The 144,179-nt window shown below is 46.3% G+C and overlaps 2 protein-coding genes across 2 annotated transcripts; both read right to left on the bottom strand.

The window, feature by feature from the left end:
• Window positions 1-49,186: 49,186 nt before the first annotated feature.
• MRPL53 (mitochondrial ribosomal protein L53) lies at window positions 49,187-139,662 on the bottom strand. Its single transcript, XM_044295228.1, has 3 exons — window positions 139,512-139,662; window positions 129,318-129,430; window positions 49,187-49,412 (listed from the first exon to the last, which is right to left on the bottom strand). Exons 1-3 carry the CDS (start codon window positions 139,604-139,606, stop codon window positions 49,294-49,296), a joined length of 327 nt encoding a protein of 108 aa, XP_044151163.1. The 5' UTR covers window positions 139,607-139,662; the 3' UTR covers window positions 49,187-49,293.
• LOC122939200 (fatty acid-binding protein, heart-like) lies at window positions 60,270-72,172 on the bottom strand. The gene is made up of 4 exons (XM_044295227.1): window positions 72,017-72,172; window positions 63,594-63,766; window positions 61,766-61,867; window positions 60,270-60,459 (listed from the first exon to the last, which is right to left on the bottom strand). Exons 1-4 carry the CDS (start codon window positions 72,090-72,092, stop codon window positions 60,409-60,411), a joined length of 402 nt encoding a protein of 133 aa, XP_044151162.1. The 5' UTR covers window positions 72,093-72,172; the 3' UTR covers window positions 60,270-60,408.
• Window positions 139,663-144,179: the final 4,517 nt, after the last annotated feature.

Raw genomic sequence — 144,179 nt, 5'->3', positions numbered from 1 at the left:
GCAAAGAGGGGAGTGAATCTATGCACAGGCTTTGGGTGCACATTATCCCATATAAACCAATACCGGAGCCTAGAACCCTTATAGCCAACAGTGATGGCCAGTTCGCAGTGTTCGCCTGCGAACACATGCGATCTGCCATCTTAACTGACAAGTCCGGCGAGGCACAGGTAAGTCCTTACCTGTGCCTGTGCGCGAGCCGGTCTGAAATGAAATGCGGTCTTCGGGAGCAGGCAGTTCCGAGAACGGCCCCCGGAGGCTGATCTCAGAACTACCTGCTTCTGGAGACCGCATTTCTTTTCAGACCGGCTCGCGCACAGGCACATAGTGCAAAAACGCAGGATACTGCAATAAAACCCACCCATAGGATGGTAAGTGCACTACACGTTATATAAGTGCACTCAAGTTTGGCACAAATAACGCAGGATATATTTTTCCATGAACATACCATGAATGCGCTCTACTATAAATAGACTTGAATGAAATATTTGCTATTTATTAAGTTGATAGATAATTGCAGCTGTACCATAAAATTGTGGGGTTCATGAGCTCCGCAACCCACATCATATTAGGGACCGTAACCAATTGTAATTTACTGATTATATACATATTTAGGCATTTTTTATTACAATTGTTTTTTCATCATAATTGTGTTTTCTATCAGAATTGTGTTTATTATTATAATTGTATTTTTATTGATAATAAATAAGTATCCTGACTTCTTGTGAGCCGACCACCAGAGTATTTATCAAATTAATGTTGTCAGGCAGGCCGAAAGCCAAAATAGTGGACCAGTCATGAAGTGGGGAGGGGGGGGAACAGCAGGAGAAGTCTACAGAGTGGACCTATGACATAGTGGTGAGGTTCAAGCAGCATGAGGAGACCACAGAGTGGCCAAATGACAGGGTCTGGAGGTTGAAGCAATATGAGGAGGCCACCCAGTGGCACAATGACAGAGTCTGGATTTAGCAGCAGTATGAGGAGGCCACCGAGTGGCACAATGACAGAGTCTGAAGTTGGCAGCATCAGGAGAAGGAAAAGGGGGTCAGTCAGCACATCCCAATGCGCAGGGGCACATTGCTATAGCTGAAAACAACACTGTAAAACAAAACATGCAATGCTCACTGCAAACCAAATAAAGTACAAAAATGCATATTAATTGCTAATGCTATACTTATAAATAAGAGATGCTTGGCAAATACATTTTGTACAAAATTATTTGAGCCCGTCAGGAGAAGGCCACCGAGTGGCACAATGACCGAGCCTGGAGGTGGCGGCAGCAGCAGCATCAGGAAAAGGCCACCGAGTGGCATAATGACCAAGTCTGGAGTTGGAAGCAGTATGAGAAGGCCACCGAGTGGCACAGTGACCGAGTCTGGAGGTGTTGGCAGCAGCATCAGGAGAAGGCCACACAGTGGCACAATGACAGAGTATGAGTTGGCAGCATCAGGAGAAGGCCACCGAGTGGCTAGTGATGAGAGGCAGGGGTCATATTCAAATTCGCGATATTTCGCAAATATTTTGTAGAATATTTGTCGAATATTTGCGTATTCGAATATTGGTTAGGAGTAGTGTTGATTGCAACCCCACGGAAGCACTCCGTAGTGCTTCCGAGGGGTCCCGTTCCGTGCGGCTGTTCCGCAATTCCGGATTTGCGGACCCATTGAAGTGAATGCACAAGGAACTGTGGCCGTGTATTGCGGCCCGCAATTTGCGGGCCGCAATACGGCCACGGATCACACACATTCGTATGAACTAGGCCTTAGAGAAAGAAGATTAGCTAAATTGCACTATATTCGTTTTTTTTCGAATATTCGCTATATATTAATTTTTTTGAATATTCGTAATATTCTAAAACAAGAATATATAGCAATGCAGCGAATTATAATATTACTAAAATTCTCATTATGAAAATTCGCAATCAACACTACTCCTAAAGTCAAAGATATTGCAGCCTTCTCATTGGCCCACAAGCTAGAAGCAGGGAGGGATCATGTGTACTGATTAATAAAAAATCTCGAATATTTGCTCTATATTCTTGTTTTAGAATATTCCGAATATTCTAAAAAACGAATATATAGCAATATATCGAATATATTTGTTTTTTAGAATATTTGTCATTAAAAAAAAAAATCTGTACAGTTGTTCCACTTTGGCATACTCCTCCCCGACAAGCATCCCCGTCACCATGGGAACACCTAGTGTCACGACCGCTATCCCAGCAGCAGTCGTGTCGCACCAGACGGAGGGGAAGGGGGACCCTTATCTACGGATGGGAAATAGAACAGTCACCCCTGACTAACCCTAAGCTGGCACCTGTCTGCCCTGATACCCTAGACGGGGTGTGAACCCGTGCGGCGAGCAGGATGCCTAAACCCTCAGTCACCCTAACAAGACTAGACTGGGGAAAGGCAGATGGGAGCACTAGTCACCATCACTCACATCTAGGAGAACAACAGGGGAAGACAGCAACAAACAAACAAACAAACATAGATAGACTTATCCAGTCACGAGCAGAGAAGGTGATCCCAATAACGACAGTCCACACCAGACGAGAGCTCCACAGCAATACCATCAAACGATCTCCTTCAAAGGTCAGAATAGCACTGGAAGTAAGGACTATCTGGCAATGACTGCAAGTGAAACTGAAACTAATATAGTAGCTGGGAGTGGCAGACAGGACTCACCTGAGAAGGATGCCTACAAACTCCCAGTCAGGACAAAAAGGTTCACAAGGCAAAACCCTGATGACATACCCTGAACCACAGAGCAAACTCACAAGCTATCGCGAGTAGCAAGTCGCTGCGACCTTCTCCTCCCAGACCTGTCTGGATCAGTCACAGTCGTGACACCTAGGGGTTAGAATATACCATCGGATCTGAGTTTATACGATCTCTTTGATTCTCATTACGAAAATTCTCATTACGAAAATTCTCACTACGAAAATTCGCAATCAACACTACTCCTAAAGTCAAAGATATTGCAGCCTTCTCATTGGCCCACAAGCTAGAAGCTGGGAGGGATCATATGTACTGATTAAAAAAAAAAAATCAAATATTCAAAATTACCAATATATATCACTATATTCTTAATATTCGCTAATTCTCGAAGTGCCGATATTCGCAATAAAAATTCGAATATTTGTGATCAACACTACGAGTGGCACAATGCCCGAGTCTGCAGTTGGCGGCAGTATGAGGAGGCCACCGAGTGGCACTATGACCGAGTCTGGAGGTGGCGGCAGCAGCATCAGGAGAAGGCCACCGAGTGGCACAATGACAGAGTCTGGAGTTGGCAGCATCAGGAGAAGGCCACCAAGTGGCACAATGACAGAGTATGCAGGTGGCAGCCGTATGAAGAGGCCACGAGTGGCACAATGACAGAGTACGGAGTTGGTGTCATCAGAAGAAGGCCACCGAGTGGCACAATGACAGAGTCTGGAGGTGACAGCAGTATGAGGAGGCCACCGAGTGGCATAATGACAGAGTCTGGAGCTGGCGGCAGCAGCAGCATCAGGAGGATACCACAGAGTGGCAAGGTGACATAGTGTGGATATGGCAGCAGCATCAGGAGGATACCACAGAGTGGCAAGGCGGCATACTGTGGATATGGCAGCAGCAGCATGAGAATACCACAGAGTGTCAAGGTGACATAGTGTGGATATGGCAGCAGCATCAGTATCAGGATACCACAGAGTGTCAAGGTGACATAGTGTGGATATGGCAGCAGCAGCACCATCATGAGACCACAAAGTGACCTGGTGACAGAGTGGGGCGGGCGGTGGCAATACCAGTACCTGCTGACGAAGGTGGGTGAAAGAAGGAGCACTTGGCATCAGATGTGTGGCATCAGGCGTTGGCAGCATCAGAGTATAAGCTGAGGCAGGTAGCCAGAAGAAACCAGTCTCTTTTTTCAAGGCTTGGGTGAGGCGGCATGAATGATCTAATCAGATGCATCAGGCATTGGTGGGTGGAAATCCTGGCTGATCCACGCCTGATTAATCTTGACAAAGGTCAGTCTCTCCACATTTTGGGTGGACAGGCGAGTTTTCCTTGGGGTAACTATGGCCCCTGCCGTACTAAACACCCGCTCTAATGCCACACTACTTTTCGGGCAGGCCAGCTTTTCCAGGGTAAACCCTGTTAGTTGCGGCCACAAATCCAGTTTGGCTGCCCAGTAGTCCAGCGGATCTATATTATTGCTTGGCAGGGTGCTGTCCAAGTATGCCACCATCTGCTGTTTCAGGTCCTGCTTCAGGTCTACCTGCTGATGCTGGTGAGTAGTTTCTTCACCATGGGGGTGAAAAAAGCTACTCATCAGCGACTGTAGACTCAGGCTGCTGCTGATGGAGCTGGTACAACGTGAGTGCAGAGGGCCCCCCGGTCAGACCTGCGAGAGGATGGACGCCGGCGCAGATAGGCAGCAGCCAACTGACTACATAGGATGTCTCTGTAGTAGTTCAGTTTGTCCTCCCTCTCAGTGGATGTAAAAAAGGCCCCTATTTTGGACCGGTAGCGAGGGTCCAACAAGGTGGAGAGCCAGAAGTCATCCCTCTGCCGAATGGTGACAATTCGTCTGTCACTACGCAATCAAGTGAGCATGCATAGGACCATTTGTGCAAGTGACTCGGAGGAACTCCCTGCCTCCATCTCCACTGCATACTACCACGGTTTGTCTGGGTCCTCTGTCTTGTCTTCCTCATCACCCTGTAGCTCTTCTGGCTGCTCCTGCTTCTCCTCTCCTGTCACCTGTGTAGAAAAACCACCCATTTTGCTACACTTTGCTTGTGCATTAATGTCCTCCTCCTCCTCCTCCAGTTCAGCCCCCACAGGGCTCATGTGGCTGTGAGATCTAGGCGCAACGTCTCCAGTGCCGTGAACAGCCATTACCACCATCTGTTCCAGGACATGAAGCAGTGGAATGACGTAGTTCACCCCGTAGTCCTGGCGACTGACAAATAACAGGCCTGAGCAAACAGCAGGTGTCACACATGAGCTGCAACTGGCTGACATCAAAGTTACACAGGGGAGTACTGCTTTCCGCTTTCATCATCAAGAAATCGTAGATGGCCTTTCTCTGTTTGTATAGTCGGTCCAACATATGGAGGGTGGAATTCCAACGGGTGGAAACGTCACATATCAGCCAATGTTGGAGGATGCCGTTCTGCCTCTGCAGCTCAAGGAGGGTGTGCTTTGCAGTGTATGAGTGGCTGAAGTGCATGCAAAGTTTACTGGCCATTTTTATGATGTCTTGCAGATGGGTGGAAGACTTCAGGAATCGCTTGACAACCAGATTGAACACGTGTGCCATGCAGGGCGCATGGCTCAGCCTTCCTTGACGCAGCTTCAACACCATGTTCTTCCTGCTTTCGTTCACCATGGTTCCAATTTTTTGTTGTCGCGGAGAAAGCCACGATTCGATTTCTTGATGAATCACACGGAGCAGTTCCTCCCCTGTGTGACTTTGTTCGCCAAGGCAAACCAGGTGCAGAACAGCGTCACACTGCTGTGCCCTGCACATGTGGTATTCTGGAGGGGCACTGTGACTTGTCCCTGCAGTGGAGGCTGAGGAAATGGTGGAGGATGAGGAGGCAGAGGTGGACATTGTCGCAGGACCAACGGTATGAGAACATAGAGGCGGAAGCAGAGTTACCTGGCCAAGTTGCCACATTCACCCAGTGGGCTGTAAAGGAAATGTATTGTCCCTGACCATAGTTACAGCTCCACATGTCAGCGCTGCCTTGTACTTTGGCAGATACAGACAGGCTCTAAGACTGGCCCACCTTCTGTTCTACATATTTATGCAGGGCTGGTACTGCCTTTTTCGTAAAGAAATGACAGCTTGGGTTTTCCACCTCTGCTCGGCACAAGTCATCAGTTCACCGAGTGGCACAATGACCGAGCCTGGAGGTGGCGGCAGCAGCAGCATCAGGAAAAGGCCACCGAGTGGCATAATGACCAAGTCTGGAGTTGGAAGCAGTATGAGAAGGCCACCGAGTGGCACAGTGACCAAGTCTGGAGGTGTTGGCAGCAGCATCAGGAGAAGGCCACACAGTGGCACAATGACAGAGTATGAGTTGGCAGCATCAGGAGGCGGCCACCGAGTGGCTAGTGATGAGAGGCAGGGGTCATATTCAAATTCGCGATATTTCGCAAATATTTTGTAGAATATTTGTCGAATATTTGCGTATTCGAATATTGGTTAGGAGTAGTGTTGATTGCAACCCCACGGAAGCACTCCGTAGTGCTTCCGAGGGGTCCCGTTCCGTGCGGCTGTTCCGCAATTCCAGATTTGCGGACCCATTGAAGTGAATGCACAAGGAACTGTGGCCGTGTATTGCGGCCCGCAATTTGCGGGCCGCAATACGACCACGGATCACACACATTCGTATGAACTAGGCCTTAGAGAAAGAAGATTATTAGCTAAATTGCACTATATTCGTTTTTATTTTTTTCGAATATTCGCTATATTGCTATATATTAATTTTTTAGAATATTCGTAATATTCTAAAACAAGAATATATAGCAATGCAGCAAATTATAATATTACAAAAATTCTCATTATGAAAATTCGCATTACGAAAATTCGCAATCAACACTACTCCTAAAGTCAAAGATATTGCAGCCTTCTCATTGGCCCACAAGCTAGAAGCAGGGAGGGATCATGTGTACTGATTAATAAAAAATCTAGAATATTTGCTATATTGCTATATATTCTTGTTTTAGAATATTACGAATATTAAAAAAAAACGAATATATAGCAATATATCGAATATATTTGTTTTTTAGAATATTTGTCATTTAAAAAAAAAATCTGTACAGTTGTTCCCCTTTGGCATACTCCTCCCCGACAAGCGTCCCCGTCACCATGGGAACACCTAGGGGTTAGAATATACCATCGGATCTGAGTTTATACGATCTCTTTGATTCTCATTACGAAAATTCTCATTACGAAAATTTGCATTATGGAAATTCGCAATCAACACTACTCCTAAAGTCAAAGATATTGCAGCCTTCTCATTGGCCCACAAGGTAGAAGCAGGGAGGGATCATATGTACTGATTAAAAAAAATCTCAAATATTCAAAATTACCAATATATATCACTATATTCTTAATATTCGCTAATTCTCGAAGTGCCGATATTCGCAATAAAAATTCGCAATTCAAATATTCGTCATCAACACTACGAGTGGCACAATGCCCGAGTCTGCAGTTGGCAGCAGTATGAGGAGGCCACCGAGTGGCACTATGACCGAGTCTGGAGGTGGCGGCAGCAGCATCAGGAGAAGGCCACCGAGTGGCACAATGACAGAGTCTGGAGTTGGCAGCATCAGGAGAAGGCCACCAAGTGGCACAATGACAGAGTATGCAGGTGGCAGCCGTATGAAGAGGCCACGAGTGGCACAATGACAGAGTACGGAGTTGGTGTCATCAGAAGAAGGCCACCGAGTGGCACAATGACAGAGTCTGGAGGTGACAGCAGTATGAGGAGGCCACCGAGTGGCATAATGACAGAGTCTGGAGCTGGCGGCAGCAGCAGCATCAGGAGGATACCACAGAGTGGCAAGGTGACATAGTGTGGATATGACAGCAGCATCAGGAGGATACCACAGAGTGGCAAGGCGGCATACTGTGGATATGGCAGCAGCAGCATGAGGATACCACAGAGTGTCAAGGTGACATAGTGTGGATATGGCAGCAGCATCAGTATCAGGATACCAGTGGCGTCTCTAGCTTTCAAATTTTGGGGGGGCACACTGGGGGCCAGGACAAAAGTAGGGGGGGCAGCTATAACAACGATACATTTACACAAGTACACTTAGAAATGCTGCGATACTTTACCCAATACCTAAAACCGCAACAGGGAAGAAAAGTCCTGCTGTCTGTGGTTTAAAAAAAAAAAAATCACTCAGATTTCAACATGTCCTAGCTGCCTGTGGATGACACTTTTATAGGGAGGGGGATCTGTGGATGACACTGCTATGGGGGGGGGGGGGGATCTGTGGATGCCACATACCGTATATACCATCTTATGCTATATGTGTCATCCACAGATCCACCCCATGACAGTGTCATCCCCATTTCCCCCTCTATAAGGGCTGTTTCACACGAGCGGATGCCGTGCGTGGCATCCGCTCCGTGAAAGAGTGCCAAGACCCGATGCAGACTACAGAGGCACGGAGCATTAACATGACTGATAATGCTCTCTGCCTCTCTGTGATCTCTTTACTACGAAATCACAGTGACAACTGTGATTTCGTAGTAAAGAGGTCACAGAGAGGCACGGAGCATTATCAGTCATGTTAATGCTCCGTGCCTCTGTAGTCTGCATCGGGTCTTGGCACTCTTTCACTGAGCGGATGCCACGCACGGCATCCGCTCGTGTGAAACAGCCCTAACAGTGTCATCCACAGATCTCCCTCCCCGTCTCTCACAGGAGTGTACATTTGACATTTCTAAACTGTGGCGGATCCAGAACCTGGTCTCGGGAGGGGCACTTCCAGATTGTTTTCTGTCCGCCGCCACAGAACAAGGGTGCTTATAGAACAGACTACACAGTGTAGAGGTATACTGTATATTGTGTGGCACAGTGTAGAGGTATACTGTATATTGTGTGGCACAGTGTAGAGGTATACTGTATATTGTGGGGCACAGTGTAGAGGTATACTGTATATTGTGGGGCACAGTGTAGAGGTATACTGTATATTGTGGGGCACAGTGTAGAGGTATACTGTATATTGTGGGGCACAGTGTAGCGGTATACTGTATATTGTGGGGCACAGTGTAGCGGTATACTGTATATTGTGTGGAACAGTGTAGAGGTATACTGTATATTGTGTGGCACAGTGTAGAGGTATACTGTATATTGTGTGGAACAGTGTAGAGGTATACTGTATATTGTGTGGCACAGTGTAGAGGTATACTGTATATTGTGGGGCACAGTGTAACGGTATACTGTATATTGTGTGGCACAGTGTAGGCTATATGTGTATAACAAACATATTTCACATGAACACTTACAGTTACTTGGCTTGGCCCTTGGGGATCTCGGACGCCACTTCCACACTTTGGCCGGGGGCTCGGCGGAGCTGATGTTGTGCTTTATCCTAATGAGAAAGATTTCATAATAAGGATTTGGAGAAGAGGCAGAGGGATAGCAGAGCAGGGAGAGGCGGGTGCTTCTACTAGGGGGTCATACCATGGGGGAGTAATAAAGCCCACCATAATGTCCCCCCAGTAGAAATAATTCTCCTTATAATGTGACATTGCAAAAAATACCCCCTTGTAATGCCCCCAGTTGAGCTAATGTGCCCCCATAATTTGCAAGTATAAAATTCCCCTTCTTAGTCCCCCCCGTAGATGACTCCATAGTACTCCTCTCCCCCTTCCCCATAGTACCCACCATGTGTCCCAGTATAAAATGCTACTGTACAGAGCCCCCATATAAAATACCCCTTCATTGTGGCCTCAGTAGATGCCCCTATAGTGCCCACCAATAACGTACCAGTAACAAGAGCCCCCCATCACGTTCCAGTAATAAGAGCCCCCCAATGTTCTAGTAACAAGAGCCCCCCATCATGTGCCAGTATTGTAATAAGCCCCCCATCATGTGCCAGTAATAAGCCCCCCATCATGTGCCAGTAATAAGCCCCCCATCATGTGCCAGTAATAAGCCCCCCATCATGTGCCAGTAATAAGCCCCCATCATGTGCCAGTAATAAGCCCCCCATCATGTGCCAGTAATAAGCCCCCATCATGTGCCAGTAATGAGCCCCCCAATGTGCCAGTAATGAGCCCCCCAATGTGCCAGTAATGAGCCCCCTTATTGTGCCAGTAATTAGCCCCCCTTATTGTGCCAGTAATTAGCCCCCCAAATTGTGCCAGTAATGAGCCCCCCAAATTGTGCCAGTAATTAGCCCCCCTTATTGTGCCAGTAATTAGCCCCCCTTATTGTGCCAGTAATTAGCCCCCCAAATTGTGCCAGTAATGAGCCCCCCAAATTGTGCCAGTAATGAGCCCCCCTTATTGTGCCAGTAATTAGCCCCCCTTATTGTGCCAGTAATTAGCCCCCCAAATTGTGCCAGTAATGAGCCCCCCAAATTGTGCCAGTAATGAGCCCCCCCAAATTGTGCCAGTAATGAGCCCCCCAAATTGTGCCAGTAATGAGCCCCCCAAATTGTGCCAGTAATGAGCCCCCCAAATTGTGCCAGTAATGAGCCCCCCTTATTGTGCCAGTAATGAGCCCCCCTTATTGTGCCAGTAATGAGCCCCCCTTATTGTGCCAGTAATGAGCCCCCCTTATTGTGCCAGTAATGAGCCCCCCTTATTGTGCCAGTAATGAGCCCCACTTATTGTGCCTGTAACAAGAGCCCCCCTTATTGTGCCTGTAACAAGAGCCCCCCTTATTGTGCCTGTAACAAGAGCCCCCCATATTGTGCCTGTAACAATATTGTTAAAAAACCACACAAAAAATAAATAAAATTATACTTACCTCCATGTCAGCGATGCGATGCAGCCTCTTCCAGCCTGTGTCCCGCTCTATATGGCTCAGGCGGCGCGATGACGTCATCGCGCTGCCTGTGCCGGCCTCTGATAGGCTGCCGGCCTAGTGCCTGCAGCCTATCAGAGGAAGGGGAAGGGACACACCTCTCCCTCCCCTGCACCTCCGTTGGCACAGGCAGATTACAATGGAGATGAGCACAATGGAAGCGCTCATCTCCCTGTGCCCGGCTGCAGCAGTGCGGCGGCGGCTCACTTGGGAGGGGGGCATTTTAGTTGGGGGGGCACAGCCTGATGTAGGGGGGGCCGTGGCCCCCTCTGGCCCCCCCCCTGGCGACGCCACTGCAGGATACCACAGAGTGTCAAGGTGACATAGTGTGGATATGGCAGCAGCAGCACCATCATGAGACCACAAAGTGACCTGGTGACAGAGTGGGGCGGGCGGTGGCAATACCAGTACCTGCTGACGAAGGTGGGTGAAATAAGGAGCACTTGGCATCAGATGTGTGGCATCAGGCGTTGGCAGCATCAGAGTATAAGCTGAGGCAGGCAGCCAGAAGAAACCAGTCTCTTTTTTCAAGGCTTGGGTGAGGCGGCATGAATGATCTAATCAGATGCATCAGGCATTGGTGGGTGGAAATCCTGGCTGATCCACGCCTGATTAATCTTGACAAAAGTCAGTCTCTCCACATTTTGGGTGGACAGGCGAGTTTTCCTTGGGGTAACTATGGCCCCTGCCGTACTAAACACTCGCTCTAATGCCACACTACTTTTCGGGCAGGCCAGCTTTTCCGGGGTAAACCCTGTTAGTTGCGGCCACAAATCCAGTTTGGCTGCCCAGTAGTCCAGCGGATCTATATTATTGCTTGGCAGGGTGCTGTCCAAGTATGCCACCATCTGCTGTTTCAGGTCCTGCTTCAGGTCTACCTGCTGATGCTGGTGAGTAGTTTCTTCACCATGGGGGTGAAAAAAGCTACTCATCAGCGACTGTAGACTCAGGCTGCTGCTGATGGAGCTGGTACAACGTGAGTGCAGAGGGCCCCCCGGTCAGACCTGCGAGAGGATGGACGCCGGCGCAGATAGGCATCAGCCAACTGACTACATAGGATGTCTCTGTAGTAGTTCAGTTTGTCCTCCCTCTCAGTGGATGTAAAAAAGGCCCCTATTTTGGACCGGTAGCGAGGGTCCAACATGGTGGAGAGCCAGAAGTCATCCCTCTGCCGAATGGTGACAATTCGTCTGTCACTACGCAATCAAGTGAGCATGCATAGGACCATTTGTGCAAGTGACTCGGAGGAACTCCCTGCCTCCATCTCCACTGCATACTACCACGGTTTGTCTGGGTCCTCTGTCTTGTCTTCCTCATCACCCTGTAGCTCCTCTGGCTGCTCCTGCTTCTCCTCTCCTGTCACCTGAGTAGAAAACCCACCCATTTTGCTACACTTTGCTTGTGCATTAATTTCCTCCTCCAGTTCAGCCCCCACAGGGCTCATGTGGCTGTGAGATCTAGGCGCAACGTCTCCAGTGCCGTGAACAGCCATTACCACCATCTGTTCCAGGACATGAAGCAGTGGAATGACGTAGTTCATCCCGTAGTCCTGGCGACTGACAAATAACAGGCCTGAGCAAACAGCAGGTGTCACACATGAGCTGCAACTGGCTGACATCAAAGTTACACAGGGGAGTACTGCTATCCGCTTTCATCATCAAGAAATCGTAGATGGCCTTTCTCTGTTTGTATAGTCGGTCCAACATATGGAGGGTGGAATTCCAACGGGTGGAAACGTCACATATCAGCCTATGTTGGAGGATGCCGTTCTGCCTCTGCAGCTCAAGGAGGGTGTGCTTTGCAGTGTATGAGTGGCTGAAGTGCATGCAAAGTTTACTGGCCATTTTTATGATGTCTTGCAGATGGGTGGAAGACTTCAGGAATCGCTTGACAACCAAATTGAACACGTGTGCCATGCAGGGCGCATGGCTCAGCCTTCCTTGACGCAGCTTCGACACCATGTTCTTCCTGCTTTCGTTCACCATGGTTCCGATTTTTAGTTGTCGCGGAGAAAGCCACGATTTGATTTCTTGATGAATCACACGGAGCAGTTCCTCCCCTGTGTGACTTTGTTCGCCAAGGCAAACCAGGTGCAGAACAGCGTCACACTGCTGTGCCCTGCACATGTGGTATTCTGGAGGGGCACTGTGACTTGTCCCTGCAGTGGAGGCTGAGGAAATGGTGGAGGATGAGGAGGCAGAGGTGGTGTCACAACCAGACAGCTGAGAAGCTCTGACAGAGGCCTTTCAGAACCTCCTCCTTGAGTTTTCTTTGTTGTGGTATTCAGTTCCTCATCTCGTTAGCCTCTCTCAGCTGTCATGTAGTTGGACTGATTGCTTCCCTTTAAATTCCTCCCCAGAATGCTTTACTGTTTGGCTTATACTTCTTCCTGGAGTGTGTGTGCATGCTGATCCTGTTTCCCAGTCTGCTACAAAGTTAAGTGCTGAACATTTATCTGTTATTTTCTGTTTGCTGGATCCCAGGTGACCCTGACTCCCTCCGTATCTAGTGTAGGGAGCCGGTGGTCGTGTCCCCTCACTATTGTAGGGTGTTCAGGGGTTATATAGTCGAGGTACGTGGATATGCAACCTTCCACCTTTCGGATCTTTGCATAGGCTGAGCAGCCAGGGAAAGTGCCAGGTCTTCTGCAGGGGTCTCCCTTTTGGTTCCTTAGCTTTTTGGATCCAGCGAGTCATATATGCATGTTGCTTTGCCTTGTTTCCTGTACACCGTCCGTGACAGGTGGACATTGTCGCAGGACCAACTGTATGAGAACATAGAGGCGGAAGCAGAGTTACCTGGCCAAGTTGCCACATTCACCCAGTGGGCTGTAAAGGAAATGTATTGTCCCTGACCATAGTTACAGCTCCACATGTCAGCGCTGCCTTGTACTTTGGCAGATACAGACAGGCTCTAGGACTGGCCCACCTTCTGTTCTACATATTTATGCAGGGCTGGTACTGCCTTTTTCGTAAAGAAATGACAGCTTGGGACTTTCCACCTCTGCTCGGCACAAGTCATCAGTTCTCAGAAAGGTGCAGAGTCCACCACTTGGAAAGGGAGGGACTGCAGCACCAGCAACTTGGACAGGAGCACGTTCCGCTTTTGCACTGTTGGATGCTTGCACACATACTCTTGTCTCTTGGCAATCGCTTCGGTGATCGATTGCTGACAGAATGACTGACGAGGAGTAGGAGGAGCAGGAGCATCAGGAACAGCAAACAATAGGAACTACAGACAGCTCCCTTCGGCTGAGGTGGTGGAGCCTTGACCGCCTTTAAATCGGGTGTGTGCCACTGGGCGATGCAGCGGTTTCTGCGACAGGCTGGACCACCACATCGGAGCCACTGTTCTCCCAGGCCACTGAATAGAAACGCTGCATATGTTGACACAGAGCCGTAGTGCCAACATTGGCATACTGGCCACGCTTCACCTTCTGCCCACAGATTCTACATATGGCCACATTCACCTCCTCCAGCGGCTTCACAAAAACTGCCACACCGCCGAGTAGGTGACTGAGTTAACCAATCAAGAACCACTGGGTTGCTGGTTAAGACATAACTGCTAGATGACACTGGGAGCTCAAGCCTCTCGCTGCGACTACTGCTGCTACGGCCCCTTTGTATCTGGCCAGCTAAAACCTGTCCTAGTTTGCTAAAACGGCTTAAATGTGTATACAGCTAAACCTGACAATAATCTTAATACAGTTCCTATGTTTGTGTGCTAAAGACAAAAAGCAGAGCTATTCACAGTGACTTCATGTTTTGATGTAAAAAAAAACTGTTATATATTGTGTTCACTGAAGCAGAAAACATAATATGCCTTTAAGATTCATTATATGGGGGGCGGAGCTAGCCGCGTCAGGAAATGGCTGCTTGACCCGAGAGCTCCTCACAGCAGCACTCTCATTTAGCTATATTACGGGTCCCCACCTCGATTCGTTATGGGGAAACCTACTAAAGACAAGGCTAAGGAGACCCAGATGACTCCCAGGCAAGCAAAAGGTCAATCGGACCTAGACAAATACCTGAAAAAGAAGTTATCCTCGCCAGCTGCTAGATCCAAGATGGCGCAGGCAACTGCCGCTGCAATGACCGGCACAGACGACTCAGACGATGAAGGATCCATCGCCATGTCTGAGACATGGAGTGAAATAGGCTCGATACCCATCACCAGAGCCTTCCTAAAAGAATCTCTAGCTCTTGCATTTGAACCCGTTCTTAAAGAACTCTCAGCCATCAAGTCGGAGTTCAAACAAACGGGCTTCAGAGTGGCGGCCTTAGAAGACTCTCAAGTCGCTATTACTAAACACAGCCGGGCACTGCAAGCTAAAGTTGTGGAAGTACGAGATCAAATGAACTCAGCTTTCCTGCACCTGGAAGACCAGGAGAACAGGAGTCGGCGAAAGAACGTCCGCATTAGAGGCGTCCCCGAGAGTGTCCAAAGAGACGACATTATAGAAACGGTCACTCAAATTTTTACCACTATTCTTGGCCAAGAAAGGGCAGAGAAGATGGTCATTGAAAGAGCCCATAGGGCTCTCAGGCCCAAACCGCCGCCAGACGCCCCGCCACGCGACATAATATGCGGCTTACTTAAAGGGACTCTGTCACCACTTTCTAACCCCCACTTTTAAAACTATTGTTCTGTCCATGGAGCCCTTGTGATTACTAAGGTGTTGTTATAAGCTAAATCTGCTGGCTCGTTTTGATAAAAAAAACTTTTATCTAACCTGTCAGTCATGTAGATAAGGTGCCCAGGGCGTTTCTCCTGGTCTGAACATGCCGCCCGCCGCCGCCGCCGTTGGTGCCCAGCTCCTCCTCTGCTCTGAATTTGCGCCGCCTGAATATCAAGAAATACGCCTCCGGCTCTCCCTCAGTCCCCCCTCCTTCTTTTCTAAGATCCCGCGCGTGCGGCAGTGTTCGCGTTATCGGGAGGTTGAGCGAAGTGCGCATGCGCACTTCGCTCAATGAGGCTGAATCTAAAAGTCCGCACGGGCGCATCAGGCACAGACCTGTGCGCACGCGCGAGATCTTGCTTGAAAACAGTAAAGTTCAGCTTTTTCAAGATCTGGCCGCTAGCACCCTTGCTAAGAGAAGGCAACTGAAGCCGTTAACAGATCTACTCAGGGAAAGAAGACACCCCATACGATGGCTCTTTCCGTTTGGCCTATGTGCCACTATAAACGGGAAACAAGTTGTGATCCGACACCCTGATGATCTCTCCAAAATGTGGGACGCTCTACAAATTGATCCCATGGACATTCCCTCGTGGCTACCCATGGGGGGTGAGCTGAAGATGCCACCGTTACCCGAATTTGAAGATTGGCGTGTAGCCAAAAAGTTCAAGTCGCCTCAAGCCAAGAAACGTCATGCTGATCCTACAGACACTTGAAGATAGTTTATTATCTTACTGCTGTCTTTTTCCTATCATCCTCTCTAGAGGTATAAGACCAGTAACGTGGTCTAGGTTCGTGCCTTATGTTATGTTCTATTTAAGTTTATTATATATGTTTTATATGTACTGATGCGCTCCGAGGTGGCATAAGCACTGATTGCCGCCGCTTCCTTCTTAACCCTTTCACATCCCACGTACATCCTCTGCTGTTATAGCCGTGATGTGATAGGAGTTTGCTTTCTTCTCTGAATCCCCCTTTTTACATGTGTCCGACCCGAACCAGCCAGAGCTCGACTCTTTACACACCAAACATACATCTCCTCTTGAGGTCTGTTTGGTTCTGGTTGGTGAGGCAGGGGTTAAATTCTGGTAGATTACGGAGCCCTATTGATCCTTTCTTTGGTTAGGAGACCTTATAGCTTGACTTGAATTAGACTTCTATTGCCTGATAGATATATACTGGGATTGATTTCCTCACTGCATTTCTATGGTATAATCCCCCAAAAAAAACTTATCATCTTATAAGCTTTTAACTGTGTGGGAACCCACAGCCTTGACGCCGGAGGCAGTGGGGGAGGCGTTTGTTAGGTGATAAGTATGCTGTGGCTGCTTCCTCCCCCTCTGCTCCCGGACTGTCTCCATAGGCTTGTGCTGTGGAGCTCACGTAGGCTTGGTGTTCTTCACAGTCCTCCTCCCTCTCTCTACCCCTTACCCCTTATCTGCTCTCTTCTGGTATACTTCTGTATTTACCCTTTCCTCTCCAGAGAGTCCCTCCACTCTCTCCTCTCTGTACTCCCCCTATAAGAGTTACCAACTCTGTAGGATTACAACAGAGTGTTCAACATGCTCAATTTTGTGGTTATTTTCTCTGTACATAGTTCTTCGAGACGGATCTGGTGTCTGAGAACACCTTCCTCATCAGGATGTATTCTCCCCTGATGCTACTCTTTCACCCATACCTAATGGATTCAGTAAAGGTAATATCTTTTAACGTGAATGGGCTCAATATCCCCCAAAAGAGAAGCCAGGTTTTCCAAATGCTTAGGAGAGAGAGGGCAGACCTGTTGTTCCTGCAAGAGACGCACTTTAGAAACAATCATACCCCAACCCTCTCTTCCAGACAATTTACTAAATGGTTCCATAGCACCCACTCCTCGGCCTCCAGAGGGGTTTCTATTGGAATAGGTGCTAACTTTCCTTTTCAACTTCAAGCACAGTACATAGACCCCGAGAGTAGATATATATTCCTCAAAGGTACGCTTTTTGGTAACAAACTGACGTTAGTTAACGTGTATGCCCCTAACTCCAAGCAAATACCTTGGCTAATTAAGATGTTAAACTCCCTACAAGAATTCAGGGAAGGAACATTAATTCTAGGAGGGGACTTCAACCTGGTGTTGGACCACCCTATAGACTCCACGTCTATATCCACCAAATATTCCACTTCACAACTTCTCAAACTTCGAAAGGCACTATCTGCCCATCAGATAACGGATGTCTGGAGGCTGGCTCACCCTGGGGACAGGGACTATACGTTTTTCTCAGCGGTCCATAGAACCTACCAGCGTTTGGACTACTTGTTTGTATCAAACCATGTACTTGTGAGGATTAAATCCTCCACTATTGGACAGATCACAATATCTGATCACGCCCTTGTCTCTTTGGTGATCCAGCTAAAAGGCCTCCCCCCTAAGGAATGGTCGTGGAGACTTAACGAAACCCTTTTAGAAAATGAAAGAGACAGAGACAAACTAGAGAGAAAACTCAAAACCTTCTTTGAGCTAAATAATACCCCCTCGTTAGATAAGGCCATAATATGGGAAGCCCATAAGGCATTTATTAGAGGGGAACTTATCTCCCTGGGGTCCTGGGTGCGCAAGCAAAGATCAGCGCAAATAGATTCCATTCTAGCCCAAATCTCCGCCCTCGAGAATGTTAATAAGTGTAACCCCACGGAAGCACAATATAAGGATATACTTAAGCTAAGAAGCCAACTGAAGGACCTATTAAACATCAAATCGGCCAAATCTCTTAGGATAGTCCAAATATAAGTTCTTTATACACGGAGATAGAGGTTCTAAACTTTTGTCACAGATGATCAAAGGGCAAAGAGAAAAGGCTTTTATCTCTAGCATCAAAACGGACAAAGGACACCAATTAAGTAACACCCCGGCAATAGCAAATGAATTTGCTAAGTTTTACTCCTCCCTTTATAACTTAAAATCTGAAGATCCAAGCCATATAACTGCCAAGATAAACACCTTTCTGAAGATATAAGAGTTCCGACCCTAAAAGAAGATGAAAAGAGCACGTTACTCTCCCCAATTACAGAAGAGGAAGTGAAGGAGGTATTAGCGAGTATCCCTTCAGGAAAGTGCCCAGGACCTGACGGGCTCCTCATAGTATATTATAAAAAATTTAAAAACATCCTATTACCACAACTAGTAGACTTATGTAATTCCCTTTTAAAAGGCCAACCCCTCCCACCTCAATCATTAATAGCCCATATAACTGTCATCCCTAAAGATGGGAAAGATCCCACTAAATGCAGTAGCTATAGACCAATCTCTCTGCTCAATGTCGACGTTAAATTATGGGCCAAACTCCTTAGTCAAAGAATAGCTAAGCTTCTCCCTAAGCTTATCGGTGAAGAACAAGTAGGCTTTGTAAAGGGCCGAGAAGGTAGACATAATGTGAGTAGAGTTCTGCATGCTATATATTATGCGAAAAAACGTAAGATCCCCCTAACACTTTTAGGTACAGATGCTGAAAAAGCATTCGATAGGGTCAATTCGGCTTTTATAGACAGGGCTCTTCGCCACTTCGACTTTCCCCCCTCGTTTATCTCAGCCATATTCTCACTCTACTCTGGGCCTTCTGCTAAAGTACTTGTAAACGGCACCTTCTCCCCTCCCTTCAACATCACCAACGGGACGCGGCAGGGATGCCCTCTCTCTCCAGCATTATTTATCTTATCCCTAGAGATGCTGCTTTGCAAATTGAGAACCTCTGAGGCTATTAAAGGCCTCAAAGTGAACGGGAGAACCCATTCCCTAGCAGCCTTTGCAGATGACCTGCTCCTATTCATAACAAATCCCAAGGTTGCTATCCCAGAAGTAATTAAAATATTCTCAGACTTTGGAGAAGTCTCTAATTTCAAAGTCAATTACGACAAATCCGAAATACTGAATGTAACAGCCCCAGATAGGCTTATGATGGAGATCAAGTCATACACTTCCTTTCAGTGGCCAAAGGAGGCAATTAAACACTTGGGAATTATGGTTCCTGCTAATCCCTTATACCTTTTCAGGCTTAACTACGTCCCCTTATTCAACAAAATTAAAACCTTCCTAGCCTCGATCAAACTCCCTTTTCTTTCATGGTTGGGAAAGAAAAACCTTATAGCGACCTATGTCCTACCACAGATTTTATATACTTTAAGGTGTGTACCTATACCTTTATCTAATAGATTTTTCTCGGATTTTCGCACTTTATTCAGTAACTTTCTCTGGTCCAACCGCAAACCACGTTTAGCATACTCTCTACTTGTTAGGAAAACTAATACCGGAGGTTTAGCCCTTACCTGATCTATAATCCTATCTTCATGCTATTCAGTGGGAACGGTGGATTGAGTTAGCCAGACCCCATAATAAGGCCCTACATATTGAATTGGAGAAAGCTCTGCTGGGTGAGGACGCTTGTCATCGTCTCTGGGTTAACACACATATTAAAAAAGGTAAACCCCCCATTAGCGCCCTAACACGCTGCCTCTTCCAATATTGTGGAAAATACGAGGCCCTTTCAATGTCTACCTCTAAATTGTCACCTATAGCCCCTCTATCGGTTCTCCCCTACTACCTTAATACAGGCAAGAAAGACTCTCATAGAGCATGGTATTATTTAACTGACCTTAGGATATCCGACCTAACTAAATCCTCAGATCTCTCAGATTTCCTTAAAAGAGTCCATAGCCTCATACCTGGACATCTGAGATCAGTACTAGTGGATCTAGATGTTGAAATTTGCTGTAAAAAATATAAGAACTCACACACTGACGCTCAAGTCGACCCTACTTGGCTCGAGAATTACACCCTACTGCCGAACCCCCCGCCCAAGATCCTCTCGAAATTATATTCCCAGCTAATTATACACTCTGCACCTGAAAAGCCGACTTATTTAAGGGCATGGGAGGGAGAGCTACAGACATCTTTCTCAAAGGAAGAAGTCAGAGTGATCCTAAAGCACTCTCACGGTTTTCTCGCAATGTATACGTATTAAGGAAAACTCTTTTAAAATTCTATCCAGATGGTACAAGACTCCAGACTTCTTATTCAGAGCACACCTCTCTCCTACAGATAAGTGTTGGAGATGCCTGGAGGAACGTGGTTCCATCTCCCACATATGGTGGTCTTGTAAAATTATTTCAAAATTCTGGAAGTAGAACATATCATCAATAAGGTCTGTAGCTCTCACATCTCATTATCCCCAACTCTAGTTCTGCTATGGCTTCCGCAGAAGGATCTCAGACCCTCATCTAAAGACTTGGCCACACAAATGATTTCAGCTGCCAAGTACATTATCCCTGTTAAGTGGAGAAACCCTGAACCTCCCACCATTAAGGAGTGGTTGGATAAAATCCACCAAATCTGTCTTATGGAGGAGATGTTGGGCTGGGAAAGAGCCAATAGGAAATCTTTTTTAAAAACCTGGCAGCCGTGGTTGGACTTCTATAAGGATCAGGGGTAGTCTTAACCCCTACCCTTGGGTTTTTGTGTTTTGTCTACCCAATTCTACCTTCTTGGAGAACGAATTAGACTCCATATCTCTTAAAAGGGGGTAATAATAGTAATATCGATACATTCTCATCCTCTATTTTCGCTTTGATAGAGCCCACACATGGAACATATATATCCGATCATAACTCATCCTCAATCTCCAGTAGCTAAGCACTTGTGAGCACTATTATAATATCTAAATAGGAATATACATCCAGGTCATAGAGAACTGTCTCAGACCCTTCCGTCTGTTTGTGTTTACTGTTATTTCTTATTATTTCTACCTTTTCTTTCCTTTATTCATTGATGGTACATCTATTATTTTAGAGCTAAGGCTAATGATCTGACTACCTCACACTATGTACAAGGCCTGCCAGCATAGGCTCTTTATATCTCCCTAAGTACTCGGTCAGTTGCCTGGCCTCAAGGCAACCGCCGACCAGTTACCTTCTCAACAATTCCACCATTTCTGGAAACGTTTTATTTGCGGACCTAAGCGGGGATTGTCCGCTGGTACGCCCATATATGTACTATTTGCCTTATTTGTACTTGAAAATGTACTAAATTGTTGTCCTCTTTTCTTTATTGAAAATCTCATAAATAAAGAATTTACAAAAAGATTCATTATATAATGTTAGGTAAGCTCAATGACACAGCAGATACATAAAGCATAGAGTTAAACTGTTGTTTCTAAGCAGGAGTCTTGACCAATCCTAGCCAGCCTCACACAGCAGGAGTTTTGACCAATCACAGCCAGCCTCACACACAGCCTGTGTGGGAAATTCTCCTAGCAGGAGCTGCTGGAATCATTATTTACCAGAGAGAGGAGCTGAACAGACATATACTCCACTAAGAGCTGTGTTTTATGGAAGCAGAGAGGCCAAAATAGGTATTTAGAACAGTTATATAATATTCATATTGTTAATGTAGTGATTAGAACTGTATACTAAACTGGTTATATGTGTGTTTTCTTACAGTTCCACCAATTGCAATTTACAAAGTTCACAATCCAAATTCAAATTCGATATTGCAATCCAAATTGCATACAACCATACCAGATCATACTCAACCAATCTGCCAATAGTTACTGCAAACTGCATACTGCAAATTGCGACCAAATTCAGCAAGAGAACTATTAGTTAGACCTCAGATCTACCTCTCAGAGAGATCATAAAGTGCTTAAATAACTTAAAGTGAGAGTACAGATACTCAAGAGAGAAATATATCTACCATTTTATGTTGAATGACAATATTGAACAGTTGAGCCACCATCTTATGCATACCGCCATTTTGCGATATCTTTTCAACACATGTTATGTACATGGACTATCTGCTGCGGAATCGGTAGTGTTATATGAAGAAAAGTTGAAATTAATAAAGAAGTTATTTCAAGCATTTGGTGTGCTCTTTAAACCTACTGTTTCCATAGAACGGTGCTAGAGGAATTACAGAGTATTAGACAGTCTGGTTAGACTAAAAGTCAGAGATATCAAAATTCTTCTAATGCCACAGCGCAAAAAATACTTCATAGTGCTGCGCCTGCCACAAGAAATACTGCAGATAATGTCGCTGATGTCACCAGCGGTTAATACAAAATTACAGGGAATGTCACAGCCCAAGTTTATCAAGACATTTTGCAAGAGAACTTGGGGGTCATTTATTTAGACCGGCGTTTTAGATGCCGGTCTTAATAAAGCCCCATACAGTAGCTGGCGGAGGATCCATCAAAGTTATGAAGAGGCGCCGGCCTCTTCATAACTTCAACGCATCCAGTGTCAGTCTAAATGTAAGGCAGCTTCCTTGCTGTCTTACATGTACACCATTTTCTACACCTGCTGGCCCGTCCCCTTCCTACCCACACCACGCAGTGAAAAGTTGCGGATTGCGGTGCAACTAACCGTTGCGCCACCATCTGTATCTAAAATACGCCTAATATAGGAATATATTTATGTATAATAAATGACCCCCATAATGATGGCAACCCATAATACAGCTACATATCTGGTCATACACCCATACATATTTATTTTATCAAGGCCAGATTCCAAATGTCACAATTTGTGCAAAGAGGCATATACAGTATGCACTTCCCAAAAAATAGACACAAAGATAACTAGAAAGATTATACCAAAAACAGACAAGACAGATGTCGGGTTCTTATAAAAAAATTTAATAAATGTCAAGATGAATTCCCCTGTTGTGCCGCTAGGCCCCCGTTCAGTTTTGGTGCTTAAAGGGTTTTTCCGTGATTTTGATACTGTTGACCCCATTCACTTAATTGGGGCTGAGAGCGATACCAAGCACAGCCACTGTACATTGTAAGGCACTGTGCTTGGAAAGCTCTAATTACTTTACAGCCAGAGAGAAGACGAGGTGTTCTTGTGCTGTACTTGAGAAGACGAGGTGTTCTTGTGCTGTACTTGCTTACCAGATCTCACGAGAGCAGCTCGTCTTCTCCTTGGCTGTGAAATAGTCTGCAGCTACAGGACAGCGTCACGGCCGGGAAGAAGGAGACGCCCAGTGAGAAGAGCAGAGGTTTTCTCTTCCCTGTACCGATGCTGGTACATAACATATTAGGCACCAAAACCGAATGGGGGGCAAAGCAGCACGAAGTGGACCTCAATTCAAATTTCAGGGAAAATTTGATTCACCGCAAAGCCAAATTTCCTTTGTGTTTCTTGGTAGCGAATCAATTTTCCCTGAATGGCGGTAATAAAAATAAAAAAATGATATTTTCTCATTTGTTTGAGCACGAACAGCTACCGTTACCATCTTGTTTGAAGATCTCACACAATATCCTGCGCAGTGACGTAAGATGTCACCACGCCAGCTGTCATCACCATGGGCTGCGAGAAATTTTGTGCTAAATCTTCAATCAAGATCTGCTGCCAGTGTTTCCTTTCAGCCCTGGCCACAGCATGCTTGCTGCTTGTTTTTTGCAGCATTTCCGTAAGGGTCGGCATTCGTCACTTCCTATGCTTTATGGGTTGGATCATGTGACCTCGCTAACCAATCCTAGCCCTCCTGCCCATATATAAGTGGCTCAGCCCCCTTTCTCAGATGCCTCAGTGTCAGGGTCCTTGTGTCCTGTTAAGGTTCCTGATATCTGCTTGTGTTCCTGACTCTTACTTGTATTCCTGGACACCGCTACCTGTTTGATCCTTGCCTGCTTGTCTTGACTCTCCTGTTGCCAATCTGGAATGCCTGACCTGTTCTGCCTGCCCTGACCTGTTTGACTTCGCTTCTGCTTCATCCTTTGGTCCTGCACTGTTGCTCCTGGTAACGAATCAGCCTGCTAACAACGCCTGTACCTCTGGTACCTTGCTCAGGTACCTCCTGGTCCGCCTGGACCAGCTGCCTTGTGTGCCAATCCTCCTAAAGAGGTAGCAACCTGGTATTCCCCCTTGGGAAAGTCTATCCCCACCATCAGGGGTACTGTGAAGATCGAGGGGTTCACTTAGACAACGCCCTTAGAGCAGGTAGGACACGTGGCACAGTGGGTTCACACCTGCTGGTTCGTGACAGTACACTGAGGCCATGGCCCCCACTGGTCACCCCAAGCCTGTCGTCAGAGTGAACGTCAGGATGTCATGATGCAGTACATGCAAAATGTCGCTTCTCATCTGGCTGCCATCTCTTCTCCAGCTACTGCAGGGTCACCAGTCGCTGCTACCCCTGCAATACCCACACCGGTGAATCCGGATTTGTGTGCCGCTGGTGTGCAACTCCCTCTGCCATCCTGCTATGGTGGAGATCCAAAAACCTGTTGTGGATTCCTGAACCAGTGCCTGATCCACTTTGAGTTTCATGGGCAGAAGTTTCCCACTGAGCGGTCCAAGGTTGCCTTCATTGTGTCCCTGCTGTCTGATGAGGCCCTTGCTTGGGCAAATCCTATTTAGGAACATGGAGGTCCAGAGACCACTAATCTGCAGTCTTTCCTGGCTACCTTCCTGCTGGTCTTTGAAGTGCCCGGCCGCACGTCCTCCGCTGCATCAGCTTTGCTGTGTCTACGACAGGGTTCCTCGACTGTGGGTCAGTACGCCATCCAGTTTCTTACCCTGGCTGCCGAACTTGCATGGAACAATGAGGCTCAACTGGCGGTGTTCTTGGAGGGCCTTTATGACCGGATTAAGGAGGAATTAGCTGGTCGCGACCTTCCGTATACTCTGAATGATCTGATCACCTTGGCCACAAGGATAGATATGCGTTTTCAGGGAACGTTCTAAGGAGGTCGCATGCACCAGAAGACCACCTAGTTTGGCTCCATCCTTCCAGAGGCCGTTTTTTCCTCTAGTGTCCATCCCATCTGAAGAGCCCATGCAAATAGAGCGCCTTTGATTGTCTGACCAGGACCGTTTACACTGCAAAGCAGAGAACCTGTGTCTGTATTGTAGAGGCAAGGCCCACTTTGTGTGTAATTGTCCACAGAAGCCGGGGAACGCCAATGTCTAGGATCAGTTGGAAAGGTGGTCCCAAGGAGAAGTCCTCTCTGAAACTTTCAGTTCAGGTGACTCTCTCTCATAAGGGAGTCACACTGTCTGTGCCTGCATTCTTGGTCTCTGGTCCATCCTGTCACTTCCTCGGTGTTGTGTGCTGTGACACATTGCCGTGCATGCCGGTTGCCAGGGGCAAGGCGTTGATGTCGGCTTGTATGTGCTTTTCTCCCCTTCTCCTGGTTCCTCCTCCGTCTGGTGATGGAGAGGTTAACTACCTTGCTGGGTGTGGTCACTAGGTGCTTCCTATACCTGTGGCTTAAGGCCAGGAGTCAGTTGTACTCCAGCCTTGGTGTGTGCTAGAGTTATGCTCCTTGTCTGGATGTTCCATCTTCCAGTGTGAGGGCCACCTAGTGGGACATCGATGTCTCCAGCGATGTCTTCCTTATGTCTCCTCCATTTCCCCTACCTTACCTGTGTGGTTGTTGTACGTCTAGTTGTTGTTGCGTGTCTGGTCAGTGTTTAGTGTATTATTCAGTCCGGCATGGATGCTAGATGTTCCCCTGTTTGTCTGTTGTGGCCTCCGGAAAGGGGTATCATGGTTTCCCAGAGGGGTGAACCAAAAGTTAAATCTGTGAGCTGTTGCTGGAGTGCTGGTTCCTGTGTGTCAGTACGTTCTGCATCCATTTGGTGTTTGGATTGCAGTACATTTGTATGGATTCCAGTTTACCTTGGTGTGGTTTTCTGTCGTGCTGTCCAGCAGCTGTGGCAGGTAGGTGACCAAGCCTTCCTGGGTTTTTGGTTCAGTAGTTATCTCCACCGCTGGATACTTACCTGCCGTTCCACTTGGCTTTCTCTTCTTGCTACTAGGTCGGTTGAGACTCCTGTTCTTCCTCTCACCCTATGTGAGGGATTATCAGGACGACTCAGGGTCCTAGGTATCCTGGGTATGAGCCGTCCTACCATCCAGGTCCACTCATACGGTGAGGCGTTAGGGCGAGGATTAGGGAGGCTTTAGGAGGTGACCTGCTCCCTTATCCGTGGTTTCTGGCCTGGTGGCATCCTCTTTATCCCTGACATTGTACGGAGGGGGTTTCCCCTACTCCCCACCGTGACACATCCGTCTAGAAAGGCCTCTGTCTGTGGCTTCCATAAATGGACTGGCACTTCCTGTACCTGTGCTTTCTGTTATTATGCCCCTTAAGTTGCAAGTAGGGGTTCTGCATTCAGAGATTATCTCCTTCTATGTGCTGCCAGCGTCTGTGAATCCGGTTATCCTTGGTCTTCCCTGGCTGCGTGAACACACTCCAGTTTTGGACTGGCACTCCAGTCAGATTCTGCATTGGGGATCATCCTGTCAGTCCACCTGCTTATCGGTGGTCCGACCTGCTTCTTCGCCTACTGTACCTGTAGACCTGCCTGGACTTCCGTCTGGTGCCACTCCTCCTCGTGGTCGAGTCTACCCACTCTCACTTCCCGAGACCTAAGTGATGTCTGATTACATCAAAGAGAGAGGGTTTATCCGGAAATGTACTTCACCAGCCGGTGTCGGGTTCTTCTTTGTGCAGAAAAAAATGGATCCTTACGGCCCTGTATCGACTATCGCGGTCTGAATAAGGTCACAGACAAGAATTGATGCCCTCTTCCGCTAATCTCCGAACTGGATCCGGGGAGCTAAGGTCTTCACAAAATTCGACCTGCACGGGGCAAACAACCTTATCTGCATTCGAAAGTGCTATGAATGGAAGACTGCTTTCAACACTCGTGATGGTCACAACAATTATCTCGTCATGCCCTTCGGTCTGTGCAATGCTTCCGCGGTATTCCAGTAGTTGGTAAACTATATCTTCTGGGATCTGCTCTGTCTGTGTGATAGTGTACCTGGACGATATACTGATCTATTCTCCAGATTTGACCATCCACCGGAAGCATGTACGGTTAGAGACTTTATGCCAAACTCGAGAAATGCATCTTTGAAAAATCTACCGTACCATTCCTCAGATACATCATCTCGGATGCTGGGTTGCAAATGGATCCTGAGAAATTGAATGCAGTAATGGACTGGCCCCGGCCACAGGGTCTTCATGCTAAACAGCGCTTCCTTGGATTTACTAGTTTCTATCGTCAGTTCATCCCGAATTTTTCATCTCTTACATCTCCAAACTCCGCTCTTACTAAGAAAAGGGTGAATGCCAGAGTCTGAACTCGTGAGGCTGAAGCCGCCTTCGTTCAATTAAAAAGGTCCTTTGCTTCTGCACTTGTTCAGCGTCATCCCAATGTCTCCTGCCAATTATTTTTAGAAGTGGACGCCTCCTCCATAGGAGCCGGTGCTGTTTTACTAAAGAAAGGTTCCAAGGGCAAGATGTTTACATGTGAATTTTTATCCAAGCTCTACTCCCCTGCTGAGAGGAATTACTGTATAGGAAATAGAGAGCTTCTGGCCATAAAACTTGCTTTGGAGGAGTGGCGTTATCTATTGGAGTGGGCCCAGCATCGAGTGATAATCTTCACCGACCACAAGAACCTTACTTATCTGCAGACGGCCCAGTGTCTGAACCATCGCCAAGACAGATAGACACTCTTCTTCTCCCGTTTTGATTTTGAGCTTCACTTTTGCCCGTCAGAGAAGAACATCAATGCGGATGCTCTGTCTTGGTCATTTGACTTCTCCGACCAGCAGGAGGAGCCCAAGTACATTGTGGATCCTGCTCACTTGATCACAGTGGCTCCTCTCCTGGTAAAAGACATTCGTGCCATCTGCCAAGAGAAAATGTATTCCATTTTTTCGGGCGCCAACTCCAAACTGGCTGGTCACCCTGGGATCCGCAAGACCACAGAACTTTTGTCTCGCCACTACTGGTGGACCACACTGTCTAAGGATGTGCCTGATTATGTTTCTTTAGGGGTCCCAACAAAAAAGTTTAATGTATATAAAACGAATTCTTTAATTTGTACCTTTAAAATTAAACCTACAGACGACAGATCATGAACAATTAAAACTATCAGGGACTGGCAATATGTCACTTGTAGTCTTGGAATTGATGGGAGCACTGAGTGGCTGCTTTATATTACCCCTATTCCCGTGACGAAGTCGCAACAGCGGCGAAACATGTCGGGAGGGGCAGTAATTATGTATGTGTGATTTTAGACAGGGCTGAGCAATAGAAACAATATATCAGCTGAGGATAGATAGAGTGACTGTGTGGATGGGCTGGAATGCCGGCAGATTGTAATCTGTGTTGTGTGATACAAACAGCCACATTTCACAAACGCTGGCAGTGATTAATCGGCATGTGGTGATACAAAAAAGTGGTGATACAAAAAAGCCATATTGTGTGAACGCTGGCAGTGAATCTGCACATGGAGATACAAACAGCCACAATGTATGTACACTGACAGTGATCAATCTGCATGCGGTGATAGATTTAGCCACATTGTGTGAATGCTGGCAGTGAATCTGCACGTGGTGTTACAAATAGCCACATTGTATGAACACTGGCAGTGAACAATCCGCATGTGGTAATGCAAATAGCCACATTGTGTGAACACTGGCAGTGAATTTGTACGTGGTGAGACAAATAGCCACATTATATAAACACTGGCGCAGCGAATAATCTGCAGATGTGATATATAGCCACATTGTATGTACGCTGGCAGTGAGTTATTTGAATGAGGCAATACAAATGGCCACAGTGTATAAATGCTGCAAGTGAGCAATTTGAATGTTGTAATACAAATAGCCACAGTGCATGAACGCTGGCAGGGAACAATTGATATGTGGTAATACAGACAGCCACATTGTGTGTGCACCTAGTAAATTGAGCAGAAAACTGCTAAGGGCTCTTTCACACTTGCGTTCTTTTCTTCCGGCATAGAGTTCCGTCGTCGGGGTTCTATGCCGGAAGAATCCTGATCAGTTTTATCCTAATGCATTCTGAATGGAGAGAAATCCGTTCAGGATGCATCAGGATGTCTTCAGTTCAGGACCGGAAAGTTTTTGGGCCGGAGAAAATACCGCAGCATGCTGCGCTTTTTGCTCCGGCCAAAAATCCTGAACACTTGCCGCAACGCCGGATCCGGAATTAATGCCCATTGAAAGGCATTAATCCGGATCCGGCCTTAAGCTAAACGTCGTTTCGGCGCATTGCTGGATCCGACGTTTAGCTTTTTCTGAATGGTTACCATGGCTGCCGGGACGCTAAAGTCCTGGCAGCTATGGTAAAGTTTAGCGGGGAGCAGCATACTTACCGTCCGTGCAGCTCCCGGGGCGCTCCAGAGTGACGTCAGGGCGCCCCACGCGCATGGATGACGTGATCACATAGCACGTCATCCATGCGCATGGGGCGCTCTGACGTCATTCTGGAGCGCCCGGGAGCCGCACGGACGGTAAGTATACTGCTCCCCACTACTACTATGGCAACCAGGACTTTAATAGCGTCCTGGCTGCCATAGTAACACTGAACGCATTTTGAAGACGGATCCGTCTTCAAATGCTTTCAGTTCGCTTGCGTTTTTCCGGATCCGGCGTGTAATTCCAGCAAGTGGAGTACACGACGGATCCGGACAACGCAAGTGTGAAAGAGCCCTAAGTAGTGTTGCGCAGACTTATAATAAACAATGTGGCTGCCTGATCTCCAATTTTTGATAAGTCCTAATCGTCCCCAGTGGCTACTGTGGATGGTGACAGATGGATGTGAGTCTGTTCCATATAACACAATGTGGTAATAATATCCATAAACACACAGATAAATAAAGCACCCACTCAGTCCTCCCAGCAATTCCAAGACTACAAGTGACATATTGCCAGTCCCTGATAGTTTTAGGGCTCTTTCACACTTGCGTTGTCCGGATCCGTCGTGTACTCCATTTGCCGGAATTACACGCCGGATCCGGAAAAACGCAAGTGAACTGAAAGCATTTGAAGACGGATCCGTCTTCAAAATGCGTTCAGTGTTACTATGGCAGCCAGGTCGCTATTAAAGTCCTGGTTGCCATAGTAGTAGTGGGGAGCAGTATACTTACCGTCCAGGCGGCTCCCGGGCGCTCCAGAATGACGTCAGAGCGCCCCATGCGCATGGATGACGTGCTATGTGATCACGTCATCCATGCGCGTGGGGCGCACTGACCCCATAGTAGTAGTGGGGAGCGGGGGAGCAGTATACTTACCGTCCGTGCGGCTCCCGGGGCGCTCCAGAATGACGTCAGAGCGCCCCATGCGCATGGATGACGTGTCCATGCTATCACGTCATCCATGCGCGTGGGGCGCCTTGACGTCACTCTGGAGCGCCCCGGGAGCCGCACGGACAGTAAGTATACTGCTCCCCACTACACTTTACCATGGCAAACAGGACTTTAGCGTCCTGGCAGCCATGGTAACCATTCAGATAAAGCTAAACGACGTTTAGCTTAAGGCCGGATCCGTATTAATGCCTTTCAATGGGCATTAATTCCGGATCCGGCCTTGAGGCAAGTGTTCAGGATTTTTGGCCGGAGCAAAAAGCGCAGCATGCTGCGGTATTTTCTCCGGCCAAAAAACGTTCCGGTCCGGAACTGAAGACATCCTGATGCATCCTGAACGGATTTCTCTCCATTCAGAATGCATTGGGATAATCCTGACCAGGATTTTTCCGGCATAGAGCCCCGACGACGGAACTCTATGCCGGAAAAGAACAACGCAAGTGTGAAAGAGCCCTTAATTGTTCATGATCTGTCGTCTGTAGGTTTAATTTTAAAGGTACAAATTAAAGAATTTGTTTTATATACATTAAACTTTTTTGTTGGGACCCCTAAAGGGATTTTTTGGTCTGGATGACCTTTTGTATAATAAGTGAATTTTCATTCCGAGGGCTCCAACCTAGGGCTCATTTTGTTGTTTATTGATTATGTTTCTCCCTGCACCTTCTAATGCTCAGAATAAAGTCCCCAGGACCAAACCACCCGGGCTCTTGTTATCTCTTCCTGTCCTGATACCCCATGGTAACACATTGCCATGGACTTTGTTACAGATCTGCCCTCTTCTGCCGGATGTACAGCTATCTGGGTGGTCGTGGACCGGTTCACCAAGATGGCGCACTTTGTTCCTTTGGCTGGACTGCCGTCGGCTGCTGAACTTATTAAACTGTTCATGAAACACATATTCCGCTTGCATGGTCTACCTTGGCATATTGTTTTTGATCGCGGAGTCCAGTTTACCTCTAAGCTCTGGAGAGCTCTTTGCCGGCTGCTCGAAATTGAGATGGACTTCTCTTCTGGTGGTGAGCGCGATGACGTCAACGCAGGTCCTTTTGCAGGTCCTGCAGGAGGAAGAAAGAAGACGATAATGGCTGCGCGATCAAGTGGATGAGGTGAATAATTTTTTTATAATTTTCTAACCCTCAAGGGACATTTTACTTCGCATTCTGTATTTCAATTTTTTTTAAATATACTTTTTATTGAGTTTTATGCAAGTATTACAAACATAAGACAATTAGTAATCATCAAATGATCAATTGTATATAATGTGGCAATAATCAGAGTATACAATTCCAATTTATAATCATATACATGTCATAACCCATCCCATGAACCCCACAACAACCCTTTACCCCCCCCCCCCCTCAGGTGCACTTCCTGTATGCCCTCCCCACATTACTCCATTAGTCTATCTGAAGCCTTCCTAGTCTCTTGGCGAGTTTTTCCTTAAGATACCACTCCGAATGTATAAAGGGAGTCATTACACCTTTCATTTCCTCATTTGTGAAAACCGTACTAATAAAAGTTTCCCATTTATGGAAAAATGAATCCACTTGTTTTCCTTTGAGTTGCTCCGCCTGTATTTTCTCCATCTCAAAACATGTTTTTGTGTGGTTAAATATTTCGACAGCAGAGGGCACTCTCGGTTTTAGCCATTCTCTGAGAAGACACCTCTTTGCTGCCAAAATCAGGGTGTGAATTAGCAGGGAAACTGCCAGCCTTTCCAGAGGCGCATGAAATAAGATTAGTTCGGGTGCTAATGGGATTTGTACTTTAAGGTGTTGCTTGATTTGGTGTCTGACCATCCTCCAATAATTCTCTGTCTCTGGACAAGACCACATGCCGTGGAATAAATCAGAGTTTTTCAGCATGCATTTAGGGCAACTATCTAACCTATCTTGTGTAGTGTTACGTGAGGTAAAATGGAATCCATATATGGCTTTATGGATCATTCGGAAATGAGTTTCTCTCCATACCTCATTAGGGGTTATTTTTCTGACTGTATTCCAGCCTTTTACAATAATATCCCTGTGGTCCATTAAAGGGAATTCCTTTTTCCAATGGGAGAACATCCGTTCTGCTGTGGATGATAGTTTCTTGTCTCTAATTCTCTGATAAAATTCTGACATCGACTTTTTCCTATTTCCAGCACCTATCAGGGAATCAAAATCGTTGCCAGACATTTCTTTAGAAAGATCCAGCACCCTATTTTTAAGGAATCCTTGAACCTGCAGATAAGCCAACGACTGTTTCGAGCCATCTAGATGGTATATTCCTGCAAGTTCTGTGAGGGAGTAATATTTTCCCTCTCTGACGTTCCAGCATTCTGTATTCAAAAATGCTATTATTTTCCATTATAACCATGTTATAATGGAAAATAATAAAGTGAATGGACCTCCACATCATCTCCTTAGCAACCATCTGTGAAAATCACATAGCATCCGCACTTGCTTGTGGATGCTATGCGATTTTCACGCAGCCCCATTCACTTCTATGGGGCCTACGTTGCATGAAAAACGCAGAATATAGAACATGCTGCGATTTTCACGCAACGCACAAGTGATGCGTGAAAAACATCGGTCATGTTTACACAGCCCCATTGAAATTAATGGGTCCGGATTCAGCGTGGGTGCAATGCGTTCACGTCACGCATTATACCTGCGCAGAATTCTCACTCGTCTGAAAGGGGCCTAAAAATATCCGCTTAAGCGTTCCCAGTTTTGAGTTTGCTCCTAGGTTCCTGGAACCCAGAGTTACGTCTGCCTCTCTCTATGCGTATTCCTAATGCCTTCCACGCGTCCTTACTAAAACCTGTAGTTCTTAATCACTTCTCGACGGCTACTTCTACTCCAACTCCGGTATCTGGACATTCTGGCGACATATTTGAGGTCAAAGACATCCTGTGTACATCAAGAAGTGTTGCAAGATTACCTACTATCTTGTGGACTGGAAGGGCTTTGGTCCTGAGGAGAGGTCTTGGGAACCAGAGAAGAACATTCATGCTCCGAACTTGGTAAAAAGGAAAAAGGTTTCTGTCTCATCGTGGACTCAAGGAGAGGGGGCATAAGGGGGGGTACTGTAACAGTGGCTGCTGTCCGCTGCTGTTCCCTTGCTTACTGCCACGGTCCTGGGTGCTGTGTTCAGCGGTGATCTGCTGCCAGTGTTTCCTTTCTGCCCTGGCCACAGAATGCTTGCTGCTTGTTTCCTGCAGCATTTCCTTAAGGGCCGGCGCATGTCACTTCCAGTGCTTTATGGGTTGGATCATTTGACCTCGCTGACCAATCCTAGCCCCCTTTCCAGATGCCTCAATATCAAGGTCCTTGTGTCCTGTTAAGGTTCCTGATAGCTATTTGTATTCCTGGACTCTGCTACCTGTTTGATCCCTGCCTGCATGACTTGATTCTCCTGTTGCCAACCCGGATTGCCTGACCTGTACCTGTGCCGTCTGCCCTGACATATTTGACTTCGCCTCTGCCTCATCCTTCGGTCCTGCACTGTTGCTCCTAGTAACGAATCAGCCTTCTGACAATGCCTGTAGCTCTGGTACCTTGCTCGGGTACCTCCTGGTCCGCCTGGACCAGCTGCCTCGTGTGCCAATGCTCCTGAAGAGATAGCGACCTGGTGTTCCCCTCGGGAAAGTCTATCCCTACCATCAGGGGTACTGTAAAGATCGAGGGGTTCACTTAGACAACGCCCTTAGAGGAGGTAGGATACGTGGCACAGTGGGTTCACACCTTCTGGTTCGTGACACCCTCTCGTTACCATCTTTCTGTCCCTCTTTTTTCCTATGGGCGAATGATCGGGCAGCCCACTTTGGTGCCGCACTCAGGGACAGTCTGAGGGAGAAATTGAGGGGGTTGTTTATGAGGTAGATGCAGGGCAACTACAGGTCTGAGCCTGTATGTTTTCCATTTTCACCTCTTATGCCTCCCTTGGTCTCTAACTAACAGTGTATACGCACCTTGTATGCTACTGGTATTCATATTCACCATTCACAGTGGTGGGGCTTATTTTATTGATTGATTTAATAAATGTTATGTTTTAAAGGGTTACCACATATATATTTTTTTATCTATCCCACGTTCCTCGCTTTGCAAGGTTAGATCCCCTTACATGGGGTCAGTTCTTTTCCTTGCGTGCTATACAAATTTTTTCGTGACACAAAGCTAATTTTTGGGTAAAATTCGGCGAAGCAGCCGAATCAAATTTTTTAATACTCCGCTCATCACTAGTGACAAGCATCTGCCGTACCAGAGAGGTTATTGTGGACAGTGACTTTAGGTTGTTCGGCAGGTCATTAAGGCAGGTTTAGACCTGTTGGAAGGAAGTGTTCCTTCCCGACAGTTGGCTGCTCGCTCAATGAAGGAGACCTCTGTATTTACATGCAGTGATCTCCTTCACTGTATGAGGACAAGGGATAGCTATTGCGATCTCACGTCCCCATACAGAATCATTGTTTCTGGGCAGCAGATTGTTGTTTAGACTGATGATTAGACTGCCTGCATGAACAGGATCACCTGGTGAACGAGCGGCACATTTAGATAGCCAGGTTATCGGGAAGAAGTGTTTGTAGGAACTGTCGTTCCTAATATTCTGGACAATTATTGGTTTGTCTAGATCCACCTTTAGAAAATGGCATAGACACCAAACTCTGTTGAAGAGGAAAGCTGAAAGAGAGAGGTATCAGGTGGAGCAGAATCTAAGAGAGATCCTGGAAGACCACAGGGCATGTTCACCAATCCGCCGTCAACTGCAGCCACATAATGGTGAAGACACGAAGCCTTAACGCTGGGAACAGAATAGAGTTTCACCTGGTTAAAGGAATTTGAGTAGCATGAGCATCAATGGTACTAGGCCACCAAGACAAGGAGCCAATCCAGTCAGGCTGATTGGTGGACTAGCTGGAGATATGCTTCCCACCAGAGTCATTAGAAGAAACAGACTCTGAATGAAAAATTAACCTGAGGGAGGTGGTTTCAGGCCACCCGGGAGGACTCTGTTGCCAGGCCACCCACATTTTGGGCAGGGTGCACCTGCTCAAAGAGCCCATTTCCTAGTGCTCTGGGGGGACTGTATGCTTTTGCCAGTTAAGGGTCCCTGTGACTATTTTTTAAGACAGTGGAAAAAAGACCTTCATGCAGTACTTTTTTCCATCTAAAAAAACTGATTTCAGATGGAAATGGATAACTGATGGAAATAACTGACCAAATAACTGAAGTGTGAACTCAGCCTAAGAAGTTCAGGTTTGGGCTCGGTGTTGTGTAAATGTTGTTATTTTCCCTTATAACATGGTTATAAGAGAAAATAATAGCATTCTTAATACAGAATGCAAAGTAAATTAGGGATGGAGGGGTTAAAAAAATAAAATAAAATTAAACTCACCTCATCCACTTGTTTGCGAAGCCCGGTTCGTCTTCATTCGTCTTCTTTGAGGACCTGGGAGGAAAAAGACATTTGGTGATGTCACTGCGCTAATCACATGGTTCATCGCCACGTGATTGCTCTACGCTCAACACATGGTCCATCACATGTTCCATCACCATGGTGATGGGTCGTGTGATGAGCGCAGTGACGTCACCAAAGGTCCTTTTCTCCCAGGTCCTCATGTCACCGCCAGTTCTGTGAGAAGGTCTGGCAGAAGTTCTTCTCTACCTCTTGTATGATGTTCTTTGTTTTGGTTTCACTTTGTCATCTCCTTTCCTTTTGCCAGGTGTCACTTATTTAGACTAATCGCCTTCCTTTATATTCCCTCCCATACTGCCTCACTTTGCTGTTTATACTACTTCCTGGATGAAGTGTTCACTGCTGGAGGCTGCTGCTGCTGTTTGCTCAGATAAGTCTTTTACTTTACTGTGTTTCCTTGCTGGCTTGATTCTAGGTGACCATGACTCCGTCAGTATTAAGTGCAGGGAGCCGGTGGTCATGTCCCCTCACTATTATAGGGTTTTCAGGTGTCACACAGTCTTAGGCTCCATTCACACGTCTGTGATGTGTTGAGGACCCGCAAATTGCAGGTCCGCAACACACCAGCCCGGCACCCCCATAGAAATGCCTATTCTTGTCCGCAAGCTGCGGACAAGAATAGGACATGTTCTATCTTTTGCGGAGCTGCGGACCTGAAGATCGGGGACGCGCTCCGCAATTGCAGATGCAGACAGCACACTGTATGCTGTCCGCATCCATTCCGTCCCCATTGAGAATGAATGGGTCCGCACCCGTTCCACAAAATTGCGGAACGGATGTGGACCCATTCTGCGGACATGTGAATGGAGCCTTAGGTACGTGGGTATGCAATCGTCTACCATTAAGATCCTTGCATGTGCATAGCAGGGAGAGCTCTTAGGGCTTTATAGGGCTCACCTATATGCTCCTTAGTTTGGGATCAAGCCAGTCGGTCGTTTACTTATAAGTTCCAGCTATCTGCAACTCCGTGACATTATAAATAACTGTCTTAAGCATGGATCCGGTTTCAGCCTTGATTGGCCGCATGTAAGGTCTTTCGCTGCAGGTAGCTGTCACCACCAGACATTTGAGAAGCTCTGACAGACGTCCTTCAGAACCTCCTCCTTGAGGTTCTTTTTGTTTTACTTTCATTTTCTCATCTCGTTAGCCTCTCTCAGCTGTCATGTAGTTGCACTGATTGCATGTCTTTAAATCCCTCCCCATACTGCATCACTTTGCGGTTTATATTACTTCCTGGAGTGTGTGCATGCTGATGCTTCTACTGAGTCTTCTACAGATAAGTTTTGTTCGTTCATTTGTGTTTTCCTGTTTGCTGGATCCCAGGTGACCCTGACTCCCTCCGTATCAAGTGTAGGGAGCCGGTGGTCGTGTCCCCTCACTATTATAGGGTGTTCAGGTGTTATAAAGGTGAGGTACGAGGATATGCGATCATCTACCATTGGGATTTTCGCATAGGCTGAGCAGTTAGGGAGAGAGCCAGGTCTGATGCAGGGCTCTCCCTTTTGTTCCTTAGTTTTGGATCTAGTCAGTCGGATCTTCATTTTGTGTCTTCTAGTTTTCTGTACACCTTCCGTGACATTATAAACCGCCAAAACCGTCTTAAGCATGAATCCGGTTTCAACCTTGATTGACCGCATGCAGGGTCTTTCACTGGAGGTAGAAGATCTCCGGAAAACTGTCTCTCAGTTTGAGGTGACCGTTTCTGCTTGCGTTCATGGAATTTGTTCTGAGCCTAAAATCTCGCTTCCGGATACGTTCTCCGGGGGTAGTGAGAATTTTGTTCGTTTTAGAGAGGCTTGCAAACTCCATTTTCGCCTACTTCCCCATTCCTCTGGTGATGAGAAGTGGAGGGTGGGGATCATCATCTCGCTGCTCAGGGATAACGCTCAGTCCTGGGCCTTTTCGCTGCCGGTGGGGGCACGGCCCCTCCGTTCAGTGGATGAATTCTTTTTAGCCCTGGGTCAGATATACAGACGTGGACAAAATTGTTGGTACCCTTTGGTCAATGAAAGAAAAAGTCACAATGGTCACAGAAATAACTTTAATCTGACAAAAGTAATAATAAATTAAAATTCTATAAATGTTAACCAATGAAAGTCAGACATTGTTTTTCAACCATGCTTCAACAGAATTATGTAAAAAAATAAACTCATGAAACAGGCATGGACAAAAATGATGGTACCCCTAGAAAACACAGAACATAATGTGACCAAAGGGACATGTTAATTCAAGGTGTGTCCACTAATTAGCATCACAGGTGTCTACAACCTTGTAATCAGCCATTGGGCCTATATATATGGCTCCAGGTAATCACTGTGTTGTTTGGTGATATGGTGTGTACCACACTCGACATGGACCAGAGGAAGCAAAGGAAAGAGCTGTCTCAAGAGATCAGAAAGAAAATTATAGACAAGCATGTTAAAGGTAAAGGCTATAAGACCATCTCCAAGCAACTAGATGTTCCTGTGAGTACAGTTGCACATATTATTCATAAGTTTAAGATCCATGGGACTGTAGCCAACCTCCCTGGACGTGGCCGCAGGAGGAAAATTGATGACAAATCTAAGAGACGGATAATCCGAATGGTAACAAAAGAGCCTAGAAAGACTTCTAAAGAGATTCAAGGTGAACTTCATGCTCAAGGAACATCAGTGTCAGATCGCACCATCCGTCGTTGTTTGAGCCAAAGTGGACTACATGGGAGACGACCAAGGAGGACACCATTGTTGAAAACGAATCATAAAAAAGCAAGACTGGAATATGCCAAACTACATGTTGACAAGCCACAAAGCTTCTGGGAGAATGTCCTGTGGACAGATGAGACAAAAATCGAAGTTTTTGCCAAGGCACATCAGCTGTATGTTCACAGACGAAAAAATGAAGCATATCAAGAAAAGAACACTGTCCCTACTGTGAAACATGGAGGAGGCTCTGTTATGTTCTGGGGCTGCTTTGCTGCGTCTGGCACAGGGTGTCTTGAATCTGTGCAGGGTACAATGAAATCTCAAGACTATCAAGGAATTCTAGAGAGAAATGTACTAGCCAGTGTCAGAAAGCTTGGTCTCAGTCGCAGGTCATGGGTCTTGCAACAGGACAATGACCCAAAACACACCGCTAAAAACACCCAAGAATGGCTAAGAGGAAAAAATTGGACTATTCTAAAGTGGCCTTCTATGAGCCCTGACCTCAATCCTATTGAGCATCTTTGGAAGGAGCTGAAACATGCAGTCTGGAAAAGGCACCCTTCAAACCGGACACAACTGGAGCAGTTTGCTCATGAGGAGTGGGCCAAAATACCTGCTGAGAGGTGCAGATGTCTCATTGACAGTTACAGGAAGCGTTTGATTGCAGTGATTGCCTCAAAAGGTTGCGCAACAAAATATTAAGTTAGGGGTACCATCATTTTTGTCCATGCCTGTTTCATGAGTTTATTTTTTTACATAATTCTGTTGAAGCATGGTTGAAAAACAATGTCTGACTTTCATTGGTTAACATTTATAGAATTTTAATTTATTATTACTTTTGTCAGATTAAAGTTATTTCTGTGACCATTGTGACTTTTTCTTTCATTGACCAAAGGGTACCAACAATTTTGTCCACGTCTGTATGATGATCCGGATCGTATTGCTCTGGCTGAGTCTAGACTATGTCTTTTATGTCAGGGTAAACAATCCGCAGAGATATACTGCTCAGAATTTCGGAGATGGGCAGCTGATACTGGTTGGAATGATGCTGCACTCCGAAGTCAATTTTGCCATGGTCTTTCAGAGGGATTGAAAGATGCATTTGCCTTTCATGAGAGACCTACCTCCTTGGACTCTGCCATGTCTCGGGCCGTTTGTATTGACAGGCGTCTTAGAGAGAGAGGAGAGATCAATCACTCCTTCCTGTCATACTCAGTCCAAGGACAGTGCGGCGGTCTCATTCAGTGCACAGGGGTCTTAGTCGCTCTCAATCCCTTCTGAGCAGGGGCCCATGCAGCTGGGTTTGCTTGCCTCTGACAATAGAGGATTCAGCTCTCATAGGAAGGTTTGTTTCTGTTGTGGAGGTATAAATCATTTGGCAAATGTTTGTCCCTCTAGGAGATTCAGGCAGTTTTTTTAGAGTAATAAAGAAACAAAAAGGAAAAAATCCTCTAAAAACATTTCATCTGTTACTATTGGCAAGGTTGATGCAGAAATTGAAGGTTTTCCGTTTGCTTGTAGTTCCCGTTTTGTCCTACCTGCCAGGGTGGCGCTAGAGAGCAAGAACATTTTTTGAGAGATTTTTGTAGATAGTGGAGCAGCTGTCAATCTCATTGATAGTCAATTTGCTATAACTCATGGTTTCCAGGTATGCACTTTGGGAAAGGATATACCTGTTTTTGCTATTGATTCCGTTCCACTTTCTCAGAAATCATTAAAGGGCATAGTTCACAATATCCGTTTGATTGTGAGTGATACTCATGTTGAGGATGTGTCATGTTTCGTCCTAAGAGGGTTGCCTACTCCTCTAGTGTTGGGGCTACCCTGGCTCACTAAACATAACCCCACCATTGATTGGCAAGCAAGGCAAATAAACGGTTGGAGTGACTTTTGCAGAGAGAATTGCCTCACGACATCTGTTTCTGAGGTTTCTACTAAGACTGTACCATCTTTTCTCTCTGAATTTTCGGATGTGTTCTCTGAGAGTGGTGTTCAGGACTTGCCCCCGCACAGGGAGTACGATTGCCCTATTACTCTCACCCCAGGCGCCAAGCTGCCTAAATCTCGTTTATACAATCTCTCCCAACCTGAAAGGGTCGCTATGCGTGCTTATATCTCTGAGAGTCTGAGAAAGGGACACATACGACTCTCGAAGTCACCTGTTTCCGCTGTTTTTTTCTTTGTTAAGAAAAAAGATGGTTCTTTAAGACCATGTCTGGATTTCAGGGAGCTGAACAGTATCACAATTCGCGACCCTTATCCGCTTCCTCTGATCCCGGACCTGTTTAACCAGATTGTTGGGGCTAAAGTCTTTTCCAAGTTGGATCTAAGAGGGGCATACAACCTGGTCAGGGTCAGAGAAGGAGATGAATGGAAGACGGCCTTCAATACCCCTGAGGGCCATTTTGAGAATTTGGTTATGCCTTTTGGTTTGATGAATGCTCCAGCCGTCTTTCAGCATTTTGTGAACAGCATTTTTTATCATTTAATGGGGAAATGTGTATTAGTGTATCTAGATGACATTTAGATTTTTTCTCCTGATTTCAAAACTCATAAGGAGCACTTACGTCAGGTCTTGCTCATCATGCGGGAGAATAAATTGTACGCGAAACTGGAAAAATGTGTGTTTGCGGTTCCAGAAATTCAATTTCTGGGGTTTCTTCTCTCCGCTTCTGGTTTTCGCATGGACCCCGAGAAGGTCCGCGCTGTGCTTGAGTGGGAGCTTCCTGAGAATCAGAAGGCGCTGATGCGTTTTTTGGATTTTGCCAATTATTACAGGAAGTTTATTTTGAATTATTCCTCTGTTGTTAAACCACTCACTGATATGACTAGAAAGGGGGTAGATTTTTCCTCCTGGTCGGTAGAGGCGCGTAAGGCCTTTTCTAATATCAAGGAGAGTTTTGCTTCCGCTCCCATCTTGGTACAACCTGATATTTCTCTACCCTTCATAGTTGAGGTTGGTGCTTCTGAGGTGGGTGTGGGTGCGGTCTTGTCTCAGGGTCCCTCTCCTGCCAAATGGCGACCGTGTGCCTTTTTCTCGAAGAAACTCTCCTCTGCAGAGAGAAATTACGATGTGGGAGATAGGGAGTTGTTGGCCATCAAGTTGGCTTTTGAGGAATGGTGCCATTGGCTAGAGGGAGCCAGACACCCCATTACCGTGTTTACTGACCATAAGAATCTGGCCTACTTGGAGTCAGCCAAACGTCTGAACCCGAGACAGGCCAGATGGTCTTTGTTCTCTTCAAGGTTTAATTTTCTTGTCAAATTCCAGCCCGGGGGTTAAGAATGTGAAGGCGGATGCCCTGTCACGTTGTTTTCCGGGAGGTGGGAATTTTTAAGACCCGGGTCCCATTTTGGCTGAAGATGTGGTGGTCTCTGCTCTTTATCCTGAATTGGAGGCAGAGGTTCAGGTAGCCCAGTCAGAGGCTCCTGATCTTTGTCCTCCTGGGAGGTTGTTTGTGCCTCTCGCTTTAAGACACAAGATTTTTAAGGAACACCACGATACTGTCCTTGCTGGGCACCCGGGGGCAAGAGCCACAGTGGATCTCATCGCTCGGAGATTCTGGTGGCCTGCGTTTCGTAAGTCGGTTGAGGGTTTTGTGGCAGCCTGCGAGACTTGCGCTCGTGCCAAAGTCCCTCATTCACGGCCATCAGGTCCTCATTTCATCCCTTTTCCTGGTTTGCCCAATGCTAAGACGCTGGCGCAGGCATTTATTGATCACATTGTCAAATTGCATGGTATTCCTTCAGACATAGTCTCTGATAGGGGCACGCAGTTTGTTTCCAGATTCTTGAAGGCTTTCTGCTCTCGCTTGGGGGTTCGGTTGTCATTCTCTTCTGCTTTCCACCCGCAGTCGAATGGCCAGACAGAGCGCGTCAATCAGAATCTGGAGACATATCTGCGCTGATTTGTGGCGGAGAATCAGGAGGATTGGTGTTCTTTTTTGTCCCTTGCTGAGTTTGCTTTAAATAACCGTCGTCTGGAGTCCTCTGATAAGTCACCATTTTTTGGTGCATATGGGTTTCATCCGCAGTTTGGGACATTCTCTGGAGAGGGGTCTTCTGGTTTACCTGATGAGGACAGATTCTCCTCCTCTTTGTCATCTATTTGGCAAAAGATTCAGGATAATCTAAAGAGCATGAGTGAGAGATATAAGCATGTGGCGGATAAGAGACATGTGCCTGGTCCGGACCAGAAAGTTGGTGATCAGGTGTGGTTGTCTACTAAGAATATCAAATTGAAGGTTCCTGTCACAACCAGACATCTGAGAAGCTCTGACAGATGCCTTTCAGAACCTCCTACTTGAGCTTTCTTTGTTTTGGCTTTCAGTTCCTCATCTCGTTAGCCTCTCTCAGCTGTCATGTAGTTGGACTGATTGCATCCCTTTAAATTCCTCCCCATAATGCATTAGTGTGCGGTTTATACAACTTCCTGGAGTGTGTGTGCATGCTGATCCTATTTCCCAGTCTTCTACAAGATAAGTGTTGTACATTCATTCGTGATTTTTTGTTTGCTGGATCCCAGGTGACCCTGACTCGCTCCGTGTCTAGTGTAGGGAGCCGGTGGTCGTGTCCCCTCACTAATGTAGGGTGTTCAGGTGTTATATAGTCGATGTACGAGGATATGCGATCATCCACCATTGGGGTGTTCGCATAGGCTGAGCAGTCAGGGAGAGTGCCAGGTCTTATGCAGGGGTCTCCCTTTTGTTCCTTAGTTTTGGATCCAGTGAGTCATATATTCGTTTTGCATTGTCTTGTTTCCTGTACACCTTCCGTGACATTATAAACCGCCAAAACCGTCTCAAGCATGGATCCGGTTTTACTTTTGACTGAACGCTTCCAGGGTCTTTCATTGGAGGTAGCTGATCTCCGTAAGACTCTTTCTCAGTTTCTAGTGACCGGTTCAGCTTGCGTTCATGGAGTTTGTTCTGAGCCTAAGATCTCGCTCCCGGATACGTTCTCCGGGGGTAGTGAGAATTTTGTGTGTTTCAGAGAGGCTTGCAAACTCCATTTTCGCCTTCTTCCCCATTCCTCTGGTGATGAGGAACGGAGGGTGGGGATCATTATATCGCTGCTCAGGGGTAACGCACGGCCCCTCCGTTCAGTGGATGAATTCTTTTTAGCCCTGGGTCAGATATATGATGATCCGGATCGTGTTGCTTTGGCTGAGTCTAGACTATGTCTGTTATGCCAGGGTAAACAATCCGCAGAGATATACTGCTCATAATTTCGGAGATGGGCAGCTGATACTTTGCCCTATTAATCTCATCCCAGGCGCCAAGCTGCCTAAATCTCGTTTATACAATCTTTCCCAACCTGAAAGGGTCGCTATGCGTGCTTATATCTCTGAGAGTCTGAGAAAAGGACACATACGACCCTCGAAGTCACCTGTTGCCGCTGGTTTTTTCTTTGTTAAGAAAAAAGATGGTTCTTTAAGACCTTGTCTGGATTTCAGGGAGCTGAACAGTATCACTATTCGTGACCCTTATCCGCTTCCTCTGATCCCGGACCTGTTTAACCAGATTGTTGGGGCTAAAGTCTTTTCCAAATTAGATGTAAGGGGGGCATACAACCTGGTCAGGGTCAGAGAAGGAGACGAATGGAAGACGGCCTTCAATACCCCTGAGGGCCATTTTGAGAATTTGGTTATGCCTTTTGGTTTGATGAATGCCCCAGCCGTTTTTCAGCATTTCGTGAACAGAATTTTTTATCATTTAATGGGAAAATTTGTATTAGTGTATTTGGATGACATTTTGATTTTTTCTCCTGATTTCAAAACTCATAAGGAACACTTACGTCAGGTCTTGCTCATCCTGCGGGAGAATAAATTATACGCGAAACTGGAAAAATGTGTGTTTGCGGTTCCAGAAATTCAATTTCTGGGGTTTCTTCTCTCCGCTTCTGGTTTTCGCATGGACCCCGAGAAGGTCCGCGCTGTGCTTGAGTGGGAGCTTCCTGAGAATCAGAAGGCGCTGATGCGTTTTTTGGGCTTTGCCAATTATTACAGAAAGTTTATTTTGAATTATTCCTCTATTGTTAAACCACTCACTGATATGACTAGAAAGGGGGTAGATTTTTCTTCCTGGTCGGTGGAGGCGCGTAAGGCCTTTTCTAATATCAAGGAGAGTTTTGCTTCCGCTCCCATCTTGGTACAACCTGATATTTCTCTACCCTTCATAGTTGAGGTTGATGCTTCTGAGGTGGGTGTGGGTGCGGTCTTGTCTCAGGGTTCCTCTCCTGCCAAATGGCGACCGTGTGCCTTTTTCTCGAAGAAACTCTCCTCCGCAGAGAGAAATTACGATGTGGGAGATAGGGAATTGTTGGCCATCAAGTTGGCTTTTGAGGAATGGTGCCATTGGCTAGAGGTTTAAATAACCGTCATCAGGAGTCCTCTGATAAGTCACCATTTTTTGGTGAATATGGGTTTCATCCGCAGTTTGGGATTTTCTCGGGAGAGGGGTCTTCTGGTTTACCTGATGAGGACAGATTCTCCTCGTCTTTGTCATCTATTTGGCAAAAGATTCAGGATAATCTAAAGAGCATGAGTAAGAGATATAAGCGTGTGGCAGATAAGAGACGTGTGCCTGGTCCGGACCTGAATGTTGGTGATCTGGTGTGGTTGTCTACCAAGAATATCAAATTGAAGGTTCCCTCCTGGAAGTTGGGTCCTAAGTTTATTGGGCCTTACAAAATCCTGTCTGTCATCAATCCTGTTGCCTACCGTCTTGATCTTCCTCAGACTTGGAAGATCCATAATGTTTTTCATAAGTCCTTATTAAAACCTTATGTTCAACCCATTGTACCCTCCACTTTGCCTCCTCCTCCGATTATGGTTGATTGGAATCTTGAATTTCAGGTCTCTAGGATTGTGGATTCTCGTGTTGTCCGCGGTTCTCTCCAGTACCTCGTTCATTGGGAGGGTTATGGTCCTGAGGAGAGGATGTGGGTCCCAGTGACGGACATTAAGGCCACTCGTCTCATCAGGGTTTTCCATAGGTCCCATCCTGAGAAGGTGGGCTCTGAGTGTCCGGAGTCCACTCGTAGAGGGAGGGGTACTGTTACAACCAGACATCTGAGAAGCTCTGACAGATGCCTTTCAGAACCTCCTCCTTGAGCTTTCTTTGTTTTGGTTTTCAGTTCCTCATCTCGTTAGCCTCTCTCAGCTGTCATGTAGTTGGACTGATTGCATCCCTTTAAATTCCTCCCCATAATGCATTAGTGTGCGGTTTATACAACTTCCTGGAGTGTGTGTGCATGCTGATCCTATTTCCCAGTCTTCTACAAGATAAGTGTTGTACATTCATTTGTGATTTTCTGTTTGCTGGATCCCAGGTGACCCTGACTCCCTCCGTGTCTAGTGTAGGGAGCCGGTGGTCGTGTCCCCTCACTATTGTAGGGTGTTCAGGTGTTATATAGTCGAGGTACGAGGATATGCGATCATCCACCATTGGGGTGTTCGCATAGGCTGAGCAGTCAGGGAGAGTGCCAGGTCTTATGCAGGGGTCTCCCTTTTGTTCCTTAGTTTTGGATCCAGTGAGTCATATATTCGTTTTGCATTGTCTTGTTTCCTGTACACCTTCCGTGACAGTTCCCTCCTGGAAGTTGGGTCCTAAGTTTATTGGGCCTTACAAAATCTTGTCCGTCATCAATCCTGTTGCCTACCGTCTTGATCTTCCTCAGACTTGGAAGATCCATAATGTTTTTCATAAGTCCTTATTAAAACCTTATGTCCAACCCATTGTACCCTCGTCTTTGCCTCCTCCTCCGATTGTGGTTGATGGTAATCTTGAATTTCAGGTCTCTAGGATTGTGGATTCTCGTGTTGTCCGCGGTTCTCTCCAGTACCTCGTTCATTGGGAGGGTTATGGTCCTGAGGAGAGGATGTTGGTCCCAGTGACTGACATTAAGGCCACTCGTCTCATCAGGGTTTTCCATAGGTCTCATCCTGAGAAGGTGAGCTCTGAGTGTCCGGAGTCCACTCGTAGAAGGAGGGGTACTGTCACCACTAGACATCTGAGAAGCTCCGACAGACGTCCTTCAGAACCTCCTCCTTGAGGTTCCTTTTGTTTTGCTTTCATTTTCTCATCTCGTTAGCCTCTCTCAGCTGTCATGTAGTGGCACTGATTGCATGTTTTTAAATCCCTCCCCATACTGCATCACTTTGCGGTTTATATTACTTCCTGGAGTGTGTGCATGCTGATGCTTCTACTGAGTCTTCTACAGATAAGTTTTGTTCATTCATTTGTGTTTTCTGGATCCCAGGTGACCCTGACTCCCTCCGTATCAAGTGTAGGGAGCCAGTGGTCGTGTCCCCTCACTATTATAGGGTGTTCAGGTGTTATACAGTCGAGGTACGAGGATATGCAATCATCTACCACTGGGATTTTCGCATAGGCTGAGCAGTTAGGGAGAGAGCCAGGCCCTTTTGTTCCTTAGTTTTGGATCCAGTCAGTCGGATCTTCATTTTGTGTCTTCTAGTTTTCTGTACACCTTCCGTGACAGTAGCAGATCTCCATAAAACTGTGTCTCAGTTTCAGGTGACCGGTTCTGGTGGCGTTCAAAGAGTTTGTAACAAGCCTAAGATCTCGCTTCCGGATACGTTCTCCGGGGGTAGTGAGAATTTTGTTCGCTTTAGAGAGGCTTGCAAACTCCATTTCCGCTGACTTCCCCATTCCTCTGGTGATGAGGAGCAGAGGGTGGGGATCATCATCTCGCTGCTCAGGGATAACACTCAGTCTTGGGCATTTTTGCTGCCGGTGGGGGCACGGCCCCTCCGATCGGTGGATGAATTTTTTGTAGCCCTGGGGCAGATATAGGATGACCCGGATCATATTGCTCTAGCTGAATCCAGTCCGCAGAAATATATTGTTCTAAATTTCAGAGATGGCCAGCTGATACTGTTTGGAATGATGCTGCACTCCGAAGTAAATTTTGCCATGGTCTTTTGAAAAGATTGAAAGATGCATTCGCTTTTCATGAGAGACCAGCGTTATTAGAGTCTGCCATGTCTCTAGCTGTTCATATTGACAGGCGTCTTAGAGAGAGGAGACTACTCTTTCCTGTCATATTCAGGGGCTGTCTCATTCAGTGCGCAGGGGTCTCAGTCTATCTCAATCCCCTCTGAGGAGGAGGCCATGCAGCTGGGTTTGCTTGCCTCTGATAGTAGAGGATTCAGCTCTCAGAGGAGGGTTTGTTTCTGTTGTGGGGGTATAAATCATTTGGCTAATGTTTGCCCCTCTAGGAGATTCATGGAGTTTTCTGAGGGTAATAAAAACAAAACAAAAACCCTCTAAAAACTTTCCATTTGCTACTATTGGCAAAGTTGATGCGGAAATTGAAGGTTTGCCATTTGCTTGTAGTCCCCGTTTTCTCCTACCTGCCAGGGTGGCGCTAGACAGCAAGAACATTGTTTGTGAGATTTTTGTAGACAGTGGAGCAGCTGTCAATCTCATTGAAAATCAATTTGCAACAATGCATGGATTCCAGGTATGCACTTTGGAAAAGGATATACCTGTTTTTGCTATTGATTCCGCTCCACTTTCTCAAAGATCATTAAAGGGCATAGTTCACAATATCCGTTTGACTGTGGGTGACGCTCATGTTGAGGATATGTCATGTTTCGTCTTAAGCGGATTACCTACTCCTCTAGTGTTGGGGCAACCCTGGCTCACTAAACATAACCCCACCATTGATAGGCAAGCAAGGCAAATAAATGGTTGGAGTGAGGTTTGCAGAGAGAATTGCCTCACGGCGTCTCTTTCAGAGATTTCTACCAAGACAGTGCCATCTTTTCTCTCTGAATTTTTGGATGTGTTTTCCGAGAGTGGTGTCCAGGAGTTGCCCCCTCACCGGAAATACGACTGCTTTATTAATCTCATCCCAGGCGCCAAGCTGCCAAAATCACGACTATACAATCTCTCCCAACCTGAAAGAGTCTCTATTCGTACTTCTATCTCTGAGAGCCTGAGAAAGGGACACATCCGACCCTCGAAGTCACCTGTTGCCGCTGGGTTTTTTTTGTTAAGAAAAAAGATGCTTCTTTAAGACCTTGTCTGGATTTCAGGGAGCTGAACCGTATCACGATTCGTGACCCATATCCGCTTCCTCTGATCCTGGACCTGTTTAACCAGATTGTTGGGGTGGTTTATAATGTCACAGATGAAGTTGCAGATAGCTGGAACTTATAAACAAACGACCGACTGGCTTGATCCCAAACTAAGGAGCATATAGGTGAGCCCTATAAAACCCTAAGAGCTCTCCCTGACTGCTATGCACATGCAAGGGTCTCAATGGTAGACAATTGAATGCCCACGTACCTAAGACTGTGTGACACCTGAAAACCCTATAATAGTAAGGGGACACGACCACCGGCTCCCTGCACTTAATACGGACGGAGTCAGGGTTACCTAGAATGGCGCAATTCGCCATTTTTAGTCACCTTGTCCCCCAGAAGATGTCACTGGATGTGGCGACTAAAAAATGAAATTTTTTAGTTTAGGAGCCAATGGCTCCTGGTCATTTTTTTTTTTTGTCTGGAGCACTATATATCATATACACATTTTTATTTCCTTAATTTTTATATATATATTTTTTTTTTAGATAAAGAAAATACAATTTACAGGTATCGAACATTTTTTTTTTTTAAGTGTCCTAGTATCCCAGATGCTGGACGGAGACTTATGAAAGATAGATTTCACAAAATAAGAGGAATGGTCCCTTAGGCTTGTTCTTGCATATCCCGAGGACAGAAGAGGCGCTCCTGTTTATTTCTTGGCGCTGTCTTTGACCTGCTGGTCTTTAGAAGAGCAGATGGAGTTTAGTTTCAATAACATCTCCTTAGCGCTTACATTCTGAGATTTATAGATGAGCCGTTCACCATCACCTGCAAACAGAAGGAACAGCGGTAAGTACAGACCTGCAGTGGTTGTAGTACAAGGTTTTTACAATAAGACCATTCCTACAGGAACATCTACATCTAAAGGGAATCTGTCACCATGAAATCTGCAGGCCCCATCTTACAGAGCTATCTATGTATACACACTTAGGGCTCACGCAGTCCGTGTGTCTGGCCGAGCTCCTGGGCCGACCGCAGCTCTCCTGACCCAAACCATACTGTTTTATGATGCAGTCAGTTCACATCTGATCGCAGATCTTTCGTACATAAACTCACAGTCCAGTACAAGAGAGACGCAATCAGATACAACAGGGATCAGCAACCTCCGGCACTCCAGCCGTTCCAGAATCCTCCTTTCACTTTTATGAGACTTACAAGGACCGCTGAGTAAGTAAGCATCCTGGGAGTTGTAGTTTCACAGCAGCTGAAGTCCCGAAGGTTGCTAATCTCTGAGATACAAACTATCATAAATGACTGATACAGTACGTGGACCTCATGCCTACAGATACCATCAATGTTGCATCCGCAGTTTTTGCAGACTCATTGACTTCAAAATATGTCCATTCTGTAAAAAGATAAAAATATGTCAGCGATATATAGACCACAGACCTTCTGAAATAAATATCTCCGCCCCAAAAGGGGTCGGCTATATTAGTCAGTCCCATAGATACTGAATGGAAAATTGGCATGCATGGACAATGGTGGACAAAAGACCCACGTTCTTGTGATCGGCAGGCGTCCTAGCAAACAGACATTTATCACTCATCTTCCAGATAGATAACAAGTGGGAAAGCCACTTTAATCGTTTCTCCATATGGCTCTAAGAATGTAGCCTCACTATTAAAGGGGTGATCCAGCTGTAGCAAATCATCTTCAGGACAAGGGGGTATTACATCAGTGTGCGTCACCACCCATCACAACAATGGCAATGGAAAGACAGGTGGAGCATGCTCATTCATCTCCATAGGACTGACTGAAACTGACCAGTGAAGCAAATTGGAGGCAGTCTTCACCCATGGCAGATTTTGTTACAGAAAATGTTTGCTGCTGAAAATCAGTTCTATTCACATGAGTGGAGCTTGTGGAAACCCATGTGTTTGCTGCCGAAAAAAAAACTGCAGATAACTGGAACTCATTTTCACTTGCTGGAGTTCCTGCATCAATATAGGCCATGTGTGAAGGCACCTATATTGTTAAAGGGGTCAAATTGAACATGGTGTCTGAGCTGCAGGCAGCATGTTATAGAGCAGGAGGAGCAGAGCAGATTGATATGTAGTTTTGTGGGGAAAATTCTGTAAACTTTATTCATTTAAATTCCTGCTCATTCTGGGCTTTGAAGTCAAGGAGGCGGTCCCATCAGAGAATGCCGTCAAGGAGGCGGTCCCATCAGTGACTGCCGTCAAGGAGGCGGTCCCATCAGTGACTGCCGTCAAGGAGGCGGTCCCATCAGTGACTGCCGTCAAGGAGGCGGTCCCATCAGTGACTGCCGTCAAGGAGGCGGTCCCATCAGTGACTGCCGTCAAGGAGGCGGTCCCATCAGTGACTGCCGTCAAGGAGGCGGTCCCATCAGTGACTGCCGTCAAGGAGGCGGTCCCATCAGTGACTGCCGTCAAGGAGGCGGTCCCATCAGTGACTGCCGTCAAGGAGGTGGTCCCATCAGTGACTGCCGTCAAGGAGGCGGTCCCATCAGTTACTGACGTCAATCCCTCTATAACTGTGTATACAGAGATTGACGTCAGTCACTGATAGGACCGCCTCCTTGACGTCAGTCACTGATAGGACCGCCTCCTTGACGTCAGTCACTGATAGGACCGCCTCCTTGACGTCAGTCACTGATAGGACCGCCTCCTTGTTGTCAGTCACTGATAGGACCGCCTCCTTGATGTCAGTCACTGATGTCAGGACTCGTTACAACCGAGGTATGCAGCAAAGCATTTGTGAAGCCACAACATGCACAACCTTGAGGCGGATGGGCTACAACAGCAGAAGACCCCACCGGGTACCACTCATCTCCACTACAAATAGGAAAGAGGCTACAATTTGCACGAGCTCAACAAAATTGGACTGTTGAAGAGTGGAAAAATGTTGCCTTGTCTGACGAGTCTCGATTTCTGTTGAGACATTCAAATGGTAGAGTCCGAATTTGGCGTAAACAGAATGAGAACATGTATCCATCATGCCTTGTTACCACTGTGCAGGCTGGTGGTGTAATGGTGTGGGGGATGTTTTCTGGGCACACTTTAGGCCCCTTAGTGCCAATTGGCCACGGGCTACATGAGCATTGTTTCTGACCATGTCCATCCCTTCATGACCACCATGTACCCATCCTCTGATGGCTACTTCCAGCAGGGTAATGCACCATGTCACAAAGCTCGAATCATTTCAAATTGGTTTCTTGAACATGACAATGAGTTCACTGTACTAAAATGGTCCCCACAGTCACCAGATCTCAACCCAATAGAGCATCTTTGGGATGTGGTGGAACGGGAGCTTCGTGCCCTGGATGTGCATCCCTCAAATCTCCATCAACTGCAAGATGCTATCCTATCAATATGGGCCAACATTTCTAAAGAATGCCATCAGCACCTTGTTGAATCAATGCCACGTAGAATTAAGGCAGTTCTGAAGGCAAAAGGGGGTCCAACACCATATAAGTATGGTGTTCCTAATAACTCTTTAGGCGAGTGTATGTGTATATATATATATATATATATATATATATATATATATATATACACACACACACACACACACACAGTACAGACCAAAAGTTTGGACACACCTTCTCAAAGAGTTTTCTTTATTTTCATGACTATGAAAATTGTAGATTCACACTGAAGGCATCAAAACTATGAATTAACACATGTGGAATTATATACATAACAAAAAAGTGTGAAACAACTGAAAATATGTCATATTCTAGGTTCTTCAAAGTAGCCACCTTTTGCTTTGATTACTGCTTTGCACACTCTTGATGAGCTTCAAGAGCTAGTCACCTGAAATGGTTTTCACTTCACAGGTGTGCCCTGTCAGGTTTAATAAGTGGGATTTCTTGCCTTATAAATGGGGTTGGGACCATCAGTTGCGTTGTGGAGAAGTCAGGTGGATACACAGCTGATAGTCCTACTGAATAGACTGTTAGAATTTGTATTATGGCAAGAAAAAAGCAGCCAAGTAAAGAAAAACGAGTGGCCATCATTACTTTAAGAAATGAAGGTCAGTCAGTCCGAAAAATTGGGAAAACTTTGAAAGTGTCCCCAAATGCAGTCACAAAAACCATCAAGCGCTACAAAGAAACTGGCTCACATGCGGACCTCCCCAGGAAAGGAAGACCAAGAGTCACCTCTGCTGCGGAGGATAAGTTCATCCGAGTCACCAGCCTCAGAAATCGCAGGTTAACAGCAGCTCAGATTAGAGACCAGGTCAATGCCACACAGAGTTCTAGCAACAGACACATCTCTAGAACAACTGTTAAGAGGAGACTGTGTGAATCAGGCCTTCATGGTAGAATATCTGCTAGGAAACCACTGCTAAGGACAGGCAACAAGCAGAAGAGACTTGTTTGGGCTAAAGAACACAAGGAATGGACATTAGACCAGTGGAAATCTGTGCTTTGGTCTGATGAGTCCAAATTTGAGATCTTTGGTTCCAACCACCGTGTCTTTGTGCGACGCAGAAAAGGTGAACGGATGGACTCTACATGCCTGGTTCCCACCGTGAAGCATGGAGGAGGAGGTGTGATGGTGTGGGGGTGCTTTGCTTGTGACACTGTTGGGGATTTATTCAAAATTGAAGGCATACTGAACCAGCATGGCTACCACAGCATCTTGCAGCGGCATGCTATTCCATCCGGTTTGCGTTTAGTTGGACCATCATTTATTTTTCAACAGGACAATGACCCCAAACACACCTCCAGGCTGTGTAAGGGCTATTTGACCATAAAGGAGAGTGATGGGGTGCTGCGCCAGATGACCTGGCCTCCAGTCACCGGACCTGAACCCAATCAAGATGGTTTGGGGTGAGCTGGACCGCAGAGTGAAGGCAAAAGGGCCAACAAGTGCTAAGGATCTCTGGGAACTCCTTCAAGACTGTTAGAAGACCATTTCAGGTGGCTACCTCTTGAAGCGCATCAAGAGAATGCCAAGAGTGTGCAAAGCAGTAATCAAAGCAAAAGGTGGCTACTTTGAAGAACCTAGAATATGACATTTTCAGTTGTTTCACACTTTTTTGTTATGTATATAATTCCACATGTGTTAATTCATAGTTTTGATGCCTTCAGTGTGAATCTACAATTTTCATAGTCATGAAAATAAAGTAAACTCTTTGAATGAGAAAAGGTGTGTCCAAACTTTTGGTCTATATATATATATATATATATATATATATATATATATATATATATATATATATATATATATATATATAATGGCAGCACCAATTCACAACGTAAATAACAGGTGCTGTGTCCAAGGGTGTCACTGCTTACCCACAAAATGTAGACGAAAACGGACAGCACTTCCAGTAGAAAAAGTGGTAGTTTTAGTTTTATTTGGCCACAGTGGGGCGACGTTTCGCCTCAAAACACAGAGCATTTCTCAAGCAACAAACATAAGTGTAACACAAGGTATAAATTGATATACATGATTAGGAGGTGGAGCAATCAATATAATGCATACAATGTGTGAAAAGAATAAATAGCGAATATAAAGTGATATAACATGATACAGTGTATAGCAACAGTAGTACAGTACATTATACATAAATTACAAGGAATTCATAATACAGTGAAACCAGTACATAAATCCAATAAGTGGCACCAATTTAAAATCAGCTGCAATACATGAGCATAATTACCGTATTTTTCGCTTTATAAGACGCACCTAGGTTTTTGAGGAGGAAAATAAGAGAAAAATATTTTCAACCAAAGGTGTGCTTTTGGTGGGGTTTGAACTATTGGTGGTCTGTGGATGACACACTTATGGGGGGGGGGGGCATCTGTGGATGACACACTTATGGGGGGGGGGATCTGTGGATGACACACTTATGGGGGGGGGGATCTGTGGATGACACACTTATGGGGGGGGATCTGTGGATGACACACTTATGGGGGGGGGGGATCTGTGGATGACACACTTATGGGGGGGATCTGTGGATGACACACTTATGGGGGGGGATCTGTGGATGACACACTTATGGGGGGGGGATCTGTGGATGACACTTATGGGGGGGGATCTGTGGATGACACTTATGGGGGGGGATCTGTGGATGACACTTATGGGGGGGGATCTGTGGATGAGACACTTATGGGGGGGGGAATCTGTGGATGACACTTATGGGGGGGGGAATCTGTGGATGACACTTATGGGGGGGGGGATCTGTGGATGACACTTATGGGGGGGGGGGATCTGTGGATGACACTTATGGGGGGGGGATCTGTGGATGACACTTATGGGGGGGGGGATCTGTGGATGACACTTATGGGGGGGGGATCTGTGGATGACACTTATGTGATTATAATACCCATCATCCTAAAGAATACACTGATGTACTGTACATTGGTGTATTCTCAAGGATGAGGGGAGTTAGTCAGATTAAATATAAACTGTATCCAGGGACTGTTCTGTAATTGGCATGTGTTAATATTAAATATGACTATAACCCCCCTCATCCATAAGAATCCACCCATATACTGCAGTACATGGGTGGATTCCTATGGCTGAGGGGGGTTATAGTCATATTTAATATAAACACATGCCAATTACAGAAGTCTCTGGACAGTGTTTATATTAAATACTATAACCCCCCTCATCCATAGGAATACACTCATACACTGCAGTACATGGGGGATGTATGAGCAGAGAGCCGCAGGGCTAGCAGGCACAATAACATAGCACAGTGTGACAGGCATCCAGCACATAGACGAGAAGACCGGAACCCTGGAGCTCAGGTCAGTGCTGGGGTCCCCTGGCAGCAGCTGGAGGGGACAGGGGGGAGAAGATTATACTTACTGGAGCTGAGGACTCCGGTGCCGGGTGCGCACTGGACGTGCAGGCTGGCGGCTGGAGGAGGGGACAGGGGGAAAACATTTTCACTTACTGGAGCTGCGGGCCCCCGCCCCTGGCGCTCATAATAAGCGAAGCCGCCAGCCTGCCCATCCCTGGTGCGGCCTTGTTAAGGAAGCGCGGGCTGGAGGCAGAAGCCTTCAGTGAAGCCGCCAGCCCACCCAACAGTTTAATGGCCACCTGAATTTGCATTGCATTCGTTTTATAAGACGCAGTGACTTTTTCCCTCCACTTTGAAGGGGAGAAAAGTGTGTCTTATAAAACGAAAAATACGGTACATTAGATTAAAAACAGGAGGGGCAAAGGATAAGAACGGTAACATACCACATAGAGTCAGCATGCATCCACATTCAGTCAATGGCCAAACTTGGCATCCATCCCTAAGGAGTGCGCAGGTGTCAGGTTGCGTCTCAACAGCATAACGTCACGTCGCATCCAAGGTAAACGTTCCGCACATCGCCTACCCACTCGGAAGCAGCGAGACCGGAAGTGTGTCAGCATTCCAACGCGCATGCTCACATGAACCCATGTCCAGAAGCGCCATGTTGGATACTGGCAGAGTAACCCAAAGTAGTACCATTCTTATAATAAATGGCTCACAGGAGGCAAAAAAGGGAAATGGACACTCCTGTCAAGGGGGTACAATATCCTAATGCTGGGCATGCAGTATGAGCCCGATCGGCACTACCGTGTCAATAGTGCGTACAATCGAGCCCCATACACGCCTCCTGGCACCGTCAAAGACCGGGTTCTCCTAACAACCATGGGATATATTCTATTTATGGAGAAATCTGTTGAGACTCAACCTGGGCCAAAGCAAGATAATGCTGGACAGGCATGGGATAACGGTGTTTATCCATATGGTATGCTAGCATCTTCTCCAAATTGTTCCTTTTATATCAAAAAAATCTAAGGCGAACAGGATCATGAGTAAGATCCTATATGAATACTTATGTCTAACTGACATCACCTACTACAGAAATAAAAGCTAAACAGAATGCATACGGACAATTAAGGGGCAAACCACCAATTATGAATATACCCCTAAATTATAATCTACGTTCAGATCATTAGGTCTCAAGGTATTAAGTGTGTATCCTAATTAATTCCTTCTTTTTTAGTAGCAAAATTCTATTACCTCCAAGTCTGGGCAGAGGAATATGATCAATAATCCAACATTTTAATTGTTTCTCAGAATGGTTCTTCTCTACAAAATGTTTGGGAATGGGTAAATCCAGGCGTTTTTTTCCTAATATTGGATCGATGATTGTTTAAACGGGTTTTGAGATCAGTGGATGTCTCCCACATATAACAATCTGCAGGGGCAACTCAAAATGTAAATTACAAAGTTAGAATTGCATGTGAGGTAAAAACATTAGTTACCGGATGTTTAAAACTCTTACCCTTGCAGATATGTTTACAATTGACACAGCTGAGACATGGGAAACATCCCATGCTCCGCTGTGTCAATGTGCTCTGTACTAATCCAGGACCAGGACCAATGTCCGCTCTCACCAGCTGATCCCGCAAATTCCTGGATCTCAGATAGGAGAATAGAGGGGGGGGGGGGGGATCTAAATTCAGGAATTTGATTCAGGCAACCTCCCAGAATGCCCCAATGTTTGTTAATAACACAATTGATCAAGACTATGTTCAGTGTATCGTGTAATGAAAGGAATCCTATTGTAGGGACCCTTCGTCTCCTTTCTCTTCAGTGTAGCTCGTCTATCCATGCCTTGGATCTTATCAATTTGAGACTGCAATAACTTGGGAGGGTAACCCCTTTGTTTAAACTTCGACCATGACCGAGATATATAGCTTAGCTCAGGCCCAAGTTAGGCAGTCTTTCCCTGAAGTCTAGTCAGAGAGCAGCCATGAAGTAGCTGCTTGCTGGAGGGAGGCCTCCTGCCTCTATGCTCTCCCCCTGTTGGCCCCACAGCCCAGGGTAAAAGCCACAAGATTCCACCCAGAGGTGAGAAGTCCACTTCTACAGCTCGCTCCTCTGGGATGACCAGTGTCCAGCTACTAAAGCAAGTATTCAAGGTGATTTTATATTGTCTTAAAGTCAAAGGATAGCACACGGCCACACGCAAGGGCTTCCCAGGCACCTTTGCAAGCAGGTGTAGGACACCGCTTCCGGCATCCACACCTCCAGTTTAAACCCTTAGGACAGATAGGCCATCTGTCACAAGAAAACACTGGAAAAGAGGTTCAAGGACTCAGCAAACCACTTTCAAGTCAGGTTAGAATCAGGCGAGAGTTTTCGCCAGCCAAAGACTTAGAGGACTTGTATTTCCCTACCCCTGTATGCATGGGACTGTTTTACACTGGGATGTACTAAGGACCGTTTTATAAATTGGATGGAATTGTTACTAGGAGCAACTTTCAGTAAGAGTTAAATTACACCATCCTTGTCTTAGTTCCTCATTTAACACTACAGTAAATAGTTGTACCACCACAAAAGGTACTGGTGTCACAACTACAAGGGACCTTGCCATAGGCACAATCCTACAGACCATCAAGGGCACCTCAAACCACCATCTGGCCTGTGTCCCTTACACCAGTGTGCCCCAGAGAATCCTTGTGCCGTTCTCTTCACTTATGCGAGCCTGCCCAGGGATGACGTAACCGTGAGTAACCAGAACTATATTGACCTCAGCCCCACCTATTGCTCATACCGTGACCTCACATATAATTTCCCCCGTTTGGTCTGGCATATAGCATGAGATTAGTAATTTTTTTTTACCATATCCACATCTATTTAAAAACAAATGATAAAATCCTGCAGTCTTTCCCTTGACCACTGGTCCAACTTCCTGCCAGGTGGAGGTCTAAAAGAGTAAGGCCTCTTTCACACTTGTGTTGTCCGGATCCGGCGTGTACACCACTTGCCGGAATTACACGCCGGATCCGGAAAAACGCAAGTGAACTGAAAGCATTTGAAGACGGAAGTCTTCTAAATGCGTTCAGTGTTACTATGGCAGCCAGGACACTATTAAAGTCCTGGTTGCCGTAGTAGTGGGGAGCAGCATACTTACAGTCTGTGCGGCTCCCGGGGCGCTCAAGAGTGACGTCAGGGCGCCCTAGGCGCATGGATAACGTGATCGCATGGCACGTCATCCATGCACATGGGGCGCTCTGACGTCATTCTGGAGCGCCCCGGGAGCCGCACGGACGGTAAGTATACTGCTCCCCCGCGCCCCACTACACTTTACCATGGCTGCCAGGACTTAAGCGTCCCGGCAGCCATGGTAACCATTCAGAAAAAGCTAAAACGTCGGATCCGGCAATGCGCCGAAACAATGTTTAGCTTAAGGCCGGATCCGGATCAATGCCTTTCAATGGGCATTCATTCTGGATCCGGCCTTGCGGCAAGTGTTCAGGATTTTTGGCCGGAGCAAAAAGCGCAGCATGCTGCTGTATTTTCTCCGGCCAAAAAACGTTTCGTTCCGGAACTGAAGACCTCCTCATGCATCCTGAACGGATTTCTCTCCATTCAGAATGCATTAGAATAAAACTGATCAGGATTCTTCCGGCATAGAGCCCCGACGACGGAACTCTATGCCGGAACAGAACAACGCAAGTGTGAAAGAGCCCTTAGAAGTCCAGGGGAGTGCAAGGCATAGAGGGAGAAAAGAGATACTGGCCTGATAGCACAAGAGGTGGAAAGTAGCTAGCAGAGCATCAAACTCAAGAATCGTACTGAAGAGACCGGCAGTGAGGTGAGGGACTACAGCTGACCCACCAGACCACCATTCGGCCAGTAATACCCAAGTGCAGAAGCACAGCCATCCAACCTGTCACCACATCTTTGCAGCTTGTACCAGAGGATAACACTAAAAACCTGCTGCTCCATGCATTTCACGTTCAGCATTACAATTTGCAAAAAGGACTGTTCCTTTCAACTCTGGCCTCATTCTCCAGTGTTCTACTTTCACTGCAATGAACCCCAGGGAGAGACAGCCTGTGGTAGGAAATCATGACATCAAATCAGGGCCCATACTCTCTCCTCTCCCCCCCCCCCCCCCACACACGATTAAAGGGGTTTCTAGGTGAAGTTGCCCCTTATCCATGGATAGGGGGCATAACTAGGCAATTGGGAAGGGTCCCATGTTTAGGACCCCCACACTCCTCCTGAAATGAGAAGTGCAACCAGTTGGGCATGCATGCAGCCACTCCATTTCTAAAACTCCCATGAAGCCTTCAAGTGCATTTTCAACTCGTAGCCCTGGAAGCCACAGTACATACTTCAAGTTCCAGGCCACCAACAGACAGAGTTAGAGGTCAAACAAAGCCCAAAAAAAAAAAAAAAAAAAGCCATTTTTTATTTTTTTATTGAAGTCTTAAAAAACAAAACAAAAACAAACAAAACAATGGGGGTGGTTCTGAATATAAATCTTGAATTAATGCCTTGTATTCCACTTCCTGTCCTGGCTCTTTAAATGTTTTACTTTGTGTTCTTTAGCACAGAAGAGCCTGGTTTCACTTTTAGTCAGACCGTTCACTGACAGGATCACAGACCGTTCACTAAAGCATCACACAAGTACATGCACAATGCTCTTCTGTGGGCAGCTTTAGCTTAGCTTGTCTAGAGCCATCACTGTTCTTCTATAGTGAGGATTACAATTCACTCTTCCCCCCTCACAGCAGCAGTAAACTGACAATAGATCCCCTGCCTGTATAGGACAATATTTTCTTTAATTATCAGTGACCGTAAGGCCATAAAAAGCCAATTTTTCTTCAAAGGTCTTGGAATAAAAAATAAAAAAACCTACACAAGAAGTTTGGAGAAAAGCTTTATTATACACAGAGGATCTCAAGATATCACATAAGCTTTGATGCCAGACAAGGGGCTCAGGACCGGTGTACTGCTTATTGAACTGAGCTTACATTTACAGTATGAATTATACGTGCTGAAGAGATCATTTTTTGTCGTAGATCCGTACGCATTTCACATCACCGATCATGCAAGTCTAGGAAACAAATATTACAGATTAGAAAATCACACATCTATACATTACTGCACTGCATATGAAAGCAGGTTCACTCAAGGCAGAAGTCATGACACATTCTCTTTTGTAATCTGGTCAGACTGGGCTTGATAAGGTCAGAAATCCAAACAAATACTATTTGATAGAGTCCATATATTTGAGAAGATCACAGGTGACAACCAACTATCCCAAACCCAATTCCATAACGTAAGCGCTGAAAGTTGAACCCCCATGCAATACTTAAGCATTCTGTAACAGAATGCTCATCATTCCGGGTAAACTGCTATTGCACTTTTTAAAGGGGTATTCTAAGATTTCTATATTTATAGACCATTTACAGGCCATGCTTCTAGTGTCAGATCAGTGGGGATCCAATACCCCTCACCCCTGCAGATCAGCTGTTATAGCTCTGGAGGTAGGTTTCAGATATTACACAGCTCATTCTTGTGTGGTAGATGGAGCTGGTAACTACATTTCTTCACTACATGGAGGTGTGTAGCTCCAGCACTACAACTAAACAGCTGGAGGTTTGGTGTGCAAGACACCCACAACCCAATACAGATGGACTACCCTGTGCCATGCCATAGTATCAAAGTCTTGGAATACCCCTATAAGTCAGCTTTCTCACGACCCATGAATTTTCCATCATGTATATTCCTGGACAAGCCCTTTAGGCTTTTACCTCCATTTGCAACTCTAATTGCCTCTCATTAGGTCCATGACAAAAAGAAAACACCTATTCCATGGGTCCACACAATACCTATGGTTGTGTGAGCACCCTAAGGATGTGCTAAATTTATCAGTGGCTCATGGTATAGAACACCTTTGGTCCAAGGCGAGACTTTCCTAACTTTATACCAACCACATGTTGGCTTACTTAATGGAAAGGGGCACAGTCTAAGGCCTTATTCACAAGTCAGTGTTTTGGTCAGCGATTTCCATCAGGGATTGTGAACCAAAACCAGGAATGGAGGCTAGATAGACGAGGTATGAGAGAAAGTCACACCTCCTCTGCAGGAAGGGTACTGAGAATTTCTGGCTTACTTGCATCATGTTGTGCCATATTTTATCACAAATTATAACAGATATTGGCCACAATTAGTGTGGGCCGTTGTCAGTCATGCTCATTAGGACGACTGCTGCTGTATGGCACCATGTTAGATATTCTTCTAGCACTGAACACCTTCATAAGTCAGAGGTGGTTGGAGAATTTAGAATTCTCAATCTTAAAACTAGAAAGTGGAAATCAACACTCATTGACCAATCTACATAAAACGTATGTACTTACTGTCATCAGGCGGCTATCTTTCACTTCTCTTGTGATAGCACATTCTTTGCCATCCCATGTTTGCTTTTGTAATAATACTCCATCTTTGCATGTCATTTCTGACTGTAAAATACAAGAAAAACCATTACAACATAGGGACAAACTGTTACCCTGCTGTCACACCTGAGCGTTTCTCAAACGCGCGTTTTAGTCGTGCGTTTTTTGCAATAGTAAACGCGCGTTTGACGCGCGTTTGTGTGATTGACTGCAGTGTCCTATGGCCACAAAAGCGTGTCAAAACGCCCCAAAGAAGCTCAAGAACTTGATTATGCGTCGGGCGTTTTACAGCGCGATCGTACGCGCCCAGGTGAGAACCGTTCCCATAGGGAAGCATTGGTTTTCATGTGTTGAGCGTTTTACAGCGCGTTTGAACGTGCTGTAAAACGCTCAGGTGTGAACTTAGGGTTAGTCTTCCTCACATGCTAGTTATGGGGAATACAATTATCTACAGAGACAGTGCTTGAGCGTAGTTTGAGAACTGTCCTTTGCCATTCTGTGTCTGCAGCTCAATTCGAACAGGGGAATGCAAGTCACCATTCTAGCGCTTAACAGGGACCCAAGTCAATCAAGCACTCAACACCCCCCCCCCCATTCCTTTCATTACATAAACATCCTCTGGTTTGCATGTCAGAATAAGTGCCTTGTAATACCACATTAGGTTTTCACACCACACTACAGCTGTAAATGCATGAGTGGAGCTAAAAGTTGCGATGTTTCATTTAAGAGCCAACATAAGGCATAAGATATGTGCAGATGCAATAGTCTGCTTGAGGTATAACACACAAATGCTTGCTTCACTTTCAGATTTAAGTGTTTCCCTTGGACTGTGCACGAGGACGAGCTCATTTTGGGCCATAAAAGTTATGAGCATGACCATCTTCTCTTGTTATGGGACGTTGGCAACGCCTGAGCTAAACCTCTATAGTATGGATATGCATCTGGTCCGCACTGTACATACTCCATTTGAGATGTTCACAATGTGCCCATTATTCAAAGAAAAAAAAAAAAAAAAAAGCGCATGGAAATTACCCCATGTGGGAGACTTTAGGATTCTGCATCTCAAACCATTAGATCTAAAGATCTACGGTACAATGTAGTTATTGATCTGGGGGCCCCACTTCAGCTGGCTAATTGTATAAACTAAGAAGATCTGTGTAAATCCCCATATCCAATTCCAGCAGCTACCCAATAAACGAGAGGTTGACAATCTGGCAGGGTGTTTGTGTTAGTAGAGTGATAATTCATGAAGGTTAGTACAGAGAAAGTCATCTGAAATTTGAAGGTACTGTACCTTATGGCGACTAAGATAAAATATTCGAGTATTATTGAAAAGGAAAAATTCTACATACAGTATATTTATGCAGGCAATCTGTTTCAGTGGTTTAATTTTGGGAGTTAAGCTCCAAGAGTCTCAGACAAGTGAAGTCTTACAGTGTCTCATATGTGGACCACAAGTTCATTTCTTTATGCATGCCAAAGAGATGCCACTTCAATGTCTTATTGGCATGGACAGTGAAACAGACCTCCTTCCACACAACCTTGTTAGATTGCGAGCCCATGGGCTGGGCATGAGGTACAGAAGACCAGGACAGAAATCAAGTCAAAGGTTACCTGCACTATTCTTCCCATCGTATACCTTACCAACGGATAAACATTTTTGTGGGAGTGCTTCTTTAGGCATGACCTACTATAACTAGGGAGATCCTCAAAAAAAAAAAAAAAATGTATAGTGACTTTCCAGTCTTCTGTATACCAAGTGAATTATACCCCACTTGAATTTTACACTCACCTTAACCTTTCTGCCATCTGCAGTGATTTCATCAAACTCTTCATCCAACTTGAACTTCAGCTCTGTGTTCTTAAAGGTACTCAATGTATTTATTGACCACTCATCCCCATTTTTCGAGATGATCTCATCAGGCTTCAAGCTACTTACAGCTTGTCGAATGGTAAAATTCACCCCTGCAGGAAGAAAGGAGAACTTTATAGGGCATGTAAACTTGCATTTAGACCAAAGCAGAACAATTCATAATGTATAATAGATTACTAATTGCACATCCATATTTGAGGTTTATTTTGTAACAGCAGAAAATGATGATTACACTCACTGGTAATCAGATTTTCCAGACCCCTTGACAGCACCACAGAGGATCTGCCCCAAGGGACAGGAAACCTGCAGAATAAAAAAGGTGGAGCCTCTCCCACCTCAGTGGTTTACAGAGCATGAGAGGGACTCCAACCTGGGTTAGTTCATTTAGTATTTATTTTTATTTAATTTTATTTATTTTTTGTACACCCTGTGCAATTTCACCAAGAACCGCGAACACCAGGGAGGGAATAAGGAAGGGTGCTGTCGTGGGGTCTGGAAACATTTAGTTTCACGGTAAATTGCTTTCCAGAAGTCTGGAATGACAGCCCCCATGGAGAACTAACAACTTAGAATGTAATCTTGGGGGGGGGGGGGAGAAACACTCATTACTAGGAAGAGTACCCCTACATAACATAAGGCATCTTCTGACATCCAGGCAGAGGCAACACTGTTTCCTTCTGATCTCCAGGCTTATCAGAAGAGCTTGAAAACTTAATCTTAAGCTAAGAATACCCAGATGGAAGCATAAGGAACCCCCAAACTTAGGAAATGTTAATACTGGACGCTATACCAGTGGCATATCCATTACGAGGCAAACAAGGCATTTGCCTAGGGCGGCACTTGCCAATGGGGCAGCAAAATGCCTCGTTTGCCCCCTTCTCCCATCTGTCTTATATGCTGGTATACTCAGAAGATCCGATGGTATATTCTAACCCCTGGGGGTTGGAATATACAGGGCCACGCCGCTCACAGAAGTACATTTATAAACTAATCAGTAACTTTAACCGCCTCTGGACCGCGTTCCGGAGGCGGCAACTCTGCGCACAGTCACGTATATACGCGTCATCTCGCGAGACGGTGCGCTTAGCCGGCGAGATGACGCGCATCGCGGGCTGGCAAGAGTTAGAGGGGGGGGGGGTCACGTCACCAGCCAATGATCGTTGCTGGCAGGCTGCCGATTTTTAAATAAACAAATCACAAGCCATCTAACACATTATATTTGTAAATATGATATGTTAAATGGCTTCCCTGCTCCTCTGCTGGCCCTTTTCGTCGGTTGGTCTCAGCAGAGGAGCAGGCATCAGTGAGTAGCACTAAACACTACACTTAGCCCCAGATCACCCCCTATCACCCCAATTAACCCCTTGATCACCCCTTCTTGCCCCTGTCAATCACTAGTGAAAGTGAAAAAAGTGATCAGTGAAAACTGTCACTTTTTTTCACTGGTATTGACTGTTAGGTTTTAGGGATAGTTTAGGCCCCTTGGTTAGGTAGTTTAGCGACCGTTTAGCGCCCAGCCCACCGCACCCACTTATTCACTGATTAGCGTATCGCTAATCAGCTTTTGTACTTTTATAGTATCTGTAAGGGATCAAAACTGATCAGTCAGATCTATAATAGTATTAGTGTCACCTTAGTTCGCCCTCCACCCAAAACGCAGTGTTTGCCCGATCAGGCCTCATCGGTCGCCCACACGTGCGTTCACCCACGCCCGCCGCAGTGACAATTTTTATTTTTATTTTTATCACTGCACAATCACTTTACAAGCGCTGCGGCGTACCCAGCCCCGTGTTGCTAGACCACAGGTTGCGCAGGATCCGCTTCAAGGGCAGCAGAGTGGGGCTGGCGCTGTCCGATTACGTGGTGAGGCATACACCAGCAGCGCAGCCCTCCCTGGACCCGTTACCAGCACTGCCGTACAACATGGTGAAGTGGCGAGCACCAGAAGGGCAGTTGAAGCTGGTACGGTGGCACATGCAGTAGTTACCCCGTCACAGCCACCGCACAGACAGGCCCATAGACCCCCTAGAATCCCTGAGGTGCTGGCAAATCCTGATTGGCAGTCCCCAACTTCAGCTGCACCATTAGTTCTCCCTTTCACCGCCCAGTCTGGAGTTCGGGTTGAGACAGCTCAGATCGGTTCGGCCCTGGGATTTTTTGAGCTGTTCTTGACTGCGGAGCTCTTGGACTTAGTTGTGGCAGAAACAAACCGGTATGCCACTCAATTTATAACCGCCAACCCGGGAAGCTTTTATGCCCAGCCTTTCCGGTGGAAACCAGTCCAAGTTTCCGAATTAAAGAAAATTCTGGGCCTTCTCCTCAACATGGGTCTAACCAAAAAGCATATTGGTCCACGAACCCAATTCATCACATGCCCATGTTCTCTGCTGCCATGTCCAGGGCACGATTTGAGGCCATTCTGAGTTTCCTGCACTTTAGTGATAACACCACCTCCTGTCCCAGAGGCCACCCAGCTTTTGACCGGCTCCACAAAATTCAGCCCCTCATAGACCACTTCAACATCAAATTTGCAGATTTGTATACCCCTGAGCAAAACATCTGCGTAGACGAGTCCCTAATACATTTTACCGGGCGCCTTGGCTTCAAACAATACATCACAAGCAAGCACGCCCGGTATGGGGTCAAATTGTATAAGCTCTGTGAAAGGGCCACAGGCTATACCCACAAATTTCGGATCCATGAGGGAAAAGATCAGACCCTGGAGCCGGTCAGTTGCCCCGACTACCTGGGGAGCAGTGGGAAGACAGTCTGGGACTTGGTGTCACCCTTATTTGGCAAGGGGTACCATCTTTATGTGGACAATTTCTACACAAGTGTGGCCCTCTTTAGGCATTTGTTTCTAGAACAGATTGGTTCTAGTCGCGCGGGCTTCCCCCAACGGCTCATTACCTCCCGTCTTGCAAGGGGGGAGAGGGCTGCCTTGTTTAACGAAGAACTGCTCGCAGTGAAATGGAGAGACAAGCGTGACGTTTGCATGATCTCCTCCATTCACGCAGACACGACAATCCAAATTGAGCGAGCAACCAGTGTTATTGAAAATCCCCTCTGTGTCCACGACTATAATTTGCTCATGGGAGGGGTGGACTTCAATGACCAGATGTTGTCTCCGTATTTAGTTTCCCGACGCACCAGACGCTGGTATAAGAAGGTGTCTGTATATTTGATTCAATTGGCGATGTACAATAGTTTTGTTCTCTACAGTAAGGCTGGGAGAACAGGATCCTTCCTCAAATTTCAGGAAGAGATCATCGAGAACCTCCTGTATCTAGGAGGTTCCGTGGCCCTATCCACCAGTGTAGTTAGCCGTCTACACGGGCGACATTTCCCCAGTGCCGTTCCTGGTACCTCAACCCAACCGTCACCCTGAAAAAGATGTTGTGTCTGTAGCAGGAGTGGAATAAGGCGTGACACCCGCTATTTCTGTCCTGACCACCCTGCCCTATGCTTTGGAGAGTGTTTTCGGAAGTACCACACACAGGTACACCTAGCATAGGGATCACATCTCAGGACAGGTACACAGGGCTATTAGGGCCCATTCACACACAGCTGCTGCAAACCTCTCCTGTCACCTGGGACAAAGTGCATAACGCACTTCGCACATTGTCCCATGGGGAAGGAGAGGTTTGTCCTATAAAAAGGTAAAAAAAAAAGCAAAAAAAAAAAAAACAGTAAGCAAAAAAGTTAAATAAAGTTTATATGTTCTGTTCTAAAGTTATTATAAAGTTACTAAAATGTATTGCGGCCTGTTTTGTTTTTTTACCTTCCAGGTGGACCAACCGATCGACTAGCTGCAGCACTTATGTGCATTCTGACAGAAGCACTGCGCTGCTGTCAGATTACACACAAGCCAGTGTATGCGGCGCTGCAAGACGGGATTTCTCCTCTGCAGTAAAAGATACGTTTGCCGAGGCATATGAGCTGAGGAGGCGGCGGTGTTCATATGCTTTGGCAAACACTTTGTATATAAAAAAAAATAAAAAATCCCATTAATGATTTATTCATCCACATCGATTGATGTGAATGAAGAAATCGTGTTTGCCAGGGCATACGAGCTAAGTGGGTATGGATGTTGGGCGGAGCTCCTATGTCCTGGCAGACGCCTTTCCCCTCCTTTTTTTTATTGGCAGAGATTTTTTCATCCACATTGATCGATGCAAATGAAGAAATCTGTGCCGTTCATTTTTTCTTTCAGCCCAGAGGCTGAACGAAAAAAAAAAAAAATCTCATTACCCGTATGCTCAATATAAGGAGAATAGCAGAAACTCCTAATGCTGGCCATACATGTAATGATTGCGGAGACCCTCAAATGCCAGGGCAGTACAAACACCCCACAAATGACCCCATTTTGGAAAGAAGACACCCCGAAGTATTCGCTGAGGGGCATATTGAGTCCATGAAAGATTGAAATTTTGGTCTCAAGTTAGCGGAAAGGGAGATTTTGTGAGAAAAAAAATATATAAAATAATAAATTTCCACTAACTTGTGCCCCAAATTTTTTTTTTCTATGAACTCGGCATGCCCCTCATGGAATACCTTGGGGTGTCTTCTTTCCAAAATGGGGTCACATGTGGGGTATTTATACTGCCCTGGCTTTTTAGGGGCCCTAAAGCGTGAGAAGAAGTCTGGGATCCAAATGTCTAAAAATACCCTCCTAAAAGGAATTTGGGCCCCTTTGCGCCCCTAGGCTGCAAAAAAATGTGTCACAACTTTTACCCAAACCATTATTTTTTTTTTGCGAAAAATTTATATATGGATGTCTTTTTTTGCAAAATGTAACAATTTTTTTTTTTTTGTAAAAAAAATCATTAAATTTCGATTAATAACAAAAAAAGTTAAAAATGTCAGCAGCAATGAAATACCACCAAATGAAAGCTCTATTAGTGAGAAGAAAAGGAAGTAAAATTCATTTGGGTGGTAAGTTGCATGAGACCTGTGGATGGCACTGTTTAGGGGAGGGGTTTAGAGAGAAAGGGGTTTGGCCTTGACAGGAAGGGGTGGGTCAAATTTATATTGGGGGGGGTGCCCAAGTTTAGTCTCGCCTAGGGCAGCACAAAACCAAGATACACCACTGCACTATACTAAAACCCAGTATAAACTTATAAAATAAATCTTATATGGGTTTCTCATCAAGTATTTTAACAAAGTAAACATAACAGATTTAACAAACATTTTAGAGAATTACTTATCTTGACAAGAACGGTCAAACTGAAGGTGAATGTTGAACACAGATTCCTTTGGTGCAGAATATATTGCGAGACAGATGCTTTAATCCAAGATCCATTTTGTTACATCACCAGAAGAACTTTAGGCGGCCAAATTTCCTTGCAATCTGGCATCCATGATGGAGCTGTACCGTGACATACTTCCCCTGGAGGAGCTCATGGATCTACCACAACAGGTCCCAAGAGACCTCTGGACCTTACAGACCCCTAGGGTCCCTGCTGGAAATACCACACGAACAACCCTGCCGACCTTCCAGGGCCTCCCTGGGAAATACTAGATGGACGGCAAGTATTTATAGGGTTTTGCTGGTGTGTCATCCAGACTAAATGTTCCAGTCCATCTTCTTACTCCCAACCAGGAGCCATATAGGGCTTTGTTGGTACGCCCTACATCCTGTAGGCCACCCAAGTAATATGGTCCAGCCCATCTCCATCCTCACCAAGAGCGTTTTAGGGCTTTGTTGGAGTGCTATGCCCATTGTAAACCCTTAACCACAAATAGACAACCAGACAGACAGTCACAGAACTAGTTCACCTTGCCTGCATTGCCCTGCCATGGTCCGTCTATGTTTGAAGGACGGAGGACGCAGAAGCACGCAGCGTGCAAGGTCAGATTACAGACAGCCAGGGACTGTAAGTAAATGATTAAAGCCGGGTCCTCCCCAGCAGCTGATAACAGTGCCTGGGCTGTGTGCACTTCTCCCTGTCCCTGCGCTTGGCAGACGCTCCCTCACTCAGCAGACTGGGACAATGCAGAGCCGAAGCAGCGCAGACCAGGGAAGGGAGATCTGCCGTCTGCTCAGTGTATAAATGAAAGCAGCATGTGGTAAGAGGACCCCTTTGTGCTGCAGGAGATTAACCCTTTAGGGGGGAGGGCTCTGGTTACTGACTTTTGGGGGGCTATTGTTACGGGCTAGTGAGGGCGGGCGGGATTAGCCTCAGGGTGAGGCCAGTGGCGGCCATCTTAACTGAATAGTGAAATTGCAGTTTTATGCAGACTGGTTGCTAAGGGCTGAATCTTATTAAATATGGGGTAAGTCAGTCTAATAGTAACTGATTCTGGAATATCATGTTATTAGTAACTACATATATGAAAATTGAAATTAGGGTCTAAATGTGACAGTTATCCTTTAAGCCATGAAATTCATTAGCCCAGTCCCTTACATGTAATTGACTAGAAAAAGTAAGAAGCCTCTGATGGTAGATAGATGTGATGCCAATTTTCCACCCTAGGATTGAGTGTCAGGAAATCTGCAGCAGCTGCAGGTGAGGGACTATCGCTCAAACATCGCCAAGACCACTGCCAGCCCAGCATCACATTGACCATTATATCTACAAGTGCCTCATCAGCTGGTCACCAGAAAAGCACTTTACACTGCTGGATGTGTCACTAGTTATAGTCTGCGCCAATTAAAGAGCCTGCACTGGCTTCTCATGCATACATCCATATATTGGTGGATCCGTGACGGCTGTCCCACAGATTATAGTACATGTCCTATTAATTTCCATATTGTGGACAATAGCCCTTTCTATTCATGGGAGTGAGAAAAATATGGAACCCATCTGTAGTTTGCAGATGTTTATGGACTGAAATATTGACTGTGGACATGAGGAGTTCTGTACAGAAAAGGTGATGTTCCACCTTGTTTTGCTCAAACTGTACTAGCATGTCTGAAAAATCTGTCTAAAAAATGGGTGAATCTAGGGTTTCAACATTTTTTTCATGCGACAAGGGGGTCGGGCTTTGTGGGAACGGGGCAGGGCCTAAAAGTAAGCCAATAAGTAGTTGGAATAGAGTCAGACGAGTGTCTATCCCTGCACCAGATTCATCATCCAGCCTGAGCCCCTATGACAGTGACGGCAAACCATTTACAGAGCGCCCAGACTGCAACCAAAAACTCACTTATTTTTCACAAAGTGCCAACACAGCAATTTAACCTGAGTACTACAGTCCAATATAGTGCATCTTCCATGTACTTTATCAGTTAGCTATGATAGCCTGCCAACAATCAATGCGCTGCCTGCGCTGTTCATAGTGTGCCCTGCGCTGATGAAGGGCAGGTAAGGTCTAAGGTATATTGGCACACCATAGACTTTTTCCAGGGTGCTGGTGCCCACAAAGAGGGCTCCAAGTGCCACCTGTGCCTAGGTTCACCACCACTGCCCCATGATAAAACTGGTGCCGTTCTAGATGTTTTACTCCTTCTATAGGATTAGTAAATCTGGACCAGTGTCCTGCAATAATTGGGATTATAAGTTCAGGGTATGGCCTACAAAATACAGAAATCGTGGAATCTCGACACTGCTAAAAAGGATCTCATTAGGGTTATCAGCCACAAGTAATTACATTTGTAACTAGAGAATTTCCAACTTGCGCCTCATTCACACGTCAGTGATTTCCATCAGTGATTTTGAGCCAAAACCAGGTGCGGCTCTAAACAGAGCAGGTGCAGATCTGTCCCTTATACCTTATGTCTGTGGAGGCTCCACTCCTGGTTTTGGCTCACAATTACTGATGGAAATCACTGACCAAACACTGAAGTGTGAATGAGGCTTTAGGCGGCATTTGCACAATTAAGTTTTTCGTTGCAGCTTTTGAAGACAAAACACGGAGTTAAAGGCATTCCGTTTGCTCTCCGTCCTAATAGAAGTCTAAGGGAATCAAAACGGATCCGTCTGGTTCCCGTTATGCAAGACGGAAAACAAAGGCCTGTCGACAGGACTTTGTTTTCAGTCTTGCATTACGGGACCCAGACGGATCCATTAGGTTTTCCCCATAGACTTCTATTAGGACAGAGCAAACCAGGATGCCTCTTAAAGGCTTCCGTTTTGCATTCCATCCTATGGATTCCGTTTTAACAGAAAGCCATAACAGACTCCATAACGCTAGTGTGAACCCACCCTAATGCTCATTTGAACACCAATTCCATACATTGGAACAGTTCTGCGGCACATGCATGGATTTTAACAAACATTAAAGCATAGCAGACCAGCAATTTCTGGAACAAATCTGCCACATGTGAACATAGCCAGAAGCCAACAATCACACAGACCTTGATAAATCCCAGCCATACCCTCACATCTCTATAGACAACTTACCAAGTTCCTCCAAGAACTTGATATAATCATCACTGTTCTCTGTGAGCTTCCAGGTACCCACCAGTGCGTCACCCATTGTGGCTGAGGACAGCAGAGACCAGCAGAAGACAAGGTGTTTGCTGCAGAAAATGGGCAGCTGTGAGGAGCCCACGGGCCTTTATAGAGGAGCTGAGCTGTGATGTCACCACAAGTGGTTCAGCTGAGAGAAAACTCCCTCGTCCTCCAGCGCTGATTCAGCACTGATTTACCGCACAACTTCCCTCCTTCCACTGTTTGAACAAGAAATAGCTTGTTAGGACAGTCATTTGTAGAGATGAGTCAATTTCTAAAAAATTCGATTCGGCTGGTTCACCAAATTTTTCTAAATAAATTTGCTTCGATCCGAATTTATTCGTGGCGAATTACGTTAAAAAACGGCTATTTCTGGGCTCCAGAGAGCCTTTATAGAGGTGCAGTAACACGCATAGGGAGTGGTAATGAAATAACACTGTCCGTGGTATGCCGGGCTGGATTCCTGTTCAGAGCAGGAGCGCACGGCGTCAGTGGTTGCTATGACGCCGTGCACTTTATGCCGCCGCTGCACTACAGTTTTACACTGGTATGATCTATACGAGTGTATTACTGTAGTGCAGCGGCGGCATGAAGCGCACGGCGTCATAGCAACCAATGACGCCGTGAGCTCCAGCTCTCAGCAGGATGCAAGGCCGGGTTACCACAGACCGCTCCGTGTTCCACGGCCGCGTGCATTCGGCCTTACAGGTTGATGTTAGCGTCAAGAAGAAGCGCACTCCTTTTACACCCTCATCAGCTGATTCCACATAGATGTCTACAGAACCTGTTCTATTAAATACAAGTAGAGCCCCCCGACAGGGTGGAGAGGATGTCAGTAGTAAGTTTGTGTTGACGTCACAGGTTATTTTGCCCTTCCTCTGATACCTAACAACAATAACCCAAAAAAAATGGATCCTGTCTGTGGAGCATTCGCCTTCACTCGGTCAGCATTTGCTCATATCTATTAGTATTACTAATGCTAAAAAAAAATCTAGAGATGACACGTGAATGGAATATTTGCATGTCTTCTGTGTTTTGTACCCCCTCCTGCTTTTGGCTACCAAATCATAAGCCAATTCTGATGCGATCATACAGGCCTTACAGCTGCTACACAGACAGGATCCGTTGTACGTCTCATTTTTTCTTCCTTCTGAAAGATCAGAAGAAAGGTCAAATAAATGATGATTGAGATGATGGGAGATAAATGAGATATTATCATGCAACAGCGAGGTGGTAATATATATGCTGGAATGTCCACGTGCAAAACAGTATGTGGGCCGCACAAGTAGGACCCTCAAAGTCAGGATTTTCTGAACATATACTGTAAATAACAGGTTTAAAATTTGCAGCGATACAATCCGTCAAGAAGGAATGGAGGGGAGGCGATATTATATCTAAGATGTCAAGATCCGAGTCAAAAATGATCTATGAATTTGGAACTATGGTGCCCAAGGGACTCAATTCAGAACTGGAGATTTTTGGAGTCCTGTAGATGGTCCAGTGGTAGGTTTACACGACATGTCGATGCCAGGCTGTTTTACCAGCGCATTGACATGACCTGCATCCTCCCACTGGTACCAATGTCTCCACCAGCAATATATCAAATTCCCATATCCCTATTTTTATCTTAATTTTTTGTGTATTATTTATTTTTCTTTTATTTTTAGCTACTTCCAATTACCAGCTAGTCTTATGATATATACGATATCTGCTATTATTAAAATGTATATATGCTTTAGCGGAAGCCATTGCATCAACCGCAAATGTAAGGGTGTATAATGTGAACAAGTACCTAACAATGTATGATACGATACTAGCAGTCACGGTCCGGTTGAAGTTTTAATTCAGTCACTAGCTCTATATAAAGAGCGATATGTCCCTCTTTTTAAAAAAAATAATTGCCACTGAGGAAGAAACCTTTGCGGTTTCAAAACACGTCTGGCGATATCATACGGAATACAACAGCTGCATTTTCTTGAAGATTTTTTGTCATTCTGTAGAAAGATACAAAGTAAACAAAAAGTTACATCTTGGCGTCTGGAAAACTCTACTGCACATGTGCGAAGTGCTGGCACTAACGAGGAACTGCCTGGGAGACCGACAGCAGATGAACAGCACGCAATACAGACTCCCAATTTCTACAAGCATTACTCCACAGATGGTAACACTGGTGACCGGTAAGAAGCGCAGTAGCGCATAATACTGTGTGAGAACGAGCTACAAGGGACCAAGTTTACGGCAGCATATGCAAGTGTGCAAAGAGGGGAGTGAATCTATGCACAGGCTTTGGGTGCACATTATCCCATATAAACCAATACCGGAGCCTAGAACCCTTATAGCCAACAGTGATGGCCAGTTCGCAGTGTTCGCCTGCGAACACATGCGATCTGCCATCTTAACTGACAAGTCCGGCGAGGCACAGGTAAGTCCTTACCTGTGCCTGTGCGCGAGCCGGTCTGAAATGAAATGCGGTCTTCGGGAGCAGGCAGTTCCGAGAACGGCCCCCGGAGGCTGATCTCAGAACTACCTGCTTCTGGAGACCGCATTTCTTTTCAGACCGGCTCGCGCACAGGCACATAGTGCAAAAACGCAGGATACTGCAATAAAACCCACCCATAGGATGGTAAGTGCACTACACGTTATATAAGTGCACTCAAGTTTGGCACAAATAACGCAGGATATATTTTTCCATGAACATACCATGAATGCGCTCTACTATAAATAGACTTGAATGAAATATTTGCTATTTATTAAGTTGATAGATAATTGCAGCTGTACCATAAAATTGTGGGATTCATGAGCTCCGCAACCCACATCATATTAGGGACCGTAACCAATTTTAATTTACTGATTATATACATATTTAGGCATTTTTTTATTACAATTGTTTTTTCATCATAATTGTGTTTTCTATCAGAATTGTGTTTATTATTATAATTGTATTTTTATTGATAATAAATAAGTATCCTGACTTCTTGTGAGCCGACCACCAGAGTATTTATCAAATTAATGTTGTCAGGCAGGCCGAAAGCCAAAATAGTGGACCAGTCATGAAGTGGGGAGGGGGGGGAACAGCAGGAGAAGTCTACAGAGTGGACCTATGACATAGTGGTGAGGTTCAAGCAGCATGAGGAGACCACAGAGTGGCCAAATGACAGGGTCTGGAGGTTGAAGCAATATGAGGAGGCCACCCAGTGGCACAATGACAGAGTCTGGATTTAGCAGCAGTATGAGGAGGCCACCGAGTGGCACAATGACAGAGTCTGAAGTTGTCAGCATCAGGAGAAGGAAAAGGGGGTCAGTCAGCACATCCCAATGCGCAGGGGCACATTGCTATAGCTGAAAACAACACTGTAAAACAAAACATGCAATGCTCACTGCAAACCAAATAAAGTACAAAAATGCATATTAATTGCTAATGCTATACTTATAAATAAGAGATGCTTGGCAAATACATTTTGTACAAAATTATTTGAGCCCGTCAGGAGAAGGCCACCGAGTGGCACAATGACCGAGCCTGGAGGTGGCGGCAGCAGCAGCATCAGGAAAAGGCCACCAAGTGGCATAATGACCAAGTCTGGAGTTGGAAGCAGTATGAGAAGGCCACCGAGTGGCACAGTGACCGAGTCTGGAGGTGTTGGCAGCAGCATCAGGAGAAGGCCACACAGTGGCACAATGACAGAGTATGAGTTGGCAGCATCAGGAGAAGGCCACCGAGTGGCTAGTGATGAGAGGCAGGGGTCATATTCAAATTCGCGATATTTCGCAAATATTTTGTAGAATATTTGTCGAATATTTGCGTATTCGAATATTGGTTAGGAGTAGTGTTGATTGCAACCCCACGGAAGCACTCCGTAGTGCTTCCGAGGGGTCCCGTTCCGTGCGGCTGTTCCGCAATTCCGGATTTGCGGACCCATTGAAGTGAATGCACAAGGAACTGTGGCCGTGTATTGCGGCCCGCAATTTGCGGGCCGCAATACGGCCACGGATCACACACATTCGTATGAACTAGGCCTTAGAGAAAGAAGATTAGCTAAATTGCACTATATTCGTTTTTTTCGAATATTCGCTATATTGCTATATATTAATTTTTTTGAATATTCGTAATATTCTAAAACAAGAATATATAGCAATGCAGCGAATTATAATATTACTAAAATTCTCATTATGAAAATTCGCAATCAACACTACTCCTAAAGTCAAAGATATTGCAGCCTTCTCATTGGCCCACAAGCTAGAAGCAGGGAGGGATCATGTGTACTGATTAATAAAAAATCTCGAATATTTGCTATATATTCTTGTTTTAGAATATTCCGAATATTCTAAAAAACGAATATATAGCAATATATCGAATATATTTGTTTTTTAGAATATTTGTCATTTAAAAAAAAAATCTGTACAGTTGTTCCACTTTGGCATACTCCTCCCCGACAAGCATCCCCGTCACCATGGGAACACCTAGTGTCACGGCCGCTATCCCAGCAGCAGTCGTGTCGCACCAGACGGAGGGGAAGGGGGACCCTTATCTACGGATGGGAAATAGAACGGTCACCCCTGACTAACCCTAAGCTGGCACCTGTCTGCCCTGATACCCTAGACGGGGTGTGAACCCGTGCGGCGAGCAGGATGCCTAAACCCTCAGTCACCCTAACAAGACTAGACTGGGGAAAGGCAGATGGGAGCACTAGTCACCATCACTCACATCTAGGAGAACAACAGGGGAAGACAGCAACAAACAAACAAACAAACATAGATAGACTTATCCAGTCACGAGCAGAGAAGGTGATCCCAATAACGACAGTCCACACCAGACGAGAGCTCCACAGCAATACCATCAAACGATCTCCTTCAAAGGTCAGAATAGCACTGGAAGTAAGGACTATCTGGCAATGACTGCAAGTGAAACTGAAACTAATATAGTAGCTGGGAGTGGCAGACAGGACTCACCTGAGAAGGATGCCTACAAACTCCCAGTCAGGACAAAAAGGTTCACAAGGCAAAACCCTGATGACATACCCTGAACCACAGAGCAAACTCACAAGCTATCGCGAGTAGCAAGTCGCTGCGACCTTCTCCTCCCAGACCTGTCTGGATCAGTCACAGTCGTGACACCTAGGGGTTAGAATATACCATCGGATCTGAGTTTATACGATCTCTTTGATTCTCATTACGAAAATTCTCATTACGAAAATTCTCATTACGAAAATTCGCAATTAACACTACTCCTAAAGTCAAAGATATTGCAGCCTTCTCATTGGCCCACAAGCTAGAAGCAGGGAGGGATCATATGTACTGATTAAAAAAAAAAAGTTCTAATATTCAAAATTACCAATATATATCACTATATTCTTAATATTCGCTAATTCTCGAAGTGCCGATATTCGCAATAAAAATTCGAATATTTGTGATCAACACTATGAGTGGCACAATGCCCGAGTCTGCAGTTGGCGGCAGTATGAGGAGGCCACGGAGTGGCACTATGACCGAGTCTGGAGGTGGCGGCAGCAGCATCAGGAGAAGGCCACCGAGTGGCACAATGACAGAGTCTGGAGTTGGCAGCATCAGGAGAAGGCCACCAAGTGGCACAATGACAGAGTATGCAGGTGGCAGCCGTATGAAGAGGCCACGAGTGGCACAATGACAGAGTACGGAGTTGGTGTCATCAGGAGAAGGCCACCGAGTGGCACAATGACAGAGTCTGGAGGTGACAGCAGTATGAGGAGGCCACCGAGTGGCATAATGACAGAGTCTGGAGCTGGCGGCAGCAGCAGCATCAGGAGGATACCACAGAGTGGCAAGGTGACATAGTGTGGATATGGCAGCAGCATCAGGAGGATACCACAGAGTGGCAAGGCGGCATACTGTGGATATGGCAGCAGCAGCATGAGAATACCACAGAGTGTCAAGGTGACATAGTGTGGATATGGCAGCAGCATCAGTATCAGGATACCACAGAGTGTCAAGGTGACATAGTGTGGATATGGCAGCAGCAGCACCATCATGAGACCACAAAGAGACCTGGTAACAGAGTGGGGCGGGCGGTGGCAATACCAGTACCTGCTGACGAAGGTGGGTGAAAGAAGGAGCACTTGGCATCAGATGTGTGGCATCAGGCGTTGGCAGCATCAGAGTATAAGCTGAGGCAGGCAGCCAGAAGAAACCAGTCTCTTTTTTCAAGGCTTGGGTGAGGCGGCATGAATGATCTAATCAGATGCATCAGGCATTGGTGGGTGGAAATCCTGGCTGATCCACGCCTGATTAATCTTGACAAAGGTCAGTCTCTCTACATTTTGGGTGGACAGGCGAGTTTTCCTTGGGGTAACTATGGCCCCTGCCGTACTAAACACCCGCTCTAATGCCACACTACTTTTCGGGCAGGCCAGCTTTTCCAGGGTAAACCCTGTTAGTTGCGGCCACAAATCCAGTTTGGCTGCCCAGTAGTCCAGCGGATCTATATTATTGCTTGGCAGGGTGCTGTCCAAGTATGCCACCATCTGCTGTTTCAGGTCCTGCTTCAGGTCTACCTGCTGATGCTGGTGAGTAGTTTCTTCACCATGGGGGTGAAAAAAGCTACTCATCAGCGACTGTAGACTCAGGCTGCTGCTGATGGAGCTGGTACAACGTGAGTGCAGAGGGCCCCCCGGTCAGACCTGCGAGAGGATGGACGCCGGCGCAGATAGGCAGCAGCCAACTGACTACATAGGATGTCTCTGTAGTAGTTCAGTTTGTCCTCCCTCTCAGTGGATGTAAAAAAGGCCCCTATTTTGGACCGGTAGCGAGGGTCCAACAAGGTGGAGAGCCAGAAGTCATCCCTCTGCCGAATGGTGACAATTCGTCTGTCACTACGCAATCAAGTGAGCATGCATAGGACCATTTGTGCAAGTGACTCGGAGGAACTCCCTGCCTCCATCTCCACTGCATACTACCACGGTTTGTCTGGGTCCTCTGTCTTGTCTTCCTCATCACCCTGTAGCTCTTCTGGCTGCTCCTGCTTCTCCTCTCCTGTCACCTGTGTAGAAAAACCACCCATTTTGCTACACTTTGCTTGTGCATTAATGTCCTCCTCCTCCTCCTCCTCCTCCAGTTCAGCCCCCACAGGGCTCATGTGGCTGTGAGATCTAGGCGCAACGTCTCCAGTGCCGTGAACAGCCATTACCACCATCTGTTCCAGGACATGAAGCAGTGGAATGACGTAGTTCACCCCGTAGTCCTGGCGACTGACAAATAACAGGCCTGAGCAAACAGCAGGTGTCACACATGAGCTGCAACTGGCTGACATCAAAGTTACACAGGGGAGTACTGCTTTCCGCTTTCATCATCAAGAAATCGTAGATGGCCTTTCTCTGTTTGTATAGTCGGTCCAACATATGGAGGGTGGAATTCCAACGGGTGGAAACGTCACATATCAGCCAATGTTGGAGGATGCCGTTCTGCCTCTGCAGCTCAAGGAGGGTGTGCTTTGCAGTGTATGAGTGGCTGAAGTGCATGCAAAGTTTACTGGCCATTTTTATGATGTCTTGCAGATGGGTGGAAGACTTCAGGAATCGCTTGACAACCAGATTGAACACGTGTGCCATGCAGGGCGCATGGCTCAGCCTTCCTTGACGCAGCTTCAACACCATGTTCTTCCTGCTTTCGTTCACCATGGTTCCAATTTTTTGTTGTCGCGGAGAAAGCCACGATTCGATTTCTTGATGAATCACACGGAGCAGTTCCTCCCCTGTGTGACTTTGTTCGCCAAGGCAAACCAGGTGCAGAACAGCGTCACACTGCTGTGCCCTGCACATGTGGTATTCTGGAGGGGCACTGTGACTTGTCCCTGCAGTGGAGGCTGAGGAAATGGTGGAGGATGAGGAGGCAGAGGTGGACATTGTCGCAGGACCAACGGTATGAGAACATAGAGGCGGAAGCAGAGTTACCTGGCCAAGTTGCCACATTCACCCAGTGGGCTGTAAAGGAAATGTATTGTCCCTGACCATAGTTACAGCTCCACATGTCAGCGCTACCTTGTACTTTGGCAGATACAGACAGGCTCTAAGACTGGCCCACCTTCTGTTCTACATATTTATGCAGGGCTGGTACTGCCTTTTTCGTAAAGAAATGACAGCTTGGGTTTTCCACCTCTGCTCGGCACAAGTCATCAGTTCACCGAGTGGCACAATGACCGAGCCTGGAGGTGGCGGCAGCAGCAGCATCAGGAAAAGGCCACCGAGTGGCATAATGACCAAGTCTGGAGTTGGAAGCAGTATGAGAAGGCCACCGAGTGGCACAGTGACCAAGTCTGGAGGTGTTGGCAGCAGCATCAGGAGAAGGCCACACAGTGGCACAATGACAGAGTATGAGTTGGCAGCATCAGGAGAAGGCCACCGAGTGGCTAGTGATGAGAGGCAATTTGCGGGCCGCAATACGGCCACGGATCACACACATTCGTATGAACTAGGCCTTAGAGAAAGAAGATTATTAGCTAAATTGCACTATATTCGTTTTTATTTTTTCGAATATTCGCTATATTGCTATATATTAATTTTTTAGAATATTCGTAATATTCTAAAACAAGAATATATAGCAATGCAGCGAATTATAATATTACAAAAATTCTCATTATGAAAATTCGCATTACGAAAATTCGCAATCAACACTACTCCTAAAGTCAAAGATATTGCAGCCTTCTCATTGGCCCACAAGCTAGAAGCAGGGAGGGATCATGTGTACTGATTAATAAAAAATCTAGAATATTTGCTATATTGCTATATATTCTTGTTTTAGAATATTACGAATATTCTAAAAAAACGAATATATAGCAATATATCGAATATATTTGTTTTTTAGAATATTTGTCATTTAAAAAAAAAATCTGTACAGTTGTTCCCCTTTGGCATACTCCTCCCCGACAAGCGTCCCCGTCACCATGGGAACACCTAGGGGTTAGAATATACCATTGGATCTGAGTTTATACGATCTCTTTGATTCTCATTACGAAAATTCTCATTACGAAAATTTGCATTACGGAAATTCGCAATCAACACTACTCCTAAAGTCAAAGATATTGCAGCCTTCTCATTGGCCCACAAGGTAGAAGCAGGGAGGGATCATATGTACTGATTAAAAAAAATCTCAAATATTCAAAATTACCAATATATATCACTATATTCTTAATATTCGCTAATTCTCGAAGTGCCGATATTCGCAATAAAAATTCGCAATTCAAATATTCGTCATCAACACTACGAGTGGCACAATGCCCGAGTCTGCAGTTGGCAGCAGTATGAGGAGGCCACCGAGTGGCACTATGACCGAGTCTGGAGGTGGCGGCAGCAGCATCAGGAGAAGGCCACCGAGTGGCACAATGACAGAGTCTGGAGTTGGCAGCATCAGGAGAAGGCCACCAAGTGGCACAATGACAGAGTATGCAGGTGGCAGCCGTATGAAGAGGCCACGAGTGGCACAATGACAGAGTACGGAGTTGGTGTCATCAGAAGAAGGCCACCGAGTGGCACAATGACAGAGTCTGGAGGTGACAGCAGTATGAGGAGGCCACCGAGTGGCATAATGACAGAGTCTGGAGCTGGCGGCAGCAGCAGCATCAGGAGGATACCACAGAGTGGCAAGGTGACATAGTGTGGATATGACAGCAGCATCAGGAGGATACCACAGAGTGGCAAGGCGGCATACTGTGGATATGGCAGCAGCAGCATGAGGATACCACAGAGTGTCAAGGTGACATAGTGTGGATATGGCAGCAGCATCAGTATCAGGATAACCAGTGGCATCTCTAGCTTTCAAATTTTGGGGGGGCACACTGGGGGCCAGGACAAAAGTAGGGGGGGCAGCTATAACAACGATACATTTACACAAGTACACTTAGAAATGCTGCGATACTTTACCCAATACCTAAAACCGCAACAGGGAAGAAAAGTCCTGCTGTCTGTGGTTTAAAAAAAAAAAAATCACTCAGATTTCAACATGTCCTAGCTGCCTGTGGATGACACTTTTATAGGGAGGGGGATCTGTGGATGACACTGCTATGGGGGGGGGGGGATCTGTGGATGCCACATACCGTATATACCATCTTATGCTATATGTGTCATCCACAGATCCACCCCATGACAGTGTCATCCCCATTTCCCCCTCTATAAGGGCTGTTTCACACGAGCGGATGCCGTGCGTGGCATCCGCTCCGTGAAAGAGTGCCAAGACCCGATGCAGACTACAGAGGCACGGAGCATTAACATGACTGATAATGCTCTCTGCCTCTCTGTGATCTCTTTACTACGAAATCACAGTGACAACTGTGATTTCGTAGTAAAGAGGTCACAGAGAGGCACGGAGCATTATCAGTCATGTTAATGCTCCGTGCCTCTGTAGTCTGCATCGGGTCTTGGCACTCTTTCACTGAGCGGATGCCACGCACGGCATCCGCTCGTGTGAAACAGCCCTAACAGTGTCATCCACAGATCTCCCTCCCCGTCTCTCACAGGAGTGTACATTTGACATTTCTAAACTGTGGCGGATCCAGAACCTGGTCTCGGGAGGGGCACTTCCAGATTGTTTTCTGTCCGCCGCCACAGAACAAGGGTGCTTATAGAACAGACTACACAGTGTAGAGGTATACTGTATATTGTGTGGCACAGTGTAGAGGTATACTGTATATTGTGTGGCACAGTGTAGAGGTATACTGTATATTGTGGGGCACAGTGTAGAGGTATACTGTATATTGTGGGGCACAGTGTAGAGGTATACTGTATATTGTGGGGCACAGTGTAGAGGTATACTGTATATTGTGGGGCACAGTGTAGCGGTATACTGTATATTGTGTGGCACAGTGTAGCGGTATACTGTATATTGTGTGGAACAGTGTAGAGGTATACTGTATATTGTGTGGCACAGTGTAGAGGTATACTGTATATTGTGTGGCACAGTGTAGCGGTATACTGTATATTGTGGGGCACAGTGTAACGGTATACTGTATATTGTGTGGCACAGTGTAGGCTATATGTGTATAACATAAACATATTTCACATGAACACTTACAGTTACTTGGCTTGGCCCTTGGGGATCTCGGACGCCACTTCCACACTTTGGCCGGGGGCTCGGCGGAGCTGATGTTGTGCTTTATCCTAATGAGAAAGATTTCATAATAAGGATTTGGAGAAGAGGCAGAGGGATAGCAGAGCAGGGAGAGGCGGGTGCTGCTACTAGGGGGTCATACCATGGGGGAGTAATAAAGCCCACCATAATGTCCCCCCAGTAGAAATAATTCTCCTTATAATGTGACATTGCAAAAAATACCCCCTTGTAATGCCCCCGGTTGAGCTAATGTGCCCCCATAATTTGCAAGTATAAAATTCCCCTTCTTAGTCCCCCCCGTAGATGACTCCATAGTACTCCTCTCCCCCTTCCCCATAGTACCCACCATGTGTCCCAGTATAAAATGCTACTGTACAGAGCCCCCCATATAAAATACCCCTTCTTTGTGGCCTCAGAAGATGCCCCTATAGTGCCCACCAATAACGTACCAGTAACAAGAGCCCCCCATCACGTTCCAGTAATAAGAGCCCCCCAATGTTCTAGTAACAAGAGCCCCCCATCATGTGCCAGTATTGTAATAAGCCCCCCATCATGTGCCAGTAATAAGCCCCCCATCATGTGCCAGTAATAAGCCCCCCATCATGTGCCAGTAATAAGCCCCCCATCATGTGCCAGTAATAAGCCCCCCATCATGTGCCAGTAATAAGCCCCCATCATGTGCCAGTAATGAGCCCCCCAATGTGCCAGTAATAAGCCCCCCAATGTGCCAGTAATGAGCCCCCAATGTGCCAGTAATGAGCCCCCAATGTGCCAGTAATGAGCCCCCCCAATGTGCCCGTAATTAGCCCCCCTTATTGTGCCAGTAATTAGCCCCCCTTATTGTGCCAGTAATTAGCCCCCCAAATTGTGCCAGTAATGAGCCCCCCAAATTGTGCCAGTAATTAGCCCCCCAAATTGTGCCAGTAATTAGCCCCCCAAATTGTGCCAGTAATGAGCCCCCCAAATTGTGCCAGTAATTAGCCCCCCTTATTGTGCCAGTAATTAGCCCCCCTTATTGTGCCAGTAATTAGCCCCCCAAATTGTGCCAGTAATGAGCCCCCCAAATTGTGCCAGTAATGAGCCCCCCAAATTGTGCCAGTAATGAGCCCCCCCAAATTGTGCCAGTAATGAGCCCCCCAAATTGTGCCAGTAATGAGCCCCCCAAATTGTGCCAGTAATGAGCCCCCCTTATTGTGCCAGTAATGAGCCCCCCTTATTGTGCCAGTAATGAGCCCCCCTTATTGTGCCAGTAATGAGCCCCCCTTATTGTGCCAGTAATGAGCCCCACTTATTGTGCCTGTAACAAGAGCCTCCCTTATTGTGCCTGTAACAAGAGCCCCCCTTATTGTGCCTGTAACAAGAGCCCCCCTTATTGTGCCTGTAACAAGAGCCCCCCATATTGTGCCTGTAACAATATTGTTAAAAAACCACACAAAAAAAAAAAAAAATTATACTTACCTCCATGTCAGCGATGCGATGCAGCCTCTTCCAGCCTGTGTCCCGCTCAATACGGCTCAGGCGGCGCGATGACGTCATCGCGCTGCCTGTGCCGGCCTCTGATAGGCTGCCGGCCTAGTGCCTGCAGCCTATCAGAGGAAGGGGAAGGGACACACCTCTCCCTCCCCTGCACCTCCGTTGGCACAGGCAGATTACAATGGAGATGAGCACAATGGAAGCGCTCATCTCCCTGTGCCCGGCTGCAGCAGTGCGGTGGCGGCTCACTTGGGAGGGGGGCATTTTAGTTGGGGGGGCACAGCCTGATGTAGGGGGGGCCGTGGCCCCCTCTGGCCCCCCCCCCTGGCGACGCCACTGCAGGATACCACAGAGTGTCAAGGTGACATAGTGTGGATATGGCAGCAGCAGCACCATCATGAGACCACAAAGTGACCTGGTGACAGAGTGGGGCGGGCGGTGGCAATACCAGTACCTGCTGACGAAGGTGGGTGAAAGAAGGAGCACTTGGCATCAGATGTGTGGCATCAGGCGTTGGCAGCATCAGAGTATAAGCTGAGGCAGGCAGCCAGAAGAAACCAGTCTCTTTTTTCAAGGCTTGGGTGAGGCGGCATGAATGATCTAATCAGATGCATCAGGCATTGGTGGGTGGAAATCCTGGCTGATCCACGCCTGATTAATCTTGACAAAAGTCAGTCTCTCCACATTTTGGGTGGAGAGGCAAGTTTTCCTTGGGGTAACTATGGCCCCTGCCGTACTAAACACCCGCTCTAATGCCACACTATTTTTCGGGCAGGCCAGCTTTTCCAGGGTAAACCCTGTTAGTTGCGGCCACAAATCCAGTTTGGCTGCCCAGTAGTCCAGCGGATCTATATTATTGCTTGGCAGGGTGCTGTCCAAGTATGCCACCATCTGCTGTTTCAGGTCCTGCTTCAGGTCTACCTGCTGATGCTGGTGAGTAGTTTCTTCACCATGGGGGTGAAAAAAGCTACTCATCAGCGACTGTAGACTCAGGCTGCTGCTGATGGAGCTGGTACAACGTGAGTGCAGAGGGCCCCCCGATCAGACCTGCGAGAGGATGGACGCCGGCGCAGATAGGCATCAGCCAACTGACTACATAGGATGTCTCTGTAGTAGTTCAGTTTGTCCTCCCTCTCAGTGGATGTAAAAAAGGCCCCTATTTTGGACCGGTAGCGAGGGTCCAACAAGGTGGAGAGCCAGAAGTCATCCCTCTGCCGAATGGTGACAATTCGTCTGTCACTACGCAATCAAGTGAGCATGCATAGGACCATTTGTGCAAGTGACTCGGAGGAACTCCCTGCCTCCATCTCCACTGCATACTACCACGGTTTGTCTGGGTCCTCTGTCTTGTCTTCCTCATCACCCTGTAGCTCCTCTGGCTGCTCCTGCTTCTCCTCTCCTGTCACCTGTGTAGAAAAACCACCCATTTTGCTACACTTTGCTTGTGCATTAATGTCCTCCTCCAGTTCAGCCCCCACAGGGCTCATGTGGCTGTGAGATCTAGGCGCAACGTCTCCAGTGCCGTGAACAGCCATTACCACCATCTGTTCCAGGACATGAAGCAGTGGAATGACGTAGTTCATCCTGTAGTCCTGGCGACTGACAAATAACAGGCCTGAGCAAACAGCAGGTGTCACACATGAGCTGCAACTGGCTGACATCAAAGTTACACAGGGGAGTACTGCTATCCGCTTTCATCATCAAGAAATCGTTGATGGCCTTTCTCTGTTTGTATAGTCGGTCCAACATATGGAGGGTGGAATTCCAACGGGTGGAAACGTCACATATCAGCCTATGTTGGAGGATGCCGTTCTGCCTCTGCAGCTCAAGGAGGGTGTGCTTTGCAGTGTATGAGTGGCTGAAGTGCATGCAAAGTTTACTGGCCATTTTTATGATGTCTTGCAGATGGGTGGAAGACTTCAGGAATCGCTTGACAACCAAATTGAACACGTGTGCCATGCAGGGCGCATGGCTCAGCCTTCCTTGACGCAGCTTCGACACCATGTTCTTCCTGCTTTCGTTCACCATGGTTCCGATTTTTAGTTGTCGCGGAGAAAGCCACGATTTGATTTCTTGATGAATCACACGGAGCAGTTCCTCCCCTGTGTGACTTTGTTCGCCAAGGCAAACCAGGTGCAGAACAGCGTCACACTGCTGTGCCCTGCACATGTGGTATTCTGGAGGGGCACTGTGACTTGTCCCTGCAGTGGAGGCTGAGGAAATGGTGGAGGATGAGGAGGCAGAGGTGGTGTCACAACCAGACAGCTGAGAAGCTCTGACAGAGGCCTTTCAGAACCTCCTCCTTGAGTTTTCTTTGTTGTGGTATTCAGTTCCTCATCTCGTTAGCCTCTCTCAGCTGTCATGTAGTTGGACTGATTGCTTCCCTTTAAATTCCTCCCCAGAATGCTTTACTGTTCGGCTTATACTTCTTCCTGGAGTGTGTGTGCATGCTGATCTTGTTTTCCTGTCTGCTACAAAGTTAAGTGCTGAACATTTATCTGTTATTTTCTGTTTGCTGGATCCCAGGTGACCCTGACTCCCTTCGTATCTAGTGTAGGGAGCCGGTGGTCGTGTCCCCTCACTATTGTAGGGTGTTCAGGGGTTATATAGTCGAGGTACGTGGATATGCAACCTTCCACCTTTCGGATCTTTGCATAGGCTGAGCAGCCAGGGAAAGTGCCAGGTCTTCTGCAGGGGTCTCCCTTTTGGTTCCTTAGCTTTTTGGATCCAGCGAGTCATATATGCATGTTGCTTTGCCTTGTTTCCTGTACACCGTCCGTGACAGGTGGACATTGTCGCAGGACCAACTGTATGAGAACATAGAGGCGGAAGCAGAGTTACCTGGCCAAGTTGCCACATTCACCCAGTGGGCTGTAAAGGAAATGTATTGTCCCTGACCATAGTTACAGCTCCACATGTCAGCGCTGCCTTGTACTTTGGCAGATACAGACAGGCTCTAGGACTGGCCCACCTTCTGTTCTACATATTTATGCAGGGCTGGTACTGCCTTTTTCGTAAAGAAATGACAGCTTGGGACTTTCCACCTCTGCTCGGCACAAGTCATCAGTTCTCAGAAAGGTGCAGAGTCCACCACTTGGAAAGGGAGGGACTGCAGCACCAGCAACTTGGACAGGAGCACGTTCCGCTTTTGCACTGTTGGATGCTTGCACACATACTCTTGTCTCTTGGCAATCGCTTCGGTGATCGATTGCTGACAGAATGACTGACGAGGAGTAGGAGGAGCAGGAGCATCAGGAACAGCAAACAATAGGAACTACAGACAGCTCCCTTCGGCTGAGGTGGTGGAGCCTTGACCGCCTTTAAATCGGGTGTGTGCCACTGGGTGATGCAGCGGTTTCTGCGACAGGCTGGACCACCACATCGGAGCCACTGTTCTCCCAGGCCACTGAATAGAAACGCTGCATATGTTGACGCAGAGCCGTAGTGCCAACATTGGCATACTGGCCACGCTTCACCTTCTGCCCACAGATTCTACATATGGCCACATTCACCTCCTCCAGCGGCTTCACAAAAACTGCCACACCGCCGAGTAGGTGACTGAGTTAACCAATCAAGAACCACTGGGTTGCTGGTTAAGACATAACTGCTAGATGACACTGGGAGCTCAAGCCTCTCGCTGCGACTACTGCTGCTACGGCCCCTTTGTATCTGGCCAGCTAAAACCTGTCCTAGTTTGCTAAAACGGCTTAAATGTGTATACAGCTAAACCTGACAATAATCTTAATACAGTTCCTATGTTTGTGTGCTAAAGACAAAAAGCAGAGCTATTCACAGTGACTTCATGTTTTGATGTCATAAAACTGTTATATATTGTGTTCACTGAAGCAGAAAACATAATATGCCTTTAAGATTCATTATATGGGGGGCGGAGCTAGCCGCGTCAGGAAATGGCTGCTTGACCCGAGAGCTCCTCACAGCAGCACTCTCATTTAGCTATATTACGGGTCCCCACCTCGATTCGTTATGGGGAAACCTACTAAAGACAAGGCTAAGGAGACCCAGATGACTCCCAGGCAAGCAAAAGGTCAATCGGACCTAGACAAATATCTGAAAAAGAAGTTATCCTCGCCAGCCGCTAGATCCAAGATGGCGCAGGCAACTGCCGCTGCAATGACCGGCACAGACGACTCAGACGATGAAGGATCCATCGCCATGTCTGAGACATGGAGTGAAATAGGCTCGATACCCATCACCAGAGCCTTCCTAAAAGAATCTCTAGCTCTTGCATTCGAACCCGTTCTTAAAGAACTCTCAGCCATCAAGTCGGAGTTCAAACAAACGGGCTTCAGAGTGGCGGCCTTAGAAGACTCTCAAGTCGCTATTACTAAACACAGCCGGGCACTGCAAGCTAAAGTTGTGGAAGTACGAGATCAAATGAACTCAGCTTTCCTGCACCTGGAAGACCAGGAGAACAGGAGTCGGCGAAAGAACGTCCGCATTAGAGGCGTCCCCGAGAGTGTCCAAAGAGACGACATTATAGAAACGGTCACTCAAATTTTTACCACTATTCTTGGCCAAGAAAGGGCAGAGAAGATAGTCATTGAAAGAGCCCATAGGGCTCTCAGGCCCAAACCGCCGCCAGACGCCCCGCCACGCGACATAATATGCGGCTTACTTAAAGGGACTCTGTCACCACTTTCTAACCCCCACTTTTAAAACTATTGTTCTGTCCATGGAGCCCTTGTGATTACTAAGGTGTTGTTATAAGCTAAATCTGCTGGCTCGTTTTGATAAAAAAAACTTTTATCTAACCTGTCAGTCATGTAGATAAGGTGCCCAGGGCGTTTCTCCTGGTCTGAACATGCCGCCCGCCGCCGCCGCCGTTGGTGCCCAGCTCCTCCTCTGCTCTGAATTTGCGCCGCCTGAATATCAAGAAATACGCCTCCGGCTCTCCCTCAGTCCCCCCTCCTTCTTTTCTAAGATCCCGCGCGTGCGGCAGTGTTCGCGTTATCGGGAGGTTGAGCGAAGTGCGCATGCGCACTTCGCTCAATGAGGCTGAATCTAAAAGTCCGCACGGGCGCATCAGGCACAGACCTGTGCGCACGCGCGAGATCTTGCTTGAAAACAGTAAAGTTCAGCTTTTTCAAGATCTGGCCGCTAGCACCCTTGCTAAGAGAAGGCAACTGAAGCCGTTAACAGATCTACTCAGGGAAAGAAGACACCCCATACGATGGCTCTTTCCGTTTGGCCTATGTGCCACTATAAACGGGAAACAAGTTGTGATCCGACACCCTGATGATCTCTCCAAAATGTGGGACGCTCTACAAATTGATCCCATGGACATTCCCTCGTGGCTACCCATGGGGGGTGAGCTGAAGATGCCACCGTTACCCGAATTTGAAGATTGGCGTGTAGCCAAAAAGTTCAAGTCGCCTCAAGCCAAGAAACGTCATGCTGATCCTACAGACACTTGAAGATAGTTTATTATCTTACTGCTGTCTTTTTCCTATCATCCTCTCTAGAGGTATAAGACCAGTAACGTGGTCTAGGTTCGTGCCTTATGTTATGTTCTATTTAAGTTTATTATATATGTTTTATATGTACTGATGCGCTCCGAGGTGGCATAAGCACTGATTGCCGCCGCTTCCTTCTTAACCCTTTCACATCCCACGTACATCCTCTGCTGTTATAGCCGTGATGTGATAGGAGTTTGCTTTCTTCTCTGAATCCCCCTTTTTACATGTGTCCGACCCGAACCAGCCAGAGCTCGACTCTTTACACACCAAACATACATCTCCTCTCGAGGTCTGTTTGGTTCTGGTTGGTGAGGCAGGGGTTAAATTCTGGTAGATTACGGAGCCCTATTGATCCTTTCTTTGGTTAGGAGACCTTATAGCTTGACTTGAATTAGACTTCTATTGCCTGATAGATATATACTGGGATTGATTTCCTCACTGCATTTCTATGGTATAATCCCCCAAAAAAACGTATCATCTTATAAGCTTTTAACTGTGTGGGAACCCACAGCCTTGACGCCGGAGGCAGTGGGGGAGGCGTTTGTTAGGTGATAAGTATGCTGTGGCTGCTTCCTCCCCCTCTGCTCCCGGACTGTCTCCATAGGCTTGTGCTGTGGAGCTCACGTAGGCTTGGTGTTCTTCACAGTCCTCCTCCCTCTCTCTACCCCTTACCCCTTATCTGCTCTCTTCTGGTATACTTCTGTATTTACCCTTTCCTCTCCAGAGAGTCCCTCCACTCTCTCCTCTCTGTACTCCCCCTATAAGAGTTACCAACTCTGTAGGATTACAACAGAGTGTTCAACATGCTCAATTTTGTGGTTATTTTCTCTTTACATAGTTCTTCGAGACGGATCTGGTGTCTGAGAACACCTTCCTCATCAGGATGTATTCTCCCCTGATGCTACTCTTTCACCCATACCTAATGGATTCAGTAAAGGTAATATCTTTTAACGTGAATGGGCTCAATATCCCCCAAAAGAGAAGCCAGGTTTTCCAAATGCTTAGGAGAGAGAGGGCAGACCTGTTGTTCCTGCAAGAGACGCACTTTAGAAACAATCATACCCCAACCCTCTCTTCCAGACAATTTACTAAATGGTTCCATAGCACCCACTCCTCGGCCTCCAGAGGGGTTTCTATTGGAATAGGTGCTAACTTTCCTTTTCAACTTTAAGCACAGTATATAGACCCCGAGAGTAGATATATATTCCTCAAAGGTACGCTTTTTGGTAACAAACTGACGTTAGTTAACGTGTATGCCCCTAACTCCAAGCAAATACCTTGGCTAATTAAGATGTTAAACTCCCTACAAGAATTCAGGGAAGGAACATTAATTCTAGGAGGGGACTTCAACCTGGTGTTGGACCACCCTATAGACTCCACGTCTATATCCACCAAATATTCCACTTCACAACTTCTCAAACTTCGAAAGGCACTACTTGTTTGTATCAAACCATGCACTTGTGAGGATTAAATCCTCCACTATTGGACAGATCACAATATCTGATCACGCCCCTGTCTCTTTGGTGATCCAGCTAAAAGGCCTCCCCCCTAAGGAATGGTCGTGGAGACTTAACGAAACCCTTTTAGAAAATGAAAGAGACAGAGACAAACTAGAGAGACAACTCAAAACCTTCTTTGAGCTAAATAATACCCCCTCGTTAGATAAGGCCATAATATGGGAAGCCCATAAGGCATTTATTAGAGGGGAACTTATCTCCCTGGGGTCCTGGGTGCGCAAGCAAAGATCAGCGCAAATAGATTCCATTCTAGCCCAAATCTCCGCCCTCGAGAATGTTAATAAGTGTAACCCCACGGAAGCACAATATAAGGATATACTTAAGCTAAGAAGCCAACTGAAGGACCTATTAAACATCAAATCGGCCAAATCTCTTAGGATAGTCAAATATAAATTCTTTATACACGGAGATAGAGGTTCTAAACTTTTGTCACAGATGATCAAAGGGCAAAGAGAAAAGGCTTTTATCTCTAGCATCAAAACGGACAAAGGACACCAATTAAGTAACACCCCGGCAATAGCAAATGAATTTGCTAAGTTTTACTCCTCCCTTTATAACTTAAAATCTGAAGATCCAAGCCATATAACTGCCAAGATAAACACCTTTCTGAAAGATATAAGAGTTCCGACCCTAAAAGAAGATGAAAAGAGCACGTTACTCTCCCCAATTACAGAAGAGGAAGTGAAGGAGGTATTAGCGAGTATCCCTTCAGGAAAGTGCCCAGGACCTGACGGGCTCCTCATAGTATATTATAAAAAATTTAAAAACATCCTATTACCACAACTAGTAGACTTATGTAATTCCCTTTTAAAAGGCCAACCCCTCCCACCTCAATCATTAATAGCCCATATAACTGTCATCCCTAAAGATGGGAAAGATCCCACTAAATGCAGTAGCTATAGACCAATCTCTGCTCAATGTCGACGTTAAATTATGGGCCAAACTCCTTAGTCAAAGAATAGCTAAGCTTCTCCCTAAGCTTATCGGTGAAGAACAAGTAGGCTTTGTAAAGGGCCGAGAAGGTAGACATAATGTGAGTAGAGTTCTGCATGCTATATATTATGCGAAAAAACGTAAGATCCCCCTAACACTTTTAGGTACAGATGCTGAAAAAGCATTCGATAGGGTCAATTCGGCTTTTATAGACAGAGCTCTTCGCCACTTCGACTTTCCCCCCTCGTTTATCTCAGCCATATTCTCACTCTACTCTCGGCCTTCTGCTAAAGTACTTGTTAACGGCACCTTCTCCCCTCCCTTCAACATCACCAACGGGACGCGGCAGGGAGATGCTGCTTTGCAAATTGAGAACCTCTGAGGCTATTAAAGGCCTCAAAGTGAACGGGAGAACCCATTCCCTAGCAGCCTTTGCAGATGACCTGCTCCTATTCATAACAAATCCCAAGGTTGCTATCCCAGAAGTAATTAAAATATTCTCAGACTTTGGAGAAGTCTCTAATTTCAAAGTCAATTACGACAAATCCGAAATACTGAATGTAACAGCCCCAGATAGGCTTATGATGGAGATCAAGTCATACACTTCCTTTCAGTGGCCAAAGGAGGCAATTAAACACTTGGGAATTATGGTTCCTGCTAATCCCTTATACCTTTTCAGGCTTAACTACGTCCCCTTATTCAACAAAATTAAAACCTTCCTAGCCTCGATCAAACTCCCTTTTCTTTCATGGTTGGGAAAGAAAAACCTTATAGCGACCTATGTCCTACCACAGATTTTATATACTTTAAGGTGTGTACCTATACCTTTATCTAATAGATTTTTCTCTGATTTTCGCACTTTATTCAGTAACTTTCTCTGGTCCAACCGCAAACCACGTTTAGCATACTCTCTACTTGTTAGGAAAACTAATACCGGAGGTTTAGCCTTACCTGATCTATAATCCTATCTTCATGCTATTCAGTGGGAACGGTGGATTGAGTTAGCCAGACCCCATAATAAGGCCCTACATATTGAATTGGAGAAAGCTCTGCTGGGTGAGGACGCTTGTCATCGTCTCTGGGTCAACACACATATTAAAAAAGGTAAACCCCCCATTAGCGCCCTAACACGCTGCCTCTTCCAATATTGTGGAAAATACGAGGCCCTTTCAATGTCTACCTCTAAATTGTCACCTATAGCCCCTCTATCGGTTCTCCCCTACTACCTTAATACAGGCAAGAAAGACTCTCATAGAGCATGGTATTATTTAACTGACCTTAGGATATCCGACCTAACTAAATCCTCAGATCTCTCAGATCTCCTTAAAAGAGTCCATAGCCTCATACCTGGACATCTGAGATCAGTACTAGTGGATCTAGATGTTGAAATTTGCTGTAAAAAATATAAGAACTCACACACTGACGCTCAAGTCGACCCTACTTGGCTCGAGAATTACACCCTACTGCCGAACCCCCCGCCCAAGATCCTCTCGAAATTATATTCCCAGCTAATTATACACTCTGCACCTGAAAAGCCGACTTATTTAAGGGCATGGGAGGGAGAGCTACAGACATCTTTCTCAAAGGAAGAAGTCAGAGTGATCCTAAAGCACTCTCACGGTTTTTCGCAATGTATACGTATTAAGGAAAACTCTTTTAAAATTCTATCCAGATGGTACAAGACTCCAGACTTCTTATTCAGAGCACACCTCTCTCCTACAGATAAGTGTTGGAGATGCCTGGAGGAACGTGGTTCCATCTCCCACATATGGTGGTCTTGTAAAATTATTTCAAAATTCTGGTCAGAAGTAGAACATATCATCAATAAGGTCTGTAGCTCTCACATCTCATTATCCCCAACTCTAGTTCTGCTATGGCTTCCGCAGAAAGATCTCAGACCCTCATCTAAAGACTTGGCCACACAAATGATTTCAGCTGCCAAGTACATTATCCCTGTTAAGTGGAGAAACCCTGAACCTCCCACCATTAAGGAGTGGTTGGATAAAATCCACCAAATCTGTCTTATGGAGGAGATGTTGGGCTGGGAAAGAGCCAATAGGAAATCTTTTTTAAAAACCTGGCAGCCGTGGTTGGACTTCTATAAGGATCAGGGGTAGTCTTAACCCCTACCCTTGGGTTTTTGTCTACCCAATTCTACCTTCTTGGAGAACGAATTAGACTCCATATCTCTTAAAAGGGGGTAATAATAGTAATATCGATACATTCTCATCCTCTATTTTCGCTTTGATAGAGCCCACACATGGAACATATATATCCGATCATAACTCATCCTCAATCTCCAGTAGCTAAGCACTTGTGAGCACTATTATAATATCTAAATAGGAATATACATCCAGGTCATAGAGAACTGTCTCAGACCCTTCCGTCTGTTTGTGTTTACTGTTATTTCTTATTATTTCTACCTTTTCTTTCCTTTATTCATTGATGGTACATCTATTATTTTAGAGCTAAGGCTAATGATCTGACTACCTCACACTATGTACAAGGCCTGCCAGCATAGGCTCTTTATATCTCCCTAAGTACTCGGTCAGTTGCCTGGCCTCAAGGCAACCGCCGACCAGTTACCTTCTCAACAATTCCACCATTTCTGGAAACGTTTTATTTGCGGACCTAAGCGGGGATTGTCCGCTGGTACGCCCATATATGTACTATTTGCCTTATTTGTACTTGAAAATGTACTAAATTGTTGTCCTCTTTTCTTTATTGAAAATCTCATAAATAAAGAATTTACAAAAAGATTCATTATATAATGTTAGGTAAGCTCAATGACACAGCAGATACATAAAGCATAGAGTTAAACTGTTGTTTCTAAGCAGGAGTCTTGACCAATCCTAGCCAGCCTCACACAGCAGGAGTTTTGACCAATCACAGCCAGCCTCACACACAGCCTGTGTGGGAAATTCTCCTAGCAGGAGCTGCTGGAATCATTATTTACCAGAGAGAGGAGCTGAACAGACATATACTCCACTAAGAGCTGTGTTTTATGGAAGCAGAGAGGCCAAAATAGGTATTTAGAACAGTTATATAATATTCATATTGTTAATGTAGTGATTAGAACTGTATACTAAACTGGTTATATGTGTGTTTTCTTACAGTTCCACCAATTGCAATTTACAAAGTTCACAATCCAAATTCAAATTCGATATTGCAATCCAAATTGCATACAACCATACCAGATCATACTCAACCAATCTGCCAATAGTTACTGCAAACTGCATACTGCAAATTGCGACCAAATTCAGCAAGAGAACTATTAGTTAGACCTCAGATCTACCTCTCAGAGAGATCATAAAGTGCTTAAATAACTTAAAGTGAGAGTACAGATACTCAAGAGAGAATTATATCTACCATTTTATGTTGAATGACAATATTGAACAGTTGAGCCACCATCTTATGCATACCGCCATTTTGCGATATCTTTTCAACACATGTTATGTACATGGACTATCTGCTGCGGAATCGGTAGTGTTATATGAAGAAAAGTTGAAATTAATAAAGAAGTTATTTCAAGCATTTGGTGTGCTCTTTAAACCTACTGTTTCCATAGAACGGTGCTAGAGGAATTACAGAGTATTAGACAGTCTGGTTAGACTAAAAGTCAGAGATATCAAAATTCTTCTAATGCCACAGCGCAAAAAATACTTCATAGTGCTGCGCCTGCCACAAGAAATACTGCAGATAATGTCGCTGATGTCACCAGCGGTTAATACAAAATTACAGGGAATGTCACAGCCCAAGTTTATCAAGACATTTTGCAAGAGAACTTGGGGGTCATTTATTTAGACCGGCGTTTTAGATGCCGGTCTTAATAAAGCCCCATACAGTAGCTGGCGGAGGATCCATCAAAGTTATGAAGAGGCGCCGGCCTCTTCATAACTTCAACGCATCCAGTGTCAGTCTAAATGTAAGGCAGCTTCCTTGCTGTCTTACATGTACACCATTTTCTACACCTGCTGGCCCGTCCCCTTCCTACCCACACCACGCAGTGAAAAGTTGCGGATTGCGGTGCAACTAACCGTTGCGCCACCATCTGTACCTAAAATACGCCTAATATAGGAATATATTTATGTATAATAAATGACCCCCATAATGATGGCAACCCATAATACAGCTACATATCTGGTCATACACCCATACATATTTATTTTATCAAGGCCAGATTCCAAATGTCACAATTTGTGCAAAGAGGCATATACAGTATGCACTTCCCAAAAAATAGACACAAAGATAACTAGAAAGATTATACCAAAAACAGACAAGACAGATGTCGGGTTCTTATAAAAAAAAAAAATGTCAAGATGAATTCCCCTGTTGTGCCGCTAGGCCCCCGTTCAGTTTTGGTGCTTAAAGGGTTTTTCCGTGATTTTGATACTGATGACCCCATTCACTTAATTGGGGCTGAGAGCGATACCAAGCACAGCCACTGTACATTGTAAGGCACTGTGCTTGGAAAGCTCCAATTACTTTACAGCCAGAGAGAAGACGAGGTGTTCTTGTGCTGTACTTGAGAAGACGAGGTGTTCTTGTGTTGTACTTGCTTACCAGATCTCACGAGAGCAGCTCGTCTTCTCCTTGGCTGTGAAATAGTCTGCAGCTACAGGACAGCGTCACGGCCGGGAAGAAGGAGACGCCCACTGAGAAGAGCAGAGGTCTTCTCTTCCCTGTACCGATGCTGGTACATAACATATTAGGCACCAAAACCGAATGGGGGGCAAAGCAGCACGAAGTGGACCTCAATTCAAATTTCAGGGAAAATTTGATTCACCGCAAAGCCAAATTTCCTTTGTGTTTCTTGGTAGCAAATCAATTTTCCCTGAATGGCGGTAATAAAAATAAAAAAAAAGATATTTTCTCATTTGTTTGAGCACGAACAGCTACCGTTACCATCTTGTTTGAAGATCTCACACAATATCCTGCGCAGTGACGTAAGATGTCACCACGCCAGCTGTCATCACCATGGGCTGCGAGAAATTTTGTGCTAAATCTTCAATCAAGATCTGCTGCCAGTGTTTCCTTTCAGCCCTGGCCACAGCATGCTTGCTGCTTGTTTTTTGCAGCATTTCCGTAAGGGTCGGCATTCGTCACTTCCTATGCTTTATGGGTTGGATCATGTGACCTCGCTAACCAATCCTAGCCCTCCTGCACATATATAAGTGGCTCAGCCCCCTTTCTCAGATGCCTCAGTGTCAGGGTCCTTGTGTCCTGTTAAGGTTCCTGATATCTGCTTGTGTTCCTGACTCTTACTTGTATTCCTGGACACCGCTACCTGTTTGATCCTTGCCTGCTTGTCTTGACTCTCCTGTTGCCAATCTGGAATGCCTGACCTGTTCTGCCTGCCCTGACCTGTTTGACTTCGCTTCTGCTTCATCCTTTGGTCCTGCACTGTTGCTCCTGGTAACGAATCAGCCTGCTGACAACGCCTGTACCTCTGGTACCTTGCTCAGGTACCTCCTGGTCCGCCTGGACCAGCTGCCTTGTGTGCCAATCCTCCTAAAGAGGTAGCAACCTGGTATTCCCCCTTGGGAAAGTCTATCCCCACCATCAGGGGTACTGTGAAGATCGAGGGGTTCACTTAGACAACGCCCTTAGAGCAGGTAGGACACGTGGCACAGTGGGTTCACACCTGCTGGTTCGTGACAGTACACTGAGGCCATGGCCCCCACTGGTCACCCCAAGCCTGTCGTCAGAGTGAACGTCAGGATGTCATGATGCAGTACATGCAAAATGTCGCTTCTCATCTGGCTGCCATCTCTTCTCCAGCTACTGCAGGGTCACCAGTCGCTGCTACCCCTGCAATACCCACACCGGTGAATCCGGATTTGTGTGCCGCTGGTGTGCAACTCCCTCTGCCATCCTGCTATGGTGGAGATCCAAAAACCTGTTGTGGATTCCTGAACCAGTGCCTGATCCACTTTGAGTTTCATGGGCAGAAGTTTCCCACTGAGCGGTCCAAGGTTGCCTTCATTGTGTCCCTGCTGTCTGATGAGGCCCTTGCTTGGGCAAATCCTATTTAGGAACATGGAGGTCCAGAGACCACTAATCTGCAGTCTTTCCTGGCTACCTTCCTGCTGGTCTTTGAAGTGCCCGGCCGCACGTCCTCCGCTGCATCAGCTTTGCTGTGTCTACGACAGGGTTCCTCGACTGTGGGTCAGTACGCCATCCAGTTTCTTACCCTGGCTGCCGAACTTGCATGGAACAATGAGGCTCAACTGGCGGTGTTCTTGGAGGGCCTTTATGACCGGATTAAGGAGGAATTAGCTGGTCGCGACCTTCCGTATACTCTGAATGATCTGATCACCTTGGCCACAAGGATAGATATGCGTTTCAGGGAACGTTCTAAGGAGGTCGCATCCACCAGAAGACCACCTAGTTTGGCTCCATCCTTCCAGAGGCCGTTTTTTCCTCTAGTGTCCATTCCATCTGAAGAGCCCATGCAAATAGAGCGCCTTTGATTGTCTGACCAGGACCGTTTACACTGCAAAGCAGAGAACCTGTGTCTGTATTGTAGAGGCAAGGCCCACTTTGTGTGTAATTGTCCACAGAAGCCGGGGAACGCCAATGTCTAGGATCAGTTGGAAAGGTGGTCCCAGACAAGGAGAAGTCCTCTCTGAAACTTTCAGTTCAGGTGACTCTCTCTCATAAGGGAGTCACACTGTCTGTGCCTGCATTCTTGGTCTCTGGTCCATCCTGTCACTTCCTCGGTGTTGTGTGCTGTGACACATTGCCGTGCATGCCGGTTGCCAGGGGCAAGGCGTTGATGTCGGCTTGTATGTGCTTTTCTCCCCTTCTCCTGGTTCCTCCTCCGTCTGGTGATGGAGAGGTTAACTACCTTGCTGGGTGTGGTCACTAGGTGCTTCCTATACCTGTGGCTTAAGGCCAGGAGTCAGTTGTACTCCAGCCTTGGTGTGTGCTAGAGTTATGCTCCTTGTCTGGATGTTCCATCTTCCAGTGTGAGGGCCACCTAGTGGGACATCGATGTCTCCAGCGATGTCTTCCTTATGTCTCCTCCATATCCCCTACCTTACCTGTGTGGTTGTTGTACGTCTAGTTGTTGTTGCGTGTCTGGTCAGTGTTTAGTGTATTATTCAGTCCGGCATGGATGCTAGATGTTCCCCTGTTTGTCTGTTGTGGCCTCCGGAAAGGGGTATCATGGTTTCCCAGAGGGGTGAACCAAAAGTTAAATCTGTGACCTGTTGCTGGAGTGCTGGTTCCTGTGTGTCAGTACGTTCTGCATCCATTTGGTGTTTGGATTGCAGTACATTTGTATGGATTCCAGTTTACCTTGGTGTGGTTTTCTGTCATGCTGTCCAGCAGCTGTGGCAGGTAGGTGACCAAGCCTTCCTGGGTTTTTGGTTCAGTAGTTATCTCCACCGCTGGATACTTACCTGCCGTTCCACTTGGCTTCCTCTTCTTGCTACTAGGTCGGTTGAGACTCCTGTTCTTCCTCTCACCCTATGTGAGGGATTATCAGGGCGACTCAGGGTCCTAGGTATCCTGGGTATGAGCCGTCCTACCATCCAGGTCCACTCATATGGTGAGGCGTTAGGGCGAGGATTAGGGAGGCTTTAGGAGGTGACCTGCTCCCTTATCCGTGGTTTCTGGCCTGGTGGCATCCTCTTTATCCCTGACATTGTACGGAGGGGGTTTCCCCTACTCCCCACCGTGACACATCCGTCTAGAAAGGCCTCTGTCTGTGGCTTCCATAAATGGACTGGCACTTCCTGTACCTGTGCTTTCTGTTATTATGCCCCTTAAGTTGCAAGTAGGGGTTCTGCATTCAGAGATTATCTCCTTCTATGTGCTGCCAGCGTCTGTGAATCCGGTTATCCTTGGTCTTCCCTGGCTGTGTGAACACACTCCAGTTTTGGACTGGCACTCCAGTCAGATTCTGCATTGGGGATCATCCTGTCAGTCCACCTGCTTATCGGTGGTCCGACCTGCTTCTTCGCCTACTGTACCTGTAGACCTGCCTGGACTTCCGTCTGGTGCCACTCCTCCTCGTGGTCGAGTCTACCCACTCTCACTTCCCGAGACCTAAGCGATGTCTGATTACATCAAGGAGAGAGGGTTTATCCGGAAATGTACTTCACCAGCCGGTGTCGGGTTCTTCTTTGTGCAGAAAAAAATGGATCCTTACGGCCCTGTATCGACTATCGCGGTCTGAATAAGGTCACAGACAAGAATTGATGCCCTCTTCCGCTAATCTCCGAACTGGATCCGGGGAGCTAAGGTCTTCACAAAATTCGACCTGCACGGGGCAAACAACCTTATCTGCATTCGAAAGTGCTATGAATGGAAGACTGCTTTCAACACTCGTGATGGTCACAACAATTATCTCGTCATGCCCTTCGGTCTGTGCAATGCTTCCGCGGTATTCCAGTAGTTGGTAAACTATATCTTCTGGGATCTGCTCTGTCTGTGTGATAGTGTACCTGGACGATATACTGATCTATTCTCCAGATTTGACCATCCACCGGAAGCATGTACGGTTAGAGACTTTATGCCAAACTCGAGAAATGCATCTTTGAAAAATCTACCGTACCATTCCTCAGATACATCATCTCGGATGCTGGGTTGCAAATGGATCCTGAGAAATTGAATGCAGTAATGGACTGGCCCCGGCCACAGGGTCTTCATGCTAAACAGCGCTTCCTTGGATTTACTAGTTTCTATCGTCAGTTCATCCCGAATTTTTCATCTCTTACATCTCCAAACTCCGCTCTTACTAAGAAAAGGGTGAATGCCAGAGTCTGAACTCGTGAGGCTGAAGCCGCCTTCGTTCAATTAAAAAGGTCCTTTGCTTCTGCACTTGTTCAGCGTCATCCCAATGTCTCCTGCCAATTATTTTTAGAAGTGGACGCCTCCTCCATAGGAGCCGGTGCTGTTTTACTAAAGAAAGGTTCCAAGGGCAAGATGTTTACATGTGAATTTTTATCCAAGCTCTACTCCCCTGCTGAGAGGAATTACTGTATAGGAAATAGAGAGCTTCTGGCCATAAAACTTGCTTTGGAGGAGTGGCGTTATCTATTGGAGTGGGCCCAGCATCGAGTGATAATCTTCACCGACCACAAGAACCTTACTTATCTGCAGACGGCCCAGTGTCTGAACCATCGCCAAGACAGATAGACACTCTTCTTCTCCCGTTTTGATTTTGAGCTTCACTTTTGCCCGTCAGAGAAGAACATCAATGCGGATGCTCTGTCTTGGTCATTTGACTTCTCCGACCAGCAGGAGGAGCCCAAGTACATTGTGGATCCTGCTCACTTGATCACAGTGGCTCCTCTCCTGGTAAAAGACATTCGTGCCATCTGCCAAGAGAAAATGTATTCTAGTTTTCGGGCGCCAACTCCAAACTGGCTGGTCACCCTGGGATCCGCAAGACCACAGAACTTTTGTCTCGCCACTACTGGTGGACCACACTGTCTAAGGATGTGCCTGATTATGTTTCTTTAGGGGTCCCAACAAAAAAGTTTAATGTATATAAAACGAATTCTTTAATTTGTACCTTTAAAATTAAACCTACAGACGACAGATCATGAACAATTAAAACTATCAGGGACTGGCAATATGTCACTTGTAGTCTTGGAATTGATGGGAGCACTGAGTGGCTGCTTTATATTACCCCTATTCCCGTGACGAAGTCGCAACAGCGGCGAAACATGTCGGGAGGGGCAGTAATTATGTATGTGTGATTTTAGACAGGGCTGAGCAATAGAAACAATATATCAGCTGAGGAAAGATAGAGTGACTGTGTGGATGGGCTGGAATGCCGGCAGATTGTAATCTGTGTTGTGTGATACAAACAGCCACATTTCACAAACGCTGGCAGTGATTAATCGGCATGTGGTGATACAAAAAAGTGGTGATACAAAAAAGCCATATTGTGTGAATGCTGGCAGTGAATCTGCACATGGAGATACAAACAGCCACAATGTATGTACACTGACAGTGATCAATCTGCATGCGGTGATAGATTTAGCCACATTGTGTGAATGCTGGCAGTGAATCTGCACGTGGTGTTACAAATAGCCACATTGTATGAACACTGGCAGTGAACAATCCGCATGTGGTAATGCAAATAGCCACATTGTGTGAACACTGGCAGTGAATTTGTACGTGGTGAGACAAATAGCCACATTATATAAACACTGGCGCAGCGAATAATCTGCAGATGTGATATATAGCCACATTGTATGTACGCTGGCAGTGAGTTATTTGAATGAGGCAAACCAAATGGCCACAGTGTATAAATGCTGCAAGTGAGCAATTTGAATGTTGTAATACAAATAGCCACAGTGCATGAACGCTGGCAGGGAACAATTGATATGTGGTAATACAGACAGCCACATTGTGTGTGCACCTAGTAAATTGAGCAGAAAACTGCTAAGGGCTCTTTCACACTTGCGTTCTTTTCTTCCGGCATAGAGTTCCGTCGTCGGGGTTCTATGCCGGAAGAATCCTGATCAGTTTTATCCTAATGCATTCTGAATGGAGAGAAATCCGTTCAGGATGCATCAGGATATCTTCAGTTCAGGACCGGAAAGTTTTTTGGCCGGAGAAAATACCGCAGTATGCTGCGCTTTTTGCTCCGGCCAAAAATCCTGAACACTTGCCGCAACGCCGGATCCGGAATTAATGCCCATTGAAAGGCATTAATCCGGATCCGGCCTTAAGCTAAACGTCGTTTCGGCGCATTGCCGGATCCGACGTTTAGCTTTTTCTGAATGGTTACCATGGCTGCCGGGACGCTAAAGTCCTGGCAGCCATGGTAAAGTTTAGCGGGGAGCAGCATACTTACCGTCCGTGCAGCTCCCGGGGCGCTCCAGAGTGACGTCAGGGCGCCCCACGCGCATGGATGACGTGATCACATAGCACGTCATCCATGCGCATGGGGCGCTCTGACGTCATTCTGGAGCGCCCGGGAGCCGCACGGACGGTAAGTATACTGCTCCCCACTACTACTATGGCAACCAGGACTTTAATAGCGTCCTGGCTGCCATAGTAACACTGAACGCATTTTGAAGACGGATCCGTCTTCAAATGCTTTCAGTTCGCTTGCGTTTTTCCGGATCCGGCGTGTAATTCCGGCAAGTGGAGTACACGACGGATCCGGACAACGCAAGTGTGAAAGAGCCCTAAGTAGTGTTGCGCAGACTTATAATAAACAATGTGGCTGCCTGATCTCCAATTTTTGATAAGTCCTAATCGTCCCCAGTGGCTACTGTGGATGGTGACAGATGGATGTGAGTCTGTTCCATATAACACAATGTGGTAATAATATCCATAAACACACAGATAAATAAAGCACCCACTCAGTCCTCCCAGCAATTCCAAGACTACAAGTGACATATTGCCAGTCCCTGATAGTTTTAGGGCTCTTTCACACTTGCGTTGTCCGGATCCGTCGTGTACTCCATTTGCCGGAATTACACGCCGGATCCGGAAAAACGCAAGTGAACTGAAAGCATTTGAAGACGGATCCGTCTTCAAAATGCGTTCAGTGTTACTATGGCAGCCAGGTCGCTATTAAAGTCCTGGTTGCCATAGTAGTAGTGGGGAGCAGTATACTTACCGTCCAGGCGGCTCCCGGGCGCTCCAGAATGACGTCAGAGCGCCCCATGCGCATGGATGACGTGCTATGTGATCACGTCATCCATGCGCGTGGGGCGCACTGACCCCATAGTAGTAGTGGGGAGCGGGGGAGCAGTATACTTACCGGCCGTGCGGCTCCCGGGGCGCTCCAGAATGACGTCAGAGCGCCCCATGCGCATGGATGACGTGTCCATGCTATCACGTCATCCATGCGCGTGGGGCGCCCTGACGTCACTCTGGAGCGCCCCGGGAGCCGCACGGACAGTAAGTATACTGCTCCCCACTACACTTTACCATGGCAAACAGGACTTTAGCGTCCTGGCAGCCATGGTAACCATTCAGATAAAGCTAAACGACGTTTAGCTTAAGGCCGGATCCGTATTAATGCCTTTCAATGGGCATTAATTCCGGATCCGGCCTTGCGGCAAGTGTTCAGGATTTTTGGCCGGAGCAAAAAGCGCAGCATGCTGCGGTATTTTCTCCGGCCAAAAAACATTCCGGTCCGGAACTGAAGACATCCTGATGCATCCTGAACGGATTTCTCTCCATTCAGAATGCATTGGGATAATCCTGACCAGGATTTTTCCGGCATAGTGCCCCGACGACGGAACTCTATGCCGGAAAAGAACAACGCAAGTGTGAAAGAGCCCTTAATTGTTCATGATCTGTCGTCTGTAGGTTTAATTTTAAAGGTACAAATTTTTTGTTGGGACCCCTAAAGGGATTTTTTGGTCTGGATGACCTTTTGTATAATAAGTGAATTTTCATTCCGAGGGCTCCAACCTAGGGCTCATTTTGTTGTTTATTGATTATGTTTCTCCCTGCACCTTCTAATGCTCAGAATAAAGTCCCCAGGACCAAACCACCCGGGCTCTTGTTATCTCTTCCTGTCCTGATACCCCATGGTAACACATTGCCATGGACTTTGTTACAGATCTGCCCTCTTCTGCCGGATGTACAGCTATCTGGGTGGTCGTGGACCGGTTCACCAAGATGGCGCACTTTGTTCCTTTGGCTGGACTGCCGTCGGCTGCTGAACTTATTAAACTGTTCATGAAACACATATTCCGCTTGCATGGTCTACCTTGGCATATTGTTTTTGATCGCGGAGTCCAGTTTACCTCTAAGCTCTGGAGAGCTCTTTGCCGGCTGCTCGAAATTGAGATGGACTTCTCTTCTGGTGGTGAGCGCGATGACGTCAACGCAGGTCCTTTTGCAGGTCCTGCAGGAGGAAGAAAGAAGACGATAATGGCTGCGCGATCAAGTGGATGAGGTGAATAATTTTTTTATAATTTTCTAACCCTCAAGGGACATTTTACTTCGCATTCTGTATTTCAATTTTTTTTAAATATACTTTTTATTGAGTTTTATGCAAGTATTACAAACATAAGACAATTAGTAATCATCAAATGATCAATTGTATATAATGTGGCAATAATCAGAGTATACAATTCCAATTTATAATCATATACATGTCATAACCCATCCCAATTAAAAACATCCCATGAACCCCACAACAACCCTTTATCCCCCCCCCCCCTCAGGTGCACTTCCTGTATGCCCTCCCCACATTACTCCATTAGTCTATCTGAAGCCTTCCTAGTCTCTTGGCGAGTTTTTCCTTAAGATACCACTCCGAATGTATAAAGGGAGTCATTACACCTTTCATTTCCTCATTTGTGAAAACCGTACTAATAAAAGTTTCCCATTTATGGAAAAATGAATCCACTTGTTTTCCTTTGAGTTGCTCCGCCTGTATTTTCTCCATCTCAAAACATGTTTTTGTGTGGTTAAATATTTCGACAGCAGAGGGCACTCTCGCTTTTAGCCATTCTCTGAGAAGACACCTCTTTGCTGCCAAAATCAGGGTGTGAATTAGCAGGGAAACTGCCAGCCTTTCCGGAGGCGCATGAAATAAGATTAGTTCGGGTGCTAATGGGATTTGTACTTTAAGGTGTTGCTTGATTTGGTGTCTGACCATCCTCCAATATTTCTCTGTCTCTGGACAAGACCACATGCCGTGGAATAAATCAGAGTTTTTCAGCATGCATTTAGGGCAACTATCTAACCTATCTTGTGTAGTGTTACGTGAGGTAAAATGGAATCCATATATGGCTTTATGGATCATTCGGAAATGAGTTTCTCTCCATACCTCATTAGGGGTTATGGGAGAACATCCGTTCTGCTGTGGATGATAGTTTCTTGTCTCTAATTCTCTGATAAAATTCTGACATCGACTTTTTCCCATTTCCAGCACGTATCAGGGAATCAAAATCGTTGCCAGACATTTCTTTAGAAAGATCCAGCACCCTATTTTTAAGGAATCCTTGAACCTGCAGATAAGCCAACGACTGTTTCGAGCCATCTAGATGGTATATTCCTGCAAGTTCTGTGAGGGAGTAATATTTTCCCTCTCTGACGTTCCAGCATTCTGTATTCAAAAATGCTATTATTTTCCATTATAACCATGTTATAATGGAAAATAATAAAGTGAATGGACCTCCACCTCATCTCCTTAGCAACCATCTGTGAAAATCACATAGCATCTGCACTTGCTTGTGGATGCTATACGATTTTCACGCAGCCCCATTCACTTCTATGGGGTCTACGTTGCTGGGAAAATAAAGGGGAACATGCTGCGATTTTCACGCAACGCACAAGTGATGCGTGAAAAACATCGGTCATGTTTACACAGCATCATTGAAATTAATGGGTCCGGATTCAGTGTGGGTGCAATGCGTTCACGTCATGCATTATACCTGCGCGGAATTCTCACTCGTCTGAAAGGGTCCTAAAAATATCCGCTTAAGCGTTCCCAGTTTTGAGTTTGCTCCTAGGTTCTTGGGACCCTTTGAGTTACGTCTGCCTCTCGCTATGCGTATTCCTAATGCCTTCCACGCGTCCTTACTAAAACCTGTAGTTTTTAATCACTTCTCGACGGCTACTTCTACTCCAACTCCGGTATCTGGACATTCTGGCGACATATTTGAGGTCAAAGACACCCTGTGTACATCAAGAAGTGTTGCAAGATTACCTACTATCTTGTGGACTGGAAGGGCTTTGGTCCTGAGGAGAGGTCTTTGGAACCAGAGAAGAACATTCATGCTCTGAACTTGGTAAAAAGGAAAAAGGTTTCTGTCTCGTCGTGGAATCAAGGAGAGTACTGTAACAGTGCTGTAACAGTGGCTGCTGTCCGCTGCTGTTCCCTTGCTTACCGCCACGGTCCTGGGTGCTGTGTTCAGCGGTGATCTGCTGCCAGTGTTTCCTTTCTGCCCTGGCCACAGAATGCTTGCTGCTTGTTTCCTGCAGCATTTCCTTAAGGGCCGGCGCATGTCACTTCCTGTGCTTTATGGGTTGGATCATTTGACCTCGCTGACCAATTCTAGCCCTCCTGCACATATATAAGTGGCTCAGCCCCCTTCCCAGATCCCTCAATATCAAGGTCCTTGTGTCCTGTTAAGGTTCCTGATAGCTATTTGTGTTCCTGGACTCTGCTACCTGTTTGATCCCTGCCTGCATGACTTGATTCTCCTGTTGCCAACCCGGATTGCCTGACCTGTACCTGTGCCGTCTGCCCTGACATATTTGACTTCGCCTCTGCCTCATCCTTCGGTCCTGCACTGTTGCTCCTAGTAACGAATCAGCCTTCTGACAATGCCTGTACCTCTGTTACCTTGCTCAGGTACCTCCTGGTCTGACTGGACCAGCTGCCTCGTGTGCCAATGCTCCTGAAGAGGTAGCGACCTGGTGTTCCCCTCGGGAAAGTCTATCCCTACCATCAGGGGTACTGTGAAGATCGAGGGGTTCACTTAGACAACGCCCTTAGAGGAGGTAGGACATGTGGCACAGTGGGTTCACACCTGCTGGTTCGTGACACCCTCTCGTTACCATCTTTCTGTCCCTCTTTTTGCTTTGGGCGAATGATCGGGCAGCCCACTTTGGTGCCGCACTCAGGGACAGTCTGAGGGAGAAATTGAGGGTGTTGTTTATGAGGTAGATGCAGGGCAACTACAGGCCTCAGAGACCCGAGCCTGTATTTTTTCCATTTTCACCTCTTATGCCTCCCTTGGTCTCTAACTAACAGTGTATACGCACCTTGTAGGCTACTGGTATTCATATTCACCATTCACAGTGGTGGGGCTTATTTTATTGATTGATTTAATAAACGTTATGTTTTAAAGGGTTACCACATATATATTTTTTTATCTATCCCACGTTCCTCGCTTTGCAAGGTTAGATCCCCTTACATGGGGTCAGTTCTTTTCCTTGCGTGCTATACATATTCTTTCATGACACAAAGCAAATTTTTAGGTAAAATTCGGCGAAGCAGCCAAATCTAATTTTTTTATACTTCGCTCATCACTAGTGACAAGCATCTGCCGTACCAGAGAGGTTATTGTTCGGCAGGTCATTAAGGCAGGTTTAGACCTGTTGGAAGGAAGTGTTCCTTCCCGACAGTTGGCTGCTCGCTCAATGAAGGAGACCTCTGTATTTACATGCAGTGATCTCCTTCACTGTATGAGGACAAGGGATAGCTATTGCGATCTCACGTCCCCATACAGAATCATTGTTTCTGGGCAGCAGATTGTTGTTTAGACAGCACGATCTGCTGCTCAAGAATGATGATTGGACTGCCTGCATGAACAGGATCACCTGGTGAACGAGCGGCACATTTAGATAGCCAGGTTATCGGGAAGGAGCGCTTGCAGGAACTGTCATTCCTAATATTCTGGACAATTATTGTTTTTTCTAGATCCACCTTTAGAAAATGGCATAGACACCAAACTCTGTTGAAGAGGAAAGCTGAAAGAGAGAGGTATCAGGTGGAGCAGAATCTAAGAGAGATCCTGGAAGACCACAGGGCATGTTCACCAATCCGCCGTCAACTGCAGCCACATCATGGTGAAGACACAAAGCCTTAACGCTGGGAACAGAATAGAGTTTCACCTGGTTGAAGGAATTTGAGTAGCATGGGCATCAATGGTACTAGGCCACCAAGACAAGGAGCCAATCCAGTCAGGCTGATTGGTGGACTAGCTGGAGATATGCTTCCCACCAGAGTCATTAGAAGAAACAGACTCTGAATGAAAAATTAACCTGAGGGGGGTGGTTTCAGGCCAACCGGGAGGACTCTGTTGCCAGGCCACCCACATTTTGGGCAGGGTGCACCTGCTCAAAGAGCCCATTTCCTAGTGCTCTGGGGGGGACTGTATGCTTTTGCCAGTTAAGGGTCCCTGTGATTCTTTTTTAAGACAGTGGAAAGAAGACCTTCATGCAGTACTTTTTTCCATCTAAAAAACAGATTTCAGATGGGAATGGATAACTGATGGAAATAACTGACCAAATAACTGAAGTGTGAACTCAGCCTAAGAAGTTCAGGTTTGGGCTCGGTGTTGTGTAAATGTTGTTATTTTCCCTTATAACATGGTTATAAGGGAAAATAATAGCATTCTTAATACAGAATGCAAAGTAAATTAGGGATGGAGGGGTTAAAAAAAAAATAATAATAATTAAACTCACCTCATCCACTTGTTTGCAAAGCCCGGTTCGTCTTCATTCGTCTTCTTTGAGGACCTGGGAGGAAAAGGACATTTGGTGATGTCACTGCGTATATCACATGGTTCATCGCCATGTGATGGCTCTACGCTCATCACATGGTCCATCACATGTTCCATCACCAAAGGTCCTTTTCTCCTAGGTCCTCATGTCACCGCCAGTTCTGTGAGAAGGTCTGGCAGACGTTCTTCTCTACCTCTTTTATGATGTTCTTTGTTTTGGTTCTTTGTCATCTCCTTTCCTTTTGCCAGGTGTCACTTATTTAGAATAATCGCCTTCCTTTATATTCCCTCCCATACTGCCTCACTTTGCTGTTTATACTACTTCCTGGATGAAGTGTTCACTGCTGGAGGCTGCTGCTGCTGTTTGCTCAGATAAGTCTTTTACTTTATTGTGTTTCCTTGCTGGCTTGATTCTAGGTGACCCTGACTCCGTCAGTATTAAGTGCAGGGAGCCGGTGGTCATGTCCCCTCACTATTATAGGGTTTTCAGGTGTCACACAGTCTTAGGCTCCATTCACACGTCCGTGATGTGTTGCAGACCCGCAAATTGCGGATCCGCAACACACCAGCCCGGCACCCCCATAGAAATGCCTATTCTTGTCCGCAAGCTGCGGACAAGAATAGGACATGTTCTATCTTTTGCGGAGCTGCGGACCCGAAGATCGGGGAGGCGCTCCGCAATTGCAGATGCAGACAGCACACTGTATGCTGTCCGCATCCATTCCGTCCCCATAGAGAATGAATGGGTCCGCACCCGTTCCACAAAATTGCGGAACGGATGTGGACCCATTCTGCGGACGTGTGAATGGAGCCTTAGGTACGTGGGCATGCAATCGTCTACCATTAAGATCCTTGCATGTGCATAGCAGGGAGAGCTCTTAGGGTTTTATAGGGCTCACCTATATGCTCCTTAGTTTGGGATCAAGCCAGTTAGTCGTTTATTTATAAGTTCCAGCTATCTGCAACTTCATCCGTGACATTATAAACCGCTATAACCGTCTTAACCGCCTCCGGACCGCCTAACGCAGAAGTGCGGTCCGGAGGCGGCAGCCCTGCGCACGACGACGTATATACGCGTCATCTCGCGAGGGCCGGGATTTCCTGTGAACGCGCGCACACAGGCGCGCGCGCTCACAGGAACGGAAGGTAAGCGAGTGGATCGCTCGCTGGCAGGCTGGAGATCTGATTTTTTTAACCCCTAACAGGTATATTAGACGCTGTTTTGATAACAGCGTCTAATATACCTGCTACCTGGTCCTCTGGTGGTCCCTTTTGTTAGGATCGACCACCAGAGGACACAGGTAGGTCAGTAAAGTCGCACCAAACACCACACTACACTACACCCCCCCCCCCGTCACTTATTAACCCCTGATCACCCATGATCACCCCATATAAACTCCCTGATCACCCCCCTGTCATTGATCACCCCCCTGTCATTGATCAACCCCCTGTCATTGATCAACCCCCTGTCAGGCTCCGTTCAGACGTCCGTATGATTTTTACGGATCCACGGATACATGGATCGGATCCGCAAAACACATGCGGACATCTGAATGGAGCCTTACAGGGGGGTGATCAATGACAGGCGGGTGATCACCCATATACACTCCCTGATCACCCCCTGTCATTGATCACCCCCCTGTCATTGATCACCCCCCTGTAAGGCTCCATTCAGACGTCCGCATGTGTTTTGCGGATCCGATCCATGTATCCATGGATCCGTAAAAACCATACGGACGTCTGAATGGAGCCTTACAGGGGGGTGATCACCCATATACACTCCCTGATCACCCCCTGTCATTGATCACCCCCCTGTAAGGCTCCATTCAGACGTCCGTATGATTTTTACGGATCCATGGATACATGGATCGGATCCGCAAAACACATGCGGACGTCTGAATGGAGCCTTACAGGGGGGTGATCAATGACAGGCGGGTGATCACCCATATACACTCCCTGATCACCCCCTGTCATTGATCACCCCCTGTCATTGATCACCCCCCTGTAAGGCTCCATTCAGACGTCCGCATGTGTTTTGCGGATCCGATCCATGTATCCATGGATCCGTAAAAATCATACGGACGTCTGAATGGAGCCTTACAGGGGGGGTGATCAATGACAGGGGGGTGATCACCCTGATCACCCCCTGTCATTGATCACCCCCCTGTAAGGCTCCATTCAGACGTCCGCATGTGTTTTGTGTATCCGATCCATGGATCCGTAAAAATCATACGGACGTCTGAATGGAGCCTTACAGGGGGGTGATCAATGACAGGGGGGGTGATCACCCATATACACTCCCTGATCACCCCCTGTCATTGATCACCCCCCTGTAAGGCTCCATTCAGACGTCCGCATGTGTTTTGCGGATCCGATCCATGGATCCGTAAAAATCATACGGACGTCTGAATGGAGCCTTACCAGGGGGGTGATCAATGACAGGGGGGTGATCAGGGAGTCTATATGGGTGATCACCCCCCTGTCATTGATCACCCCCCCCCTGTAAGGCTCCATTCAGACATTTTTTTGGCCCAAGTTAGCGGGAAAAAATATATTTTTTTGTTTGTTTTTTCTTACAAAGTCTCATATTCCACTAACTTGTGTCAAAAAATAAAATCTCACATGAACTCACCATACCCCTCACGGAATACAAATGCGTAAACATTTTTAGACATTTATATTCCAGACTTCTTCTCACACTTTAGGGCCCCTAAAAAGCCAGGGCAGTATAAATACCCCACATGTGACCCCATTTCGGAAAGAAGACACCCCAAGGTATTCCGTGAGGGGAATATTGAGTCCATGAAAGATGGAAATTTTTGTCCTAAGTTAGCGGAAAGTGAGACTTTGTGAGAAAAAATCAAAAAAAATCAATTTCCGCTAACTTATGCAAAAAAAAATAATTTTCTATGAACTCGCCAGGCCCCTCATTGAATACCTTGGGGTGTCTTCTTTCCAAAGTGGGTCACATGTGGGGTATTTATACTGCCCTGGCTCTTTAGGGGCCCGAAAGTGTGAGAAGAAGTCTGGGATCCAAATGTCTAAAAATGCCCTCCTAAAAGGAATTTGGGCACCTTTGCGCATCTAGGCTGCAAATAAGTGTCACACATCTGGTATCGCCGTACTCAGGAGAAGTTGGGCAATGTGTTTTGGGGTGTCATTTTACATATACTCATGCTGGGTGAGAAAAATATCTTGGTCAAATGCCAACTTTGTATAAAAAAATGGGAAAAGTTATCTTTTGCCAAGATATTTCTCTCACCCAGCATGGTTATATGTGAAATGACACCCCAAAACACATTGCCCAACTTCTCCTGAGTACCGCGATACCACATGTGTGACACTTTTTTGCAGCCAATGTGGGCAAAGGGGCACATATTCCAAAGAGCACCTTTCGGATTTCACAGGCCATTTTTTACAGATTTTGATTGCAAGGTACTTCTCATACATATGGGCCCCTAAATTGCCAGGGCAGTATAACTACGCCACAAGTGACCCCATTTTGGAAAGAAGACAAGGTATACCCCAAGGTATTCCGTGAGGGGCACGGCGAGTTCCTAGAATGTTTTTCTGTCACAAGTTAGCGGAAAATGATGATTTTTCATTTTTTTTTCTTTTTTCCTTACAAAGTCTCATATTCCACTAACGTGCGACAAAAATTAAAAAATTCTAGGAACTCGCCATGCCCCTTACGGAATACCTTGGGGTGTCTTCTTTCCAAAATGGGGTCACTTGTGGCGTAGTTATACTGCCCTGGCAATTTAGGGGCCCAAATGTGTGAGAAGAACTTTGCAATCAAAATCTGTAAAAAATGGCCTGCGAAATCCGAAAGGTGCACTTTGGAATATGTGCCCCTTTGCCCACCTTGGCTGCAAAAAAGTGTCACACATCTGGTATCGCCGTACTCAGGAGAAGTTGGGGAATGTGTTTTGGGGTGTCATTTTACATATACCCATGCTGGGTGAGAAAAATATCTTGTTCAAATGCCAACTTTGTATAAAAAAAATGGAAAAGTTGTCTTTTGCCAAGATATTTCTCTCACCCAGCATGGGTATATGTAAAATGACACCCCAAAACACATTCCCCAACTTCTCCTGAGTACGGCGATACCAAATGTGTGACAGTTTTTTGCAGCCAAGGTGGGCAAAGGGACACATTTTGATTGCAAAGTACTTCTCACACATTTGGGCCCCTAAATTGCCAGGGCAGTATAACTACCCCACAAGTGACACCATTTTGGAAAGAAGACACCCCAAGGTATTCCGTGAGGGGCATGGCGAGTTCCTAGAATTTTTTATTTTTTGTCGCAAGTTAGTGGAATATGAGACTTTGTAAGAAAAAAAAAATATTAAAATAAAATCATCATTTTCCGCTAACTTGTGACAAAAAATAAAAAGTTCTATGAACTCACTATGCCCATCAGCGAATACCTTAGGGTGTCTACTTTCCGAAATGGGGTCATTTGTGGGGGTTTTCTACTGTCTGGGCATTGTAGAACCTCAGGAAACATGACAGGTGCTCAGAAAGTCAGAGCTGTTTCAAAAAGCGGAAATTCACATTTTTGTACCATAGTTTGTAAACGCTATAACTTTTACCCAAACCATTTTTTTTTTTTGCCCAAACATTTTTTTTTTATCAAAGACATGTAGAACAATAAATTTAGCGAAAAATTTATATATGGATGTCGTTTTTTTTGCAAAATTTTACAGCTGAAAGTGAAAAATGTCATTTTTTTGCAAAAAAAATCGTTAAATTTCGATTAATAACAAAAAAAGTAAAAATGTCAGCAGCAATGAAATACCACCAAATGAAAGCTCTATTAGTGAGAAGAAAAGGAGGTAAAATTCATTTGGGTGGTAAGTTGCATGACCGAGCGATAAACGGTGAAAGTAGTGTAGTGCAGAAGTGTAAAAAGTGGCCTGGTCATGAAGGGGGTTTTAGCTAGCGGGGCTGAAGTGGTTAAGCATGGATCCGGTTTCAGCCTTGATTGACCGCATGTAAGGTCTTTCGCTGGAGGTAGCAGATTTCCATAAAACTCAGTGTCTCAGTTTCAGGTGACCGATTCTGGTGGCGTTCAAAGAGTTTGTTCCAAGCCTAAGATCTCGCTTCCGGATACGTTCTCCGGGGGTAGTGAGAATTTTGTTCGCTTTAGAGAGGCTTGCAAACTCCATTTCCGCCGACTTCCCCATTCCTCTGGTGATGAGGAGCAGAGGGTGGGGATCATCATCTCGCTGCTCAGGGATAACACTCAGTCTTGGCCTTTTTGCTGCCGGTGGGGGCACGGCCCCTCCGATCGGTGGATGAATTTTTGGTAGCCATGGGGCAGATATATGATGACCCGGATCATATTGCTCTAGCTCAGTGGTGCCCAACCTACGGCCCGCGGGCCACGTCCGGCCCGCGAAACAGTATGAACGGGCTTGCTCTTTGACAGCAGGCGGAGCTTGCTCGTAGTTGAAGAAGCTGAAGTAGGAATACTCCGGCGCCGGCTGCTAAAGGCTATACGTTGAGTGCCGGGCTCTGCGCAACGGCCAGAGATGCAGAGAGCTGTTTGAGTGCGGTCGCGGCGCACTACTGGCCGGGTTAGTTACTGTTAATATAATCATTATATTGTACATACATAGGGTCGGCGTCGGGATAGGCAATCATTAGGCTGGCCTGGCTCCCTCCGGCTCCGCCCACTTTCCAGGTGGGAAACACAGTGCGGAGCGCGGGAGCCAGAGCCAGCAGACACCAGCAGAGCTCTCAGAGAACTGTTGAGTCAGTCAGTGACTGACCAGTCAGCCGGCCCTGAGTGAGCCCTGAGCCAGTGAGCCTAGAAGAGTCCAGACTACAGAGCAGAGGTAGAGGCCAGAGGGGGAGCCAGGCAGCTGCTGCCCCACACCACTGAGGCTGAGTTAGTGTCACTAGTGATTAAGTTGGGTTGCCATGTCACCATGATGACCTCCCTCCCTGAGTCTGTGTGTGGGGGGATGGTGGCTGGTGGGTTTACAGTGTGCACCACTGTCTGGGCATGCAATAAAAATGGTAATAAATCAATGAGTGAAGTGCCAGAGCTCTGCCAGGCCAAATAGGTGGCTGGCATTCATGGTACTGATGTGGCAGGATAATGGTAGAGAGGCACTGAGACAGTACTGCCTCTGGGATGCCATCTGCCCATCTCTATACCAGGCCTACCCTGGGGCTGGGCTGGTATGGGCAGAAGATGGCATCCTAGAGTCAGTACTGTCTCTGGTGTCTGGTCACCCTTCACCAGCACCCTGACTGCCACCTGCATGGCCTGCCTGGCTCTCATGGCACTTCACTGCATACCTGCTGTTTGGCTATCAGCTTCCTCTTCACCTCATGTCTAGACGGCTACTTTCACACTTGCGTTCGGAGCGGATCCGTCTGGTATCTGCACAGACGGATCCGCTCCTATAATGCAAACGATGGTATCCGTTCAGAATGGATCCGTCTGCATTATATTTAAGAAAAAAGTCTAAGTCCAATTTGTAGTCAGACAAATCCGTCCAGACTTTACATTGAAAGTCAATGGGGGACGGATCCGTTTGAAATTGCACCATATTGTGTCAATGTCAAACGGATCCGTCCCCATTGACTTACATTGTAAGCCATATGGAACCCTGTATTTTATGAGATCTGCAATAAATTGCGGTATATGTCTCTTTTATAGTATTTGTGGTAATATTGGTCTTGGTATGCCTGTGGGGCGTCATTCTATAAAAAGGCGCATGCACAAAAGTTAGGGGGCGCCATACTAGGTTCGCCCCGGGTGCTGGCAACACACGCTGCCAGGGGCGGCTGCAGTGGCGCAGTTCATAAACTCCTCACTCCTCGCATCCTCATTCTAACCCTGGAGGGACATCAGGGGACCAATGTGAGTGTAAAGATATCTTACTATGCAGCATTTCGTGAGCAGACCTTTTTCACCGCTGTTGTTCCTGTTAGTGCTGGGCTGGGGTTACAAGTTGCCATGTTGGGGAAGTGATTGCATCGGCTGTGCCGTGTATCAGGCTGTATGGAGGGCTGGCTCTTAATGTCGGCAGTGGTGTGTGTGCGAGCACAGTGTCAGGAGGGCTGCGACTGTATGGCAGTTAATAAGGAGAGTTGTCATGAAGGGCCAGTGGACTGTCATGGGGTCTGGCAGTACATGGCATTAGTAGTTGTTTGTCATTGTTGGCCAAAGGTGATCTTGGTTGGAGTGAAACTGTTAATTGTGGTCTGTGCTTGGGCTGGCAGTGGCCCACTGACAGTAATAATGTTCACATGTGCCCTCTTCACAGTAATGAAACTCACATGTGCCCCCTTTACAGAAATATTGTTCAGATGTGTCCCCTTCAGAGTAGTAATGCTTATATGTGCCCCCATCACAGTCATTGGCCTGCGCAGTGACCAGACACAGAGCTTGCGCTCAGTTGAAGCAGAAGAAGGGACACACCCGGCCCTCTGCAGTAGTTCAGTACAGTTATTTTCAGCTGCACCCAAGGCATTTGAGGACTTTCCTGCATCCCACTCCTCCATCTTGCTATGTGAAGGTATGTGCCCCCTTTAGGCCTCGTTCACACTTCAGTGTTTAGTCAGTGATTTGTGAGCCAAAACCAGGAGCAACTCTAAACACAGAACAGGAGCAGATCTTTCCCTTCTACCTCATGTCTGTGGAGGCTCCACTTCTGGTTTGGCTTTTTTGGCACAGTTTTTTTTATTGAATTTTTATGGTGTTTATCGGACGGGGTCTATCATGTGATATATTTATCGAGGTGGTCGTTACGGACGCGCTGACACCTAATATGTGTATTTTATTTTTTCATTTTTTATAGGAAAAGGCAATTTCTTTTTTTAATTTACATTTTTATTTATTTATTTATTTTTACTTTTATTATTTTCACATCAGTTCCCTCTTGGATCTTCAAGATCCAGTGGGGCTGATAGTTGTACTATACTTTGCAATGCTCTTGCATTCCAAAGTATAATACTTCCAGATATCCTGTAGGTGGCAGCACTGGACACCTTCCCATGGCAACAGGACGCTTTTGCAAAGCGTCCGGTTGCCATGGCAACCACCGGGTGCTGCAATCACAGCGCTGCAGCCCCGATGGTTGAGAGAGGGAGCTCCCTCCCTCTGTTAACCTCATGGATGCCGCAACCGCGGCATCTATGGGGTTACAGGAGAGTGTCAGCATAGAGCTGACACTCTCTGCTGATGGCGGCGGCTCAGTAATGGAGCCGCAGCCATCGCACACAGCAGGGGGATCGGGGGGCAGCGCTGGAAAGGGGGGAGATCGGGGAGGCTACAAAATGACTGCATGGGGCGGGGAGGGGGCGTACCGCATCACGGCAGCTAGGAGTTGAGCTGCAGGCGGCACAAGGGGGGGCACAGCCACAGATCGGGGGCACAGATCGGCGGGGGGGGGGGGGGTGTATTACTCGAGGACACAATTACCTGATTTCATGCTCTGATCTGCAGAGCGCAGATCAGAGCATGAAACCGGCATTTTAACACTGCCGCGATCCGATTGGTTAGTCTGCACAGACTAACCAATCGGATCGATTGCCGGCAAGGGGCCACTCTGATTGGTCCCTTGCCGGCATTACTGCACTGTATGCTGTCCGTGACAGCAGCAGTGCAGGGGCAGAAGCTTTAATCCAAGCGCTTTACAGCGCTTGGATTAAAGAGCTGCCAGAACGTATACAGGTCCTTCTAAAAAAATTAGCATATTGTGATAAAGTTCATTATTTTCTGTAATGTACTGATAAACATTAGACTTTCATATATTTTAGATTCATTACACACCAACTGAAGTAGTTCAACCCTTTTATTGTTTTAATATTGATGGACCTGTATATACGTGGTAGCTGCACGGGGTATGTGCAGCTATCACGTATATATACAGATTGCGGTCGTGAAAGGGTTAAGGTGAAACAAGGCTGTGTCCTTAACCACCTCCTGACCGCCTAACGCACATGTGCGTTCCGGAGGTGGCAGGCTGGCGCACAGTCACGCATATATGCGTCATCTCGCGAGACGCGAGATTTCCTGTGAACGCGCGCTCACAGGCGCGCGCGCTCACAGGAACGGAAGGTAAGCGAGTGGATCTCCAGCATGCCAGCGGCGATCGTTCGCTGGCAGGCTGGAGATCCGAATTTTTTAACCCCTAACAGGTATATTAGACGCTGTTTTCATAACAGCGTCTAATATACCTCCTACCTGGTCCTCTGGTGGTCCCTTTTGTTAGGATCGACCACCAGAGGACTCAGGTAGGTCAGTACAGTCGCACCAAACACCACACTACACTACACTACACCCCCCCCCCCGTCACTTATTAACCCCTTATAAACCCCTGATCACCCATGATCACCCCATATAAACTCCCTGATCACCCCCCTGTCATTGATCACCGCCCTGTCATTGATAACCCCCCTGTAAGGCTCCATTCAGACGTCCGCATGTTTTTTGTGGATCCGATCCATGTATCCATGGATCCGTAAAAAATCATGCGGATGTCTGAATGGAGCCTTACAGGGGGGGTGATCAGTGACAGGGAGGTGATCACCCTGATCACCCCCTGTCATTGATAACCCCCCTGTAAGGCTCCATTCAGACGTCCGCATGTTTTTTGTGGATCCGATCCATGTATCCATGGATTCGTAAAAAATCATGCGGATGTCTGAATGGAGCCTTACAGGGGGGGTGATCAGTGACAGGGGGGTGATCACCCTGATCACCCCCTGTCATTGATAACCCCCCTGTAAGGCTCCATTCAGACATCCGCATGTTTTTTGTGGATCCGATCCATGTATCCATGGATCCGTAAAAAATCATGCGGATGTCTGAATGGAGCCTTACAGGGGGGGTGATCAGTGACAGGGGGGTGATCACCCTGATCACCCTCTGTCATTGATAACCCCCCTGTAAGGCTCCATTCAGACGTCCGCATGTGTTTTGCGGATCCGATCCATGGATCCGTAAAAATTATACGGACGTCTGAATGGAGCCTTACCAGGGGGGTGATCAATGACAGGGGGGTGATCCGGGAGTCTATATGGGTGATTACCCCCCTGTCATTGATCACCCCCCTGTCATTGATCACCCCCCTGTCATTGATCACCCCCCCCTGTAAGGCTCCATTCAGACATTTTTTTTGGCACAAGTTAGCGGAAATTTTTTTTTTGTTTCTTGTTTTTTCTTACTAAGTCTCATATTCTACTAACTTGTGTCAAAAAATAAAATCTCCCATGAACTCGCCGTACCCCTCACGGAATCCAAATGCGTAAACATTTTTAGACATTTATATTCCAGACTTCTTCTCACGCTTTAGGGCCCCTAAAAAGCCAGGGCAGTATAAATACCCCACATGTGACCCCATTTCGGAAAGAAGACACCCCAAGGTATTCGCTGAGGGGCATATTGAGTCCATGAAAGATTGAAATTTTTGTCCTAAGTTAGCGGAAAGTGAGACTTTGTGAGAAAAAAACAAAAAAAAATCAATTTCCGCTAACTTATGCAAAAAATAAAAAATTTCTAGGAACTCGCCAGGCCCCTCATTGAATACCTTGGGGTGTCTTCTTTCCAAAGTGGGGTCACATGTGGGGTATTTATACTGCCCTGGCTTTTTAGGGGCCCGAAAGTGTGAGAAGAAGTCTGGGATCCAAATGTCTAAAAATGCCCTCCTAAAAGGAATTTGGGCCCCTTTGCGCATCTAGGCTGCAAAAAAGTGTCACACATCTGGTATCGCCGTACTCAGGAGAAGTTGGGGAATGTGTTTTGGGGTGTCATTTTACATATACCCATACTGGGTGAGAGAAATATCTTGGTCAAATGCCAACTTTGTATAAAAAAAATAGGAAAAGTTGTCTTTTGCCAAGATATTTCTCTCACCCAGCATGGTTATATGTAAAATGGCACCCCAAAACACATTCCCCAACGTCTCCTGAGTACGGCGATACCAGATGTGTGACACTTTTTTGCAGCCAAGGTGGGCAAAGGGGCACACATTCCAAAGTGCACCTTTCGGATTTCACAGGCCATTTTTTACAGATTTTGATTGCAAGGTACTTCTTACACATTTGGGCCCCTAAATTGCCAGGGCAGTATAACTACGCCACAAGTGACCCCATTTTGGAAAGAAGACACCCCAAGGTATTCCGTGAGGGGCACGGCGAGTTCCTAGAATTTTTTATTTTTTGTCACAAGTTAGCGGATAATGATGATTTTTCTTTTTTTTTCTTTTTTCCTTACAAAGTCTCATATTCCACTAACTTGCGACAAAAAAAAAAAAAATTCTAGGAACTCGCCATGCCCCTCACAGAATACCTTGGGGTGTCTTCTTTCCAAAATGGGGTCACTTGTGGGGTAGTTATACTGCCCTGGCAACTTAGGGGCCCAAATGTGTGAGAAGAACTTTGCAATCAAAATGTTTAAAAAATGACCGGTGAAATCCGAAAGGTGCACTTTGGAATATGTGCCCCTTTGCCCACCTTGGCAGCAAAAAAGTGTCACACATCTGGTATCGCCGTACTCAGGAGAAGTTGGGGAATGTGTTTTGGGGTGTCATTTTACATATACCCATGCTGGGTGAGAAAAATATCTTGGTCAAATGCCAACTTTGTATAAAAAAATGGGAAAAGTTGTCTTTTGCCAAGATATTTCTCTCATCCAGCATGGGTATATGTAAAATGACACCCCAAAACACATTCCCCAACTTCTCCTGAGTACGGCGATACCAGATGTGTTACACTTTTTTGCTGCCAAGGTGGGCAAAGGGGCACATATTCCAAAGTGCACCTTTCAGATTTTGCAGGCCATTTTTTACAGATTTTGATTGCAAAGTTCTTCTCACACATTTGGGCCCCTAAATTGCCAGAGCAGTATAACTACCCCACAAGTGACCCCATTTTGGAAAGAAGACACCCCAAGGTATTCCGTGAGGGGCATGGTGAGTTCCTAGAATTTTTTATTTTTTGTCGCAAGTTAGTGGAATATGAGACTTTGTAAGGAAAAAAGAGAAGAAAAAAAATCATCATTTTCCGCTAACTTGTGACAAAAAATAAAAGATTCTAGGAACTCGCCATGCCCCTCACGGAATACCTTGGGGTGTCTTCTTTCCAAAATGGGGTCACTTGTGGTGTAGTTATACTGCCCTGGCAATTTAGGGGCCCAAATGTGTGAGAAGTACCTTGCAATCAAAATGTGTAAAAAATGGCCTGCAAAATCTGAAAGGTGCACTTTGGAATATGTGCCCCTTTGCCCACCTTGGCAGCAAAAAAGTGTGACACATCTGGTATCGCCGTACTCAGGAGAAGTTGGGGAATGTGTTTTGGGGTGTCATTTTACATACACCCATGCTGGATGAGAGAAATATCTTGGCAAAAGACCACTTTTCCCATTTTTTTATACAAAGTTGGCATTTGACCAAGATATTTTTCTCACCCAGCATGGGTATATGTAAAATGACACCCCAAAACACATTCCCCAACTTCTCTTGAGTACAGCGATACCAGATGTGTCACACTTTTTTGCTGCCAAGGTGGGCAAAGGGGCACATATTCCAAAGTGCACCTTTTGGATTTCACCGGTCATTTTTTACACATTTTGATTGCAAAGTTCTTCTCACACATTTGGGCCCCTAAATTGCCAGGGCAGTATAACTACGCCACAAGTGACCCCATTTTGGAAAGAAGACACCCCAAGGTATTCCGTGAGGGGCATGGCGAGTTCCTAGAATTTTTTATTTTTTGTCGCAAGTTAGTGGAATATGAGACTTTGTAAAAAAAAATAAAAAAAATAAAAATCATCATCATTTTCCGCTAACTTGTGACAAAAAATAAAAAGTTCTATGAACTCACTATGCCCATCAGCGAATACCTTAGGGTGTCTACTTTCCGAAATGGGGTCATTTGTGGGGATTTTCTACTGTTTGGGCATTGTAGAACCTCAGGAATCATGACAGGTGCTCAGAAAGTCAGAGCTGTTTCAAAAAGCGGAAATTCACATTTTTGTACCATAGTTTGTAAATGCTATAACTTTTACCCAAACCATTTTTTTTTTTTGCCCAAACATTTTTTTTTATCAAAGACATGTAGAACAATAAATTTGGCGAAAAATTTATATATGGATGTCGTTTTTTTTGCAAAATTTTACAGCTGAAAGTGAAAAATGTCATTTTTTTGCAAAAAAATCGTTACATTTTGATTAATAACAAAAAAAGTAAAAATGTCAGCAGCAATAAAATACCACCAAATGAAAGCTCCATTAGTGAGAAGAAAAGGAGGTAAAATTCATTTGGGTGGTAAGTTGCATGACCGAGCAATAAACGGTGAAAGGAGTGTAGTGCCGAAGTGTAAAAATGTGCTCTGGTCATGAAGGGGGTTTCACCTAGCGGGGCTGAAGTGGTTAAAGGGATTCTGTCACCAGTTTTTACCCCCTACAGATAAAAATATGGTTATGTTCAGGGAGCTTTAGTGATTGCTAATGTGGTCTTATAACTGAAATCTGTAAGCTCATTTTGCCTAAAAAACGATATTACTTACCTGTCATTCAACAAAATAAAGTGCCCAAGGGGATGTAAATGGCTCCAAGCTGTTAAGAAAAAAGATGCTTCTTTAAGACCTTGTCTGGATTTCAGGGAGCTCAACCGTATCACGATTCGTGACCCATATCCGCTTCCTCTGATCCTGGACCTGTTTAACCAGATTGTTGGGGTGGTTTATAATGTCACAGATGAAGTTGCAGATAGCTGAAACTTAAAAACAAACGACCGACTGGCTTGATCCCAAACTAAGGAGCATATAGGTTAGCCCTATAAAACCCTAAGAGCTCTCCCTGACTGCTATGCACATGCAAGGGTCTCAATGGTAGACAATTGCATGCCCACGTACCTAAGACTGTGCGACACCTGAAAACCCTATAATAGTGAGGGGACACGACCACCGGCTCCCTGCACTTAATATGAACGGAGTCAGGGTTACCTAGAATGGCGCAATTCGCCATTTTTAGTCACCTTGTCCCCCAGAAGATGTCACTGGATGTGAGAGGTATGTGGTGCTGTTTTCTCCTATATGTAGAGATGGCTCACTACTGTGACCTACGTCTCATCATCTCAAAGACCTTTTTTTAAATTAATTTAATAAATTTTTTAGTTTAGGAGCCAATGGCTCCTGGTCATTTTTTTTGTCTGGAGCACTATATATATCATATACACATTTTTATTTCCATAATTTTTATATATTTTTTTTTTTAGATAAAGAAAATACAATTTACAGGTATCGAACATTTTTTTAAAGTGTCCTAGTATCCCAGATGTGGACGGAGACTTATGAAAGATAGATGTCACAAAATAAGAGGAATGGTCCCTTAGGCTTGTTCTTGGTCCGGGAAACGCGGTCCGTGTGTCTGGCCGAGCTCCTGGGCCGACCACAGCTCTCCTGACACAAACCATACTGTTTTATGATGCAGTCAGTTCACATCTGATCGCAGATCTTTCGTACATAAACTCACAGTCCAGTACAAGAGAGACGCAATCAGATAGAACAGGGATCAGCAACCTCCGGCACTCCAGCCGTTCTGAAACAACAACTCCCAGAATCCTCCTTTCACTTTTATGGGACTTACAAGGACCGCTGAGTAAGTGAGCATGCTGGGAGTTGTAGTTTCACAGCAGCTGAAGTCCCGAAGGTTGCTGATCCCTGAGATACAAACTATCATAAATTACTATGATACAGTACGTGGGCCTCATGCCTACAGATACCATCAATGTTGCATCCGCAGTTTTTGCAGACTCATTGACTTCAACGGGTTTGCAGTCTGCATTATCTGGCCAAGTATAGGACATGTCCTGTCTTTTTTTGGAATGGACATATGTCCATTCTGTAAAAAGAAAAAAATATGTCAGCGATATATAGACCACAGACCTTCTGAAATAAATAGCTCCGCCCCAAAAAAATGTGCAGACCGCAAAACAAGCACGTCGGCATGTATGGGGATTTATGCAGGGAGTGCTAAGCGTCACTGATAAGACCGCTCCTGTGTACAACTGAGATTTAAATGAATAACTTCCAACAAAACTACATATGAATCTGCTCAGCTCCTCCTGCTCTATAACAAGCTGCCTGCAGATTACACTACATTTTATGCCGACAAGTTCTCTTTAGGCCTCATGCACACAACAGTTTTTTTTCACGGTCCGCAAAAACGGGGTCCGTGATCCGTGACCGTTTTTTCATCCGTGGGTCTTCCTTGATTTTTGGAGGATCCACAGACATGAAAAAAAAGTCGTTTTGGTGTCCGGCTGGCCGTGCGGAGCCAAACGGATCCGTCCTGAATTACAATGCAAGTCAATGGGGACGGATCCGTTTGACGTTGACACAATATGGTGCAATTGCAAACGGATCCGTCCCCATTGACTTTCAATGTAAAGTCAGGAGTCCCTTTACTTTCACACTTGCGTTCATATAATGCAGACGGTGGCTCCGTTCAGAGCGGATCCGTCTGCATTATATTGTTAAAACATTTCTAAGTGTGAAAGTAGCCTCAGACGGATCCGTCCAGACTTTACATTGAAAGTCAATGGGGACGGATCCGTTTGAAAATTGAGCCACAGTGTGTCATCTTCAAACGGATCCGTCCCCATTGACTTACATTATAAGTCTGGACGGATCCGCTTGCCTCCGCACGGCCAGGCGGACACCCGAACATAACTTGAAGCGTCCCCATCACCATGGGAACGCCTCTATGTTAGAATATACTGTCGGATATGAGCTACATCGTTAAACTCATTTCCGACAGTATATTCTAACACAGAGGCGTTCCCATGGTGATGGGGACGCTTCTAGTTAGAATATACTACAAACTGTGTACATGACTGCCCCTGCTGCCTGGCAGCACCCGATCTCTTACAGGGGGCCGTGATCAGCACAATTAACTCCTCAGGTGCCGCACCTGAAGGGGTTAATTGTACTATCATATCCCCCTGTAAGAGATCAGGGCTGCCAGGCAGCAGGGGGCAGACCCCCCCCCCTCCCCAGTTTGAATATCGTTGGTGGCACAGTGTGCGCCCACCATCGCCCCCCCTCCCTCCCTCTATTGTAATAAATCGTTGGTGGCACAGTGTGCGCCCACCATCGCCCCCCCGCCCCTCCCTCCCTCTATTGTAATAAATCGTTGGTGGCACAGTGTGCGCCCCCCATCGCCCCCCCCTTCCATCCCTCTATTGTAATAAATCGTTGGTGGCACAGTGTGCGCCCACCATCGCCCCCCCTCCCTCTATAGCAGTAACAACATTGGTGGCAGTGTGCGGCCTCCCATCTCCCCCCCCCCCCCCGATCATTGGTGGCAGCGTAGTTCCGATCGGAGTCCCAGTTTAGTACAATAGTAGAAGATTCATACTTACCTGCTTGCTGCTGCGATGTCTGTGACCGGCCGGGAGCTCCTCCTACTGGTAAGTGACAGTTCTTTAGCAATGCGCCACACAGACCTGTCACTTACCAGTAGGTGGAGCTCCCGGCCGGACACAGACATCACAGCAGCAAGCAGGTAACTATGAATCTTCTACTATTGTACTATTGCTAAGTAACCATGGCAACCAGGACTGCAGTGGCGTCCTGGTTGCCATGGTTACCGATCGGAGCCCCAGCGATTAAACTGGGACTCCGATCGGAACCACGCTGCCACCAATGATCGGGGGGGGGGGAGATGGGAGGCCGCACACTGCCACCAATGTTGTTACTGCTATAGAGAGAGGGGGGCCAATGGTGGGCGCACACTGTGCCACCAACGATTTATTACAATAGAGGGAGGGAGGGGGGCCCGATGGGGGGCGCACACTGTGCCACCAACGATTTCTAACAATAGAGGGAGGAAGGGGGGGCCCGATGGTGGGCGCACACTGTGCCACCAACGATATTCAAACTGGGGAGGGGGGGGGGGTTTGCCCCCTGCTGCCTGGCAGCCCTGATCTCTTACAGGGGAATATGATAGTACAATTAACCCCTTCCGGTGCCGCACCTGAGGGGTTAATTGTGCTATCATATCCCCCTGTAAGAGATCGGGTGCTGCCAGGCAGCAGGGGGCAGTCTTGTACAAAGTTTGTAGTGTATTCTAACTAGAAGCGTCCCCATCACCATGGGAACGCTTCTGTGTTAGAATATACTGTCGGATATGAGTTTTCACGAAGTGAAAACTTAGATCTGAAAAAGCTTTTATGCAGACGGATCTTCGGATCCGTCTGTATGAAAGCAACCTACGGCCACGGATCACGGACACGGATGCCAATCTTGTGTGCATCCGTGTTCTTTCACGGACCCATTGACTTGAATGAGTCCGTGAACCGTTGTCCGTCAAAAAGGTCATATTTTTTTGACGGACAGGATACACGGATCACGGCCTCGGCTGCAAAACGGTGCATTTTCCGATTTTTCCACGGACCCATTGAAAGTCAATGGGTCCGCGAAAGAAAACGGAAAACGGCACAACGGCCACGGATGCACACAACGGTCGCGTGCATGAGGCCTTAAAGTGATTTTCCCAGAGACATAGGGGGGGATTAATCAAACTGGTGTAAAGTACAATTAGCTTAGTTGCCCACAGCAACCAATCAGATTCCTCCTTTCATATCTCCTTTGCTAAATTAAAGGTGGAATCTGATTGGTTGTTATGGGCACTTATGCCAGTTCTACTTTACACCAGTTTCATAAATCTCCCTCATAGTGTACTTAGTGTCTGATTTCTGCGGTCTCACTGCTGATCAAGAAAATGTGGGTCTCATGCCTCCTACTGTGCATGCGCGCTGACACGCTGACACTCCATTACATCACTAATGACTGATGGAGATAGCGGATTACAGCAGTCGGCTATATTCGTCAGTCCCATAGATAATGAATGGAAAATTGGCATGCATGGACAATGGTGGACAAAAAACCCACGTTCTTGTGATCGGCAGGCGTCCTAGCAAACAGACAAGTGGGAAAGCCACTTTAATCGTTTCTCCATATGGCTCTAAGAATGTAGCCTCACTATTAAAGGGGTGATCCAGCTGTAGCAAATCATCTCCTATGCTCAGGACAAGGGTTTATTTCATCAGTGTGCGTCACCACCCATCACAACAATGGCAATGGAAAGACAGGTGGAGCATGCTCATTCATCTCCATAGGACTGACTGAAACTGACCAGTGAAGCAAATTGGAGGCCGTCTTCACCCATGGCAGATTTTGTTACAGAAAATGTTTGCTGCTGAAAATCAGTTCTATTCACATGAGTGGAGCTTGTGGAAACCCATGTGTTTGCTGCCGAAAAAAAAACTGCAGATGACTGGAACTCATTTTCACTTGCTGGAGTTCCTGCATCAATATAGGCCATGTGTGAAGGCACCCATATTGTTAAAGGGGTCAAATTGAACATGGTGTCTGAGCTGCAGGCAGTATGTTATAGAGCAGGAGGAGCAGAGCAGATTGATATGTAGTTTTGTGGGGAAAATTCTGTAAAACATTATCCATTTAAATTCCTGCTCATTCTGGGCTTTGAAGTCAAGGAGGCGGTCCCATCAGTGACTGACGTCAAGGAGGCGGTCCCATCAGTGACTGACGTCAAGGAGGCGGTCCCATCAGTGACTGACGTCAAGGAGGCGGTCCCATCAGTGACTGACGTCAAGGAGGCGGTCCCATCAGTGACTGACGTCAAGGAGGCGGTCCCATCAGTGACGTCAAGGAGGCGGTCCCATCAGTGACTGACGTCAAGGAGGCGGTCCCATCAGTGACTGACGTCAAGGAGGCGGTCCCATCAGTGACTGACGTCAAGGAGGCGGTCCCATCAGTGACTGACGTCAAGGAGGCGGTCCCATCAGTGACTGACGTCAAGGAGGCGGTCCCATCAGTGACTGACGTCAAGGAGGCGGTCCCATCAGTGACTGACGTCAAGGAGGCGGTCCCATCAGTGACTGACGTCAAGGAGGCGGTCCCATCAGTGACTGACGTCAAGGAGGCGGTCCCATCAGTGACTGACGTCAAGGAGGCGGTCCCATCAGTGACTGACGTCAAGGAGGCGGTCCCATCAGTGACTGACGTCAAGGAGGCGGTCCCATCAGTGACTGACGTCAAGGAGGCCGTCCCATCAGTGACTGACGTTAATCCCTTTATAACTGTGTATACAGAGATAGATGTCAGTCACTGATAGGACCGCCTCCTTGATGTCAGTCACTGATAGGACCGCCTCCTTGATGTCAGTCACTGATAGGACCGCCTCCTTGACCTCAAAAAACCAAAATGAGTATGAATTTAAATGTATAAAATACAAATTTTACTGAATCTTTTACTACAAAACTCCTCCTAAAATCTACTCAGCTCCTCCTGCTCTATAACATGCTGCCTGCAGCTCAGACACCAGGTTCAACATGACAAGTTCCCTTTAAATCCATTTTGAGTCCACAGCAAATCCACCTTTTCTATTGAAGTCATGTCCTATTTGAACGTACCCTTGGGGAGCATTGCAGGACTTTCTCCCATGAGATCTGACTTGACCACTGCTGGGAAGAGGTGCTAGGTCAGGGGATAGGGCCAGCACCGGCAGATCTGACGGGGCTTGGATGGGTAAATGCAGTGGAAGGAGGAACGGTCTACTTACCAAACAGGATGTCTGCTACCGGCTCTGAGCCGTCATGCCTCACATCAGCATTTATTTCACAGTTTGTATTGGTTGTGCGGATTTTCTTGCTGTTGATAGCTTCCAAAAACTCCCTGCAAACACATAAGCACACGTAAGTATATCAGGGCCAAGTTCACACCTTGCCTCAGCCAGACACACATTATGTGCATAAAGAAAAATAACAATTCAGGGGAATCAACTTTATGATCCAGCATTTTCAACACCTACAAGTAGCTAAAACACTTCTCAGTTTTTGACTTTTAGGCCTCATGCACACGGCTGCTGCCCGGTCGTGGCCGTATTGTGGCCCGCAAACAGCAGGATTTTGACCCATTAACTTGAATGGGTCCGAAATCAGGAGCTGCGGTGCGGAACGAAGGCATTGAACCCCACGGAAGCACTCTGAAGTCCGGAGGAAGCCTCTCCAGGTGAAACGTACGTCGAGGTGCAGCTTTTGGTCACACGATCTGGGTCCAGCATATCATGGGTAATACATGTTCTGTTGTTTTGTTCAGTTAGTTGTTACATTTCTTTTCATATCTTTATTACCACCTGCACTTGGCACACTTGCCTCTGTCTGTATTTTACAGTTCAATGGCTATGTGCATACCTTATGCGGCCATCCCTGGTCTTTGGGTGGGCTAGTTTGCCTTGTGCTATTTGCAAATTTTTTCATTTATCTTTCTGTGCATGCAACATACATACCAGTACTTGTTACTTTGAGTGAACCTACAGTTCTCACAATTTTCATGCTGATGTATACAGTACAGACCAAAAGTTTGGACACACCTTCTCATTCAAAGAGTTTTCTTTATTTTCATGACTATGAAAATTGTAGATTCACACTGAAGGCATCAAAACTATGAATTAACACATGTGGAATTATATACATAACAAACAAGTGTGAAACAACTGAAAATATGTCATATGCTAGGTTCTTCAAAGTAGCCACCTTTTGCTTTGATTACTGCTTTGCACACTCTTGGCATTCTCTTGATGAGCTTCAAGAGGTAGTCACCTGAAATGGTTTTCACTTCACAGGTGTGTCCTGTCAGGTTTAATAAGTGGGATTTCTTGCCTTATAGATGGGGTTGGGACCATCAGTGGCGTTGAGGAGAAGTCAGGTGGATACACAGCTGATAGTCCTACTGAATAGACTGTTAGAATTTGTATTATGGCAAGAAAAAAAGCAGCCAAGTAAAGAAAAACGAGTGGCCATCATTACTTTAAGAAATGAAGGTCAGTCAGTCAGCCGAAAAATTGGGAAAACTTTGAAAGTAAGGCCTATTTGACCATGAAGGAGAGTGATGGGGTGCTGCGCCAGATGACATGGCCTTCACAGTCACCGGACCTGAGCCCAATCGAGATGGTTTGGGGTGAGCTGGACCGCAGAGTGAAGACAAAAGGGCCGACAAGTGGTAAGCATCTCTGGAAACTCCTTCAAGACTGTTGGAAGACCATTTCAGGGGATTACCTCTTGAAGCTCATCAAGAGAATGCCAAGAGTGTCGAAAGCAGTAATCAAAGCAAAAGGTGGCTACTTTGAAGAACCTAGAATATGACATATTCTCAGTTGTTTCACACTTGTTTGTTATGTATATAATTCCACATGTGTTAATTCATAGTTTTGATGCCTTCATAGTCATGAAAATAAAGAAAACTCTTTGAATGAGGAGGTGTGTCCAAACTTTTGGTCTGTACTGTACCTAGGGCTCTGACATCTTTTTCCCTGCCAGCTGGGTGTTTGGGAGAGAGGTTGTATCTGACCTCCTCACATGAGGTCTCCCCCCCCCCCCCCCTCCTGTACACTTGTGCCTTATGTCTCATATATTGTTTGTTATGTGATCATGTCTTAATAAATTACATATATTTCATATATGTGTCTCCCACTTTTCTTTGGGGTTATTGGTTTTGTTTTTGGGTTAGCTTACCATGGCAGCCAGGGCTTCAGTAGTGTCCTGGCTGCCATGGTAATTGATCGGAGCCCCGCCATTTCACTGCTGGGGCTCCGATCACAACTACCACTGCACCACCAATGATTTAATACTGGGCCACCAATGATTTTAAACCATTAATACAAATACAGGAGGCGGGTGCTGGCGGCAGAATAATATACCTGGCACCCGATCTCTATGACAGGGAGCTGCGATCAGCGGCAGTTAACCCCTCGGGTGCCAGGTATATGATTCTGCCGCCAGCACCCGCCTCCTGTATTTATATTAATGGTTTAGTTATCATCATTGGTGGCAGCGGAACAGGGGGGAGGGGGAGAGTGACTCCTTCTCCCCTGTGCTGCTGAGGGAACATGGCGCACGCCGAGACCAGCGTGCTCCATGTTCTCTGATACTAGGATGCGCAGTAATGGCAAATCCCGTTATCGAATCGATACTGGTACAAAATTCGATACCCGATGCAACCCTACCTAGCGTCCTGCATCTCATCTGTCCAATGGACTTTCTGTTAATGTCTGGAAGTGGTGTTTTCCCAGCAAAAAAGTCACTAAAAATGCTTAAGTGCAGGAAACACCACTAAAAACCTATGCATGAATCCAGCCAAAAGGGGATTTTCTCCTAAAGGGGTTCTCCGAGTTAAATAAAAACCTGTGCAGCCCCTGTATATGTGCTAATATACCAAAATAAGAGATACTCACCACTTTTCTCCAGCACACACTCTGGTACTCCACGCCATTGCGGTCATCTTCCTAGGGGCTCATGCACACATGCAAACAGCGGGCCCGCAATATATTGGCACGGCCGTGTGCACCCTGCATCATTCAAGTGAATGGATCCACAAGTCGGGAAATGCGGTGCATGTACTTGGTCTCTTCTCTATCTTTCCTCCTACTGTACGTAATCCCGCGCATGCGACGATGACCGCGATATCGGCGCGTGCGCATTGAATGACCACAGTCTGGCCGGGGCATCACAGTTTACTGTGCGCATGCGCTGGCCCGGGCCTAACTTACGTTCTTGCCGTGATGCTGCGATCACGGCAAGAACGTAAGTTAGGCCGGTGCCGGCGCATGCGCACAGTAAACTGTGATGCCCCGGCCAGACTGTGGTCAGTCAGTGCGCACGCGCCGATATCGCGGTCATCGGAATAAAAGTGTTTTTTGGATGAATGATGCTCGCAGGGAACTAACGGTAAGAACAGTTTTAATAGGGTGGATGCCGTGGACATAAGTGTGTTAATAGGTTAATATAGTCAATCGGCGTGAAAGACTCTCCTTAAGGAGAGAGAGAGAGAGTGAGAGACAGAGAAAGAAGAGAGAAAGAAAGAGAGAGAGAGAAAGAAAGAGAAAGAAAGAGAGAAAAAAGAGAAAGAGATTCCTCTTAGACCAATAAAGCCTGGTATTCCAGGGGTGTTCTGAACTACAAACCACGACATTCATCCAGAATTGAATGCCTCGTTGGTGTTTTTCAATAGAGCTGTAAGTTCCTCCATTTCTCTGAATATCCTCTAACTTGTAGACCCAGAGGTCTATAGAGGGTGGGGAGGGTGATTTCCATCTAGCTAGGATGAAGGCCCTGGCTGCACAAACTAGGTGACGCAGGATTGATTTATTAAGTAAATGGCTGGATAGGTCCGAGAGGAGTAACAGAAAGAAGCCCGGGGTGTTTGGTATGGGAAAGGAAAAGAGTTAGGCTATGGTCCTATGCACCAACTCACAGAATTGGCTAATTTTACTGCAATGCCAGAAGATGTGGATCAGAGAGCCTTGCGCCGATTCACAACGCTAGCACACAGTGGAGATGCAGATGGAAACATTTTCTGAAGACGAGTCGGAACATAGTACCATCTAGACAGTATATTGTAACTTGCTTCCTGGAATTTACTAGCAATTGAGGATTTATGCGTGAGATGATACAATTTTGGCCACTGGTCGAGGTGGATGTCCACTCCAAGATCAGAGCTCCATTTGTCAATATTTGGAGGGCGGAAGTCCGGATGAGGCACTACCAATGCCTTATAGAACTCAGACATGGATTGTCGGTATACACCTGAGCCTATGCATGCCTTTTCGAAAGGGGTAAGAGGCCTGTCGTAACTCGGGGATAGAGGAGAGGAAATGAGATATTTGTCTAGCTCTCCACTGTCCCAGGGCACAAGGGTCCGATAGCTCCAGTAATTCAGAATGTGTAAGCCATCGACATTTTCTACTGAAACGCCAATGCAAAAAGGGGCCCGAGAAACAGCTAACTTGGAATTCCAGGTGTCCCAGGACTGGACATAAAGGGGAAGGTGTGGGCGAGATCCCGCTCACGTTAGCATATTTGTGAAATTGGAGGAGGGTAGGGCCTGTGGTGGGGTGGGTGGAGAGTGCTGTCGGGGTCTCCACCATCGCCCAAGGTAAGAGCTCCAGAGGGGCCCGTGAGCAGCGCTGTTCAATGGTCACCCATTGCTTAAAAGGAGCGTGGCGACACCAGTCCAAAACACGCTGAAGCATGGTAGCATAATATTTTCGGAGATCCGGAATCCCCAGGCCCCTCCGCTCCTTTGGGAGATGGAGCAGAGAACGGGTCCTCTACAAAACAACTTCAGCTGGTTTGGGTATTCACAAACGAAATATCACCATTCAAAATGCATGGTTTCCTATCCAGGTTATCACCGCCGTTTGCACTTCAAGGCTTTCTTCACATGTGTTGCTTTTGGTGCACCAATAACAATCTAAATCCCAAGTTTTACTGGGAGTGTCTGAAATAGATATAGCAGACGAGGGAGAACATTCATCTTAAAAATGGCACAACAGCCAAACCATGTGTACAGGCCCTTCGACCATTTATTTAGATCCCCCTAATCTGACCTAGCAGAGGGGCAAAATTCTTGCTATAGACCTCTCTCAGGTCTCTTGGAATCCATATTCCCAGATATTTGACCGCTTCCACCGTCCATTGAAAAGAGAAAAAGAGGCCGCTAGACTGGATTCTAGAGAGCTTGCCAAAGAAATATTAAATGCTTCTGATTTTTTAAAGTTAATTTTTAGATTGGTTATTACCTGGTACGTGTTAAACTCAGTGATCAGGTTTTGGAAAGAGGCCATGGGCTTAGTAATTATGAACATCAAGTCATCTGCGTATGCCGCCACTTTATATTCCTGCCCCCCACTTAGAGGCCTGTAATATTAGGGTTTGACTGGACTGTTCGAAGTAGCGGGTCCAGTGAAAGCACAAAAATTAAGGGGGGGAGGGGAAGTGGGCAACCCTGTCGGGTCCCGTTTCGTATTTCAAAGGTGGACAATAGGACCCCATTCACTTTCGTCACAGCAGAGGGGCAGGTATAGAGAGAACGGATCCAAGCCATCATAGAGCCAGCTATCCCTACATGGTTTAAGACCTCAAATGACCACTACCAGCCCACCCTATCAAACGCCTTTTCAGCATCTGTCGATAAAAGGCAGAAAGAGGCGCGTTGTAATTAAGCATGGCGAATCGGGTTCAGCACTTTCGGAGTATTATCCATAGCTTCTCTAGATGGGATAAAGCCGACTTGATCAGAGTGAATCAGGTTTGACAGCAAAGGGACTAGGCGCATGGCCAAGATCTTTGCAAACAACTAGAGGTCTACATTAAGCAATGAGATAGGGCGATAATTTGCACAGGCTGCTTAATCCTTTCCCTCTTTATGTATGACTGTGATATGTGCGTGAGTCATATCTCTAGGTAGAGAAGTCCCTGTTGCTATTATATTCAGTGCATTAGTGAGCGGGGCCTGTAGGAGAGGTAAGTATTTCTTATAATAAGATGCCGGTAGTCCGTCTGGACCAGGGGCTTTACTGGGTTGCATAGTTTTTAAGGCTTCTGTTAATTCCTCTTCCGAGATGGGCCTGTCTAATTCCTCAAGAGCATCTTGTGGGATTTTCGGGAGACCCGAGTCAGATAGGTATTTGCGCATGGCTAGTGTTATGGAGGGGCTAGCTGAGTTAGAGCAAGGCAGATTATACAAGGACTGGTAGTATTGGGAAAAAGCTTCTGTTATCTTATCTGGATCATTCAGGTGGTGGCCCTTGGAATTGGCAATCAGTGGGACATAGTTTTTCGCTCTCTGTTCTCGCAATGATCAAGCTAGAGTCCTACTACATTTGTTACCGTATTCAAAAAAAAATCATCTGCCCCTGTTTAGCAGGGATTTGGTGTGTATGTCTAGTTTTTCCTTAAGTTTCCCCCAGGGCTATAAACAAGGCTGTGTGAGAAGCCTGGGTATGTGGCCGTTTGTGAACCAGCTCCAGACGAGAGACCTCAGCCAGAAGCTGGGAGATTTCCTCTGCTCTCTCGTTCTTTCATCTGGCTCCATGCGCTCCATGAGCGCCCCCTGACCACACATTTGTGAGCAGCCCAGACTGTGAGGGGAGAATCGTTATCCACCTGGTTTTCTTCAAAGTAACATGAGAGAACCGTATGGATGTCCTGAGAGATTACGAAGTTCTGTATCGGGGACTCATTCAGTCGCCACTGCCAGGACTTAGGTGCTGGGAGGGAAAATCTCAGAGAAGGATGGAGCATAGCGTGATCAGAGAAGGTCATAGAATCAACTGAGGTGGAGTCAAGGAGTGATACCGCTGAATTCCATATTAGAAAGTAGTCTAACCTAGAGTATACATCTCTTGCAGCGGAATAATGGGTATAATCTCGAAAATCCAGATTAACTGCCCTCCATACATCCACCAACTGATGAGAGTGTAGAAGGCGTTTGATACGATGTAGATAAGAGTAGGCCATGTGCGAGGCCCCTCTAGATACGTCCACCAGAGGGTCCAAGGCGACATTTAAGTCCCCCCTGACCAAGAGCACACCCTCTGTAAAACTGTCTAGTCTTGATGGGATTCCCAGTAATGCCTTGTATTGGTTGGTATTGGGTAGGTATACATTTGCTAGAGTATAGAGTTGACCCGCTAGACGGCCCTTTACAAATAGATCTCTACCATTACCATCTGGGCATCTATCAATTCCCATGGGGTGGTTCTAGAGATTAGTATGCTTACTCCCCTTGACTTCGAAACTGAGTAACAGCTATGGTAAGAGTCTGGGTATTTGGGTGATCTTAAGAGAGGTAGCGCTGCCTTGCACAAATGTGTTTCCTGTATGAATGCAATTTGTACGTTCTTACTCCAGTAAGAGTCGGAGGATATTTTCTCTGGTGTATTCAACCTATTGGCGTTGATGGATGCAAAGTTGATGGCAGACATAATTCCAGTCTATTTGGCAAGGGGGAGAGAGAGAGAGAGAGAGAAAAGAGAAAGAGGGAAAATAAGAAAGGGGGGTGGTTAGGGAGGAAAACGAGAGGATGGGGAAGAGGACACACGGGGGTAGAGTGTTATGGAGAACGCTATAGGGTGGCTTTATCAGATAAATACCCAAAGCAGCTAGTCCAGAGTGGGTAGAATAACAAATACTAAAACTTGTGGAGTAAACACCACTTAGCAAATCTCGGAGAGACCAAAAATGAGCCAACCAAGAGTTGTGTAACTATGTGGGGAGGGGGGGAGCAAATTGAGTTGCCATCCCTTCCCTGGACTGGATAGCATAAGACAGCATGAGCCCTCTTACAACACTAGATCCAGTTTGGATCTAGTGTTGTAAGACAAGAGGGGAGACAAGTAGTTTCCCGCTCTCTTAGTAAGTAAAGCAGTTCCCAGCTTATTTGGGATCTTTATCATAGGTGGCATCAAAACTTTGGACTAACGTGATCAGCCACTTTCCATGGCCGTCGGGACAGTTTCCATGCGTGCCTCCTGTTCCGGGGGGCTGTGTTCCTCAGGGGAGTCTGCGTGGCAACTTCTCGCTGGTGTGCAAGGGAGGGGAGGCTGGTTGAGGCATGGAAATAGGGACATCCAGCCGGTCTGGCAGAGAGAGGGTAGGGATGTCCAGAAACCGAGCCAAGTCCTCCGTTTGGTTTGGAGAGTGCAGAGTGAAGGAGAATCCTTGCGGATAATTAGATAAAAAAGGTGTCCCCATCTGTAGGTGGCTCCTCCTTCTGTGATCAATTGTAGGATAGGTTTGAGGGTGTGTCTCATTAGCAGGGTTCGCCTCGACACATCTGACAGAAGTTGGATTTGGTTCCCCGCAAACATTGTGGGGCCCTGTCTCCATGCCAGTTGTAGGATTTGCTCTTTTTCCCTGAAATAGTGAACCCTGCATAAAACATCTCTAGGGGCTGGGTTGTCTTGGCGTCTTGAACCTAACACTCTACGGACTCGGGAGTTCTATTTGGGCATCTGGAGGTCTATCTAGGACAGAGTTGAAGATGCAGGTAACCACTTTACGCAGATCAGAGGCAGGCACCTCCTCTGGAATCCCACATAGTTTGATGTTGTTGCGTCAACCTCTGTTTTCTTGGTCGTCCACTTGTAGTAGTATGTGTCTGTTTAAAGCCTGTCTTCCAGCTGGAGTAATAGGTCTTCAGCTTTATCTCTGGGCAATGGCAGCATGGAATGTGGTGATTTGCTGGACACTGGTGCTGGAGGGGCTGGGAAGCGCGCAGGTGGAGTGTCACTCACCAGGCCTGTCGCTATGCTTGTGTCCATCAGTGGTAAGTCTCCCTGTGACATGGAGGAGAGGGGCTGTGGTGTTGTTGTGGCAGACGGTGGGAGCTGTGGAGGCAGCTGTTCTCAGACTGAGGGTCCTCCATGAGGAGCGGAGCTCGGCAGCGCTGTTCTCGTGGCTTCCCGTTCTGCAGTCGGTGCCATCTTGGATCCTGCAGCCTGGCGCTCTGCGGTCAAGGTCTGGCTGAAATAGCACGCTATTTGAGGTTCTGAGGCCAAGAAAGAGGAGCCCCAGCGCCCCGATCATCTGACCATCCTTTTTTTAAGCTGGTAGTGTCCGGTTGACCATTAAACAGATAAGTTGGAGAGGCCCAGGGTCCGGGAGCTCAGCGCTGTGCGTCTTCATGGCTGCATGCCCAGGCCACAACCCCCTCGATTTATGTTTGTGTGGGGTATCGTTTTGCCCACGGTGCTGCAGGTCATGTGATCTGCGACATCACCTTCTAGCTTCTCGCTGCCTATGTCTCTTGTACAAGCATATCCCATATGTGTGCCTGCCCCTTGCCCTGCCTCTCTCCCATAGTGTAAGCTGCTGGCCGGCACCTGTGAGGGAACGCGCCGGTGTGATCCCAGGAAAAAAAGACAGCGCAACAAAAACCACACGCAGGTAGGTAAATGCAGAGCAAGCACTGCAGTGCCGGGGGATGGGCAGATAGCCAACAAATATTTATGAGGGAAAGCTCACTGAGTGTTGTTACATGCGCCCCCCCCCCCCCCCCCAGCTCTGCTGCTGCATGTAAACAAAGGGGCCAGAACAGAACTATGCAAAAGTGTATTATTATTATTTTTTTCCTAAATCCTGCATAACTCCTGTATATGTAAGTACTGATGAGTTTTATAAAAGTTTTTTTTTTCATAACTTGGATAACCCCTTTAAAACAAAATTAGTAATGCTGCTTCTGGAAATATCTGAAATATTACAATAAACAACAGCTGAACCCGCAAAAATCAAGACACCCCCTACAGCTCTGTCTATAGAAAGATAAAAAAAAAGAAAAAAAAAAAGGAGTACGAGCGCCAGAACACGGCGACTTAAAGCAATTTTCTGTAGTAAAACATAAAAATGATATAAACCTGGCATCCCCATAATGATACTGTCCCCAAAATAAGGTCATCATCCTTTTAACTGCACAGCGAACGCCATAAAACCTGAACACAAAAAATGCCATATTGAGGAAGTTTTTTAATTGCACACAACACAACATTTTGAATACATTATATGGTACAATAAATTGTGTCTTAAAAATTAGAAGGCGTCCCATGGAAAAAAACAAACAAGCCTTCGTACGGAAAAATAAAAAAAATTCTGGAAGGCAGTTATGAAAAAACTAACGGCCACCCTTAAATTGGGGGGTTCCAAAGGCAAATGGACATTATGTGGGGAAGGGGGTCCCTGGCTGAAACTGCTGCATGCAAAACAAGGGAGGGGGAGTTCAAAACTATTGCAGTCATAGCAACTAGTAAGATTCTCCCCTAGAACCCCCTCCCCGGTTTTTTTTTCTAAGGCTGGCTGCAAAATGCTCCCTTTTCTGTGAATTACAGGCACTGCTGATAAATTTCCTGAGACATCCATGTATGAGAAAGAAAATCGCAGCAGAGCCGTGACGCAGGGTGAGGACAGTCCTCTAAACTCACCTGGTGGACCGCACCTCGGGCTGAAAGGGACACATGCGGACATTGATGCTCTTCACTGACTTCAGCACCAGGTCTATGCCCTTGGCGACCGCCATACTGCTCGCTCACAGCGCCGCTGAATAGGGTAAGAACTACAAATCCCACAATTCGCACGCCTCACACCGGAAACGGAAGCTGATAGCAGTGAAGCATGCCGGGAATTGTAGTATCTTGGGCGCTAGAGAGTGGGCGGAGACACGGCTGGAGTCACGTGTGGAGATGACGGCAGCGGGTCTTGTAGTTATCGCGCGCACATTATTACTGAATATGCGGGCATTTACCTGAGATGACATTTAAAGGGGCGGATGATTTATCTAAAAGGTTTTCATACCTCCCAACTTTTGTCAATAGGGACGGATTTCATACCTCCCAAGTCAATAGGGACGGATCCGTTTTCCCTGACACAATAGAAAACGGATCCGTCCTCCATTGACTTTAAGTAGCGTTCATGACTGATCTGTCTTGGCTATGTTAAAGATAATACAACCGGATCTGTTCATAACAGATGCTGTGCTGTTACGCAGTTAAAATCTATATAGTTTAATTTATTGAATCATTCATATATTCTATATTTGGTTATATGCTCCCATCTAGTGGCCGTTTTTGGTATTGCACTTGTTTTTCTTGTTCATGATAGCTGTGATTCATTTCATTGCTCCACCCCTTCTGTGTACCTCACTTCCTGTATCTTCATACTGCTCCAGCTATATGTACAGGTACACATGTATTCTCATGTACGCTTATGAAGGCATCATCTTTTGACCGCACAATACCGGAATCCATCTGTTCTGCTGTGCTCTGTAATCTGGCTTACAGAATAAAGCAACTTACAAGGATAAACTCGGTGTTGGTGAGTTCAAGCTATCTGATAAGGATTGTCCGCAGTGATTATATCTGCTTATACAGACCAGGCATAGGGGTCTCACTAGGGATAAATCGCTATTACAACAATCAGAGTCACAATAGATACAGATGGATCTATTATCAGTAACGGAAGCATTTTTGCTGAATCCTGTCGGATCCAGCAAAAACGCTAGTGTGAAAGTAGCCTTAGCGTGGACAAACATCTCTCGCCCACCCCCCTTCCTGTGGGTCAAAACAGAGATGCAGCGGAGGACATCAGGGTGCCGGGGAGCAGGGTAAGTATAACTGGTATGAGGTGTCCGAGCATTATAGGGGCTGGATAACCCCTCTAACACCCCTGCTTCTCAGTCGAGAGCTCCTCTCTACTCAATGCCAGGTGGATGCCATAGCAGTGACTGTAGACAACACCACTGCTCATGCCTGGACACACCTTCAGTCACCACTATGGGGCTATTTTTGGAAGTCCCATAGCAGTGTATGGAGAAAATCACGCCTATATGCTCTTCATTCACAGCAGGACCCTGTTCTTGAGGTAGGGGAAGGACCCAGAAGTGAGAACCGCACCTGTGTGATATTTATGGCATCCCCTTTCAATATGTCATAAATGTCCAGATGAGAATACACCTTTAACTCATACTTACTTCGTCAGGGGCACATGCAAATTTGTTCCTCATGCCCCACCCATTTATTTAGGAGACCCCCCCAACCTGAAATGAATACAGTCCACATACCCTAAACAAGGGCAGACCACACACTAGACCTCCCAAATAAAGATAGAGGACCAAGTTCTGCCCGTTACAGACTCCAGACCAAATCCCATGTATGCCAACTCAAGGCCAGAACTCGCCTCAGTAGTATACAGACACCCAGAGGTGATAACGCCGATCTCAGACTTTTAACCCCTCAGATGCCCTGGTCACATCTGGTACCAGGAGCACTGCGATCTCAGTGTCTGAATGGCTCCCGCGCGGAGAGCTTGCTATGGGAGCATCAGGCCTTATGAAGGCTCCAAGGCCTGTCATAGCAAAGTTCTTATCAGTCTCTGCCTGTGCAAGGCTTGCTAGGAATGTTGGGCAATTCTCCCATAGACTGCAATGGTAAATCATAACAGTCAACAGGAGATGCGATCAGACGATAATATGTGAAAGTACCTTGTGGGGGGGGGGGGGGAGTAAAAAAATTATAAAAAAAATAATTCCAATTTAGTCCCCTTTCCCCATTAACAAATAAAAATAATAAATATTATTGGTATCACCGCATCCCAAAATGCCTGTACTATTAAAATATGAATGTATTTATCCTGTATGGTAAGGACATAATGACGTAACTGAAAAAAAATCTAAATGGCAAATTTTTTTCCGGTTTCACCTTCCCAAAAAATTGAAAAGAAGGTAATCAAGAAGTCATACCCACCCCAAAATGGTATGAATGAAAAATACAGATGCAGGCCTCCTGCACACGTGCTTCCCATTGCAGTATTGCAGATCCGCAATACACAGGAGCTGTTCTGTGGCCATTCCACATCACGGATGGGGACCCATTCACTTCAATAGGTCCGCATGCGGAATGAAAGCACGGAACGGAATCCTACGGGAGCTTTACGAAGTGCTTCCGTGGGGTTTCGTCCCATACCTCCGTCCGGCAAAAAAATAGATATGTCCTATCTTTTTGCGGAACGGCCGGATCGCGGACCCATTAAAGTGAATGGGTCCGCGATCCGCTGCGGCTGCCCCATGGACGGTGTTCATGCATTGCGGGCCTCAGCACGACCATGGGGCGCAGGAGGGAAAAGTTATGGAGGTGAGAATACAGCGATTATTTTTTAAAAGTAATGAATTATAAGCAAAACTATAAAAATGTGGCATGGCTGTAATGGTACTGGCCCGAAGAATGAAGATAACATGTTATTTTTACTGCATAGGGGACTCCATAAAAAAGAAACCCATAAAACAATGAAGGAATTGCGTTTTTTGTTCCTATTCTACCCCATTTAGATTTTTTCAGCTTCCCATTACATTATATGCATTAATAAATAGTGTCATTAGAAAGTTCAACTAGTTCTGCCAGAAAAAATGCTCTTATACGGCTATGTGAACAGAAAAATAAAAAAGTTATGACTCCGGGAAGGCAGGGAGTAAAAAATGAAACCAGAAAATCGCTGTATCGGGAAGGAGTTAAAAGCACCATGCCCACCCTTCCTCACAGAGTACTTGTCTCTATAATGTGCCATGGGCTGGAGCATGTCATGTTTTTCAAAATGGGTCCATAAATACCCCTTTAAGTCTCTTGCACACGGCCGTTGATCGTCCGTTACGTGCATTAGGGACTACAGTTTGCGGATTCATCCATGCGGATTCCACAGACGGATCTAAATCCATTCAACTTGAATGGGTCCGTGATCCGTCCGCACCGCAAAAAAGTAGTGCATGCACTACTTTTTTTTACAATGCGGAGGCAGTGGTGTATCTTGGTTTTGTGCTGCACTAGGCAAGACTAAATTCGGGCACCCCCCTAATATAAATTTGACCCACTCCTTCCTGTCAAGGCCAAACCTCTTCCTCTGTAAACCCCACCCCTTCCTCTTTAGGCTCCACCCTTTCTTGTTAGAGCTTCACATCTTCATTTCTGTATTTAAAAGTGAATAACTGTAATTTTAAGTACTTACAGTTTTTGAAGACAGCAGGCTTAGGGATCAGTGCATTGGTGGCCAAGGCCTGGCCTCGTTGTTCACGGTGACCATGTGCAGGATCCGTTCTGCACTTGGAGGAGATAAGGCTCACCCTAGCGTTGCCAGCCCATGAGTTGCCCAACGGCAACTCGCGGACTCAAAAGGCAGGGGAGGTTGGGAGAAAGTCAGGAGGAGGAGGAGGAAGTAAGTCTTTCAACTCCTTCACTATGCGGTGCCGGCGTGGCCGCTCGCATAGTGAAGGATCGGATCGGACAGGGGGCAAAAAAAATATTTAGCATATTGTGTAACTATCACTAAGCAAACAAGGCATTTTGCTGCCCCATTGGCAAGTGCCGCCCTAGGCAAATGCCTTGTGATAGATACACCCCTGTGCGGAGGCATGGAGAGAAACCATACAGAAGCACTCCGTAGTGCTTCCGTGGGGTTCTGTGCCTCCGTTCCGGACCTTCCGGATTGCAGACCCATTTATGTGAATGGGTCGGTATCCGTAATGCGGGGTGCACACGGCCGGTGCCCGTATACTGTTTGCGGGCTGCAATACGGACACGGCCGGGCAACAGTTGTGTGCATGTGGCGTTAAACTGAACTTTTTGAATAAGATTGAGCTACTTATAGTACCAGGAAGAGCCACAACTGTATGTTTAGCGCTGTGCCTGGATCAACATTGTATCCTTTAGTGATTTCTCTATTGAGAGTGCAATTTTTTTCTTCCTTTGAGGCCTCTTGCACGCAAACGTTTTTTTTTTCCATTTACGTTTCGTTTTTTGCATTCCGTATACGGACAGTATATGGAACCATTCATTTCAATGGATCCGCAAAAAAAACGGAAGGTACTCCGTATGCCTTCCGTTTCCATATTTCCGTTTTTCCGTTCCGTTCAAAGATAGAACATGTCCTATTATTGTCCGCATAACGGACAAGGATAGTACTGTTCTATCAGGGGCCAGCTGTTCCATTCCGCCAAAAACAGAATGCACATGGACATCATCCGTATTTTTTGCGGATCTGTCTTTTGCAAACCGCAAAATACTGAAAAAGCCATACGGTCGTGTGCAAGAGGCCTCAGTGTGTTTATA

Source organism: Bufo gargarizans, chromosome 5 (genome assembly GCF_014858855.1).
Source record: "Bufo gargarizans isolate SCDJY-AF-19 chromosome 5, ASM1485885v1, whole genome shotgun sequence".
Classification (NCBI taxonomy): Eukaryota; Metazoa; Chordata; class Amphibia; order Anura; family Bufonidae; genus Bufo; species Bufo gargarizans.
Note: the sequence above shows the minus strand (reverse complement) of the source record. Positions and strands in the feature narration are given on the sequence as shown.

What these genes read in the sequence shown, in the direction of transcription:
- LOC122939200 (XM_044295227.1), bottom strand. Translation starts at nt 72,092, where the DNA reads ATGGGTGACGCACTGGTGGGTACCTGGAAGCTCACAGAGAACAGTGAT. An exon ending in CAAGTTCTTGGAGGAACTTG is followed by an intron (nt 63,767 to 72,016) that starts GTAAGTTGTCTA and finishes TTCTTCCTGCAG; the next exon opens with GGGTGAATTTTACCATTCGA. An exon ending in AAGATAGCCGCCTGATGACA is followed by an intron (nt 60,460 to 61,765) that starts GTAAGTACATAC and finishes TTTGTTTCCTAG; the next exon opens with ACTTGCATGATCGGTGATGT.
- MRPL53 (XM_044295228.1), bottom strand. Translation starts at nt 139,606, where the DNA reads ATGGCGGTCGCCAAGGGCATAGACCTGGTGCTGAAGTCAGTGAAGAGC. An exon ending in CCCGAGGTGCGGTCCACCAG is followed by an intron (nt 129,431 to 139,511) that starts GTGAGTTTAGAG and finishes ATGTGTTTGCAG; the next exon opens with GGAGTTTTTGGAAGCTATCA. An exon ending in GGTAGCAGACATCCTGTTTG is followed by an intron (nt 49,413 to 129,317) that starts GTAAGTAGACCG and finishes TTCTGTTTGCAG; the next exon opens with GTGATGGTGAACGGCTCATC.